At 34.4% G+C, this 122,553-nt stretch overlaps 9 protein-coding genes and 1 long non-coding RNA gene across 17 annotated transcripts; 5 read left to right on the top strand and 5 right to left on the bottom strand.

Annotated features, from left to right (window-relative positions):
• The first annotated feature begins 15,558 nt into the window (after positions 1-15,558).
• On the top strand, positions 15,559-17,929 carry LOC133295456 (probable pectate lyase 5). Its single transcript, XM_061494298.1, has 4 exons — positions 15,559-15,665; positions 16,195-16,932; positions 17,428-17,566; positions 17,708-17,929. Exons 1-4 carry the CDS (start codon positions 15,559-15,561, stop codon positions 17,927-17,929), a joined length of 1,206 nt encoding a protein of 401 aa, XP_061350282.1.
• A 1,830-nt stretch (positions 17,930-19,759) lies between these two features.
• Positions 19,760-23,896, bottom strand: LOC133295450 (T-complex protein 1 subunit epsilon). The gene is made up of 9 exons (XM_061494291.1): positions 23,600-23,896; positions 23,162-23,480; positions 22,720-23,068; positions 21,390-21,522; positions 21,191-21,243; positions 20,844-20,946; positions 20,416-20,582; positions 20,227-20,340; positions 19,760-20,091 (listed from the first exon to the last, which is right to left on the bottom strand). The coding sequence occupies exons 1-9, from the start codon at positions 23,796-23,798 to the stop codon at positions 19,921-19,923; spliced, it is 1,608 nt and encodes a 535-aa protein (XP_061350275.1). The 5' UTR covers positions 23,799-23,896; the 3' UTR covers positions 19,760-19,920.
• A 1,607-nt stretch (positions 23,897-25,503) lies between these two features.
• On the bottom strand, positions 25,504-31,031 carry LOC133295454 (actin-related protein 3-like). Its single transcript, XM_061494295.1, has 9 exons — positions 30,749-31,031; positions 30,190-30,649; positions 29,052-29,198; positions 28,591-28,683; positions 28,254-28,373; positions 27,706-27,816; positions 26,993-27,118; positions 26,740-26,838; positions 25,504-26,091 (listed from the first exon to the last, which is right to left on the bottom strand). Exons 1-9 carry the CDS (start codon positions 30,796-30,798, stop codon positions 26,011-26,013), a joined length of 1,287 nt encoding a protein of 428 aa, XP_061350279.1. The 5' UTR covers positions 30,799-31,031; the 3' UTR covers positions 25,504-26,010.
• A 12,459-nt stretch (positions 31,032-43,490) lies between these two features.
• Positions 43,491-51,985, top strand: LOC133295448 (oxysterol-binding protein-related protein 1D). 2 transcript variants are annotated; one of them, XM_061494290.1, is made up of 8 exons: positions 43,491-44,033; positions 45,567-45,923; positions 46,640-46,727; positions 47,084-47,532; positions 49,427-49,582; positions 49,747-50,055; positions 50,966-51,310; positions 51,690-51,985. In XM_061494290.1, exons 1-8 carry the CDS (start codon positions 43,491-43,493, stop codon positions 51,870-51,872), a joined length of 2,430 nt encoding a protein of 809 aa, XP_061350274.1. In that variant the 3' UTR covers positions 51,873-51,985. The 2 variants fall into 2 exon arrangements, with proteins under 2 accessions (XP_061350274.1, XP_061350273.1); XM_061494289.1 differs by having other exon boundaries at positions 47,063-47,532; positions 51,690-51,984.
• Positions 51,986-53,997: 2,012 nt separating this feature from the next.
• LOC133295455 (uncharacterized) lies at positions 53,998-59,640 on the bottom strand. 2 transcript variants are annotated; one of them, XM_061494297.1, is made up of 16 exons: positions 59,207-59,640; positions 58,948-59,124; positions 58,696-58,820; positions 58,477-58,612; positions 57,317-57,463; positions 57,172-57,225; positions 56,934-57,029; positions 56,790-56,849; positions 56,565-56,639; positions 56,405-56,458; positions 56,044-56,145; positions 55,710-55,938; positions 55,282-55,667; positions 55,083-55,199; positions 54,820-54,927; positions 53,998-54,436 (listed from the first exon to the last, which is right to left on the bottom strand). In XM_061494297.1, the coding sequence occupies exons 1-16, from the start codon at positions 59,609-59,611 to the stop codon at positions 54,287-54,289; spliced, it is 2,421 nt and encodes an 806-aa protein (XP_061350281.1). In that variant the 5' UTR covers positions 59,612-59,640; the 3' UTR covers positions 53,998-54,286. The 2 variants fall into 2 exon arrangements, with proteins under 2 accessions (XP_061350281.1, XP_061350280.1); XM_061494296.1 differs by having other exon boundaries at positions 55,282-55,938.
• Positions 59,641-61,367: 1,727 nt separating this feature from the next.
• On the top strand, positions 61,368-66,616 carry LOC133295447 (D-cysteine desulfhydrase 2, mitochondrial-like). 6 transcript variants are annotated; one of them, XM_061494286.1, is made up of 9 exons: positions 61,368-61,539; positions 61,750-62,055; positions 62,844-62,886; positions 62,994-63,320; positions 63,983-64,112; positions 64,256-64,432; positions 64,627-64,824; positions 65,442-65,960; positions 66,347-66,616. In XM_061494286.1, exons 1-8 carry the CDS (start codon positions 61,465-61,467, stop codon positions 65,533-65,535), a joined length of 1,350 nt encoding a protein of 449 aa, XP_061350270.1. In that variant the 5' UTR covers positions 61,368-61,464; the 3' UTR covers positions 65,536-65,960; positions 66,347-66,616. The 6 variants fall into 6 exon arrangements, with proteins under 6 accessions (XP_061350270.1, XP_061350272.1, XP_061350267.1 ...); XM_061494288.1 differs by having other exon boundaries at positions 62,994-63,341; positions 65,497-65,960; XM_061494283.1 differs by having other exon boundaries at positions 62,994-63,341.
• A 1,199-nt stretch (positions 66,617-67,815) lies between these two features.
• LOC133295446 (uncharacterized) lies at positions 67,816-68,733 on the bottom strand. The gene is made up of 3 exons (XR_009749339.1): positions 68,655-68,733; positions 68,456-68,572; positions 67,816-67,848 (listed from the first exon to the last, which is right to left on the bottom strand). It is a non-coding gene; the product is annotated as an uncharacterized LOC133295446 (long non-coding RNA).
• Positions 68,734-76,831: 8,098 nt separating this feature from the next.
• Positions 76,832-92,872, bottom strand: LOC133295453 (dihydrofolate synthetase-like). The gene is made up of 13 exons (XM_061494294.1): positions 92,668-92,872; positions 89,713-89,849; positions 89,499-89,565; positions 87,670-87,961; positions 87,347-87,444; positions 87,067-87,217; positions 81,918-81,980; positions 81,508-81,669; positions 80,614-80,805; positions 78,963-79,062; positions 78,409-78,540; positions 77,965-78,096; positions 76,832-77,422 (listed from the first exon to the last, which is right to left on the bottom strand). Exons 4-13 carry the CDS (start codon positions 87,949-87,951, stop codon positions 77,070-77,072), a joined length of 1,665 nt encoding a protein of 554 aa, XP_061350278.1. The 5' UTR covers positions 87,952-87,961; positions 89,499-89,565; positions 89,713-89,849; positions 92,668-92,872; the 3' UTR covers positions 76,832-77,069.
• Positions 92,873-94,050: 1,178 nt separating this feature from the next.
• On the top strand, positions 94,051-96,834 carry LOC133295452 (D-cysteine desulfhydrase 2, mitochondrial-like). The gene is made up of 6 exons (XM_061494293.1): positions 94,051-94,320; positions 94,865-94,907; positions 95,015-95,362; positions 95,673-96,137; positions 96,248-96,278; positions 96,473-96,834. Exons 1-6 carry the CDS (start codon positions 94,051-94,053, stop codon positions 96,720-96,722), a joined length of 1,407 nt encoding a protein of 468 aa, XP_061350277.1. The 3' UTR covers positions 96,723-96,834.
• A 17,324-nt stretch (positions 96,835-114,158) lies between these two features.
• Positions 114,159-117,200, top strand: LOC133295451 (protein terminal ear1 homolog). Its single transcript, XM_061494292.1, has 6 exons — positions 114,159-114,813; positions 115,017-115,398; positions 115,528-115,695; positions 115,929-116,048; positions 116,172-116,313; positions 116,853-117,200. Exons 1-6 carry the CDS (start codon positions 114,159-114,161, stop codon positions 117,198-117,200), a joined length of 1,815 nt encoding a protein of 604 aa, XP_061350276.1.
• Positions 117,201-122,553: the final 5,353 nt, after the last annotated feature.

Below are 122,553 nucleotides of genomic sequence, written 5' to 3'. Positions count from 1 at the left end.
ATGGATATATGCTCTATTCTGTTATGATATCTGTTATATGTTGTATTTGTATACTCTGTATCTGACTTTCATGCAGGAGTGAGCCAGGGGTATGGAGAATTCTCTATAAACCTGGAGCTTATTGAGATTTGTAATCTCACCCCTCTTTGGGGACACATTTTCAGGTGCCCAGATTTCCGGTGAGTCCTCACTAGGCAGGGACACGACACGTGGCTGAGGCAGTTGACAGACCGGATTTTGAGTGGCTGTAGGCTGCTACCTTTTTGGAGTGTTTGATGTATTTTAGTATTTTCGCATTTGATGGATCATGATATTGATCCTTTATTTTGTATATGGCCTGTATATGTTTTGTACATGTCTGTCAGTTTGATGCATGTACATTTGAGTATTCAGGAACGTTATATGATGATGTAGTATTCAGATAGGTTTATGTTTTGATGGCATGCTGTTAGATTTAGTGGCACGGAGCCATGTTATGCATGCGCCTGCCCGATTTTCGTTTACGCCGAGAAAGAATTAAGTTAGAAAAAGAAAAAGTTAGCTCATATTTTCGTAAGTTAAGTCTTCCGCTGTTTTCTGTTTTATCATATGTATGTTAATTGAACCGGCTCGAGACGGGGATGTTACATTTATGGTATCAGAGCAGTTTCTCTAGGAGAGCCTGTGAAATATTGCATGAACTGTTCGGGTTGTTATGTTCTTGAGTTTTTCTTGGAATACTATGATATGCATGTCTGATCACCGAGTGTGAGCGTAGCTAACTCATTCCTTTGTGTGAAATATGCAGAATTATGGTTCGCCCAAGAAGGACTTCTGATCCTCCTATTGACCCGACCGATCCAATATTGGCAGATTTGGCAAGACCCCGACTTAACCCGCGGGGAAATACTTCACAGCCAGATCCAATGATAATGGCCTTAACTGAGATGCAACAAAATATGGCTGCAGCTAGGCAGCGAGAGCTAGAAGTGATGATGAAAGCAAATCAAGATCTGTTAGAGGCTAATAGGTTGGCCAATCAAGAAATGATGGCAGCAAGCAGAATGGCGAATATTGAAATGATGAGATTACTCTTGGTTGAGGTGAGGGCGGGTGGGCAAGGTCCACAGCCACAGCCTTTGCAACAGCCACAGCCTGAGCCACAACCACAACAGCCTGTTCCTCCTCCTCATAATCCCATTGTTGTGGAGGGTGAAGGAAATAATGATGTGAATGAAGAATCTAGTCACAGGGGTGGTGTGGCACAGCCAGCCACTAATAGAGAGCAAAGAGAAAGAATGCTAAATGCCTTCCGAAAACATGCACCACCAAATTATAAAGGAGGCATTGATCCTATTGCTGCAATTCAGTGGTTAGAAGAATTAGATCGCATTTTTACTGTCATGGAGTGTGATGATCAGCAGAAATTGTTGTATGCTTCTTATATGTTGCAGAAAGATGCAGCTGATTGGTGGAGAAATACCCGTCTGCCCTTGGAATGTCAGGGTTATGCTATTACCTGGCCTTTATTTGAAAGGCAATTCTTGCTGAAATACTTTCCGGCTGAAGCCCGGATAAGGAAGAAGGGTGAATTTGAAGAACTAAAGCAGGGTCAGATGTCTATTGATGAATACTTGAATAAGTTCAATAAGCTGGCCAAATACTCTCATTTCCAGAGAGCTCCACCTACAGAGGATGACTTGATTTTTAAATTTCATAGAGGATTACATGATAACATCTCTGAAAAACTTGCAGGTGACTCATTTGATACTTTTGCTGCACTTGTTAAAAAGTGTAAAAATATTCAAGAATATTACAGAAGGAAGCATAAGGACCAATCTGCTCCTAATTCTGGTCCTAAAAACACTTCTGGGAATTCTAAAGGAAAAGGGTTGCAGGTTAGACAGTCTGATGGTAAGTTCAAAAAGGCGGGAAATTCTAAGCCTGGAAATATTAAGCCTGCTTCTCTATGTGCTACATGTGGTAAAGTTCATGCTGGGGTTTGCAGAAAAGAGCAAAGATTGTGTTACAAATGTGGCCAACCTGGGCATTTTATTAGGGACTGCCCCTTTAATGGGGGACAGGTTTCTACTATTCAGGCCACTCCGGCTCCTATTGTGGTTGAGGAACCATCTCTACCTCTCCCACCTCCAGTTGCCCGAGTATATGCAGTGACTCAGCAAGAGGCTGAGAGGTCAGCTAGTTTGGTGTGAGGTATGATTTCTATTCATGATGAAATGCTTAGTGTTTTGTTTGATTCTGGTGCCACGCATTCTTTTATTGCTGATTATGTAGCTGAAGCATTTGGTCTGCATGTGATAAAAATGAAAACTCCTATGCGTATTGTTACGGCTGTGGGAAGAGTTTTTAATGAAGACTATGTTTGTGAAAATGTGAAATTCAAGTATGAAGGCAGGGAATATTCTGCCGACTTTATTGTCTTGCACCTTGCTTCTGTGAATTTAATTCTGGGGATGGATTGGTTGTCCAAGTACTGTGTGAAGATTGACTGCTGCAGTAAAACCATTTATGTCTCATCTCATGATGAAGAAAGGGAGTCTCCTTATTTGTCTGTACTTCAGGTGGTAAAGGCCTTGAAGGAAGGAGATTCCGGGTATGTTTTATTGGGAGGTTTGGTTGGCGTCAACAAGGAGCCAGTTTCTGTTATTCCGATTGTCTCTGAATTTGAGGATGTCTTTCCGGATGAAATTCCGCACTTCCCTCCAGAGAGGGAAATTGAATTTGCAATTGACTTATTGCCTAGTGTGGGACCTATCTCTCTTGCCCCATACCGGATGTCACCTCTGGAATTATCCGAATTGAAGAAGCAGATTGAAGACTTATCCAGAAAAATTTTTATTAGGCCGAGTGTGTCTCCTGGGGGAGCCCCGGTGATCTTTGTTAAGAAGAAGGATGGGTCTATGAGATTATGTACAGACTACCGGCAGTTGAATAAGGTTACTGTTAAGAATAAGTATCCTTTGCCGCGTATAGATGATTTGTTGGATCAGTTGCGTGGTGCGACTGTATTTTCTAAGATTGATCTCTGGTCCGGGTATCATCAGATCCGGGTAAAGCCGGATGACGTCCGAAGACAGCTTTCAGGTCCCGTTATGGGCACTATGAGTATCTGGTTATTCCTTTTGGGCTTACAAATGCACCAGCCGTTTTCATGGGTTATATGAATCGGATCTTTAAAGCCTATCTGGATCAGTTTGTGGTGGTCTTTATAGATGACATACTAATATATTCAAAGAGTAAAGAAGAGCATTCTGAGCATCTAAAGGTTGTTTTGCAGATTCTGAGAGAGCATCAGTTGTATGCTAAACCATCAAAATGTGAATTCTGGCTTTCCGAGATACAATTTCTGGGCCATGTCATCTCATCTGAAGGAGTGGCAGTGGACCCGAGCAAGATTGAAGCAGTGGTAGAATGGGAACGTCCTAAAAATGTTACAGAGATCAGGAGTTTTCTTGGTTTGGCTGGATATTATAGGCGTTTTATTGAGGGATTCTCACGGATGGTTTTACCTTTGACACGGTTAACCCGTAAAGGGAACCCATTTGTGTGGACCCAAGAATGTGAAGTGAGCTTTCAAGAGTTAAAAAGGAAGTTGACTACAGCTCCGGTATTAATATTGCTGGATCCTACAAGTAAGTTTGTGGTGTATTGTGATGCTTCTAAGTTTGGGTTAGGTTGTGTGTTAATGCAGTTCCGTCATGTGGTCGCTTATGCTTCTCGGCAGTTGAAACCGCATGAGGAGAATTATCCGACACATGATCTTGAGTTGGCAGCCGTAGTGTTCGCATTGAAAATTTGGCGACACTTTCTATACGGGGCCGATTTTATTGTCTACAGTGACCACAAAAGTCTAAAGTATCTGTTTGATCAGAAGGAGCTAAATATGAGGCAACGCCGATGGGTGGAATTTCTGAAGGATTATGATTTTGAATTGCAATATCACCCTGGTAAAGCCAATGTAGTAGCTGATGCTTTAAGCAGAAAGACGCTTGGTATGGCCAATTTGATGATTTCCGAGTATAATTTGATTGAGAAATTCAGGGATCTCCACATTCCTGTGAATACAGAAGATAGTCCGCATTTATTGACTACTACGGTAGTCCTGAATTCATTAGTTGAGCGGATTAAAGAAGCTCAATTGCTTGATGAAGAGATTCAGTCTATGAAAGAGCAGGACTTTGTGTCCACTGATAGGTTCGGTCTTAAGTTTTACAAGGATCGAATCATTGTTCCAAAAGGTCAGATGGTAGATGAGGTATTAACTGAGGGTCACATGGGTAAGTACACTATCCATCCTGGTGCTACCAAGATGTACCAAGACTTGAAACGGAATTTCTGGTGGTCGGGAATGAAGAAAGACATTGCTCTATTTGTGAGTAAGTGTTTGACATGTCAGAAAGTTAAGATTGAGCATCAGAGACCTTCTGGATTACTGCAGCCCTTGGATATTCCGGAATGGAAATGGGTCAGTATTTCTATGGATTTTGTAGTAGCATTACCGAGAACTCGGGCTGGTTTTGATTCCATCTGGGTAGTTGTTGGCAGATTGACAAAGTCTGCACATTTCATACCAGTTAAAACGAGTTTCTCCACAGAGCAGTTGGCTCGGATATATGTAAGAGAGATTGTGAAACTTCATGGTGTTCCTGAAAGTATCATTAGTGATCGGGACCCTAAATTTACTTCTAAACTCTGGGATGCAGTGCAACAGGCCTTCGGTACACAGTTGAGGCTGAGCACGGCTTATCATCCCCAGACTGATGGTCAGACTGAGAGGACTATTCAGACCCTGGAGGACATGTTGAGGGCTTGTGCCTTAGAGCAGGGAAATGCATGGGATAAATATCTTCCTCTAGTGGAATTTTCCTACAATAATAGTTATCATGCCAGTTTGGGCATGGCTCCGTATGAAGCTTTGTATGGCCGTAGGTGCAGGGCGCCTACTTGTTGGTCAGAAATTGGAGAGAGGCAGTTATTTGGGCCTGATATGGTCCAAGAGACTACCGATCAAATTATGATGATTAAGGATCGATTGAAGAAAGCACAGAGTCGCCAAAAGAGTTATTATGATGCAAAGCATAGACCCCTTGAATTTTCAGAAGGGGATCATGTATTTATCCGTTTGTCTCCGACTACGGGTGTTGGGCGTGCTCTAGGAGTGAGGAAGTTGAGTCCTAGGTTCATTGGGCCCTACCAGATTATGAAAAGGGTCGGACCTGTGGCTTATCAGCTTGCCTTACCTCCACATCTGTCAAATTTGCATAGTGTTTTTCACATCAGTCAACTTCGAAAATACGTGCCGGATGAATCCCACATTGTACAGCCGGACAATATCGAAGTAAGAAAAGACTTGAAGTTTGTTGTGGGACCGTTTAAGGTTCTAGCACGTGATGAAAAAGTGTTGAGAAACAGGACTATTCCCATGATCAAGGTACAATGGGAAGGATTGACTCCTGAGGACGCCACTTGGGAGCGGGAGAATGAAATTCTCCAGCGATATCCTGAGTTTGATGTCAGGTATATGTATATTTGATATTTGATTTTGTGGGCAAAATCCTTAAAAGGTGGGGTGAATATAATGACCCTAACTGGTAAATCTTAGTTAGAGATTTAATTTAAGGATTTAAATGCCATAATTAGATTCAGTGAGCGATTTCGAGTATTTTGACTGTAATCATGACTATGTTATGAACAGTGCGTTCTGCCGGAGAATTTACAGTTTTGTGAATTAACCGGTAGAGCTTAAAATGAGCAAAATAATTTTAGGAACATAATTTGAAAATTCTGATGACAAATATGAGTTCAGAACGAAAAATTGTATAGTCTGGCACTTTCCGTGAAAATCTCGTGAATAGTGTTTCTACCGGGTATTTTGTACTGCTGTTTAAGCAACCGGTAGAGTCCAGAAATAAATAATTGATGAAATAAGAATAAGAAAGTCCAATATATGCCAAGCAAGTCAATATAGGCCCAAGAAAATGATAAGTTTATAAGTTTTAAGTTTCGTAAGTAAAGGAAGTACAATTAGTGATGCACAGTGCATTTCGTCAAAAACGGTGCAAAAACCATACTGTGAATTATGAATATTGTTCCTTAGGAAATAAAAATTAATGTAAATGATTTTAGGAAATAAAAAATATGTTTGTAGCTTTGAGTTAGTTCCGGGTCAATTTAAGTTAAAATACGCGATAAAAAAACATCCGATGAAAATGGCCACATGTGCCTATATAGCCTTGTCACTTAAATGAAACACTATTCATTTCAGATTTTCTTCTTCTCTCTCTTGCATGGCCGAGCTGCACATGGAGGGGAAGGGGCTAGGGTTTCAAATTTTCCTTCTTTGATTTCTTCATCATCCATCCACCAAATCCAATGACCCACCACATGAAATTGATTGGAAACCACTCAATGAATCCATTCCACCTATCCATTTGAGCTATAGTTGAGTGTGTGAAGAGTTATTCCTCCTCTCATTTTAAGCTCTACCGGTTAATTCACAAAACTGTAAATTCTCCGGCAGAACGCACTGTTCATAACATAGTCATGATTACAGTCAAAATACTCGAAATCGCTCACTGAATCTAATTATGGCATTTAAATCCTTAAATTAAATCTCTAACTAAGATTTACCAGTTAGGGTCATTATATTTCTCACATGGTATCAAAGAGCTAAAAGATCCATGGACAAATCACACGCTCAAACTTATGTTCAATCTTTCTCCAACCCAGTCTCATTCAAACTCGATGTAGACAATTTTTTGCCCGGGAAACAACAGGCTCTTGCCACCATCAGAGGCTATAATCTTGATCGCTTCATTGCTGGGGAACTTCCAACGAAACCTGCAGCAAAAGAAAGCTCATCAACAACTTCAGAAAAAGAAAAAGAAAAGGAATCAATGGACAAAGCCACTACTGCTGATCAAGAAACCTCAAGATCCATTGAAATACAACAAGATCAACTGCTCTTATCTTGGCTCCTATCTTCTATGTCCGAAACAGTCTACACAAGAATGGTGGGCTGCCAGACTTCCTTTCAAATCTGGACAAAACTAGAAGAATTCTTTACATCACACACTAGAGCCCGTATCAAACAATTGAAAACTCAATTGAAAACCAGCAGAAAAGAAGGACCAGCATCAACATACCTACTTCAGATCAAAAAGGTTATTGATTCCTTAGCAGCAACTGGATCACCTATAAGCACTGAAGATCACATTGAAGTTATCTTGGATGGCCTTAATGAAGACTATGACAATTTTGTCACCTCCATCACTTCAAGAACCGATGCCTACACAGTAGGAGAAATTGAGGCCCTCCTCATGGCTCAAGAACAACGTATTGAGAGACACAGAGTTCATGAAACCACGACTCTACAAGCCAATATGGCCCAAATGCAATTTCGCAAACCTTACAACCCCTCTAATTTCAACAGAGGCAGCTTCCCTTCAAACAGAGGTGGAAGGTACACTAGAGGATGATTCTCGAGAGGAGCAGGAGGACGCAACACCACCTATCGTCCTTCCTGTCAAGTCTGTGGCAAGCCAGGTCGCCAAGCATTGGAATGCTTTCACCGGTACAATCAGAATTATCAAAATCCCTTCACTCAAACCAACAGCAACAACAACAGTAACTCCAATCTTCAAGCCAACATGACTGTCACCAAATACCTTGGCCCCAGACAACATGATGAAGACAACTCCTCTGATTTCTTCTCCACAACAGATTCCAATTGGTACCCAGATTCTGGCTCAACCAATCACTTTACTCCAGACTCCAACAATTTAATCAACAAGACTCCTTATTCTGGCCAAGATTCGATGCAAGTTGGTAATGGTTCAAACCTGAAAATACAAAACACAGGTTATTCTTTTCTTCATTCAAATGTCAATTCATTAAGATTTACTCTTACTAACCTTCTTCATGTTCCTGGTTTGACAAAGAATCTATTAAGTGTGTCCCAATTTGCCAATGACCATGATGTCTATTTTAAATTTCATGCTAATAATTGCTGCATCAAATCACAGGCTACTCAGGAGATCCTTCATGCTAATAATTATAGGTTTTTTAGCTCGATACCTTGCTGCAAGAAATGCAATTTTTTAGCTCGATACGTTCAGGAAAAGAAATGCCAGAAATGCGTTGGGATTCAGTAGTTATAAAAATGTGAAGTTTTTGAATTAAACTGAATAAAGATTTAAAAAACAAAGATAACGACAAAAGAGTGATTCAGTAGTTATAAATGAGATTTTTATGGAATAAAACAGTCATTTGTTTTAATAACAAAACACTCATACCTGATTCCACTAAATCAAGAGGTTAATAAAAGATTCAAATTTAAAAATATGAAAATAAGGAACAAAGGTCGGGATATGTATAATTATTTTTTTTTTACTAATTAATTTTTTTTGAGTAAATAGAATTGTATTCTTTAAAAAATGTGAAGTTTTTGAATTAAACTGAATAAAGATTTAAAAAACAAAGATAACGACAAAGAGTGATTTAGTAGTTATAAATCAATGAATATCCCGTTTTTTTAACAGTCATTTCATGGAATAAAACAGTCATTTGTTTTAATAACAATGAATATCCCTTTTTTTTTCAAAAAACGTAAAGATTTGAATTAAACTGAATAAAGGTTAAAAAAACGATTAGATTACATGATCAACATCAATTATTATAAAAACAAAGATGACGACAAAAGAGTGATTTAGTAGTTATAAATGAAATTTTCATGGAATAAAACAGAAGTTTTTTCTAATAACAAAACACTCATACCTGATTCCACTGAATCAAGAGGTTAATAAAAGATTCAAATTTAAAAATCTGAAAATAAGGAACAAAGGTCGGGATATGTATAATTATTATTTTTTTTTACTAATTAATTTTTTTTCGAGTAAATAGAATTGTATTCTTTAAATAATGTGAAGTTTTTGAATTAAACTGAATAAAGATTTAAAAAACAAAGATAACGACAAAGAGTGATTTAGTAGTTATAAATCAATGAATATCCCATTTTTTAATAGTCATTTCATGGAGTAAAACAGTCATTTGTTTTAATAACAATGAATATCCCGTTTCTTTTTTCAAAAAACGTAAAGATTTGAATTAAACTGAATAAAGGTTAAAAAAAACGATTAGATTACATGATCAACATCAATTATTTAAAAAACAAAGATGACGACAAAAGAGTGATTTAGTAGTTATAAATGAGATTTTCATGGAATAAAACAGAAGTTTTTTCTAATAACAAAACACTCATACCTGATTCTATTTTCATGGAATAAAACAGAAGTTTTTTCTAATAACAAAACACTCATACCTGATTCCACTGAATCAAGAGGTTAATAAAAGATTCAAATTTAAAAATCTGAAAATAAGGAACAAAGGTCGAGATATGTATAATTATTTTTTTTTTACTAATTAATTTTTTTCGAGTAAATAGAATTGTATTCTTTAAAAAATGTGAAGTTTTTGAATTAAACTGAATAAAGATTTTAAAAACAAATATAACGACAAAGAGTGATTTAGTAGTTATAAATCAATGAATAAGCAATCTTGACCATTGATTTAAAGTAACAAATCCTGTCCATTGAAAATATAATTCTTTTTTGTATTTATTATATTCACCGATTTACCATTAAAGGAAACTTTTTTAAAATTTGTAGTGTGAACACAATGGTGAAATTGAACCACAGTGCGACACGTCAGCAAGGTTTCCACAGAATGGAATTCCTTTATAATATAAGATTTCCACAAAATGGAATTCCTTTATAATATAAGATGGTGATTGCAGATGTTGAGTCAGATTCAACAATTGAATTCTCCCGGCCTTCCTCCCAAGCCATCTCCAAACCTTAAAAATTTATTTTAACCAATAAATATTTAACATTTTTTCAAAATATTTTACACAAATTATAAATTTTTATAATTTAAGTTTTTAATAAAATAATATTTGTACACAAATTACAAATATACTAGTGAACATGTAAACAAAAATATTAGGAAAAAGTTCAAAAACTCATGTGGTATTACTTTGAATCACTTATACCATATGCTTTCTTTTTCACTTAATCTTCTTTGATTTTTTTCATCCACACCCCTACTTAATATTGTTAGGAACTTAACTAAGTATACATATTTTATCTTTCTTAGAAGAAGAAAATAAAGTAATAAAAAAACAAAAATAAGACCAAATATTATGAAAACTTAGAACACTTAATAAAAGACTAAAAAAATAGAAATAAAATAAAATAAAATGTGTCTAAATAAAAAAATGGTAAAGGATTTCTCTAGTCAATGGAGATAAGTTATCTCCGATGAGCCCAAAACGACGTCATTTTGGAACAAAAATCAAAGTATTTTTGTAACTCTAATATATTGCAAGATTATATTAGTCATTATCATTATAATATTTTAATCTTCTAATCTCAAAACAACGTCGTTTTGAGTTAAATGGAGATAACTTTTTTTGGAGAAGAGAGATAATTTTATCTCTAGGCAGTGTTTGGTTCGGGGCATATGAAAATTTGCCCAGCTAAGTATAAGTGGGTTTCTTATTTTTCCCCGTTTGGTTGAGGACAACGTTCCCCTTACCCATCATTCCTCCTTGCCCAGCTATCCACATATCAGTGTAAAATGGAAGAAAATCTCAGATTCACTTGCCCTCTCTACCAATGGTATTGTTGAGAAATCTGTTTTGATGGAAAGGGAGATGAAAAATAAGACAAGTTTATCCCTCGTTAATTATGTATTCCATGGTCTGCTGTTTATCTCGAACTGAGTTTTCATTTTCCAACTTCTCGACTTCTAATGATCCTTGAAGCTGCTTTGCTTCTTGTTTTAAATGGAAGAATGATTCTTCGGTTTGTGCAATATTCTCGGTCAAACTCTTAATTTCCAATTCCAATTTCACTGTTTTCGTGTTTTTCTCTTCAATTTCTAGCTTTGTCAGGTATTCTGCATTCTTCAAGGCCTCATTAAGCGCACTAACCTTAACACATTTTCCCACTTGTTTTGAGAATGAGAAAGAGAAACACAGTGCACCTAATAAATCTTGCTCCATTGCTGTAGCCAGCTCCTCAAAGCGCTTTATAGTTCAATCTTTCTCATCTTTAATCTTCAAAAGAATCTCCCTCTCCTACTCAAGGGCTTTTTCTGCATCTAGTTGTGTAAGAATTGCATCTTCGAATTTGTTTTTCATGGACTCTTGCATCAAGCAGGCCATAGCTATATCTTTTTGAAGATCTTTTATGCAACAATCTTTCTCCTCTGCAATCTGAACAAGATCCTCTTTCTCTTGCTTATATCCCTACCTTTGCATATGGTTCAGCTGAACTTGGGGGGGACAGACGGAGACAACGATGGAATGAGTCAAACACGACAGCGAAAATGGATTATTGTGGTTCAAAGGATGTAATAAAACCAAGGTTTTTTTATGAGGATAGTTTCGTAATTTCATTAAAGTTTCCCATCAATATTTTATCTTCAACCAAACACACATCCAGAAATTTAATTCAATTTTCCTGGTAAAATTTTACCCAACCAAACGACTTTTTTAAAACTTTCCCATCTAACTCACTTTTCCTTCAGATCCCTGGTATTTACATTTTCCTACTATTAAAAAATTTCTCCCCAACCAAACACTACCCTAGTGACTAGAGAAATATTTTTCCCATAAAAATAGAATAAAGACAAAAAAATAGAAGAAAAAATAAGGTCAAAAACGTTAAAAATCACAACAGTGATGGAAAAGACTAAAATTAAAAAAAAAATTAGTCCAAATGAAAAAATAATAGTAAAGATGAAAGAATAGAAGAAAAAATTAAGATAAAAAATAAAACAAAAAGAAATAACAATTATGAGTTTTCCGTACGAGTTTATTTTTTCTGTAGTGAATGCAGATAAGTTATCTCCATTGAGCCCAAAATAATGTCGTTTCGGGAGTAAATGTAGATAATTTATCTATATCTATGTAGCACCGACACTGACACAGGACACGTGACACGACACGACACTCTGACACGTTAATTCTAAAAAATATTGGATTTTGACACGTTAGGACACGTTTTGATATTAAATAATATTTTTTTTTTTTTTGGAAATACATTAAATAATATTTTTAATTTATGTGGTGTATATTATATTTAATATTCAATAATTTAACAAAAAAAATGAAACTGAACTTATAATATTCATCAATTTTGCAAAGAAACATAAGATATCCCAAATATTTATATTAAACTCAATAAAATGATAATCGTAATCCAACGAATCTAATAGTTGAAACTAAAAACTCAATGCAACGTAACCTTTGAATCTTTTCTTGAATTTCTATAACGCGTGTTAGAGTGTCGAAGTGTCAGAAAGTGTCAAAAAGTGTCGGACACGACACATCAGGATTTTTGAAGTGTCAGTACTTCATAGATCTATATTCTCTATAGAAACATTAAAGTCTTTCAATATATTTGGTTTTCTTTTTCTTTTTTCTATTTTTTTTGTCCTTGATCTATTTTATTCTCTCTTTTTGGTGGAATATTTTATTCTTTTTTATTTAGATATGTTTGGTCTTTTTTCAATTTTTTTTTTCACTTTTTGGTCTATTTTATTCTGATTTTCTTCTACTTTTTTAGCCTTGTGAGTTGTGACACCAAATCTACTAAAGATTTTAGTAAAAAAATTAAAAAAAAAGAGAGAATAAAATAGAGATCTAAAATGGAATAAGATACATAAAGGATAAAAAAATAAAAAATAACGCCAAATATATTGAAAATTCGTAATTGTAAATTCTTTTTGTTCTGATTTTTTTATCTTAGTTTTTTTTTTCTATTTTTGTGTTCAGTATATATTTTTTCTTTTAGACTATTTTTGTTTTTTGTTTTTCCTATCACTCTTGTTATTTTTAACATATTTGATCTTATTTTTTCTTTTATTTTTTGTCTTTATTCTATTTTTTTATTTAGACACATTTGATCTTTTTTTTTCTTCTAATCTTTTATTAAGTATTCTAAGTTTTCATAACATTTGGTCTTTTTTTTTTCTTTTTTATCACTTTATTTTCTTCTTCTAAGAACGGTAAAGTAGGTATATCTAGTCAAGTTTCTAATAGTATTAAGGAAGGGGTGGATGGAAAAAATCATTGGGGGTTAAGTGATTAAAAAAAACATAGAGGTTAAGTGATTCAAAGCAATAGTACAAGATGTTTTGAACTTTTTCCATGTTTTAATATAAGTAAAAATTTAGTTACTACCTTTGCAAAATTTGTTGTCAAAGGATGTCATCAAATAAAGATTTTTTCACAATGATCATAACATAATAAAGTAGCTCTAGTGGAAAACCAAAAGTAGTGATGGAAAAATAATCTTAATACAAATACCTGCTCTTAATATGCTATATAGTTAAAGGAGATGATCCGTTTATAAACTTTTTTTACAAATTACACTAAGTATGATCGGTCATACACTCTTGATTAGTGTATGACCGGTCAGACATGGTGTAGTTTGTAAGAGTTTGTAAACAAAAAGTTTGTAAATATAATCTTCCCCATATTTAAAAGTTAAACCATTGATATTCTTCAACTACTATCGTTACAAAATTATTTTTACTTATTATTATTCTTAAAATTACCAAGATACATTGTATACTATTTGTTTCAATGCAAATTTGAATATACAACATGCTTAGACATCAATAAAAAAATTTATTTTTACTTATGAGTAGATGAAATTCTCTGTTAAAACTTATCCTGACTGAAAAATTCATTTTTACTTATGTTTATAATTTATTTAATATGTCTAAATATTTAAATTTATATTTTTTATTTTTAAATAGAAAAAAGTTTGATCCATGAGTCGGCACTAATCCAACCAGCTAAACTATAGGATTTTCAGGGTTAGGGCAAAAAAAAAGTCTTACCACAAAAAATTCCTAACGGATTAGAGCTAAGTATAGGGTTTTACACGATGGTCCGTGAACTTCAGCCCATTTTGACTACTCACTGCGTGGATCAGTCCTCCAAATTGGTTCCTACAATAAGCAATGGGCTCTTCTCCATAATCTTGTTTCCTAGCCTTTCTCTTTGTTTGGCCGAGGGGCCCATGCTCTTAAAACAATAATTTGCTCATAGGAACAATGAGTGTTTTCAGAGTGGATTGGCCTATACAAAAAGGTGGCTTTCATTGCGGGAGAGTTTATATTGCTCAACAGACAATGGTCATTATTCATTACATTTACAGGTTGCAAAACATACAATGGAATTAGGAAATAATGTTCGGTAAAAGTGTTAGTGGACCATAATATATAAATTTTTATTTGATGCATTTTGAAAATATAACAGAACATGGCGTGGAATTAACAAGGAAATATTTTAGTTTTACTGAAAGAATGAAATCAAAGAGAATGGAACAAATCATAACGTTCCATTTTGTTCTGTTCCCGCAATTAACATTAAAGATTTTCTAAATTACGCACTTAATGTTGGCCTTTCATAATTTTCGAAGTCGACGTTGAGTTTAACACACAATGTAGGGACGTTTCACATAGAACGAAGGGCACGACCAATTAATTAAATTGCTTAGCATGGAGAATCTGGCATGAGAGCAACATGTATATTTCCTTGGACCAATATTATTATCCATCAAAATAAAATGATAGGATGCACATACATGCGCGCCTGTAAGAGTGAAAATGTGAAATAGATCAATCATCAATTACAAACAAAACTGTAGCTCATTTAACGATCAATGCTAATTGGTGGATGATAGAGAAACAAAGTTGGAGATTCTGATGCTGTCAGTTCCAAGGGTACATCTTAGGCGCAAATACAGACAGAAAATTCATAGCTCAAATTTCATTGTAATTTATGAATAAAGTAAGCGTTCGCTTTTACTGTAGTTACTGCGTTAAGTTACATGCAGTAAGTCCAATATGACGTCGTTTTGGGGCAGAAATCATGGTATTTTTGTAATTTTATTTAATTTCAGGATTATTATAGTCATTATAATTATAATTTTTTAATATTTCAATCCTAAAACGACATCATTTTAGAAGGAAACGCAGATAACTTATCTGCATTAACTGCAGAGATATTTTTCTGATAAAGTAATTTCATGACTCATGAATAGGAAATTGGTTGCTAATCAGTCTAATTTACTTATTAAAGTAATGGTCTACAAGATTGATCTTGGAAGAAGGATGCCTCATAGGAAAGAACTTTAGGCTCTATTGTTGGATATTTCTCCACGTGTTCATTGATTAACGGACTAATCCAGTCAAGTCGGGCAGGACCACAATGGCGGCAAAACTCTTCCTACTAAATTTTTAACGCAACTACATATAGAGGACTCAAACTTTGAGACCACCTATTAAACTGGTACTCTAGACTCCCTAAATCCACAAATCACGGACATTAAACAAGCTTTTTTGTTTAATCAGGAATTCAGGATCATTCCCCCTCAGTTTACTACCTATATAATCTCAACTTCTATCACTTTTTATAGAACAACAATTTCCAGCTATATACTTTCCCTGCTTAATAATATCCCTTTTATTGACAAAGAAATTATGGCATTTTCATTCATACTTATGTTGCAGTTCTTGCTTCTTGCCCCAACTTTGATCTCTCCTTCTCCAGTTCAAGATCCTGAATCAGTGGTCCAGGAAGTACAGAAGTATGTTATGCAGTACTTGTTTACGACATCTTCCTCCCCCCTCCCTCATGGGGACCTAACCATATGTCAGTTTGAAACACTATAAAATGTTCTACTTTCTACCCAAACTATGTTCTATCTTTTTCTACCAAAACTCTTGTGTTGAAAAACAGAAAGATCTTGTATCTTTAGTTTTAATTCATTTTTCTTCTTTTCCACATAAACAACATCTAGCTAGCATCCCAATTGGTTTGTACTATTTTAGTGCAGTCCATTATCACATAAACACTTGCTAATTTGTATGAACATCAAAGAATAATTGCAACAAAATATTTTGAATGATAAACATCCATTAAGGAATAAAATGGTTTGCAGTTGAAAAATCAACCGCGAAAAAAAAAATGCTATGACGAAACATATATTAGTGATCACAACTTCTTGTCAATAGCAGCACTTAAATAGATGAAACATATATTTTGGGACCACAACCTTTTATTACGATGTAACATGTGTCAGTGACCATAGCACATTTGCATTCTTTGTTTTGTAGGAGCATCAATGAGCAAAGGAGAAATTTGGGTTTCTATTCTTGTGGAACTGGCAACCCCATTGATGATTGTTGGAGATGTGACCCCAACTGGGAAAGGAACCGCAAGAGTCTAGCCGATTGTGCTATTGGGTTTGGCAAAAATGCCATTGGTGGCAGAGATGGCAAAGTATATATGGTCACTGACCCAAATGATCACCCTTTGAACCCAGAGCCAGGTACTCTAAGATTTGGTGTTATCCAAGAAGAGCCTTTGTGGATCATTTTCAAACATGACATGGTTATCAAGCTAGACATGGATCTTCTTATGAATTCTTACAAAACCATTGATGGACGAGGAACAAATGTCCACATTGCTGGAGGGCCTTGCATTAAAGTACAACACAAGACCAACATCATAATTCATGGCTTGCACATCCATGATTGCAAACGAGGTGGCAGTGGCTACGTGAGTGACTCTCCTAGCCATCGTAGATGGAGATCAAGATCGGATGGTGATGGGGTAACAATCTTTGGTGGGAGCCATGTTTGGGTGGACCATTGCTCCTTATCAAATTGTTATGATGGCCTAATTGATGTTGTTCATGGGTCAACGGCTATCACTATTTCCAACAATTACATGACACACCATAACAAAGTTATGCTATTGGGCCACAGTGATTCCTATAAAGGGGACAAGAATATGCAAGTTACCATAGCCTTCAACCATTTTGGAGAAGGACTTGGAGGAAGAATGCCAAGGTACTTTGTTCTCTACCTAAAGATAAGCCTTATTTACCTTGTGCTATTCTTTTCTCAATGGAAAATAAAGTAGCTTGAATAAGGATGTACAAAATAATCAAAAAATTGAACCAAACCGAACTTCACTTAAAATATCTGGTTTTTTAAAAATCGGTTCATGAACCGAACCAATATGTATGGAACCATTTCATGAACCGAACTGGTTTTTAAAACCAGTTCAAGAACCAAACCGAACCGAACCATTTTCGAATCGAACCAAACCGTTTTCGAACCGAACTGAACCGCTTTTTATTACTTTTATTTTTTTATTTTACTTTTCAGAAGGAGGTCGACCCGAACCGATTCCAAATCGAACCGAACCGAATCGGTTTTGAACTAAACTGAACCGTTTTCAAACCGAACAGTTTAAATCAATTCGGTTCGATTTTTCAAAAAAATTCAGTTCAATTCGACCTAAATTTGAATAGTTTCTTAGTTCCTACCCATGTACTGCAGATGCAGGTATGGATACTTCCATGTGGTGAATAATGATTACACCCATTGGCAACATTACGCAATAGGTGGGAGTTCATCCCCAACTATTTTCAGCCAAGGCAACAGATTTCTTGCTCCAGATGATGAATACCACAAAGAGGTCAGAGACACATAAACAATTAATTTATTTATTAGATGCTAACAATAAATGTAGTTGAGTTACATAATAAACATGATGTGTAGAATAGTTGGCCTTCCATAGTATTATTAATAAATTGAAATGGTCATTGGATGATTTCAGGTCACCAAACACTTTCGTTCATCAGATAGTATGTGGAAGAAATGGAATTGGAGGTCTGAAGGAGATTTAATGTTGAATGGTGCCTTCTTCACACCATCTGGAGCTGGAGCATCTTCTATGTATGATAAGGCATCAAGCATGGCAGCACGACCACCTACACTTGTTCCTTCAATAACAGAAGGAGCTGGAGTGCTTAGATGCGTAAAGGGCTACCTCTGCTAGTATTGGTTGCGCTAAGAAAACAATTGATCATAAGTATGGTCCAAGTTTTTGTCATACCAAAATATTCAGTTTTCTAGTGAAAATGTGGAATACTATATATCAGCTGCAACGTCCAATCCCATGAAGGGACAATGAAGGATAGAAGTGTGCTGTAGAGTAAGAAAGTAAAACATAGATTATTAGTGCAAATGTTTTTGTTGTCTCTAATGAGGAATTTGGAGTAATCTCCGTAGTCCATAACTTGAATTCATGTGCGTAATAGGCTACAAACGTTGCATCTAAATATGACTAACTTTCACACTACGCTTTAATACACTTATAATTGCTCCACTTCTTGTCTTTGGACTTTGGGCACTCATGACACAAGCCGAAACCAGGAAACTCTGTATTACATATACACCGGATGCCTTAACTTCTTATAATTTGTAATTAATAAACTCCATCAGTTGCAATTAATTTTTCAATAATTTCCTAAAGAGAATAACTGATTAAGCGACAATATTATACACACCCGTCAGACATGCACCATATTCATAACTTCACGAAACTTTCGCCTGCCAAAACCAGTTAAACAATCATTTTACAAGAGACCAAAACCTCAGCCAACAAACGTTATATTTTTTTTATTATCAATTACTCCCCTGTGATTTTATTTCACCCAAATCCACAATTAACATTGTTAGTAATTGAACTAACTTATCCATTTTACTCCTATAAGAAAATTTAATGCTTGGTTCACCATTGAATTGGTTACTTTCTTGCAGCTGGTACAAACTAAAAATACGTATCTACTTCACTAGCTGTTTTAATTTGATGCTTGAGATTAGTTTATGGACACTATTTCATCAAGTATTTTGTGTTTCATGTAAATATTCCGAATGCGCAGTGATTTCTTTTCCTTTCTCAATAATTTTCTGCTAAATGTGAATAGCAATCCCTCCCGTAAGTAGTGCTCTTTTCTCCAAGTGATGAATGATAGTCACTTATTAGACTTTGCTCCTTCTTGCTGATATCTACAGTTTGCTCCTTAAGAGCTTTCGTGTCATCGATTTCAAGCTTGTGAAGTAGACCAAAATTTGATCCCAGAACATTAGGCATCACATACAGATGGTCACGAATGACAAAATAGCAGTTTCCTTAACAAAGCCATTTTCTGGAATAAAATTTGTTGGGACCACTATTTTGTTCATTAGTTTTCCACAATGTCATCTTTGATTCCTGAAAGTGCTCAAAAGGCTCCCGCGTGGCTTTCTACTACAATCCCAATTATAGTAAGTACTTCATAGGGTCCGTGTCATCTATGTTCAGTTTCAGCTGTTGGCAATAAGCATCTGCCACACTTTCATACAATGAGCTCATGATGCCAAGTTTCACTGGTTGCATATTTAACTACCTACCAACAACGAGTATTAGCAAAAGTCCCTATAGGCATTCTTAAGAAGCTCAAAAGAGCGTCAACAAAATCACGAAGCCAGCTGTAGAAAAGCCAGTTAAAAACATTATGACTTAAGACTATTCAATAATATAAAACATACAGATCCAGATTGGTTCAATCATCCAAGAAAAGAAAAAAGGACATACTTTCAGTTTGGTGAATGTCCTCTAAGGGTCACCAACAACATAATACTTGTTCCCCAATGCCCATGTTAAAATAAGGATAAAATTGACAATTTAATTCAATTACTAACAGTGTTAAATCTGAAATTGGCTGGAATAAAACCACAGGGATAATTGATATAAGAAAAAAAACCATAGGAATATAACTGATAGAAGAGTAAACCACATGGGGATATTTATGAAATTTTCCCCATAACAAATGCATCAAACAAAAGAACAATCACCCAACTCCAATATAAAATCGTGCCAAAATCTTACATATAGTTTCTTCAAGTGAACATACGGACTCTGAACAAAACCAAACTAACCGAACAAAATACTATCAGATATTCAGCATCTTGATAACATTTGAGTTTAAAACTAAAAAACAAAAATCAGTATTCCGATGAGGAAATAACATCATCAATTTTAAGTATCATCTTGACAACTTGAGTAGCGAGTAAGATCTGTTGCTCCTTGCCAATCAAAGTTTCAAAGACATCTTGCTCACGCATGTCATTAGTGCCAACATCATTGCAATCAATGCCAAAGTGAGGATTATTATCCTGAAGACAGAATTTCGGTCAGAGCAATAGTATACAGAAAAGTAAATACACAACAATCACAGATATATATAACATAGTCCGAGCCCAAGAGTGTAGTAACCAAGCTCAAAGCAGTCATCATGTTCACATTATTACCTTTATTTGCTGAGACTTCACAGCAGATACCGTTTCAATTGGTTGGAGGCCACTATTTTCAGCAAGGGCCATAGGGATAGCCTCCAAAGCATCCCCAAATGCTCTTATAGCATACTGCAGGGAAAAGAAATATCAGCAATCAACAAAATTTTGGGAATAACCAAATAATACTAAATTAATATCCAATACCTGTTCTACTCCAGGGTATTTATCAGCAGCTGACTCCACAGCAATCGAGCAGGAAATCTCAGCTGAACCACCACCATATACAATAGAATTGTTGCGGATGAGATTCCTAGCAACACACAAGGCATCATGAAGGCTGCGCTTTGTCTCCTCTATGATCATTTTGTTACCTACCAAACAAGACAGCTTCTATTAATTTTGACATTATCAGTCTTCAAAGCTCCACAAAAAATCCATGAATTGATAGTCACAAGGCCATTAATAGAGGCAATATTTGAAAGAAGTTTATAATTCACACTCCGAAGCAGTGAAGTAGTAAATACATTATTAAACAGTGCAATATTAAAATTATCTTTCTCCAAAAAGGCAACTAATTATAAAAAATCCAATGCAAACCATTTAAATGAAGGTCAAGCAGTACATGTCCTCACCTCCACGAATAAAAATTGTTACAGCCCTTGAGTTTGCACAATGCTCAATGTACAACATTCTGTCTTTTGTTGTACCAAAGGATTTTTCTCGAACCAAACCAGCCTTAAAACAAAATAGATCACAAATTAATGTTACTTGTTGTCAAATGTACAAATAGACGGAGCATGAGAATCTTTAGTGTACAGCATGCCACCCCAACAAAGGATACAGGAAGAATGTTACCACAGCTACATGTTCTAAATTACTAACCCCACAATTGCATGTGAATTAAAAATGACAACAGACCCAAAAAAATTAATTTACAGGTCTTAAAAACCCCAAAAAAAAATCAAGAGTTAGATGATACCTTTCCCAACTTTTCTGGAGTTAACTCCTGGAACCTAGGAACAATTCTTCCACCTGTATTGACAAACAGATCATCATCACTTTATTAATAGGCATAGAAAAATATCTTAGCAACAGACTACGGTCAGAACTCATATAATATACAGTTGTAAAAAGAACCTACAAACTTTCCAAGCATATGAAGTTTAATTCAAACATACCTGTTGCTATAGCTATCAATTCCAACTCCACACCACCAACCCATCTAACAGCTGGCAAGTTCCTGTGCATTAAGAGATGATTTGCTTCATCATCAAAACCCCATTGGCAGATAACAAGGGTAGCACCCACATCCTGCAAATCAATAAAATAGTCCCTTTGCAATAAATCAAAACACATTCAAACCATTATTCCAGCCTAATAAATCTCAGTTTGTCAAAACAGAAAAATAACGCAAAAAAAAGAAAAAAAAAAGAATTGGAAGTTACAAGAAATTCAAAAGCAGAAAAGGCCTCTGATTTGTCAAGGTATTTTGCCCCACAAGCTGAAAACTATTTGGGTCGGGTTGCTACTACATAGACAACTTTAAAAAAAAAAAAAAAAAAATTGTACTTTTTAATCCTTTTCCCGTTTAAGAAAAATGTCCACATATTTATGGAAGTTATCTACTTTGTGCGTAAGGACCCTTTTTTTTTTTTCCTTTTCGGAATGGCCAAAACAACGTGCAATTTTTTGGACAACCGTTAGAAATTTGCTAAAAAAATGACATGTGGTTTTTGAACAGAACAAAACGACATGTCGTTGATAGCTTCTGCAACCTTCAGCCAGGTCAACCCAACAAATCAAAATCCTTTATTTTATATATATATCTATACATTACAGGTTGTGGATAGCAGTAGGAGAAATAGTACATACACTAGAGGTTGTGGATCCTTACATAACACAGTATAAGTCATTCGATTGTATTATTTTATATATCTGATACCAGCATGCATGTTGACACACACACAGAGAGAGAGAGAGAGAATCTACTCATATTGAAGTGTGAACTTCAGTTTGGCCATTATTGTGGTCTTAAGACTGTTTGGGAGCTTTAAATAGGTGGGAAATGTACGAAATTTATTAGGCTGGAATAATGGTTTGTTAACTGAGATTTCTCAGTTGTAAGGGTAGTTCCCTTGTATGAGATACTCTCCTTGTATTCTCTCTCTCCATAAAAATATGTAAAAGTCGCTGTAGTTTAATCGAAAAGCCCAGATCCCTATCAACAAAACATTAATTTCAACTGTCACAGATTGTTTAAAATAAAGATCGTTAAAAGTAGGGTGACTAATAAATCGATTTATGAGATTCATCATGCCCAGATCCATTTCCAGCCTAATAAATCTCACTTCACTATGCAACAGCCTAATAAACACATTCAAACAAGCTCATACACCAGCTAAAAGAAGGGTGACTAAGCATTTAAATTTGAAGGTTGGTAGAAAAAAGCAAATTGACGTGTCATAAATTATTAAAAGAAAATTTATGAGACTCTCAACGAAATCCCACCTTGCATTGCTGAACCATATCATCAAAATACTTCTGTTCTTGCTTCCTTAACGTCTGGAACTTCTCCACCGTATCAATATCAACCTTATGCTTAGTCTTTGGTTTCGGGGGCTCAAAGGGGCAAGTCAAGATAGCAATTTTAGCATCTTCAATTTGCTTTGGCATTTGGGGATGGCTCATATCCTTGTCAACAAGGATTCCATAAATTAACTCAGTATCTTCCAATTTACCACCAACTTTCCCTTCCACTTTAATCAAATCCAAGTTAACATCTTTTCTCTCCAGATCAGCAACAGCAAGAACAGCTTTGACAGCAATCTCAGCCAAGCTACGCTTACACCGATTCACACTGCAACACAAAAAGACGAAAAATTATAAAACTATAAACATCATCAAAACAAGGTACATGATTTGATGAGGAAATAGATTAAACTGCACTTACATTTTAGAGGACAAGGTAGTCATACAAGTTTGAATGAGAGACTCCAAATTGGAAGCTCCAAATTCGAACTTGTTAGCTATACGCTCGAGATGTTCAAAAGCGATTCTGGAAGCCATTTCATAACCCTCAGCGATCCTAATTGGATGAATTCCTTTTTCCAAGAGTCGCTCAGCTTGTTCAAGAAGAGCTCCAGCCAACACAACCACACCAGTGGTGCCATCACCGATTTCATAATCCTGACTCCTTGAAAGCTCAACCATAAGCTTCGCGATTTGGTTATCAACATCCATCTGCTCCAAGATCGTTGCACCATCATTTGCTGTAAAACAACGAAAAACGACACAGTTTAGAAATAAAAAAAACGAAGCCCTAGATGGATCTGTAAAGAGGGGGAAATGTTAGAAATGAGAAATTGAAGAATTGAAAAATGGAACTGACTGATGGTGACGTCGCCGTCGGGGCTTGAAAGCATCTTGTCCATGCCTTTGGGACCGAGAGATGTTCGGAGAATGCGAGCGACGGCTTTTCCGGCGGAGATGTTAGCTTTCTGAGCATCGAGACCTCTGAGCCTGCTCTTCTGCTCTTGTTCCTTTAGGATTATGAACGGTCTTCCGAACTCGTCGAAAGCCAACGCCATTTCTGATTCTCACAGTCACAGTCACAGTCACAAACTACACTCTCACTCTCTCTTTCTTTGCTTTTCCTCTGTTTGGAACAAAAGCCCTAAACCTAACTCGCTTCTTTCCTTATGCTTCCCACCTTTTTCGGATTTTTCAATTACACATAACCGATTGATAATATGCAGTTGGGCTGGGCCGGTCTGGGCTGGGCTGTCACTGAGTCCGATGCTACCTCTATTCACCAGTTTTTTGCTTTTGTGAAATGCTGTGCTTTTTTTTATTGAATAGAAACTACAATTAATTAGAAACCAAAGAAGAAAACAATTGCATCACGAAAACAAGGTGATAATAGGTATTGAATAAGGATATTGATGATAGAATTGGAGCAACAGGGAACAAAGTGGTATTCTTTTTACAAATTTTTTATCCAAATGTCACGGGCGAACAATATTTTTTATCAGACTATCACGCGACGTAATTTGCTATGATAGGTAGCTATCGCATATGATTTCGTGACACGTGGCCATATTGCGTACCAAATTCGCTATCACTAGTAGCGAATTTCGTCTAGTCAGCTTTTTTCTGCGAAAATATGTCATGTGTCACAAAATCATTTCAAGAGATATTATTTTAATGAGATGTGGTCAGTGTTTTAAAATCTCACCCGCCCCCCAGGTTGACCCGGGTCAACTCTGACCCCTCTCCTCTAAGGGTTGGGGTCATAAGTTGGATCTTATATGCATATCGACCCCATCAACCCCCAAAATCCGGTCGGGTTTCAGTGACTCCCGGGTCAGAGGGGTCAAAGGGGGGTCACTGCATGTTTTTTTCTTTTTTTAAAAAAATTCCATGAAACAACATCGATTTATTGAAAAAATAAAATAAAAATGCTTGTAAACCTAAATCTAATCGTTCTCTTCTCTTCCACCGACCTAGACATCTTCAATCTTCACCTCGTTGCTGTGAATCTTCTAGAAAATGTAAGAATTTTACCCATTCAAATGAAATCCTTATGGTCGTTGAAGGAAAACAAAAACTCATTCTTTAGAATATGAGTTTTGTACTATAGTATCTTGATACTTTAATTAGGTTGTGTAATATTGACTTGTGATTGTAATTGATGAATTATGTTAAGTATATTTTGAATGTTTAATGATTGGTGGTTTATTTTTTAATATATATATATATATATATATATATATATATATAATCGGCGTAGTGATTCAGTAATCCCCGGTTGAACCCGTGGCCCCTGACTTCGGCCGAGTCGATGGCCGAACCAGGTTTTTAAACCCTGGATGTGGTTGTTCTCAAATTTCAGTTCTAAAAACAAATAAAAAAGAAAAATTGTTTTCAAAATCAATTTTACAGAACTCATGTCATCAAACAAGTTTTTTTACTTTTTTATTTTTAAAAACAAAAAACTGTTTTCCAAAACACTTTTACACTAATCAAACACCACACCTGTAGATTAGATTCACACGATTTCTTTTCTCACTCATCCCACCAGATTATAACAACGAAACGTCAAATAGGAAACCCTTTTGATGTGTTGAGATTTCGTCCACAGTGAAATAAATATCCGGCCGGTGATCATTTGCCACAAAGCCTTTATTATATTAGATTGTCCTCTAATCTATTAATGATAGTCTCTTCGTCAAGATTTCCGGTAAAAACTCAACTAGCGTAGAAGAGTATCAATCCTCCAAACAGAATCCTTGAGCAGTCACAGATGAATTCAACTTTACACACACACAAAAAAAGCATAAAAAAGTGATTCACATAAACGCAATTCTAACCTCGACTATTATTTATTAGTGTTACAATTCAATCCCAATGAATGGAACTAGCTACCTCGAAAAGTACCATAAAGGAATGATCTGTCCCAAAACAAATGAAAAAATGTCTAAGTTCATCAAACTCTAAGCTGAACACCAAAATTGCAATTAGCTCAGCCAACGATTAGCCGAAGATTGAATTCTATCTAATCATAAGTACTATCTGGAACCTGGCAACCCAAATGACCCTTTGAAACTGACAACCTAGTGGAGAACTAAGAAATAAAAACTAGAAACGCTTTTTCTCACTGAATATACATATTTTACACCAACTCCTGCCACGTTGGATACAAGTAGGAAGACAGACCAGGAGGTGAACCGAGGATCAAAATAACCGCACATTCATTAAACTTTTTGATCAATAAACTCGATCAGCTAATTCATCCATGGTTCAATACATGCCCTTGAAAACGGGATTTGTCCGGCATATGCTTGCTCCATATTCTTCATATTCTGCCTTTGTATGACAGGCCTGCACATAGGGCCAAAAATTTTAAAATAGGCATTAACAAAGAAACGATTACCAGAAAGAATAAAATGTAGCATATAGGCTAGCATTGCATTAAAATAGGATGGATGTTAGAGGGAGAGAAACAATGAGAAAATTACGGGCTCTTGTAAACGACATGATCACAAGAAAATGTGTCGCAATCCACAAGGATGGCAAACAAGAAATTCTCTCATATTATCACACTGATCCAGTATCATATTTCCAAACCCAGCCAACCATACCATATATTTTGTTACCATGTATGCAATAATTAATTTATTTAACCACATAGTAAAGCATACACATCATTACATCAACTCAAATCCTCAAAGCTAGACGAGAGATATGATGTAATTCTTTTGTAAAAAAATCAAATTTGTATTATCAACAAATAAAAGCATAACCCAATCCTCCAAAATTCTCAGATCAAAGTGGTCATGATCAAAAGAAAATTATGTTTCAAATTTGGAAAAAGTCATAAGCTCTCTCATTCAAAAACTATCCAACACTGTGGAGAAACAAACAGAAAAGCAGAGATTATGGGATGGCAATGTTATGTCAATTTAAACTTTTATGTGTAAGAAAGAAAATTTGACTCAATTATCAATTAGTTCTTCAAGCTTTTCATACCGCAAAAAACTCAGGTGTTGAGGCGAGCACTGAGCCTCCAAACCAAACTGCAAATCTCTGGATGGGATGGCTGACTACATTGACCTCCACTGGATGGGCCTGTGGGCCCCAAACAAAAATAAAAAATAAAAACCAAAGCAAAGCAATAACTAGATAGAGATCAATCTGACATACATCTCAATATGGTCACTTTTTGCATGCGTGATAGAGAGTTTCATATATTTGAATAAGGTTTTAAGTCATTAACTCTTACTTTTATCTCCCCATCAAGACGTGCTTCAGATGCAAGAGCACGAGCATCCACAATTTTCTTCAGATCACGTTGCAATCTCCTATGAAAATCCTTGAACATGGTTGATCCTCCTGACAACACTATGTTCTGAAATTAAATAGAAGAAAATTGTCATGTGATACAAAGTTCCATAATAAAGATCATGTAAAGAGCTTGAATTTATACAATCAGAAAAGAAATATCTGCAGTGAGAACACTTGACACTAATGGACTGTTTCAATGGAGGAATTTGTAGGAGAAGCAAGAGGATGGATTATTTTTCTTTTCAGGTAACATTTCCCTTAGTTGAGAATTTTTCAAAATGAGATAAATAAAATTAGAGATTATCATGTAACCTTTTAAACATCCCTTATTCATTTTTATAAATATTTTATAATTTTCTCAATTTAAAAATGAAAAACTACCCCTCCAAACTCCTCCATCAAAAAAAGCTGAAGTGCTGCATCTAGGGCCAACAAAATAGCACATCCCATGTTAAACATTGAGCCTTAGAAGCTCCCTAATTTTGAGGAAAAGAGTGACTATTCACTAAAGGTTTAAAAGCCAAATTCTTAAAGATATCTTGTTGAAACAGAACATCACAAAATTTAGGCCTCCAAATTGAGCAACCTTACAACTTCTTCTATGTAAACAACACAATGAAAATGAAAATTCATGTGTGGGTGGTACTTCACCTTGTATAATGCTCTTCTTGTGTCAATTGGAGCAGACTGAATGCACTTGTCTATTACAACTGGCAACGGGGTGGTAAAGTCAGAGCTATAAATCTCAGGATTAAAGAAAACCTGCCAAAATCATAGGGATAAGGTTCAAAATTTGTGTTTCAGTCTTTCTCATAAACACACATAGACATATGATGCTCTGATTCCAATACATCTAAGTTTTATTTGAAATTTTGAATCAATATCATGTTTTGCAAATCTCAAAAGCAAAATTCATATAAACATACAAGTATAATAAATTCTCAAAGACCCAAACCAGTACTATTATAGACTAGTTCCACAGTTACTCCAAGGACCTAAGTCTTCCTCAATTCTTCAATAATAATTTATCAGCATAGAAATTGATCATGTAGACATACAATTAATTCATTAGTTCAAATAATGAAAAGAGAAGGTACGACAACGAGTAGATATATATATATATATATCTAATCCAGTACCGCCAAAGAGAGATTCAGGAATTCACAATAGAGAAAGTCTAGAGAAACCATTTAACAAACCTCAGGGCCAAGAAATCGTTCATAGCCAATATCACAAGAATATGGTGCCCCTGTCTTTGGTTTAATGCCTCTCCAATTCTTGATATACTTGGCTGGTTCTTTGTCATGCTTATTAAACTCCTGAATACATGAGAGATATTAAGATATTGTTTAAAAAAGGACAAAGTCCAACAAATGACTTTACATTCCTTATTCCACACAAATGAAAGCAAAATAAAGGAGCACGGAAATTTGGGCATTCAACACTCTAATGCTAGGTGTAAAGAAATGAGAGGCAACAAAACAATTGGCAACACAAACTCCTCAAATGAGTAATCAGTATGGAACTCAGGACAACCTTAACAATGTCAGAGCAGGTGTAGCAATACATTTCCTTCACTTTCCGAGCTACTTCAAAAGAGTCTTCTGGTGGTATATTCTCTCCTCTTTCCTACATGAAGCAATGTCAGACAGTCCGTGGATCTGGATTAGCAAAATGCAGATTGACAATTGGATATGGATTTATGTATTATTACAATCTGTAAGTAGAAGCAAGTTTCATGCTCAGTCTTGGAATAAGTAACCTTCAATACCATTTCATCACCAATTAAAGATGTAACAACAACAAAATTGTCATTAATACATCATAGCATGTTCATCCTTGATAAGCCTTTAAATACTATTGATTCCACCGGCTAGTCTCAGAGGTAAATTGGGAGAACCTTCAACTTGAAGGCCTTTACATCTTACAGATATGAATATTTGGCAACAAACACCAGCACAATAAACTTCCAATTTCATAGCACAAGGATTACCTACCCGCATAAGCTGCTGGACAAAAAGTGTAACATCTTTTCCAGCAATAGGAATTGATTTGATGCTACTTCCAATAACGTAGCCGTCTGCAACTGGCACAACATGAGCAGCCCCATCTCCAACATCCACTACAACTCCTGTCATCTCACACTAAGATGAATTATATATCAGTCTAAAAGGAAAAAAGATTCTTAAAATAGAAGATAAGCTACAGCAAAAAAAGCAAATAAAAAATTATTCATAGCACTTAGCAAGTATCAGCATAATTATACAGAGCCACCTTAACAGTTTATATTCAACACAATGCAGAGGGCTAATAAATTATCAGGTGCAATTTGCATTAAGCCTGTTTGGATTGATGGAAAGGGATGGAATGGAAGGGAAGTGTATGGAATGTCATTAGTTGCCATTGTTTGAATTTGAATTATTTAAAATAGGGCGAAACGGAATAAAACCAGACGGAATCTACTCCATCCAATAACTCTGATTTTCTTCCCCCAATTTGGGAATATGGCATGGAACCAACTTATAGTTTACTAATCTCTTTACCATCATTCCGCTCGCTTCCCAAACAATGGAATAGAAACTGTCATCCATTCGATCATAAAATAAAACTTTCATTCATTCCATCCTATCTCATTCCATTAATCCCCTCCCTTCATTATAGACTCCCTCTTTTCTTCCTTTTTTTTTAATTTTTAGGCAAAACTATAATAAATAATTTTATTCTATTTATTTGGGTTCATAAGGGGGCGAACCGGAGCAGTGATAAAACTATTCTTTCATGACTGAAAGGTCATTGGTTCGTATCCAGGAAACAACTCTTTGCAATTATGTAAGGGTAAGACTGCGTACAAGGATTTCCTCCACCCCACCGACTCTAACTAACTTGGCATAAAAATGTTGTTGATATTGATGTTGAACATAAAAGTTTTTAATTCAGCACTAGGGTTTCTGTTTCACATTTGTTTTTTATGCATCAAAAACTCAAAATTCAGGTGCTGATAAAACAGCCTAGGCATTTTAATTGTATAAATAGCCAGCAATAGCACATTTTTTAATTTTTTTTTTTTTTGAAGAAGCTAAAATAAAGTGAAGGCTTGAAGAATAATCATTGAATTGTATGAACATGGTACGCAACCTTAGATGTTGTGTAGCCAGCAGCAAGAGCAAGCACTGAATTCACGGCAATATAAAGGCCAGGAACATTAAAAGTCTCAAACATGATTTCACCAGTGTACTCGCGACTCTCAGGTGCAGTGAGTGGACTCTCGGTCAAGAGGAAATAATGATCCTCTGGATCGCACCTCAGATAGTTGAAGATACATTCCTGCCAGAACCGTTCCATGGCGTCCCAATTATCAACCTGGCCATGAAGAATCGGATGACTGAGATTGTAAGTGCTGCTAGATCGAGACTTCGAAAGCGCTTCATCCCCGATGAAGAAATCAAGATCCGCCATAACACCTGCGTTGTGCTGCGCGATCCAATTCGCCTTGGAACCGCTCCTCGATTGGTTTAAAAACGACTCGTTAAGAGCAACCACCGTGGGAACAATAAAACACGGCTCAACGTTACCGGCGAAACCCATCTTCGTATACCTAAAACGCGACGTCGTTTTTTTTGAATTAGGGCAGTTCGAGAAACGAAGTGAGAAATTGAAAAAAAAAAAAAAAAAAAAGGGAAACGGAAATGAATACCCGGAGCCGTTATCGAAGACTACAGCGGGACGAGAGGTAGCGAGGTCCATAAGGAAAAGCGTGAATGTTGACGGTGACGGTGGATCTGCTCGTGAGATCCAAGGTATGTTGTAAGGGAGAGGATCATGGTCGTGAAGAGAGAGAGTTGGATCTCACGTGACGGTGGAAGGAGTTGGTGATTGATCTTGATCCTTCACCCATTTCAACGATCATATAAACTGAACAGTGCAGGTCCCATTAACTTCATCGTTGTCTCTGTCTCTGCGTTTCCTTACCAATACAATACTTACTCTTTCTTTCTCAAGTGTCTTTTTTCTTTTTTTCTTTTTTAATTCTTGGAAAAATTTACTTTTTTTATTGTAATATGTATTTTATTAAAGGAAAATTATTCTCTAACGTAGTAAGAGATAATTACCTTTAGGTATATCGATAAACATATTTTGTTGTTTTTTTACTTTTATTTTTGACATATGATAGATTCCATCATATGTTGAATTTTTTTTTTTTTTTTTGATAACAATCATATGTTGAATTTATGGTACAAGGAAAAGTGTAGATTAGATACTCCTTTTATTAAAATATCCAAAATAATATTATTTTGAAATTCAAGAGTTAACTTTAAGGAATAGGATATTTTCTTTAGAGTAAACATCTTTTTTGTCCCTGATAATATCTACGAAATTCTTTTTAGTCCTTGGCAATAAAAAAGGACCAAATTGGTCCCTAAAATTATGAAAAAAGGGCCACATTAGTCCTTATGTCAAATCCTCCATCACTAACGTAGCCCTTTTTACATACTGTTAGGGACCAATTTGGTCCTTTTTTATTGTCAGGGACTAAAAAAGATTTCGTAGATATTGTCAAGGACCAAAAAGGATGTTTACTCTTTTCTTGATATCTTTTCGTACATATTCCACTTATTCATTTTAATACAATTGAATCATAATCCGAAAAAAAAAAAGTAAAAATTAATTAAAATTTGATCTAACGTCACTTCCTATCCTATCCCTACTTTAAACATTTATCCCTTTTTTTTTCTTTGAAAAATGTTATACTCATTATTATTTTTTTATCATCAAATTTTAATTGTTAATTTTTGTCAATTTAACGGTTATAATTTATTAAAATTTAATAATTAATTAATTAATATGACTCAATAAATTATAATTATTAAATTGATAAAAATCAACTATTTAAATTTGATAATAAGATATAGTAAAAAAATATAGCAATTTTCCTCTCCTTTTTCTTTTACTATTTGTTTTTTTTTTTTTTTTTTTTTTTTCAAACATTGGTTTTCTATTTCGGGGCAGGGCCGTGTGATTTGGGAGGGCCTTGTAGGAAAAGAAAATAAGATACTATCACTTGAGTTGGAGGGACCCGCCGAACATGAAAGTCGAGTGGTTTCACTCATGCACTACAACTTACAAGGTGTGTTCTAAGATTCTCTAGTTAGTAGTACGCATAACGAGGCATTTCGGTTTCTCAATCGGATCTTTACCAAATAAAGGAGCTTTACCTTAGCTTAGGGTGACAATTTGGGTTGACCCGCTCAGCCCCGCCACAACCCGTCAAAAATGAAGCGAGACGGGTTGATCCGTCAAAAAATATTGGTTGAAAAAATGAACCCATCTCATTTTTTGGTGGGTTGGCGGGTCAACTCACCAACCCGTCGATTAAAAGAATTAATTAAAATTCAAAAAAATATTATATTTTATGAATTTTTCTAATATTATTTTATTTTATTTTATTTCACACTACTCTACATTTTTTTAGTCTCAATCTTAAATGTATACTAATATTTGTCAAACATTCTTTAGGAATTTATATATAGATAACATTTGTCATAAATAAAATTGATAATCTTTATTTTTTCTAGGAAGTACTAAGATAAAAAAAAAATTTGATATCACAAAAATTTAAGTACTAATGAAATACTACCTAATTGTAAAAAAAAAAAATATTATAACCCGGCGAGTCAACCCACCCCGCGGCAGGTTGAATCCGTTTTGACCCACTTCTAGGCGGGGCGGGTTGAGGTGAGTTGATGGATTGAAAACCTTAACTCAACCCGCCCCGTTTTGGCGGGTTGACCCGCCAAGGCTCGACTCATATTGTCACCCCTACCTTAGCTTAGGCATCGTAAAAAAAAAAAAACTTGGAGACACGGATAATTAGCCATTGACATCGAAAAAAGAAGAAGTCATTCTTCGATTTCAATAGAAAAAACTATTTATTTGTTTATTATTCTTGTTTAGAAGTTTATTAGAATAATAAAGTTGGCCAGCATCAAATTACAGTTTACTTAGTTGTAGAAGGCAAAAAATAATTATTTTTGGGAATCACGATTTCTAAGAATATGTTAGGAAAATAAAATTTCATGAATATTGTCAAAAAAATTATTTAATATGCCAAAATATTTCTAAGAATATTAGCTCAAATTTTTTAATTTTATGTTTAGTTGATTGTCAATCATTATTAAAAATATGGAGTGATTTTATAAAACTACCTTTATAATTCATCATCAAACTAGCCATATTCATTCAAAACTTTTGCAGATCCAACACTGAAAACAAAATTAGCATTCAGTCATATATTCTCAATCGTTCCACAGCGTCTCACATTCTTCGACCTCCTCCACTTCCCTCTCAATAGCCACCTCCCAACCCTCTTCCCCGAAAAATCACTCTCTGACAACTCAATCTCAAACAATCTCAAACTTCTGCCTCAACGCCACTCCACTCATCCACCTCAAAAATTTTCCACCAGGTGGGATTCTAACAATACCACCTACATGGCGATATTCTTTCATGGGATTTTGCTCTACAATTAAATCCTGAAAATTTAAATTTCCCATTAAATTTTTCACGATCCTTATATCAAATATAGGTAAATAGGATTCCTAATATCAATTTTCAATGAATATAAAAAATTTATCCCTCTAACAAATGTCACCTTATATTATTTCATATAACCAATTCAATTTAAAATTTAAATTGTTAGATGAAGACATAAATAATTTTTATATCGTATTCATAACACTTGCTTCTATGGTGATGTCGAAAATGTGAGTGTTTTTATACGAGCTCTTTTAGCAATTTTAGGATTTCTAAAACCAACTAAAACTAATATATTTCCTTGAAAGAATGAAGATAACTCTCATTGCAACTATTAATGTTATTATTCCAATCTTTTGCTTTAATTTTGTACGGATAGTGATACGTAATATGTGTCCGACGAAGGTGAAGTATATTGATATAGGGGTGCTGATAGTGACAATGGTAGAGACCAAAGCATTAATGATGCTTCTCATGTATGTGCATCAAGGGGGAGTGTGTGTGAAGCTTAAATGGATCTACCAAATGACAGAGTAACAACATGGGTAGAGGTTGGAGAAGAAGAAAATCCCCCTTTATGTGTGAGGGGGTATTTAGAGAGGAGAGCCCTCTCTCACGGGGGAGACCGTTCGTCTCTCTTATGAATTGTCTCATCAAGCCATGTCTTTTTTTGAAGATTTGAGACAATACATACATGATGCCCACGGTCAACCTACAGGGACAGTTAGGCTCCAGTGGTGAGCTTCTATGGCTTGCCATGGGTACCATCTGGAATGTTCTAGATATGAGTTTTAAGAGATTAAGTCCATCTAGTGAGCCTAAGGTGTGCATCCAGAACAAATTATATTTATCACAAATTTATAAGCTAGATAACCCAACTCTCATTAATTATATTTATCACAAATTTGTAAGCTAGATAACCCAACTCTCATTATTTTTTTATGTTGGTAGGACGATATAAACAACCATCATTATAAAAAATTAAAAGAATAAAAGTAATAGATTTTACATGCAAAAATATATAATCATACAAGTTTGGTATTTTTATCTGGGACCAAATTGAACTGATTCCGAAAAACAATTTAATTCTTTAGCTGGTTTAGAGAAAATGATTCGGCCCTTAAACTCATTTAAAGAAAAGAAAATGATTAATTATAAGAAAATATTACTCTCATTTTACATGATGTAATTATCTCATGTTATCTCACTTCGAAAATCTCATCCTTTTTTTTTATCATTTAATGGTGGTCCCATATAATTTCTCTATATTACATGAGAGAACTACTTTCATGAGAGTAGGATTCCCCTTAATTATAATGCTGATAGGATTGGTTCACCGTTTATTTTGGTTTATATGATTATTTTTACACACCCCCAGAATGAGGATATTAAAGACAAGGCCTCTTGACTCGAAGTACAAGAGTAAAACTTTAAGTCATGATACTAAAGCTTTACTCAAGTAACATAAATGTTCAATACGTCTCTCAGCACTAAGAGCCCGTTTGTTTGAGCTTCTCAAAAAATAACTTTTATCTCTTCTTTATTTTATAAGTGTTTTTTATAAAAATTAAAGTTATTTATATTTTTATAAATATATTTAGTTTTTGAAAAAAAAATATTTGACTTTTGACTTCTACTTTTCTTAGAAGTACGGGTGTTCATCAACCGATCCAAACCGAATCAAACCGCAAAAATTGAACAGAAAAACTGATAACCGAATAAACCCAAAATCGAAAAATCGAAAACCGAAGGAAAACCACAAATTTTAATTGGATTGGGTCGGTTTTCGAATGGGTTGATGAAAATCGATCTAATCCAAACCGATCCAATATATTAATTATTCTCTACCTATTTGTCTTTTCTCCAATCATAGCCCAAAAATTTCTAAACTCAAGACCCATTAACTCATCAACTAAACCCAAAAAAAAACTTAGTCGCGTCTCATCAACTATAGTATTGTTCACTGATATTTTTGTATTTCAATTTTTTTTTACAAAGCCAATATATACAAAAGATGTTATTTGCACAATAATCATGATACTAATTTTAGGATATTTAAAAAATCGAAAACCTATCCAATCCAAACCGAAAAAAATTGGATTGGATCGGATCGGATTTGAAAAAAAATCTAAACCGGATGGATGATTACCTGATCAAACCGAAGGGATTGGATCGGATGGGTTTTTCTTCCAAAACCGATCCAATCCAGACCGCGAACACCCCTACTTAGAAGTTAAAATTTATAGCTTCTGAAAAAAGTAGATTTTTTGTTTTTTTGTGACTTCTACTTTTTTTTAAAAGCAGACATCTAAGCGAACTAAAAACGAGAAATGCTTTTTTTCTTGAAAAAAATTAGCTTTTGAAGAAAAAAAGCTCATCCAAACGGACCCTAAATAAATAATAATCACAATAATAAAATACAACACCAAATTCTTAAAAATGAGACTTTAGGTCATGATATTAAGTGCCTGTTTGGATCCTCTCTTTTTTAAGCTACAAGCTACTTATAAGCATAAGCTAGGCCAAACAGGTTTTGGGAAAAGCTCTTATAACGAAAAGCTCTTTTTTTTATAATGAAGAAAAAAGCTGAAAATTAAAAGCTCCTAGGAGGAGCTTTTTTTTAAGCTCTTATCTGTTTTTCTTGAATTGTGTGCTTTTTTTTAAAATAAAGAGTGATAAAGATAGAAAGAGATAATTTTCTTGAAATATGTGCTTTTAAGTAATTTTTAAGCTAAAACTTTTATGTAATTTCCAAACAGCTTTTAGCTTATTTTTTTAAGCTCTTTTTTTTAGCTTTAGCTTATAAGTAGCTTCTAGCTTAAAAATAAGAGGATCCAAAGATAAAACTTTGACTCAAATATATATATATATATATATATATAATTTTGTATCTTGACCTTAAGTAATAGAAACTTTATATTTTGTGTCATTTCTATAATTTATATTCTACTGTCCTCTTCCGTTTCTATGTAGAAACTCGATTTTGACAACATTGCTTCTGGAAATACACTAGATTACACTATGTACTTTCAAGAATGCATAATGTAATTTACAAAAATTTATAAAAAAAATTGTAAACGAATTTTTCTCGAATTTAGTTCAACAACAGAGCCATTGAAGATGAGAACTTGTACAATAATATGAAAGATAACACTTTGAATCTTATGGCCTGTTTGATTGTGTTCTGGTTTTTCTGTTCAACTGTTTTGTAAAATAGTTATTGAAACAATTTTTTCTATACATTTTTCTTTTTGGAAGTTAAAAACCAAAACAGAAAACAAAAACAACTCAGTTATGTTCTCTAAATTTGATTTTAAAAACAAAAAAAAAGTTATAATTTTTAAAACATTTTTTACAAAACAGGTCTTACCAAATGAGTTTTTTTGTTTTTTTGTTCTGAAAACTAAAAAATTGTTTTCCAAAACAGAACCTTAGTTCATATATACATATTTTTGACTCAAATAGTCACGAAGAATATATGTGATTATTCAAAAATAAATAAATACATAAAACTTTGACTTAAAATATTATTTTAATATTTTTATTCGGCAAACACTTAAGTGTTACTTGAGTAAGGGCCTGTTTGGTGTAATGTATAAGGTCTGATAGTATAAGCTTATACTATACGTTATGACATTTTCAGTTGTTTGGTGTGACTATCGTATAGTATAAGCTTATACAGCAGGATCCCTTTATACATCAAAATGATGTATAACTTAATCAGGTTCAGGAGTAGTGGATTAGGCCTGATAAGGGGTTGATTTATTAATATTGCTTATATATACAATTCCCAATAACTAATTTATCATTTCAATATTTATATATTAAAATAATTTTTTTTAATATATTAATTTTTAAAATATGTGAAGATATTATCTTATACAGTACCATACCAAACCCTGGATAATGTTAAAATTTAATCAGATCTTATACTATTAGGCTTTATACTATACTACGCACCAAACATGCCCTAATGTAAAAATTCAATCTATCGTTTACCACTCGACACATAATAATAATAATAATAATAAAGAAAATATAATTTGACAGCCAAGTTATTAAATACGAGCCCTTAAGTCATGATATTAAAGATGAGATTTTGACTAAAGCGTTACTTGAATTTTTTATTTAACTAAAATGTTAATTGAATAATGTAAAAATTAAATCTGTAAATAATAATAATTATTATTATTATTATTGTTATTATTATTATTATTATTATTATATAATTCAACACTCTAGTTTTTAAAGGCAATAGCTCAGATCATAGTATTAAAAACTAGACTTTAATTCAAAATATTAAAAATATTTTTTCTTGGAAACACTAAACCAGAGCATAACTTTTATTCTGCAAACGGAAATTTGATATTCTATTAACACTAACGTACAAAGTCAATGAATCCCTCGTTATTAAACAAATAATAATAATAATAGATAGAGACTTTTATTCAACATCGGACTTATTAAATATGTGATGTTGAATCATCAAGAGCTTGACAAATATTAAAAATAAAACTTTTATTCGGTAAACACTAAAGCATTATCTGAGTAACATAAATATTCAATCAATTTTAAAAAAAATTAAATGTCTCTCCCCACTAAACAAATAATAATGATAATGATAATGAAATCTAAGTCAACCCCATGTAGAGTGATACGAAAAGCGCATAAAAAGTGTGGCCGGTTAAATAAAAAATAATGATATAATAAAAGAAAAACTCTTTGTTCTTCATTTTTATTAATAAAATAACAAAATCAACTCCTATAAGAAGGGTTATAAACACTCTTTTATAAATTAATTACAAATTGATTCAAAATTTAAAATCAAATATCCTAAAAGTAAAGAAAATTTCTAAAATAAATATAACAATAATTAACTTATAAAAATAAATAAATAATTACAATCAAATCGTTCAAAACACATTCTAAATCTTAGATATCAAATTATGCGAAATGTGTTGTTTTTATTTTCTTGTCAAACAAATCATAGTCATATTTGCAGCTTCATTTAAACTTTGATTTTATCGTAATTTATTATTTTTTAAATTATTATTTTTTTTAACAATTGAATTATATTTACTGTGCCACGGTATTGGTTAATTTCAGATTTTTTGAATCAACGATTGGACGATATGCAAAATTGTTACGCTACAAGAATACATCTGATGCGATTTGTTTCAGTGTCTAAATATGACCATCATTCAGTTCACAAATTCTTAACCCGAACCAAAATAAAAAAATACTATGAAATTAAACCAGATTGACCTTAATTATAACGAGTTGATGAAACAACTTGCAAATGAAAGATGTGATAATTGTCGGCAAACAAATTAAAATAATGCATTTTAATTAAATAATTATGTATTTATTATAATTTTGGAAATAATTACGGATCTACTGCACAATGTGACGCCTAAAAGGGACGTCACACATGAGCCCTATATATACCCCATTTTTACCATTTCTTTTCTCACTATTTCACCTCTCTCTAACCCCGGATTGTGCTCCCGACCGAACGCGAAATTTTTCGTAGCGAAGCTCTGCCAACTTAGGTAAATTCGTTACACCTGCTATGTATAGTTTAAATTACAGTGCTACCTTGCGAACATGTTAGGATTTATCGTGTATTAGAGACTTAGAACATCCGTCACTTAGAAATTTTGTACCATGCTATGAATGTTGTAATGATTTAGTAATTTTTTTGTTACGTATTTATTATTATTAAATTTAATTATGCATTGGGGTTTAGCCTATTAAGTAGTGATTTAGAAAATAATGATAGTGACTTCGTAAATTTTATATGATGTTATTAATGCGGGAGTGTATTGATAATTTTGCAATCAGTTAGGTGTTTTGATTAGTACATATTTATGAAGTTATTAGTGACTTAGGGTTAAGTATTATGCCAGTATGATTTAATTTGTGTCCGGTATTTTATTATTATTTAATTACAAATGAATGACTGTGCTACGTATTGATATTATTTAATTAATTTCGATTGTAGTAAAAACATAAGGTTTATGCTTAATATTTTTTATAATAAATTAGGGCATTGCTTAATTAATTTGTACATAAAATGCGTTGTTACATGTGATTAATTGCATTGTTGTTTTATATTATATAGTTTAGGGTCATGCCTGATTCATCATCATCTTCGGGTTCTGCATCGGATCAAGAGCCTACTGATCCTAGCATGTACATCATACCTTATAGATGGGACGTCCTTCGTAAGAGGACACAATGTGCCCATATTTCACAGCGAGTGTGGAATACGGAGCATGTGAGGAGACTGAAGACCAGGCGTGGGAAACCTCAGGGGGGCCACCTACCGGCGCTATTTCAGAGGTGGTCACTGACCACCTCACACAGGCTGGATTTATACATGTTGCCCGGATGTGACATATCCAGGTATGCACTTTATGGCGTTTTGTATTTATGTAATTATTCAATATCATTCGTTAACACTAGGGGTGTCAATATGGGTTTTGACACGCGGGTCAACCCGCGACACGACACGAAAATTCGTGTTCGGGTTGACCCGTAAAAAAATTCGTGTCGTGTTCGTGTTGGAAAAAATGACACGCAAAAAATTCGTGTCGTGTTCGTGTTTATGAATTCGTGTTCGTGTCGACCCGTATTATTTTTAATTATTATTTTTTTTATTTATTTTTTATTATTTTTTAATTTTTTATTTATTTTCGATCTATTTTTTTAAATTTTTCTGTCAATTACCGTTTTGTCCCCTATTTTGCGTGTTATTCGTGTCGTGTCGTGTCAACCCGCAAAAAATTTGTGTCGTGTCAGTGTTGAAGATTTTGACACGAATGAAAATTCGTGTCGTGTTCGTGTTGATGTATTCGTGTCGTGTCGAATTCGTGTCGTGTCAACCCATATTGACACCCCTAGTTAACACGTGATAATTGTATAATTTATTTCATATTGATGCCTCATTAATTAGTGCTCTGGTCGAGAGGTGGAGACCAGAGACACATACATTTCACAAGACCCAATGTGAGATGACTATCACCTTGCAGGATGTGGCCGCATATTGGGATTGCCTATTGACGGCATTGTCGTTACCGGATCTACATCAGAGGATTGGCCGCTGTTTGTGCTGCTGTTTTTGGCGCGGTTCCACTGGCCAGTGAGTTCCATCATTCAGGTGACCTCCGCATCTCATTCACGAAAGCTCGCAAAATTCCTTTCAAAATCAACCATGGCCCGATTATAGCCTGCACAAATTGCACATCATCGAATTAATCATAAAACGAGTCACATAATGGAAAGAAATAAATAAGGATCTGTGAATGAGTTTACCTAAATTCTTTAACATCCGCTTCAGACCCTCATTTCGAAACTTTTGATTGAAGTTGCTTGCAATATGACAAATACAAAAGACGTGATATGCATTTGGTGGCAACCAATTCGGGTTATTCTCCACATCAGATATTATGCTACGACGACGATCGGAGATTAGACATATGTTTGACATGTCAGTAACACGAGCACGAATATTAACAAGAAAATAGTCCCATGCTTCCAAGGTTTCACCTTCAACGATGACAAAAACAATCGGTAAACATTCATCATTTCCATCTTGGGTTGTGGCCACCAACAATTTGCCTTTGTACTTCCCATATAAATGCGTTCCATCAATCTGTATCACTGGTTTGGCAAATTTGAATGCCTCACAACACTGTCTAAACGTCCAAAAAATGCGATGAAACACCTTTTTTCTAGTAACTAACCCATGCTCCGCATAAAAATTATTTGTTTGGATATGATAAAATGAATCTGGAGAAAAGCGAAGCATGTATTTGCACCACCTTGGCAAAAAAGCATACGATTCCTCTCAATCACCGTACATAATTGCTATCGCTTTCTGCTTCCCATACCATGCCTTTCTGTATGAAACTTTAAAGCCATATTTAGAGGTTATCCTTTCTTGAACCAAAGAAATTGAGACAGATGGTTCTTCCCTTATCATCCCTGCATTAAATAGGTCAAATACTCGATAACATTGAACGAATTTAATTACACAGCAGTACGTAAACGTTGACATGTCATACAAAATAAATACGTACCTAGAACGAGCTCCGCAATAATGTCCGCATCGAGCTGTCTATGTCCCTGGGAAATGTGCTCATTCAAACAATTGTAATCTCCACCCTATCTCGTAATCTTCAAATTTTCACCAAACACTGGTTTGATCGCCTTAACGCGCCACGATCAACCTTTATCATACGCACAACATTTCATGGATAACTTTGCATGCATGCTCTCAATTACAATTGCTTCTTGATGCTCCCTAATCAGGTTGTGCTTAAGTGCCATTTAGACATTTTTGTTGTTGCAAATTCTTGGTTCACAAATAACTTGTCACCCAGTTGCCACAGACCTTGTATTGAACCCAATCCTGAAACCGTACCATCAGTGCATGATTCTTGTTCGCTCCGATAACTCCAATTAATGTACGAATAATGCGGAATTCCTTGTCAAAAAGGAATAACAGCTTCGTCACTTGTATCTGATAATTAAAACTTTTTAATATAAACTTCCTAAATTAGGTAATTGTCATTGTGCTATTCAATGTTCCAAAAAGCAATTAAACTATATATATATATATATATATATGTATATATATATGGGAAATAATAGTCTCATGTTGTAGGAGACTATTATCTTATATCATAGACATTTCAATAAGTGTGCTGTTATTTTTTTTTTTTCTCTTTTTTAGTGGTAGATCCCATCATTTTGTGTCTTAGCATAAGATATGCTCTCTACAACATGAGAATAGACAAACTATAAATAGACAAACCCGAATATATATATATTCGGGTCCAAGAGTCATTCAATCCAATGAGAGTGATGGGATCTAACTTGTCAACGCTAAACGATGCTGAACCTGCTGCATGTTCCATGATGGATATTAATATTACCCGTTTGACAAACGCAAACAGGGCATTAGGTCTTCTCAGCATATGGCATCGTGTGATATTTTACGACCACCGAAAGCTCCCCCCTCAATTCGACCACAACGGATATCGATATCCAACTCCATCGTTCAACAATCGCTTTCATTCCCGTAAAGTTACAAAGACACCCTTCCTTCCCATCGCTATCAACAGGAGAAACCCAAGTGCAAAAAAGTCATTATACAACCCCGTCTCTAACTCTCTCATCATTGGCATGGGCCTGGCCCAAAGAAAAAAAGCGGTGTTTTCCCCTCACCCAACGGACACAGCCTTCCCCACCCCCCCGCTCAAATCTCAATCACTAACTGTGCACAAGTGCGCACGTTAGCTGTCCCCCCCCACCCTCGCCACTTCGCCAGTGTTGAATCAAAAAATAACTCAAAAAAAAGAAAGAAAGAAATTCAATAAAAGGAATGGAAACCAAACGAAGACCATGCATTTATTAAACGGCATAATGGGTTAGTTCTGGTTTAGCCTATGGGGAATGGGAATGGAAAGGGAGAGGAAGAGTGAGAAGCTACACCCATACACACACATACACATAAACAGAGACTGTTACGTTCAGTGAGTAGTGCCATAAATGGTTGTGTGTTTGCGCAGTGTGAGGTAGCGGTTCAGCTCTTTATAGCCTGCCACAACAACAATAACTGTACCTCACTTTTTTTTTTCCTTTTATTTATATTACGCTTCTCACTTCTGATCTAAACCTAAAACCCTTTATGTTCATCGCATTCACGCGAAACGTTTCGAATCGCTTCGAATCTACGATCAGCTTCTTCGTTTGAATCTCAATCCTAATCAAACCGTCGCGAATCGAAGCTCTTCATTATTTGGTGGTTCTCAACTTCTCATTCTCGATCTTGTCTTCTTGTGTGTGTGTGTGTGTGTGAGAGAGAGAGAGAGAGTGTGTGTTGGTTTGAGTGAACTATGAATCCTCTGTGCTGCATTGCTCCGGTTTCGATCGATCGGGACCGGTCGAACACTGTGGTGGCGCAATCGCATGGTCAGTGCCAGTCAGGGGTTGATTCGTCCGTCAGGGCGGTGAACTACGCTACAAATTCGAGCTTCTCGACGCAGGACTCGTCGCACGGTGGGGATTCCGGCAAGTCCTCCGCCGCTGCTGGAAATCGCGACGGCGATGAGGTCGTCCGCGAGCCTCGGGATTCCAAGGTGTTCGCCGGCTGCAATGGCGGTGGTGTCGCCGGAAGTGTGGCTGGGATCCTTTACAAGTGGGTGAATTACGGCAAGGGTTGGAGGTCCAGGTGGTTCGTGCTTGAAGATGGTGTGCTTTCGTATTACAAGATTCATGGACCGGACAAGATCTCGATGAGTCCTGCTAGGGATAGGAGCGTGAGGGTGATCGGCGATGAGTCGACGAAGTATATTAAGAAGGCGAATTGGAACCTGAATCGAGTGCCTGTAGGAGGAGGCACCAAGCAATGCAAGCCCTTCGGTGAGATACATTTGAAGGTTTGTTCTTATGTTATCAGATGCCGATAAAGTTTAATGTTTTACGCACTTTCTCGCTATAATCTATAATCTATGTGCTATAAGCGTAAGGTCCTTGATGCAGTGCTTTTTCTGGTCCCAATCACACGCACTAGAACATTGGAAATGCTTTTTTTACTCTATAAATTTTCTGTTGCTTTGTGTTTCATGCAATCGTTTTTGTTTTTATTTTCTCTTGTATTAAATATTATTTGATGAGATTTTTTTTTTGGTTCAAACTTGATCAAATTTTAAATCACCCGCTTTAGCTATGAATATATGTATGAAGTGAAGTTTTATGAATTTCTCCATGCTGCTTGGTCCAATTTGCCAGAAAATTTGAAGGAAGGGGGCAATAGGGGAAGGGTTGAAAGGTCAAAGCGACATTAATTGCTGACATGCCGAATAACGCTTGGGAATTCAATGAAACATATGTAACTGACGCACACACCTTACTTTTACATTTGCATACAAACATGCATGGACTTTGAAAAATATGTTTAAAACAAGGTCGATGAATTGCAATACTTATCGTGAATGGTTCGATGGTTTTTTATTATGAATCGTATCGAAACGTAAGATTTTGAAATATAATGCAAAAATATTTAAAAATATTATAAAAATTATTTGTACTTAGTTTGAACGTTTCTATTTTCTTAGTTGTTCTTTGTTTTCGTGAAAGTTTGAAACTGGAAGTATTTATTTTAGTGTTTTCTTTTTTAGAATATATCAACCGTTTCATTGATTACTTTGACTAGTCAGATTCGAACACTGTCAGACCTATTATACGAGTGATTCTCACCATTTTCTCTATTCTTAGGGTTTGATCTCGAGACCTCTGGTTAAGGGGAACAAGCTCCTTATCACCTGAATAAATGGATTTGACCTGCCCAAAGGGTAGTGGGTTCGAATCTTGCGAGTCGCAATTCTTGGGGAGGGTGGAATTGTTTTAGTGTTTTCTTTTCTTAATGTATTAATTTGAATTTGAACGTTTTTGTTACCCTGATCTTAAGTGACTTTCCATATTCGTATTAATTTGAATTTTGAATCGCTTTTGAATCATATTGGATTGAATTCTCTATAGTCGTTTCTATTTCCAAATCTGAGATCACAAATCTTGATTGAATTCTGAATTGCAAATTTCGATATCATGATACGATAATGAATCTCACGATTCGGCGATTCATGTTCCAATACATGGCCAATTCCGATACGTAGCCTCTGAGTCATTCTGATACATGGATATGTCTCTAATACATATCGTTCAATCCTCGTATCGAATCATACGGTTTGAAATATATATTCTTTATCGTTGGTTTATCAATTTTTTTACCACGACTGGGCAGTGATGTATTTGAAATATTGATGAAACCATCCTTACTTATTTGCCCATGTCATTGACATTTGTGTTAAATTTGATTATTGGTTAAGTTATATCTGTCACTTATGTATTTGAAATATTGGGCTCTTCAATGTTTTTCTTTAGTGCTAAATCTAAATATGTCTTGTTCACAGGTTTCTACAGTTCGTTCCAGCAAGTCTGATGATAAGCGACTTTCCATATTTACTGGGACAAAAACTCTTCACTTGCGTTGTGTATCTAGAGAAGACAGAGCCTTGTGGGTTGAGGCCCTGCAGTCTGCGAAGGATCTTTTTCCTAGAGCTCTAACAAGTGGCGATCTTGCAACTTCAGAAGATATTGCTGTTTCAACTGAGAAGCTGCGTTTACGATTGTCACAGGAAGGCATAAGTGAAGCAATAATCAATGACTGTGAGTCTATTATGCTCTCTGAAGTCTCTTATCTTCAAGGCAAGTTGAAGTTTCTTCAGCAGAAACATTTTATGTTGCTGGACACCTTAAAACGATTGGAGGTATCAGTCTTTCCTTTTGAAACACATCTTGGAATATTTTCTCCTAATTAATAAGCTGCAGTTTCATCTTGGATGGTTATAACATGATAATGGTTATCTGACCGGGCTACGAAGCAGTTTTTTGTATTTGGTTTTTAACTTTTCCCTAGCTCCTCTTGTATGGCTTGTGTTTTTAATATAATTGTGGGGAGTAATAACCTAATGGTCGAAGCATTGAATGTTTACACTTACGTGGCTTTCATTTCTATATTAGCCTTCTTAGTGTTTTAGGCAATTCAAAATGTGCAGAAGGATTTTATGGACATTTTATACCACACAACACATACTGAGGATTAGGATATATTGGTTGATCATCCCTCAGTAGCGTAAAGTAATGTCTCTGTCAATGACATGCCATGGACATGCTCAGCCTTCACCTGGATTACTTAGATTTTGCATGCCCTTTGGTCAATTACTGTATTCCTCTTAATATAAGAAAAAGAGCACTGTATTACTCTTTATAGTAATGCAAACTAGAAGACTTATTTCTCTAGTGATATGTTACTTTGATGTGCGGCCCTTTTATTGAATACTTACATTTGGTCTTCTGGAATTTTGCGTGGAATTTATTCAATTTACATTCCATTTTGCTCCTGTGTGTGCGGTCAATGCCATGTTAAATGATAGAATTCTAGTAGTCAATGGTTTGATTTTTCTCTTAAAAATAATTAATGCAGTCGGAGAAAATAGAGTTGGAAGCTACTGTAGTGGATGAAACAAAGGAACGTGAGTCCTATTGTGGACAAGGGAATAGAAGGTTTAGTGGTGAGTAAATTGTTACTCTTCCTCTGTCATGTCTTTTGCCTTAAGTTACCACTAAAATATCTGTACTTGCAAAGAAGGCAACATGAATGCCAATTTGGATAGTTGTGTTTAATCTGGCCATATATTTTAAATTCAAGTCTAAATTTTCAACATTAATGCTATTCTGAGATTGAAAACTACCAATCATGTGAATCATCGTTGGATTCCGGGTAGATTATCTTGTATGAAGCATTAGGAAGTTAATGAAGTATCTGTATCTTGCTTTACCAACTAGTTGTTTTGAAGTTTTCATGTCGGCAGCTGTCTACTTACTCATTGATTCCCCCATGTATCAGATTTCTATTCTGTCATGTCAGAGGGCAGTGCAACTGATTCAGTAGCCGACAATGAAAGTCAAGATGGAGCAGATTTTGAAACAGATGATGATGATGGAACATACTTTGACACAAATGAGGTTTTGTATTCAGATGCCTTAAGAAGTGCTTCCTACCGAAGTAGGGAAGGCATGGGAAATGCTAGTATATACGATAGAGATAATAGTCTTTATGATGGTTTGCATGGATTTGAGAAGGAGATCAAAGATGTAAGTTATCCATATGTCAAAAGAAGAGATAACTTACCAGAGCCAAAAGAGAAAGAGAAGCCCGCCGGCCTGTGGTCAATTATTAAAGACAATATTGGGAAGGATCTTTCTGGAGTTTGTCTCCCTGTTTATTTTAATGAACCACTCTCTTCATTGCAAAAGTGTTTTGAAGACCTAGAGTATTCATACCTGGTTGATAGAGCATCGGAGTGGGGAAAACAGGTCAGGGCATTATCCGTGCTTTTCTTTTTTTGGTCACAAAGCAGTTTTAAAAGCATGATCTCCTAGATTTATTTTATCAAGTCAGATAACATGCTTGGTTAAATTTAAGGAAATTGCCGCTTGTAAAGATTTCAACATTTCATATAGCTTGATAATTTGTATTTTGTACCCAATCAACTTGTTCTAAACTTTAGTGGTTGTAATTCATTGGTCTAATATTTTGGCCCATCAAATTTGTGCTTGTAGTAATTACCAAATTATTCTCCAATAAAGTTTCCATATTTTTGTCTGCACTTCTGTTTCTAAAATTTAGTCTCCCTCTCTTGTTTTCTTGAATTGCTTTCTAATGCCATTTTAATGAGTTGCCAGTTATATAGATGTTACACAAGAAGAAACAAATTAATTTCTCTGACATAGACTATTAGACAATTGCTGTCAGGCCACTCCACTGTTAGACTTGGACCATGGACTAAAAAATACTTTTTGTTTTGTATTTCTTGTTATGGTTTTGCCTGCTCATAAAGGCTTGGTTATAGCTTTGAGTTTTTATGAGATACAAAATGATAGATATGGCAGTGCATATAGATTCAAAATTGTTCTCAGCTACTATCGGACAGCAAAACATTAGGATTACTGGGTTTGGTTTAGGATTTTTTTGGGTAAATTAAGGGTATAAATTTGTAATTCATGGGATATTGTAAAGGCAGGAGTGTTTTTGAAGGTTAGCTACCTAGCTTGTTGGTTGTGACAAGTACCTTCGAAGTTATGAATTTGGGCTTGATGGGATTTCTGATCAAATTAAGCTCATTATATTTCAAATATTACAACTAGCCTGTAGCTATAATAAGTGAACCAGTATGCTTGGACATTTTGATCTTTAAGCTTTGGTTTTCTTGATGTCAGTGTGTCCTGCTTTACACTCATTAAAGTTACTTACTATTTGATGTTATTCTTCTTTAAATAGCTCAAATATGTCGAATAAGGGCTTGTAAGAAGCATAATATAGCTTTGTTGCATTGTGTTATTATAGGGCCAGAGAGTAGTTAGTTAGATTAATCAGGTGGTTAAAGTTGTAGAGGTAGGGATTTAGCTTAAATAGGAGGACAGGGTAGAAGAGTGGTTTGGATTTATTATCATTTGGGAACTCAAGATTTGTTCTATTGTAGAAAGGGGAAATCCTTGAAAGGAGAATTCTCTCCTTTGGTCTTTGTTTGTAATTCAATAAACACTATGGGAGTAGTTTTTCTCTATTCATTTCTCCGTATTCTCATCTCTCTTAAAACTCAAAATCCGTATTTGGGCTCCTAACAATTTGGTCTGTCTTGCTGGAGAAATAGAGAATTTGGTGTTCTTGAAGAAGTTGACCAGCGATCATGGATTACAGCCCTCGGTGGGATTTCATCGTTTTTGAGCTTAAGCAGATGCTGCATCGGTAGGAAAAATAGGCAGTGATAGGAAAAAGAGGTGGACATGTAATTAGCCATATCCAGATATCATGTAGGCTTGTAATTGCTACAGGACCTAAAAGTACTTCAATGAATATAAAATTTTAATACGATTAATTACACATTGCTTGAACTAAGATATCAGAACTAACTGGACATTGACACTGATGTCAGAGACTTGAGTAGATAGGATTCTTGCTAAAGGATAGGCTCTGACACTGATTTTTACGGGACTGTGGTTCCATACAAAGAATGCTTTGCTATGGCCTGTTACAATTTAGTTTGATGTGGAATGTGTTATCATCCGAGTTTTACTAGCATAGAAGAAAGTTGACAAAGGAAAAAGATATTCAGTATCAGACTTTAAATGCTTACTTTATATGCTTTTAATTTATTGGATTAGCATTGTTTGAAAATTATGACCTGAATCAGGGTTTTGCATGGTGCAGGGGAATGATTTGATGAGAATTATGAATGTTGTAGCTTTTGCTGTGTCTGGCTATTCATCAACTGAAGGTCGGCAGTGTAAACCTTTCAATCCTTTGCTCGGGGAGACTTATGAAGCTGACTATCCAGATAAAGGACTTAGGTTTTTTTCTGAAAAGGTAATTGATTTGGTAATGTGTCAAAATTTACAGGCAAATACAACAATAGGGAAACTCATAAATTTGTTGTTTCATTATTGCCTTTCTCATTGAATCTGTAAATGGCAGTGCTTTGTGTCTATCTTATGCTTGCTAGTTTTCATCTAACAAGAAGCTTGCTGCAGGTTAGTCATCATCCAATGATTGTTGCTTGTCACTGTGAGGGAAGAGGGTGGAAGTTCTGGGCAGACTCCAATTTGAAAGGAAAATTCTGGGGGCGTTCCATTCAGTTAGATCCTGTGGGTGTACTCACCCTACAGTTTGAGGATGGTGAAACATTTCAGTGGAGCAAGGTCACCACTTCCATATACAATATCATACTAGGTAAAATTTATTGTGACCACTATGGTACCATGCACATCAAGGGCAGTGGCAACTACTCTTGCAAACTGAAGTTCAAAGAGCAATCTATCATAGACCGAAATCCACATCAGGTAGGATTATGAATGCAACTATGACATAGAGACTGCAGGAACTGTTTGTTATTTTCGTTTGATAGAAAAATAAACTATTTTCTTGAAATATGTTGTGTTTTCCTCTATTTGATCTTGACAAAACAACTTTGTTCTTTATTATTTTTTCTTTTTTCTCACCAATCCCAATTTTATCTTTCCACTAAATTCACTATTGAAATTCTATCTTTAATGAAGTGGCAAAGAAATCAGTACCATGTAAGTTGTCACCCAAAGGATGCCTTTGATGCACATATTAAAGGACAGTACAAACAACAGTACAGCACGAGTGGTTGAGTTACATGACAATTTTTTTGTTAACTGTTTAATGACCAATGCATTGGACAAATTTTTGTGATATCTACCGTCTGATGCGCACAAGTAATGGATAAAATAACACAAAATTTATTATGGTATCCTTTGTTTTTTCACACTATTTTGGGCGCACGAGTTAGGAAAATGAAGGGTTTATTAGTTTTTTTTTTTGGATACATGGTTTATTAGTTTTTTTTCTCTTTGTTATGTAGACAAAATTTGTAACTTCTAGTTTAGTGGGCAATAGAAATTGAGAGTTTTGTACTATCCCTTGAACTGTCTTTTGTCTATTGTCTAGTACTTATACTTTTTTCAAAATCAAATGAACCCTAAGAGAATACAAGTCTAGCAGAATTTTCTTACCTGCTGCACTTTCCAATTCAGTTAGCAAAATTTCCTTGTTCAGAATTTATATTCCTTTGTTTTATCATAGCACAAATGTATTCGGTTAAATTACTTTCTGGCTTTTCTCTTATGCTAGAAACTTAACAAATTAAATGAGTAGCTTGGATTGATCAATCTGCTTTTCTTGTTCTGAGTTTATAAGATTGAATGATCTTTTAATCATATATGTCAGGTCCATGGGTTTGTTCAAGACAATAGAACTGGAGAGAAGGTAGCAATGTTAGTTGGGAAGTGGGATGAAGCAATGTACTATGTCCTTGGGGATCCAACAACAAAGCCAAAAGGTTATGATCCAATGACAGAAGCTGCATTATTGTGGGAAAGGGACAACTATGTTACGAAGACAAGATACAACCTCTCTCCTTTTGCAATTTCCTTGAATGAAATAATGCCTGGTTTATTGGGGAAGTTGCCTCCAACTGACTCAAGGTTGAGACCAGATCAAAGATATTTAGAAAATGGAGAATATGAGTTGTCAAATGCAGAGAAACTTAGACTTGAACAGTTGCAGAGACAGGTAATTCACGTACAGCTCATGCCTCTCGATCCTTGAATCTAGAGTGTCTTGGAATATGCTAGATCAGTTTTAATTCTGTTTCTATTCCAGGTGTTAGTTGCCCCCTTTTTTTTTCTTCACAATAGTTTGCATACTGTCAATATTTACAAAGCCTTGTAATAATTCCCCCCCCCATGATATAGTCGCCATTTGTTTGTAAACAACCCCCCTCCCTGAACTTGTCATCTGATTCCCTTGCATTTCCTACCCTTTTGCTTGGTTTACTATCATCAGCAATCTGTTCATAGAAGAATATGGGGGCTTAAGATTTATGCTATTTTATACAATAAGTTTGTCATTCTTGAAAATGCTGGTAACTTATGCTTGATCCATAATGCAGGCAAGAAAGATGCAGGAAAGAGGATGGCAACCCAGATGGTTCAAGAAGGATGAGGATGGTTCCTACCGATATATGGGTGGCTATTGGGAAGCAAGAGAAAAGAATAATTGGGATGGAATCCCTGATATATTTGGACATAGTTGTGATTTACCTTCATGTTCAGAAGAGATTACACCCTACTGAATATCTTCACAGCCGTCAAATTTCTCTTGTTTTGCTAAATGTGAATTTGGATGTAGGTTAAGTTATAAATAGATCCCTTCAGAGTAAGTGTTCGCGTCCTTAAAGTTTCTTCTGGCTGCGCATTTTTCTGGCTGTGCATTTTGGGGTATTTGTCATCATTGTCCGCAAGTAATTTATGTTGTTGCATATATGTTCCTTGTACTGTCTATTAATTATATAAGTTCTCACAAAAAATGCATAAGATAAGCAATTTCTCTATTTTGTGCAAAATTATAATAATGTGTTTCTTTTACAAACTATGCAAGAGTCTTATAAAATGTTAAGAAAATAAAGTTGTCCAAACCCTTCATTACTTAATTTAGTAATATGTTGTATCAATTAGAAACGTTATACATTAGTGAATATTGTAATATTACTAGGGTGTGCTTCTCTCTTGCATGTCATTATAATATTCACTCATACATAACATCACTAATTGGTGCAATTTATTACGAGATTATTAAGTGCTGTCATATTTTTCGGACAACTCTTGATTTTTTTTATAAATAAACTTCTTGCATAATTTCAAGAAATTCATTAATATTGTTATTACTATTATTATTATATATTGCACGAAATAAGATAATGTTAATAAATATTATCTAGATGCGTAAATAAATTGACTTTAAAACCATAATGAATAATTACAATTGCTATAAAAAAGTTCTTAACGAAAAAAACTTTAATATAAATAACATAATAAAGATAAATGTACACACGCACGCACAGTGGCGGATACAATAATTTATTCAAGGAGGCAAAAATAAAAAATACTATATTATAAATAAAAATGTTTACAATACAATATATATCGAGTATGATTTCTAATAATATTTTGAATGAAGTTAGCTAAAATGTATTGTAAAATGTATCGTAAAAAAAATGTATTATATTTTTGTTAATTGATATTCATCTTCATATCGTATGAAGCCAAATGATTTTATTTTTTAATGATATAATTATAAAATGGTTTTAATTTTAATTTTCTGTCTTATTTTACACAGTTAAATTTTTTTAGTTTGAACCGTTCAACCCAGATCACCGTACACCACTTTCTGTCCTCAATAATTCACCCAGGCATCCAAATATAATTTTAATTTTTTTTTTGGATAATAGTGGAGGGCCAAAACAGCCCAAATAAAAATTACAAATTAAGGTTCTGTAGACCTGAATCAACAAAATCTAACAGAAGACTAGGAAAAAAACTCCTACGAGGCTCCAAAAACAGTCAAAAGGCTCTGAGGGGAGGCAGCAAGCCCCATCTTAGCTAAACTATAAGCATATACATTGTTTTCAAGGGGAAGATATTCCATATGCACACAATGCAGCTTTTGAATAGTATTTCTGATTTGGCAAACCAAGGAGGAAAAAACATCAGTTACTGTCCTTTCAGATATGCACAATAAAGCTTCTTGTGAATCACAAAAGAGAACTAGGTGAGAACACTTGAATTTCCAAGCCACATAACTCGGCTTCTATACGCACGCACGCAAATATATATATATATATATATATATATATATATAGTACATTATAATAAACATATAATAATTAAAATATTCAATGAATAACCATTATGAATACCTATAATATTGTTAAATTTTTTATTCATTATTATTTTATTTGACTGTTGAATTTAATACCCAAAACTATCAAAAACTAGATTATGAATACCTATAATATTCCATTTATAAGCAACGAGTATCCGTCGTAATCAGTCGGTGATTACGACTCTAGACAAGTCTCTGTCGTAATCAGTCAGTAATTACGACTCTAGCCAAGAATGGTCGAGAAAGAATTGCAATCACCCGCGTTGATTCACAATTTTTCCAGCCTCTAATACTAGTTCAAAATATTCCTTTTCTGTAAACAGGCATCAGAGAATATGGCTATTCTTTCATTCTCAAATGAGTATCTATTTTGGCAATCCGTGTTATAAATGTTATTGACGTTGATGATCAAAAAGAAAAGAAATAGATAAGCTGCAACTCTTACCAAAAGAATATACATATACTATAAAAGAACAGCTAAATTCATTTCAAAACTCAGCACTCCAAAGGAACGCTTGCTCTTTGGTTCACCCGATTCTATTGCATTTGTGCTTGTCCATTAACATTGAATCATATCATACAGCTAAATCTAATCATTCTATTGAGTTGTCATTGAACGGAGAATTGTGAGGAGAAATAATACGTAATACAGCTTATGATAATGAATTAGGAAAAAAAAAAACTGCTCAAAATAATCAAAATTCAATATAACGATTTTAACTTATAACCGGATGAAGAGGTGGGATTGGGAAAAGGGGCTAAGAAGGTTCTTTCCAAAGAATAAAAAATCTATGTTTATAATGCGAAACCATATTTTGTAGCTAATCATTTCCAGGCTTTCCTCCCACGGAACTGTTTGCCAGACTGCTGATTCTTTTTCTTTTTCTCTATCCGAGATCTTGCTACCTTACCTCTCTTAGCAGCCAGAGGCATTTTCTTCTTGTGCTCCTTTTGTCTGTTGCTTAGGCCACCCGTCTGTTCACAAGAAAAAAATACCCGTTTGTTCATAAGGATCTTTCAACGATAAAGCAGTTCTTTCCACTTACATAACTCCAACTCACACAACCTAGATACTTTATTGATAATTTTTATTTTGGGAATATTGAGTAGTTCTAGTAAGGCCTTGTTTGTCGATTTAACTTCTGTTTCATGTAATATATATGCAAAAGAAATGTGAAGCCTGACTACTACATTTGGAGAATCGGCTGTGGCCTTCACCATTTGGAGAAATTCAAGATGTTCATGTTTGGTATGAAGATTAAAAATAATTAAAACATGCATAAGAAAGACACCAAAGAATGCAGAGACCTTGGATTAAAAAAAAAAAAAAAAACTGCAAGAAATAGCAACAAACATACCTTTTTCTGTTTTACAGCAGTTCGGGCGTAGTATTTTCCTCTTTCTTCCCTCCCTGCTCTAACCAATGCCAACCTTTCATCCTTGCTCAGCTTTTTCCTTACATGAGCCTAGATGGTATGAACACATAAATTTGATAACCAAAAGTTTACAAGATTTTTCAAAGCAAATTTAGAAATGCATCTCAGCTTAATCAAAGGCTTGTGTTTTCTATTTTTGGCATGGATTGCGGACAAAACAATTTAAACAAGCTAAAACGACTTACTTCAAGCATGGTACCATCCACTCGCTTTAAACTTAGCTGATCAGCGCTTGGAACCTTAACTGTTGCTGATTTTGCTAGCCCATGCTGAACCAATGCAGTTTTTACTTCTTTTTTTGCCTATAAATCACCCAAAAACATTCAACAGACTAAAAGCTACAAATGTTAGAAGTTGAGCTAACTGAATAAGAAATGAACGAACCTTTAGTTCCTTGATCCTCTGAAAGTCCTCATTTGAAAGAATTCCATCTTTAGATTCTGGGAGGGCATCCCCCATTGTTGTCCCTGCCAATTTCTTCAAAGCCCGGAGACTTGTATCAGCAGCTACAAGTTGACCATTAAAATCAGTAAACTTCCTTTTTTTTGCTGAGTCTTTCAATATTCCTTTTGTCTCCGCACTTCCATCATCACTAAAGGTATGCAGATCGTCATCTTCTTCATGTTCTGAAACCTCGCCATCCTCGTCATCAGACTGTTCATTGTCTTCAAGGACGTCCCCCGTATCTTCAAAATCATTGTCGGCATCACTAACATATGTTTCGTAATCAGAACTTTGGTCATCTTCATCTTCTGATCCGACATCAGTATCTTTGGCTTCATCATCATCACCACTTTCAGTATTATCACTGCAAAGCTGGTTCTCATCATCATTGATACTCATCTGATCATTTTCCTGTTCACCATCAGAGCCACTGCATACAGAATCATCACTCTCTTGCTCATCATCATTGTCAATAATCTGCAACAACTCAGCACCAGGAACATCAATGGCAACATTGACTTCTCCATAGGCCTTTGGTCTAGCCTCAGAGTCAATGGGCCGCCCACGATCCTTCTTAACTAGCAGCGAAGGGCAAACCTGAAAATGAACAACATTAATTAGATGTTGTGGACAATGGATATGAGTGTTACTGTGCTTTAAACAAATGCATACAACCCCTCATAAAGGAGCCAGGGTAACCACCTCTCGGAATAATGCAATCAAAGATCGAGCTGCTATTGAAATTGACTTCTCATGTGATTTCTTATATAGGGCAAGGTCTTGTAGTAAGTCTTCATTCATTAACTACATGCCAAAATCAAAAGATCAAATTAGCACAAAAGATACGGTTTATGAAGTTAACAAAGGCAAAGGATATTGGTAATAAAAGTTAAGGAGCAAAGGAGGTTGTCCCATTCCAAGTTCAATGCCACAAGCGTCCTAAACAAGGTACTTACGGATGACCTACCAATGAAGGAGAACAGGTACATAGGATATATTTTGTCAAGACATAAATCAGTAAAATGCAGATATGTCCAAAGGAAAAGGAGATTGCAGTAATTACCAATGGCATGCGCATGCATATCTCCCTGACTGTATTTAGTCCAACAGTGATAGCCTAAAACGATCAACCAAACTCATTAACATATTAAAGTTGAGTACCCCTATCATGGAAATAAAAATATATAGCAATATATCAGACGTTAAGAAAAATAAAAAAATACCTCTGGACGTGAACGGTCATGTACAAATTGATTTACTATTTGTTTGAACAAGGGCTCAACTACATCAGGAGGAACCTGCACCCAAATAACAGCTTGAGTGAGATAGGATAAAGAGAAAAATATAAGAGAACAGCATACTAAAATCTACTAAAGAATCAAATTTTGAAAGAAAAAGCTATTAAATATAAAAACAAATCCGATAAAAAAAATACAAGCATACTGTACCATATCATGGCAAGCCTGAACCACTGCTGCAAGCAAATTTGTAACGTCACGTTGATGCGGCTGATTGCATAATGCATAGATCATAATTGTCACACTTCAGTTATATACAGAATGACAAAATTCACCAAATTTATCAAATGATACCTGAATATATTTCTGAAGAAAAGGATAAAAGTTTAACAAAATTAACCGGTGAAGTCCAACTGTTCGGGCAATCAATTTCAACATCATCATCTTAACCTAAAATTTATAGAGGGTAATTGTAGAAACCAGTAAATATGAAATCTTGAATAACCATGAGAAAATATGAAAAGGAACTGCATGTCTTCATTTACAACATTAAAAGAATGTTGATTATTTTGATTGTAATCAGAGTATGCACCTCAAATCGTTCATTACAATTCTGAACACGCGAGAGCAGCTTCTCAGCAAAACCCTGCATATCATATGAAATCAAGACATTGATTCAATAAAATAAAATCCAAATCCAAAATGTATCTACGATGATTATAAATTTTTTTACAAACCTGAGCATCTTTCAAATGATTAAGTGGTGAATAATAATTCCTATTGCTGTTTTCAGACGAGCGTTGCTTCTTTTTTATGCTGCGTACGGCACGTTGAAGTTTTGCTTGCTTTTTCTTTTTGCTAGCTGATGTTCCTTGGTGGTTTGCCTGAAATTTTGTAAGAATGACAAACAATTATAGACAACTAAGTAAAAACTTCAACAAAAACTATCACAAACATGTTTCAATGTTCCATAACATTCTTCTTACAAGAATGGGTGCAAGTACAGAGGTACTTCAGGCTATGTTTGGTGGATAGAGTGGTGAGTGATTGTGGGGAGGAGTAAAAAAATCTCGATCCATTAATGGAGTAAAATGGCTAAAAGGAGGGAAACCCAAGACACACTCTGTGACTCAAACATTCCAATTTGGGTGTTTGGGACGGAACACTTTTTTAAATGTTAATTTACAAATTTAACCCTAACTCCTTTTTTCCTTTCTCATTTTCTCTTTAATTTTTCTAAACCTAAGCTTTATGTCTGTCTTATCTCCATATTTTCCCTCTCCTGCACAAGAACAGAGATCTGTTGCAACCAAGCAATTCTTCCGTAATCGATGTTTTCTTGTTTGACATTATATTCATTGATTCTACACCAAGTACTGCATTGACCAACTTGTTAAATTGACCAACTTGTTAAAGCGTGCTAAATATATTTTCCTAATTCGTTTGTTTATTTGTGCTTGCATGAAGTTCAATATGGAAGTTGAAAACTGAATTCTTTTCTTGTCAAACATGTTTTTTTAATAATAAATTAGCTTTTATACGTAATAGTTATGAACTCATATAATAGTTAGTCTACAAGGTCAGTATTGCCAATTAAATTTGTAATCCAGTTCAATCTATTAATTACCATTATCACTTCCAAACAATAGAGTGGTACTTTTTTCCCTTTCCACTCCATCCCATTCCACACCACTCTACCCCACCCTCTTCAAAACTCCCAAGCATGTCCTCAGAAAATCAATGTCACCATTCTTCATACCAGCTTATATATATATATATAAAATATATTATATATATATATTGTGTGTGTGCGTGTGGGTGTGCGTCCGCACGCGTGTGCAGCCACTGATTAAAATAATAAAGCACCGTTAACTCAAAGGTTATCATTCAACCTCACCTTATAAACAGCCTCCCTTCTAAGGATAACTTGAGGTGATTCGGCCAATTCATCATTGCTGCTTGAATCATCACTATCTTCAGCATTTTCAATCTTCTCATAACCAAGCAGAAACTGTAAAGCCGCTTTCATGATCCTGAGAGACACAAATACGAAATCATAATCTTTAGGCCAAAGATACAAAAATTTCAACAATAACCCAACAAAAAATAAAGATACCTCGATGATTGATGGAAGGAAGCAGTGCAAATTGCATTTCCAGTTCTCTCATCAAACCACACTTTCCCCTGGTGAAGTTTACGTAGAGTCTCAAACGCCCTGTGTGCCCGCACTTCATCCTCCTCCTATTCAAATACACAAATCCATTCACCAGTTAGAAGAACAGTGCATTTGGATTAACTTATTTTATGTTTTCAATAGTATATGAAAACACGTATAATAGAACCAAAGGATGGGGAAACATTCACAAACCTGTAGCATCGTAAAAAGGACATTCTGAAGTGATCGGTTCTTCGCTTCGTCCTTATGTTTTTCGTTCATGTCCTTTATGCTTGTAACAACGTGATTGAACGCCAACTTCCTCAGCTTTTTGTCACCAAGGGTTTGAAGCTCCATGAACAATGACAGTGTTTCCCGAATTTCAACAATCTGCACAAGCACAATTTTACATCAAGTCACGACACTACACTAAACTATTTTTCACAAAGGAAATTGAATCGAACGCAAAAACCTTTCGATTAATAAGCATGATATGAGATTTAGTGAGGTCGCAGCGAAGCTTCGAAGGTAGAGTGCGCGCGGTGCTCCGAAGAAAATCGGCGAGTTTTTGAGGGAAATCGGCGAGGTGGTTAGGGTAGAAGGGAGTGACGTGGGCGAGGACTTTGGCCTTCTCGCTGAGTTCTTTGGCGATGGTAGAGTCTCGGTCGATGCCGATGCTGGAGGTGAAGTTCATTGCGGCATTTTGCTGAAAGAGTTCCAGCAACGAGTTGAATTGACCTTTGAGAAGCAGTAGCTCCGATTCGTAGCCTTCAGGGTCGCACTTCATCTTTGATTGAAGCGCTAGGAGGTCCAGCATCTCGGAGCTCCGACCCGATGCTAGAAGCGGATCCGCCGCCATTACGCCGAGACAACTCATAGGGATTGGATTGGAATGGATCGTCGTCGGTTGAGTGTGTTGGGGAAGAAAGGTTGAAAACCCTAACAAAAACCCTATGTTGTATACTTTTTTTGATATATGAATTTTATAAATAAAAAATATTTATTCATTTAATAAAAAACTACAATTAATGCAATATATCCTAAAATAAAAAATATTTAATACCATCTAGGACCACCACTTATTCAGTGGTTTCTTTTATCATAAATGAAAAGTTTTTTTTTTATTTCTCTTTTTTTTTTTTCTTTTCTTTTAATTCTTTTTTTTTGGGAGGACTATCATGATCCATGCTCAAAAAAAACTTCTCCCTAAAATAGGTAATTTCCTTTTATTTTTTTTGGGCCAGAAAAAAATGTACTAAGAATTTATACTTTGCTTTATGTCAATAACTAAAAAATTATAAAATAGCCTTATTAGGGTTTATACTTTCTTTGTTCCCTTCCTGGGTTTATTTTTTTTTTCATTTTATTGAAAATAAATTTGCTTTCCTGTAACGACATATTCAGAGGTGGAGCTTACTATTTTTTTTTTTAAAAAAAAAAATTACACATTTCTCCATGTATGGCAGAAAATTGTTATCCGTAATAAAATAAAAATTATATTACCCTTAATTTTATGGTAAAAAGATGTGTTATTGTCGTTTTAAATGACATACCTTATATTTTTTTACTCTTTCAAAAAGATGGGATCCACATATTTAAAACTTTTTTTACCCATTTACTCTCTTATGATTTATTTCTTTCTTTAATTTAAAACAACACAATTTTATATCTTTCAAAATAATATACATTTTTCGCAATTTTATTAGACATTTGACCTTTTGCATTGTACCCTTTTCATAATATTATGTATTAAAGAAGTATTAAAGATTTAAAGTATTGAGAGAGATTTTTGTTTCTTTTATTAGACTGCATTCCGATAAGAATTTGTAAAGAAAATATGAAAAATGTTATTTTACATGAATGTTGTTAGGTAAAGGTGGGGTCAGAATATTTTGTGAGGGGACAAAATTATATATAACTTAAAATTTAAATAAAAAAGTATATAATTAAAGAAGAAGATTATACTTACAATATATTTTTATTTATAACTCTTTATAATTATATATCAATCGTTGATTTTTTTCAATCAATGATTATCATTTATTATAAATTAATAATTAATTAATGAGTTTGGTTTGTGATAATAATAATCGTTGATTAGCGAAAATCAACGATTAAGATATGATTGTAAGATGTTATAAATGAAAATAAGTTGTAAGTATAATATTTTTACAATAAAATAAGAAATATATATAAAGGATTTAATATTTCTGTTTTTTTTTTGCAAGAATTTTTGCTGTCACATTCACGTAAAAATGAGTGGATCTCACTACTTATTTTTACGTGAGTGTGACAAAACAAATTTTTAAAATCAGAAATATTTTTTTATATATAAATGCTCTATTTGAATTATAACATAACGTAAATAAAATATTGAAATCAATTGGATTGACTATGAATTAAAATTAATTTTATTTATTATTTATTGATATTTAGAAAGATATTAAATATGTTTCAGATTGAATAGAAAATAAAATAAATTTATCATATTTAAATTTATTTTATATTCAGTTTCAAATTGCAATTATATTCTACTTATCTTATTTATTTAGTTATTATATATTAATATTTTTGATATACATCAAATCTATTCAAGATTGATTAAAAAATAAAACTTATTTTATCGTGGGAAATTGAAACCCAAGTGAAAAAGATAAGGTGTGAAGGAATGAATGAGTGACTCCACCTTTGTTTGAGGTTTCAACTGTGAACTGTGTGAAGTACTATGATATGAGACTTCAACATCTTCCTAGTAAGCATGTTTCAGCCGCCATCACAAACCCTTTTCATTCAAACACCCTTCAGGTGCCCTTTTCCTTTTATTCATTTTTTTTTTTGTTAATTTTCTATCATAATAACATGGATAAAATTGTTACCCTCTGTCTTATCTCAATTTCATGCATCTATCTTTCACTTAATTTGAATTTGCTTTGTAATTTGTTTCCTAAGTCTTTGATATCTTACAAGAATGATGGCAGGGGCTAGAATTATGTTTAATGTGTTCCCCATTGGTAGGTCATTTCAAAACCAAAACTCACAAGTGATGAGTTTATGGAAAAGCTACTAAACAGAAGATGGACATTGCTAAGCCCTGAAACAAAAATTCACCAAGTTATTCATACACATGGATCGCATGGTTCTAATTTCCTATTGAACACGCATCCAGCTTATGGTGATGGCTTCTTGTTGGAGATGAATAAACAAAGGAATAGCTTCTATATCGTGCGGGATGATTTGTTGCACCCACTAGTTAATGGCAATAAAGCAAGAAAACTGGATGCACTACTTCCTCTCATTGAAGATTATTCAGTGACTGATGTGGTAAAGTTATCCATCAACCGATTGCTATAATATTTAACATAATTAGTTTTTCCTTGAACCATTCTTTGGGTAGCTCGTTTTATTGGCTTCTGCAAACTAGATTCTCTCAACTGATAACATTGTCTGGCCCCAAAATTTATCTTGAGTATTAAGTTCATTATCAGTCAAAGGGGTCATTAATAAAATCATGGTTCTTTTAGGATATAGTATTAGTCTCAGACCTGAGTTTTAAACTTTTTCTTTCTTGTAGTCATTTTTATTAGAGGAATGTTATATTTACAACCTATTTTCATTTACAACCTCTTACAACCATATTTTAACCATTGATTTCCGCTAATCAACGGTTATTATATTCGCAAATCAAATTCGTTAATTAATTATTAATTTGCAATAAATGATAACCTTTGATTGACAGAAATCAACGGTTAAGATATGGTTGTAAAATGTTGTAAATGAAAATAGGTTGTAAGTATAACTTTCCTCTTTTTTATTATTTATAAGTAGTTAAGGCTATACTGCTGTTATTAGATGTTCATGTTAGTGTGTAGTATATACTTATGTATGTTACAGCTTAAAGTGTAAAGCAATGGAAAAGGTAGTATATGTGGATGGTGGGTGCATATCTGCATCTATATTAGATTGTTGTTTCCTGCAGCCATATAGGGTATTCACTCATAGTGTCCTTGAGTTGTTCCTAATTATTGTACTCCTAGTGTTTTTATTACCACACAATGTTTATAATTTTAGGATTTCCAAGATCAAATAACATTCAATGGGACATTTTGTAGGTTACATGCGGAGGTTGTCAGAGTGCTCACACAGCTGCTATTGGTAGGTAACTTTCTTGGTTATGGTTAAAATTGTGCTGAGTTTTCAGAAGTGAAGTATGCTTTTGGTAGGGCTATTTCTTTCCAAATCATGATTTGCATATTTTGCAGCTGTTTTGTGTGCTGAAAAAGGAATTCTGTCACATTTGCTTCTAAGAGGAGAGCAGCCTGAAATCTTGACTGGCTATAACTTGATGTCTACAATATATGGAAATGTCACATATGTTCCAAGAACCATTTATGCCAACAGGGAAGACATGCTAAAGTGCTATGCTAACTCGGTGGCTGATAACAATGGTTCTGTCCTATGGTTCAATGATATCATTCAAGCTTCTTCAACTACTGAATTGTCTACTTCTCCAAATTTTGTGCAAATGGATGAAAGTGGAAGTGAGGGAAACCATCTAAGAAAAATTTTAATTGTCAATGAAGGTGCAGGTGATTCTGTTGCTCTACTAGGTAATGAGAAGGTAGAGTTTTTTTTTTTTTTGAAAGAAAAACAACAATGATATCTTCAGGAACATCTTCTTTTAACTTGGTAAAAATTTAGTAGAATTGGGCTTGAGCAATCAGGAGTCTTGCTTAGGAATATTTTCCTAGATAAAAATCATTTGTGTTTTATTAGAAAAAAAAATTGTGTTTTCAGGTGTACATATATTTCTTGATTTTCATGAACATGTAGTAAAACCTTAATACACGGTAAGATTTGGATTCTAGTATTATCACAAAGAATCAAGCATCTTATTTACACATCATATGCATAAATAATTATTGAATGGGTTTAAAAGGACAGCAAATTCATATGCATCTGTGCATGTATGTGAAACATGGCTTCTCTTCTGCCTGACATGTATATTCATATAATTTACTGATTTAGCTGTTCATCACACTGTCTTGTCTGTCTGGCTGTATATTTTGAAAACGTACATCTTGACATCATTTCATGTTCAAAATTCTAGTTTTTTTTTTTTTATTCTAAAAAATCATATATTGATATATATTCATTTCATTTATTTCCTTAAGTTGGTGCTTAAATTTAGTTAACTTTAATGGTTAGCTGTTGCAAAAACTTTATGAAAATATTGTTTCTTTTTGTATAGGTGTTATTCGGTTAGTGGAATACTTATCACAGAATCATTTACTTGGAAAACAAAGGGCCATAAAATTTGTTGTAGATGCTGGTACTGGCACAACAGCTGTTGGTTTAGGACTTGCAGCCCTTTGCTTAGGGTGCGGTTCAGTTGGTAGCTTGCCATTTTTGTTTTTGAATAATTTTACTACAAATATTCATGTTTTTTTGAGTTTTGAAGCATATAAGAAAGGCAACATTAAATCATGGTAATCTCAGTTGTTGGCTTGTTGCTTCCATGCAGACTCCCATGGGAGGTTTATGCAGTCATGCTGGCTGACAAAATTGACGGGTACAGAAAGCAGGAGGAACGTTTGATTTCTGAATTCAAGAAGCATTTTAATGTTGAGTTTATTGATCACAATATAAAAAGAGAAAATGCTGGGATTGTGCATTGGGTGGAACGTGGCCATCCTAGAAAGTAAGATGTTATAGTTTTTCTTTTTTTACCTGGGTATAAAGATGTTGATAGCCACTTAACAGGAGTCAAGCCTATCTATCTTTATATCAAAGAGAAAAAGCAGTTGTTGTAAGGAACTATATGAATCACTATTTATAGTATGTATCTCTGACTCTTGTTCTGGTCCCTCTCAATCACATATTTGCAAATTCTAGATTTGGTAATGTTTTGGAAGGGGAAGTGGAAGCATGTCAGAAAATTGCCCAACAAACTGGAATTCTGGTGGATCCCGTGTACACATTGGCTGCTTGGGAAACAGCAATGCTTCTCTCTGGCAAAGAAGCTGAAGGAGGATCAGAAGTGGTGATGCTTCACAGTGGAGGCACGTTGGGCATGTTTGGGTTAGCACAGAGGTACAAAAACTATTTTGGCAACCTCAAAAAGGACTAAAAGAGATGTTTTAGTTTAGATGACAGGTTGATAGGCTTTATGTTTGTCCCATGCATAATTTCCAGATGCCTGTCTTGTTACTATAGAAATGCAGCGAGAGAGTTTCTATTTCTATTGTCCAGAGCTTCAGCCTGACTTGACTTATATTGGTCCATTTGGAAGAAAGTGAACTTCTCTTGACTTAGGATTGATGATGAATTTCGTAGTAGTTGACAACTGATAGGGTGAAAAGTTGTTCTAAAGTGTTTTTTTTCATTTATATTTGGCAGGAAATAAACTATGTATCATTCAGTAATGGGGTTTACTACTGTGACAGTTTATTGGTAACTAGTAACTTCATAACTGGGAACATTATGATGAATATTTGCACTTGTTCCAAACTGTAGACTGTGTACTTGATTTTTCTGTAACTTTGTGGTTCCAGCATCCATCTCTTATAGTCATATGATTCAATGGGAGCTTTAGATGACAACCTGATATTCTATAATCTCCTCAGATTAAAAAAAATAAATCTGTATATTTGGAAAACATGAAGTTTTAACTTAAAGCTAACCTATCACTTATTTATTTATGTTACTAGCCCTGCTTCATTATCTGGTCACATTGATTTTGGACATGAAGATAAGTTGGTGCAGGACAACAACATATGCCGTTTTGGTCTAAAGAACCAATAACATGAACTGCTTGAAGAATATAATCTAATGGAAGTTAATTTACTGAAGCTGGACCTAATCTAGCTAGCAAAGACGTCATTTGCTACTTGCCTTTGTGAATGGAAAGTCTGGGAAAATAAGAAACGTTTTATTTTGGGAAGTGGGATGAAGCAATGTACTATGTCCTTGGGGATCCAACAACAAAGCCAAAAGGTTATGATCCAATGACAGAAGCTGCATTATTGTGGGAAAGGGACAACTATGTTACGAAGACAAGATACAAGCTCTCTCCTTTTGCAATTTCCTTGAATGAAATAATGCCTGGTTTGTTGGGGAAGTTACCTCCAACTGACTCAAGGTTGAGACCAGATCAAAGATATTTAGAAAATGGAGAATATGAGTTGTCAAATGCAGAGAAACTTAGACTTGAACAGTTGCAGAGACAGGTAATTCACGCACAGCTCATTCATGCCTCTCGATCCTTGAATCTAGAGTGTCTTGGAATATGCTAGATCAGTTTTAATTCTGTTTCTTTTCCAGGTGTTGGTAGCCCCCTTTTGTTTTTCTTCAAAATAGTTTGCATACTGTCAATATGTACAAGGCCTTGTAATAACATTTTTTTCCCGGCATGATATAGTTGCCATTTGATTGTAAAAACCCCCCATATACTTGTCATTTGATGCCCTTGCATTTCCTACCTTTGTGCTTGGTTTACCATCATCAGCAAACTGTTCAGAGTAGAATATAGGGGCTAAAGATTTATGCTATTTTATATAATTTAAGTTTGTCATTCTTGAAAATGCTGGTAACTTATGCTTGATTCATAATGCAGGCAAGAAAGAGATTACACCCTACTGAATATCCTCACAGCCGTCAAATATCTCATGTTTTGCTAAATGTGAATTTGGATGTAGGTTAAGTTATAAATAGATCCCTTCAGAGTAAGTGTTCGCGTCCTTAAAGTTTCTTCTGCCTGCGCATTTTGGGGTATTTGTCATTAATGTCCGCAAGTAATTTATGCTGTTGCATATTTGTTCCTTGTACTGTCTATTAATTATATAAGTTCTCACAAAAAATGCATAAGATAAGCAATTTCTCTATTTTGTACAAAATTATAATAATGTGTTTCTTGAAATATAATAATCAAGAATAATATGCAAGAAATCTTTTACAAACTATGCAAGAGTCTTATGAAATGTTAAAAAAAATAAAGTTGTCCAAAAAATGACACCCTCCATTACGTAATCTATTAATATGTTGTATCAATTAGAAACGTTATACATTAGTGAATATTGTAATATTACTAAAGGGTGTACTTCTCTCTTGCATTTCATTATAATATTCACTTTTGCATAACATCACTAATTGGTGCAATTTATTACGAGATTACTAAGTGCTGTCACATTTTTCGAACAACTCTTGATTTTTTTGAATGAAGTTAACTAAAATGTATCATGAATTTTTGCCTTAAAATGTATTGTATTTTTGTTAATTCACATTCGTCCTCATATCGTATGAAGCCAAATGATTTTATTTTTTAATGATACATAATGGTTTTATTTTTAATTTTCTGTCTTATTTTACACAGTTAATTTTTTTTTTTAATTGACCCAGGCATCCAAATATAATTTTTTTTGTTTTTGGATAATAGTGGAGGGCCAAAACAGCCCAAAATAAAAATCACAAATTAAGATTCTGTAGACCTGAATCAACAAAATATAACAGAAGACTAAAACTAATTTCAGTCCAAATAGGAAAAGAGCTCCTACGAGGCTCCAAAAAAAGTCAAAAGGCTCTGAGGGGAGGCAGCAAGCCCCATCTTAGCTAAACTATAAGCATATACATTGTTTTCACTGGGAAGATATTCCATATGCACACAAAGCAGCTTTTGAATAGTATATCTGATGTGGCAAACCAAGGAGGAAAAACATCAGTTATTGTCCTTTCAGATATGCACAATAAAGCTTCTTGTGAATCACAAAAGAGAACTAGGTGAGGAGTAAACCTTGTAAATAGCCACATAACTCAGCTTCTATACACACGCATATATATATATATATATATATATAACGATTTTAACTTATAACCGGATGAAGAGGTGGGATTGGGAAAAGGGGCTAAGAAGGTTCTTTCCAAAGAATAAAAAATCTATGTTTATAATGCGAAACCATATTTTGTAGCTAATCATTTCCAGGCTTTCCTCCCACGGAACTGTTTGCCAGACTGCTGATTCTTTTTCTTTTTCTCAATCCGAGATCTTGCTACCTTACCTCTCTTAGCAGCCAGAGGCATTTTCTTCTTGTGCTCCTTTTGTCTGTTGCTTAGGCCACCCGTCTGTTCACAAGAAAAAAAATACCCGTTTGTTCATAAGGATCTTTCAACGGTAAAGCAGTTCTTTCCACTTACATAACTTCAATTCAACTCACACAACCTAGATACTTTATTTATAATTTTTATTTTGGGAATATTGAGTAGTTCTAGTAAGGCCTTGTTTGTCGATTTAACTTCTGTTTCATGTAATATATATGCATAAGAAATGTGAAGCCTGATTACTACATTTGGAGAATCGACTGTGGCCTTCACCATTTGGAGAAATTCAAGATGTCCATGTTTGGTATGAAGATTAAAAATAACTAAAACATGCATAAGAAAGACACCAAAGAATGCAGAGACCTTGGATTAAAGCAACATTCCATTGCAATTCAAAGTAATACATATTTATTTATTTTTAAAAAGAAGAAAAATGCAAGAAATAGCAACAAACATACCTTTTTCCTTACATGAGCCTAGATGGTATGAACACATAAATTTGATTACCAAAAGTTTACAAGATTTTTCAAAGCAAATTTAGAAATGCATCTCAGCTTAATCAAAGGCTTGTGTTTTCTATTTTTGGCATGGATTGCGGACAAAACAATTTAAACAAGCTAAAACGACTTACTTCAAGCATGGTACCATCCACTCGCTTTAAACTTAGCTGATCAGCGCTTGGAACCTTAATTGTTGCTGATTTTGCTAGCCCATGCTGAACCAATGCAGTTTTTACTTCTTTTTGTGCCTATAAATCACCCAAAAACATTCAACAGACTAAAAGCTACAAATGTTAGAAGTTGAGCTAACTGAATAAGAAATGAACGAACCTTTAGTTCCTTGATCCTCTGAAAGTCCTCATTTGAAAGAATTCCATCTTTAGATTCTGGGAGGGCATCCCCCATTGTTTTTGTCCCTCATTTGAAACCACAGATAATAGAACCAAAGGATGAGGAAACATTCACAAACCTGTAGCATCGTAAAAAGGACATTCTGAAGTGCTCGGTTCTTCGCTTCGTCCTTATGGTTTTCGTTCATGCGACCTATGCTTGTAACAACGTGATTAAACGCCAACTTCTTCAGCTTTTTGTCGCCAAGGGTTTGAAGCTCCATGAACAACGACAGCGTTTCACGAATTTCAACAATATGCACAATTTTACACTATGATGCACGGACACTGACACGGACACGGGACACGGGACACGACATGCCGACACATTAATTTTAAAAAATGTCATATTTCGACACGTTGGACAACGTTTTGATATTAAATAAATTTTTTAATATATATAATATAATTTATATTTAATACATATAAGAGTCCATAATAAGTTATATAACCAATTAAATATTTAAATTTCATAACATAAATATAAATAATTTTTCGTACTATGTTAATTTTTCATGTCAAATTTCATAACAGAAAAAAATTAATATATAAATTATTTCTTTTATACTTAGTTAACAAAATAAAATTAAGATTTAAAAAAAAAAAAAAAAGTGTCAGAGAGTTGACTGCGTGTCCGAGCGTGTCGGACACGTGTCCGACGTGTAACAAAGCTCGCTGCTATTTATCTTCCTCCAAGAAGGTTCTCCGATTTCTACCGGGATCATAGCTTCGCAGCCATATGTTAGTCGAAAAGGGGTTTCCCCTGTTGCAGTTTGGGTAGTCGTTCTGTATCCCCAAAAGACATAGTAGAGCTGCGGAACCTAGCTTTCTGCCGCATCAAACATTCATTTTTTGAAGCCCTCCACGATTACCTTGTTTGCTGCTTCAGCTTGTCCGTTTGACTGTGGGTGTTCCACAGATGTAAAGCGATGTTTGACTTGCAAGTCTTTCATCAATTGTTGGAACCTTTTATCAGCAAAATGTGTTCCATTATCAGTAACCACCTTACCCGGTATCCCGAATTTGGATACTATGTTCCGTTCAAAGAACCTTTGTACTCTAGCCGAGGTGATTGTTGTGACTGGTTCTGCTTCTGCTTCTATCCACTTTGTGAAGTAATCCACAGCTACAATCAACCACTTTAATTTCCCTTCTGCAGCTTTGAAAGGTCCTAGCAAATCCATTCCCCATTTAAAAAAGGGCCATGGTGCCGAGATATATTTCAGCTCTTCAGGTGGTGATAAAATTAGCTTGGCATGCTTCTGGCAGCTGTCGGATCTCTTGACATGTTCTTTAGAGTCTGCCTGCATAGTCGGCCAGTGAAGGGCCTTTCTAGCCAAAGTTTTGTCTCCTATGTGATGGCCATTGATTCCTTCATGTATCTCGGCCAGAACATATCCTGCCTCTTCCGAGTTCAAGCATTTCAGCATGGGTACGTGCAAACCCTTTCTAAACAGCTGATCCTTCACAATGTTATATTGTGTCGCATCTCGGATCAACTTCCTGGATTCCAATCGATCTTCTGGCAATATTCCTTTGTCAAGGTATGCCACTATGGGTTGTTTCCAGTCATTTGCCGAGGTAATAACCATTACGCAACTCGGCGTCGTTACGCTTTGTTGTACCACAGTTCTGTGGTTGCCAGGGTTTTTGGTACTGTAATACCCCATATTTTTATTAACTTTAACCTTATGCTTTTAGTTTAATTGAGAAGCTCAAACTCTTAAGTTTCGAGGACGAAACTTCTTTTAAGGAGGGCAGAATGTAATACCCCATATTTTTATTAATAAAATAATAATAATAATAAACTATAAATTAGTAGTAATATATATATATATATATATATATATATATATATATATATATATATATAAATAAATGTTATGGTGATAGATAACAAAGTATAATAATAATTTTATTTACAGGTACTTTCCAGTTTAGACAATATATCAGCTCGGCAATTTTTCCCTCGAGGAATATGGGTAACCTTTACTTCATCGAAGTCGGCCATTATTTCTTGGACCGTACTCAGGTACTTCATCAGTAGAGGACCTTTGGCCTGGTACTTTCCTTCTATCTGCGAAGTTACCAACTGTGAGTCACTGAAGATTTTCACCCTCTTAGCTCCGTGTTCTTTAGCCTGTATCAACCGGCTATCAGAGCTTCGTATTTTGCTTGATTATTCGAAGTCGGGAATCCCGAATTCAAGGAGTGCTCTATTGTCACTCCTTCCGGGCTTTCAAGTATGATTCATGCTCCACTTTTTTTATCATTGGAGGATCCATCAACGTAAACCTTCCATGCATCCCCAGATTCACTATGCTCCGGGTTCATTGGTGTTAGTTCCATTACGAAATCGGCCAGCGCTTGTGACTTGATGGCCGTCCGACTTTCGTATGTTATGTCATACTCACTGAGCTCAATTGCTCAGTTAGTCATTCGTCCTGCTAGGTCCGGCTTGTGCAGTACCTGCCGTATAGGCTGATTGGTCCGGACTATTATTTGATGTCCTTGAAAATAAGGTCGCAACCTTCTAGCCGTGATCAGTAAAGCAAAAGCCACTTTTTCTAGCCTTTGATATCTGACCTTTGCACCTTGCAAAGCTCTACCGATAAAGTAAATCGGCTCTTGGCTTTTATCAGTTTCCTTGATCAGAACTGCACTTATTGCTTCTTTCCCCACAGCCAGATACAAGATTAAAATGTCTCATGGTTCTGGCTTAGAGAGCACTGGTGGAGTTGCGAGACATCTTTTTATTTTTTCGAACGCGACTTGACACTCCGGGTTCCAGCCTTCTATTGCTTCCTTCTTTAGCAGTTTAAAGAATGGGAGGGCATTTTCAGCAGACTTTGGCAAGAACCGAGTTAATGCAGCTAATCGTCCGGTTAACTGTTGAACCTCCTTCTTATTCTATGGCACCTTCATGTTAAGTACCGCCTTGCACTTGTCAGGGTTTGCTTCAATTCCTCTATGGGTTAACATGAAACCCAAAAACTTTCCAGCTGGGACTCCGAAGGCACACTTTACAGGGTTTAGACGGATTCGATATTTTCTGAGTTTTTGAAAAGTTTGTTCGAGATCCTGGACATGGTTTGTCATATCAAATGACTTGACGATCATATCGTCAATGTATACTTCCATATTTTTCCCAGCTGATCCTCAAACACCCTATTCATCATCCTTTGATATGTTGCCCTTGAGTTTTTAAGCTCAAACAACATCACATTGTAGCAGTAGTTGGCCTTTTCAGCAATAAAGGCAGTTTTTTCTTGATCTCCTGGGTACATTGGAATCTGGTTGTAACCAGAATATGCATCCATGAAAGACATCAATTGAAATCTAGCCGAGTTATCTACCAGCTGGTCTATATTGGGCATTGGGTAAGAGTCTTTTGGGGAGACCTTGTTCAGGTCCGTATAATTAGTACAGACTCTCTACTTCCCGTTTGGTTTTTTCACCATCACCATGTTTGCCAACTATGTTGTATACTGTATTTTCCGTATGAATCCCGCATCCAGTAATTCCTTCATATGTTCTTCCAGGATTTGTTTCCTTTCTGGTCCCAACTTCCTTTTCTTTTGAGAAACCGGTGTGGATCCGGGGTAAACTTCCAACTTGTGGCAGCAAAAGGCCGAGTCTATCCCTGGGATCTCTGATGATCTCCAGGTAAATACATCTATGTTGCTTTTGAGGAACCCGACTAACTCTTGCCTAATCCGAGGATCTATAGTCTTACCAATTCGGGTAAACTGACCAGGTTCTTTTCCCCATGCAAGATCTTCTAATTCTCCATCGGGCTCAGGTCTCGGATTACTTCCTCTCTCATGTCTAGTTCAACCACGTTGACCGACTTCCTTGAGTGTTGAGGAATTGTGTTCTTGCCGAGTTTATCCCCTGGGTGAATCCGGGGTGGAGTCGAATATCCGCCTTCATTTTCTTTAACGGAAGTAGCAGCCCTTGGACTCCTTTTGATCTCCACAAATAATAATTATTTCATTCTTACTGCTCACCATTTTTATCTTCTGGTGCTTTGTAGAAACCAGCATGTCCCACTGGTGTATGGTTGGTCTTCCCAGAATTATATTATATTCTGACGGGAAATCAGCTACTATGAATCTAACCCTTTCTGATTTGAACGCTTCTTTTGTCCCCAAGGTCAACCTGAGGTCGATGTAGCCTTTATGAGGTGTATGCTCTCCATTAAAAGCTATCAGTTTCGTTTTGCAGGGCTTGAGACCCTCCTCATCCAGGTTCATTTTTTTTAAAGCATCCTAAAGTATGATGTCGACACTACTCCCTGCATCGACAAAAATCTTCTTAACCCGATAATTTACCAAGGTTCCAGCAATGACTAATCCGTCTACGTGCCCTGGCAACACACCATGCATGTCCTCATTTGTAAAATACAAGAGAGGAGGATCTCTGGTTTGCTAGGGTCTTCCTTGAATTTAGGACGATCTCGAATGAAGAGAACCTCTTTCAAATACTTTCTTCTAGCACTGATAGTGTCTCTTCCTCCCCCAGGGTTCCACTAATTACGTTGCAGTCAAATTCGGCTTCTGGGAACTCATCCTGGGTGGAATCATCTTTCTGATTCTTGTTCTCCTTGTTCTTCTTTTCAGGAACTGGGCTTTTACTTCTTTTTTTGTTTCCCGATTTTCTTCTGTTATTTTTAGAGCCCTGGGTTTTGATCATGTACTGACGTAACCTTTCATCTCTAACGAATTTCTCCACAGCATCTCGGAGATCCCATCATTGATCGATAGTGTGTCCCGGTCCGTCATAAAAGCACAATACTTGAACTTGTCCAAACCTCCTCTATCAAATATGGGTCGAGGTCTTTCTACTTTCTTTATCTCCATCATCGCCACTTCCCTCCAAATTTAATAGCGTGGCGCATTCAGCGGTGTGTACTTCTCAAATCTCCCAACTCGATCTCGGCCATCCGGGATTATGATCCTGGATTCCTTTTTCTTATTATCAACTCGTTCCTTTCCTTTTAGGGCCGGGCTTCTCCTTCTTTTGCCCTCGTCAGATTGCGCATTGACAATCTCCATTTGCTCGAGTTTGAGGTATTTTTTCAAACGAGTTTTGAATTCTTCCAGCGTCTTCACCGGGTCTTTATAGACCGACTTGGCTAGCCTGGATGTACCATCCAAACCAGCCACAATGAGGTGTACGTGGACATTTTCTTGTAAACCCGGCACCTGCAACGCAGCGTCCTTGAAACGATTTAGGTATCTCTGGAGGGTTTCTCCAGGTTGTTGATTTATCTTTCCGAGTGAGAACTCGGGCTTCGAGTGTTTCTTACTTGTTGTAAAATTTAAGAGGAACTTTTCCCCAAATTCCTCAAAAGACCCAATGGAGTTGGCAGGTAAGGTAGAGAACCATGCCTGCGCAGCCCCAGTCAGGGTTACGACAAATATCCGAGATATAAGAGGCTCGTCTATCCCTCGGATGTACATGTCCGTATCAAAAGCATCAATATGGACCTGTGGGTCTTGACTTCCATCATATTTCAGCAGACGTGCTAAATCAAAGTCTTCTAGGAAGGGTGCATTCAAAATCTCCCCAGTGAAGGGGTTGTTGTTATATTGCCCCCTACTGTATTTTCTTCTGTACTGACTGGGTTCCACTCGCCCTCTGATGATCTGTGCATTCTGGTTGGGTTGGATTCTATCCCGGTCTATTTGCCCATTAGCTTCTGCTGAACCGTTTTGAGTAAGGTCAGCACAACAGCGTTTTGACCATCCACTGTCTGATTTTCCAAACTCGGATTCACCGTGTTCACCAGATTGGGCCTTTCACGGTTTTTCTCCTCAGTAATCCGATTCTGATGCACTACCAGGTTGCGATTACCTTCCCGGCCATTGGCATTCTGGCCTTCATTTCTCCTAGCCCCTGATCTGGTTACCCCCGTCAAGCGTTGTTCCAGGTCTCTCATTCCCCTGGTGTTCTCCTCCCGTATCGCCTGAAAATCTTTTTGCCCTTAGAGGTTATTGAGATTTCCAACTCAGTCATTCGCTGCATAATTGCAGCGAACGCATTCTGGGCAAGCCGAAAATCTGGATCCGCCGATTGAGCCACATGTGCGGTCAAATCCCTCGGATGATGGGGAGAGTTATTCTTTACTGGAATCATAATTGGTGCCACGCCCCTATCATGACGCGCTGGAGTTGAAGCGGTGTCTGAGACGTCCTCATTGACATGGACATGATCATAGTCCACGTCGTTTCCTGGCTGGTGTTGAGGCTGATTTACCTCTTCCAGAACCGGATCCAGCGATCGATTCTGATTTTGGGGTGGCTGCTGACTACTGCTCCTCGTTTGGATTGCCATCCCTCGTCAGGTTAGTGGGAATTTCAAATTCAAAGAAGGAGAATTCCCCACAAACAGTGCCAATGTTCTGTCCTTGGGACAGAGATGTCCAGCCCAATAGGCTGTTATGTTTATCTTGGATCTAGTGCTCTCTCCAAAGTATCTATGAAGGAGATACCCTTGAGTCAAGCAGATCATTGTGCACAGAATACTATAACGGCATTAGCCAATGGGGTGTGTGTGTGTGCACAGTGACAGCATAACAGTAAGAGAGAGAGTGCACCTTACCTTTAGGGTTTACCTTGTATTTATAGAGGTTACATGTCGGTAGCATGGATGGGCCTTTGGTGCCCCTAATAGGGGCCCATATCTGCTTGCTATGCTGTCGTATTAGGATTAGTATCCTTGATGGATATCTATCCATGATTATTACTGATTCAAATCTTGGATTGCCCCTTGTTGGGCCTATCACTTAATGGGCCCCTTATATGGGTCCATAACAATTTCATTCAATAGAAGAGAAGTATTCTCATATTATAGACACAATTATGTGTGAAACCTGTAAAGAACCACTTCAACCCAAAACCCAAAATCTTAAGGTGTTAGGTAAGGATCTTTTTAATAATTTATATTATTCTCTAACATACCCCTTCACGCAAGAGCCCTTTGGGCTAGAAGCGTGGATATTGCACTGGGCCAATTTTTGGTTTAACTTTTGTGTTTTTATTTTAATTTCACTTTAAAGTGGTGGGCGGTGAGGATCGAACTTGTGACCTTGTAGTCACTCAAACTCTGATACCATGTAAAGAACCACTTCAACCCAAAACCTTAAGGTGTTGGGTAAGGGTCTTTTTAATGATTTATATTATTCTCTAACAGAACCAATTCATTTATATAAAAAAATCAAAATTGATATATGAGTAAAAGAGAAAAATACTCTTTAACAATATAATAGAGTATATTTTCCCTTTTAAAAAATAAGCCTGAACGGTCTGGTTTAAACAAAAAGTTGATAAATCTATCCTTTGTTCAAGGGAAAATATACTCTTATATTGTTGAAGGGTGTTTTTTCTTCTACACATCATCGATTTTCGTGTTGTTTTTTTTTTTTTTTTTTTTTTATATAATTGAATGGATCGCACACATAATTATTTCTATAATATGAAAATATTTATCTCCTATTGCATAAGATTAATAAAATCCTTTTGTTCAACTTGTTCAACCTATAAAACTAGAGGAGCAATGGACAGGTGAAAAACCACCTCTCAGTCTAAGCAAGGTAAGAAATGGCTTGTTCCTTTCGGAGCCATTTTTTTTGTTTTTTTAGTACATACCTTTCATAGCTTACACACAATATATATATATATATATATATATATATATATATATATATATATATATATATATATATTAGCTTTATGCCTATAGTATACTTGAATATTTTTATTTATTGTCTAATGTAAAACTTCAGAACACTAATATAATTCTTTTTCTACTTTAATGCATGTAACATTTGTTAGATAGTTTTTATTTAGCCTTAATATTGTTTTTCTTTTATCTTTCGGGACATATAATATGATCCTTTTATGCTAATTTAAAATTTCTCCTAACTTGATATCTAATAAATTTATGTTAAGTTTTTACTTAGATTATCATAATATTATTAATATATTTCTATTTATCACCGGTTCAAACCACCAGAACAATGAACTGTGATGCAGTGCCTTCATCCGCTCAATGACCTGATTTTAAAAACATTAATTTAAGCTGATTAAGCTCCAAGAGAAGCCTCGGATAAGACCATAAAATATTCATTCTAGACTTAATACATTGCTGTTGAATGTTGATCATTTATGTAACACCATCCAAAATTCCAGTCCTAGAGAACTGTTGCACAGTAATTATAACTTATTAAATGAAGCCTAGAAACAGTGCTGTGGAATGTTGATATAAAGCCATTCAGGATTCTACTGGGCCTTCACTTTTGGTTTGTAATTGCTGAGAAATTCGGTTTGAGTAGCTTCATAATAAAAAGCCATTAACCATCGAGAGAAGCTAAGACTGAGGATATAATATGCAGAGATCCAGTGATGACAATAATACCCTTTTCATTCCCGCTTCTTATGAGAATATTATTAGCAGTTCTCAAACAACCCTTCAAAGACGACTCAGTAGCCAGTATGGTCTTACCATCACCCAAATTGCTTGCAGAGCTTACTGGCTGATCCTTTAATAATTCACTGTATTCTGCCATTCCATCGTGAATAATCCCAACACCAAGCTCTTCAGAAGCTTTAATCCAAGAATCTCTCAACAAAGAAGCTGGAGTTGTTCGAGTTACACCTCCAGCAATAGCAGCTTCAGTCAAAAGAACAGTCTCCACGTGCAGCCCTGAACAAATGCAGTAGCACATTTAGACCCGTCATTACACACTACTTTAATAGGCTTAACTAAATATTGCATTTTAGAATATGTGCATTCGTCATTTAACATGACCACAAAAAGTTTCTTACACACACAATATTTTGTGGGGCTCGCAGTTTTTGAAAAAAAAAAAAAAAAAACCTCCGGCACGCAAAACGAATCTCTATAACATAACACAATCACTTTTCCTACAACATAACTCTTATAAAACCCTTAGAATATTATGTAAGAACCAAGATAAACAACATCGATAACCAGCAATCAATCGGAAATGACATGCCAAAAAACCTCTAGGTTATTGGGTAAATCATTTTACCAATAATGGCATTATAAGCATGCACAAGAATTTAGAGGTCTGAAGGAACCAAACCAATTTGATGTCTTATGCATTTGTCCAATTAATAACCTGAGAGTCACATGGCAACAACACTAACCATTGTGCCAAGGCTCCCCTTCTATTTTAACATGATATTTTGATAAAATTATTACATCAAAATAACATACTTTACCTGACAGAATCTCTCTAGCAAAACCCACATGGTCTTTGTCACTTGCCATTGCAACAACAAATGCCAATCGAGCCTTGGGAAACGCCATCATTATTGTATTCATCAGTGCTTTGGCAGATTCTTTGGTGTGGGCTACAGCATACATCGCACAACTAATCAAAACTTTTGTTCTGATGTATTTGTGGCACCAAGCCAGAAAATTCTTAGCTATTCCCTCAATACCATTAAAAATTATAGAGTCGAGCAGGACTACATGAAATATTAAGTAAGTATGTGTCCAGTCTGGAAAAGAAAATTATATAAATTTTCAAGACTTTTTTCCTCCAAAAATTTCATGTGGTTTTTCTAGAAATTTTCCAGAACCAATTAAGCCCAACTTTTTTGAAAAAATTCAAGTCACCAGTTTATCACATGGTAACAAAAAGAAAAGTCAGAATAGTCAACCTCCATCCAGTAATATTGTTGCTCCAGTAAGTCCTAATACCTCAGCTTCTTCAGATGTTAGGAATTGACTCCTTCCAAGGAGATATGTATGCTCTAAACCAGACCTAATAGATTCATCAGAAATTCTCCATCCTAATTATCCAATAAACAACGAGAAAATGAAGGGGAAGTCACATCACCAAAAAGAAAAAAGAAAAAAAAGTTAATATAAATCAATGCAAAGACTTTGATTTGATTTGTCATGGTCGTAATGAGAAAAGAGAATGGACCAAAGGGAAAAACTATAAAACAACTACATTAGAGCAGTAAAAAAAAAATTGATGTTATGTCTAAAAAAAACGCAAGATGCATTATACCACATACCCCACTCAAGTATTTAGTCTAAGGTTTGGCAGAGATGAAGGCCTTTTAACTTTCACAGAAACCTTCACTAGAAGTAATCCACAAATCTGAACCTCAAGTAACTTCTGAACTAGAATAGGAATTCAATTCATCTAAGTAAAGAAAAGGCACACATTTAGAGTAAGGCCAAGCAGAAGGTAGAAAAGTAGTACCTAAATTACGAAGACACAGTGCCAAACAAGTAGCAGTTGCTGCGTTTTGAAGTTGGTGACCACCAGGCATTTGCAGCTTCACATCAAGTAACTTACAGGACTACATGAATAGCTATATTCATAAGTTGCTCATAAAACTTTTCCATGATCAACAATGAAAACGTAGACAGAAAACTTGTTAAAATAGCATACCAAGGTGGTAGAGAAATGGGGTGCACAAATTCTTTAAACATTCAGAAGTTATAATACAACATAAGACATGAGATACCATGACACACAAAGCAAATAGGGGCAAAACAATAAGGACCTCACACAAAGCAAAAAGATGAGAATGTACAATACTACAATTAGAATTCAAAATCAAGAGTTTTTTTACTAGGCTATACTTTTAGACTGCCTACTTTTGTAATACATAATCATATTCTGGTCAACTGTTATTCACAATAAAAGCTGTTATGCTAAACCAATATCAACACATGTTATCTTTAGAAACATTGTAATCAAATGGGAGCAAAAGAATCAGGTCCTCGCACAGAGAAAATTGATGAGAATGTACGATACTACAATTAGAGTTCAAAAGTGTGTTATTTACTAGGTTATACTACTATACTCCCTACTTTAATAACACGTAATCATATTCTTGTCAACTATTCAACATCAACATCAACAACACCTTTATCCCAAATTAATTGGGGTCGGTGGTAGATGAACCCACATGAAAGATACAAAACGGTTGAAAAAAAAGTAAAAAAATAAAATAAAAATAAAATAAAAATAAAAATAAAAAATAAAAAATAAAAAATAAAAAAAAATAAAAAAATAAAAAATAAAAAATAAAAAATAAAAAATAAATTAATAAATAAATAAAAATACACAAATAAAATAATAAAATAAAATAAAATAAAATAAAATAAAAATATATGTATATATAAATAAATAAAAGTAAAAAAGAAAGGGACAAGAAGAAGTGGGGGAAATGAAGGGGAAAATGACTAAAAAGGGACCATCTGGAACATAGGAATAACAGCGGGTCTAACCCTCCACCATACTTATAGCTTTTCTCCATTCCTTTCTAAGACATACTGTCCGCCAATCTATATCTCACTCCATTAAATCTTGTTTTACTACTTTCCCCCAAGTAAGCTTCGGCCTACATCTGCCTCTTGTCAACTATTATTCACAATAAAACTTATGCTAAACCATTATCAACACATGTTATCTTAAGCAACATTGCAAACAAATGGGAGTAAAATAATTACGATCTCGCACAGGAAAAAGATGGGAACGTACAATACCACAATTAGATGCGGCTCACAATTCAAAACTTAGCTTTATAATTGTGAAATTGAATCTTACGATTCAATACAATTCACGATTTAAAAATTAGCTTGGCGATTCATGATTTGAATTGCGATTTGATAACCTTATTATTCACAATAAAATTTGTTATGCTAAATCATTACCAACACATACGGTGCTTGATTGTGTCAGGTTTAAACAACGTTAACTCCAAAATTGCAAACCAAGTCTATAAGATGCATCCTAAGCAATCAGTGCCCACAGGTCATCAAAAGCAGCCAGCTCCAACGTATGTCCCCATACACTGCATTATCTAAACAAACACTGAAAGCTAAAGAATACAAGTTCATACCAGTTTCGAATCTTTCACAACTTGTATCACAATATCACAAATTTGACAAGGCCTGCCATTGTGTATGCTGAAACTTTTTACAGTACATTTATTCCCTGTATCACATGCTGACACTACAGGTGAATCCATGGTTACTGCTTTATCTCGAATGATGTGCTCAATATGAGGGAGAAATGGCCCACCCAACACCAACTGAAATGAATTTTTTTAGTCAGCAAAAATTAAAGGAAAAAATAGAGTCAATATTAGAGTAATAACATTTTAAAGAACAAAGTTCTGTACCAAAAGTCCCAAACCCAACCAAAAATAAATAATTCATTTATATTTTGTTTTCTAATTGATGAATGAAACTTCATAATATGTTTATACATTAACAAGGATAAATCAGTAGAAGAAATGACCACCTTCATCCCGAAAAGAACGAAGTTTTACAGATGTCATAGCACGACATGCACGATTTCACACTTAGCTAACGTTTTAGAATATCTTTGTCTAAGAAAAGGTTACTTGACTCTAGATTAACAGCAAACAAAAAGAATATTTCACATCAACCATAATTTGGCAGGCCTGTTTTAAATCAGAAAATGCTAGAATTATACATGCAAAACATATGATAGTTCTTGAAAATAGAGGTCACATCCTCTCTTGCTAATTTGAATACAATATGATTTTTTTGATTAAACATTGAGTAATGGCATTAAGACTAGATAATACTGGTGCAGCTAATACTGTATCTTGTCATGTATATAAGAATTGGATCAAAGTTTGTTAATTTACTCAAAAAAAATTGTAGTTATAAAATGTACCAATGTCCGTGAGAAATGGACTATACCTTGTCAATTTCAGTAAAGCACATTAATATGTAAATGAGATCAACAGAGAGAAACACCTAACTGGGCGGCCTTGTTTTATGATTCCTGCCTTTGCCATTGCAATAGTTTCCAAAGAACCCCCAAGAGCTGCCAAATGTTCTTCACCTACAGTGGTTATGACTGATGCAGCAAGTCCAGAGCTGGAGATAATATTTGTTGCATCCCGTGTGCCCCCTAACCCAGCCTATAGAATTTAATAAAAATAAAGATAATATAGTTTAGGCCATCTTGCAATTTTTGGATTTAAATGTGAATAAGAAAAGGCCAAACATAAACAACAACCACCAAGCCCCAACCACTAGGCGAGGCTGGTTAAAGTTAATATCAACTTAAGGTTCTTTTGGGGGAGGTAACAACAGTGCAATCAGAAGAATCACCCTATATCAAATTTGTATAAAGCAGTTGTTGGATGAAGTGAAATAGATGACTAACCTCAATAACAGCAATGTCAATGTTCTCATCAGCAAATAGGATGAATGCCATCGTAGTGAAAACCTGGAACGTTTCCATAAGTAATTGAAGTTACCAAATACAAAAGTTTGTGAATTGCACAATTTCTGATACATGAAATAGCCATATAACCACAAAGTAAACAAATACAAAATATCCACCCGGATTTTAATAGAATGCTATGAAAGTGTAAGCAGAAATATCTAAATAATGAAACATTAACTTCATTAATTTTTATTGTAATAAGGCTGACCAATAACAAGAAAGAAATGGAACAGTCTCCAAAAGACGGGAGCTAGGCAATCAATAAAACTGAATACGCAAAGTCCCAAACTCTCAATTGATTATGTTAGAATATGCGAAAATATCTCATAATATCTTGATAGAGGGCGAGCCTTGGAGCAATGATAAGGTTACACCTTGTGATTGGAAGATCACGGTTTCAAGTCTGGGAAATAATTTCTTTGCAAAAATGCAAGGGTAAGATTGCGTACAATCGACCTTCACCCCTACTTTCACAAGTCAAGGAGACTTGTGCACTGGGGTTTGTCCTTTTTAATGTCTTGATTTGTATCTTAGAGTAATTTAGAGTATCTTAGATTATCTCTTAGGATTGGTTTCCATATAGTTATATTTAGAATATGTAGAATATTCTAGATAGTATTTATTGATGTAGTTGGTAGTTGTATATTTAGTTGGTAGTTGTGTATTTATTGATGTAGTTGGTGGTTGTATATTTATTAAAGTAGTTGAGGTAGTTGGATGTAGTAGTTGAGGTAGTTGAATGTACTCAATATAAAAAGGACCCATTGGGTCTCTCAATGAATTAAGAAAGTATTATTCAGATAAAACACTTCTTCTACTTCTTCTTTTCTTCATGGTATCAAGAGCTGGTTATATTCCAGTCTCTTCCCCGTTCTGATTTATTTTTAAGTCATTTTCCTATTCCTTTTTTTCGTTTTAGCCACTGCCCAAGCCAGAATCCTTATCTAGACACCTCCAACCACGAAACCAAGGCCACCATTAGGTTCAGAACAAGATTCTGAGCCAGCCCACAGAAGACCTGTAGCAGTACTGTTCATTACTGTAGCAGTACTGTTCATTACTGTAGCAATTACTGTTTCACTGTAGCCAAGATTGCTCTCATTCATTGATTTTTGCGAGCAACCCTCTTCCTGTTTTGAGGGTCAAAATCGTATTTGGAGGAACTTTTTTCTGGGTACCTGTTGTTAGAAAACCATGGACGTTGAAAATTTTGAAAATTCGTCTTTTCAGAAATTGATGTCTCAACCTGCTGAGGCAACTAGTCATGTTGCTCAAAAAGGTATGGCATTCCATGTTGAACGTAGTAATCGTTGGATCCTTGATTCAGGGGCCTCTGATCACATGACAGGTAATGCAACCTTATTTTTCTCCTATACCCCTTACTATCACCCGTCACGAATAAGAACAGCTGATGGGAATTTCTCCACTATTGCGGGAAAGGGATCCATTAAACTTTCTGAGCATATTATTTTGAACTCAGTACTTCATGTTCCCTCTCTTACTTGTAATCTCATCTCTATTAGCAAACTTACTGCTGAGTTGCATTGTGTTGCTAAGTTCTCTGCAAATGCTTGTATCTTTCAAGAACAGGACTCGGGGATGATGATTGGCAGTGCTAGAGAGGAAGAAGGGCTATACTATTTAACAGATGTTCATTGTGAAAAGAAGATTTTTTCGAACCACTCTCTATGTTTATCAGATGACTGTAATGATGTTTTGTTATGGCATCGTAGGTTGGGACACCCAAATTTTGTTTATCTCCAGAAGTTATTGCCGAACTTATTTATCAATAAAAAGCCAAGTTCCCTTCTTTGTGATATTTGTCAGCTTGCAAAGCACTCTCGTGTCACTTATTCTCCTAAGAAATATCATGAATCTTCTCCCTTTACATTGATTCATAGTGATATTTGGGGACCTGCTCGTGAAAAAAATGTCTCGGGTGCTCGTTGGTTTATTACTTTCATTGATGATCATTCTAGGGTATGTTGGGTATATCTCTTAAAAGATAAGTCTGAGGCAGCATCCACTTTTAAAAACTTTCATGCTATGATTCAAACTCAATTTCAGACTTCTATCAAAATTCTGCGAACAGACAATGGTACTGAATATTTTAATTCAGTTCTTGGAGATTACCTAAACCAGCATGGAATTATTCATCAAAGTTCTTGTCCTAACACCCCTCATCAAAATGGGGTGGCTGAAAGGAAAAATAGACATCTAATTGAAGTTGCTCGAGCTCTTTTATTCACGATGCATGTCCCTAAATATCTGTGGGGGGAAGCCGTCTTGACAGCCTGTTATCTCATTAATCGGATGCCTTCTCGGGTACTAAATTTTCATTCTCCTTTATCCTGTCTTACTAAATCTTTTCCCTCTTTCAGTGCTCTTTCTTCTCTTCCTCCCAAAATATTTGGTTGTGTGGTTTTTGTGCATATTCCTCCACATCAAAGGTCCAAACTTAACCCTAAATCCATCAGATGTGTCTTCATAGGATTTTCCCCTAATCAAAAAGGTTATAAGTGTTACTCACCTTCTCTCCGTAAGGTTTTTGTTTCCATGGATGTTACCTTTTATGAGACACAATCCTTTTTTTCCCCAACTTCTCTTCAGGGGGAGTCTATTGGTATTGGTATGGATGAAGATAAGCCTGGGAAACCAAATGATGTTGCTGTCTTACCTTGGCCTTTGGAAACAGGTGGAGTTATTGGGAAGGAAACAGGGGGAGCAACTATACCTGAATCTAATGATCCTCCTGGTAAATGGAGAAAATTTTACAGCAGGCGCAAAACACATGAAGATACTCTAGACTGCCAGGATCCTGACTCGAGTCCTTGTTCCAGCAACCCACTTGAATGTACTAGTACAACCAACGTTGATATGCCTATTGCTCTTCGAAAAGGTACTAGATCTTGCACTGCTCATCCTATTTCCCATTATATCTCATATGAAAAGTTGTCTCCAGGTTTTCGTGCTTTCAACACTATGTTAGATAGTACCAGGATACCCAAAAATATCCAAGAAGCACTTGATGACCCAAAATGGAGGAATGCAGTATTAGAAGAAATGGATGCACTTACAAAAAATGGAACATGGGAGTTTGTGACATTACCTAAAGGAAAGAAAACTATTGGTTGCAAGTGGGTGTTCACAATAAAATTCAATGCAGACAATAGCATCAATAGGTATAAGGCCAGATTAGTTGCTAAGGGATTTACTCAGACTCATGGGATAGATTATCAGGAGACATTTGCTCCTGTTGCCAAACTTAACACTATCCGCGTTCTGCTATCTCTTGCCGCCAACCTTGATTGGTCATTGCAACAGTTAGATGTTAAGAATGCCTTCTTGAATGGTGATCTCCATGAGGAAGTTTACATGGATCCACCTCCTGGTTTTGAAAAAGGGGATGGTTCTGTGTGCAAGTTGCAGAAGTCTCTCTATGGACTTAAACAATCTCCCAGAGAATGGTTTGAGAAATTTACTCAAGTTGTTAAGGGAAGAGGGTTCACCCAAGCTCAGACTGATCACACTTTATTTTTTAAACACTCCGACAAAGGAAGAATTGCTATTCTGATCGTTTATGTTGATGACATAATTGTCACTGGTAATGATAGCGAGGAGATAACCTCTTTAAAAAAATGTTTAGCTGACCAGTTTGAACTAAAAGATCTTGGATTTCTCAAATATTTCCTTGGCATGGAAATTGCTCGGAGTAAGGAAGGAATTTCTTTAACTCAGAAAAAATACATTCTAGACCTGTTGCAAGAAACAGGTATGCTTGGGTGCAAGCCGGCAGAGACTCCAATTGAAGCTAATATCAAGATGGGAGTTGAGGACGGGGAAGATGTTGATAGGGAGCAGTACCAGAGACTAGTGGAAAAATTAATCTATAAAACAACTACACTCGTCCTGATATTGCTTTTGCTGTGAGCATGGTTAGCCAATTCATGCATTCTCCTAAGGAAAAACACCTTAGTGCTGTTTATAGAATTCTCAAATACCTCAAAAATACCCCTGGTCGAGGAATTTTCTTTAAAAAGGGGCACAAAAGGATGATTGAAATCTATACAGATGCAGACTGGGCTAGCTGTGCAATGGACCGAAGATCTACTTCAGGATATTGTACTTATGTCTGGGGAAACCTTGTGACCTGGAGAAGTAAGAAACAAACTGTTGTTGCAAGAAGCAGTGCAGAAGCGGAATTTCGGGCTCTAGCCCATGGTATTTGTGAAGGAATTTGGTTACGAAGGCTTCTGGAGGAGCTGAAGATCTCTTATTCCCTACCTATCAGATTATATTGTGATAATAAGGCTGCTGTCAGCATTACTCAAAATCCTGTTCATCATGACAGAACAAAACATGTGGAAGTCGATCGTCACTTTATCAAAGAGAAATTAGAAGACGGTAGTGTATGCTTGACATATATACCTACCAAGGAACAGACGGCGGATATCCTCACCAAAGGATTACTTAAGCCGACCTTTGAGAATTTGATCAGCAAGTTGGGAATGATCAATATATATCTCCCAACTTGAGGGGGAGTGTAGAATATGTAAAATATTCTAGATAGTATTTATTGATGTAGTTGGTAGTTGTATATCTAGTTGGTAGTTGTGTATTTATTGATGTAGTTGGTGGTTGTATATTTATTAAAGTAGTTGAGGTAGTTGGATGTAGTAGTTGAGGTAGTTGGATGTACTCAATATAAAAAGGACCCATTGGGTCTCTCAATGAATTAAGAAAGTATTATTCAGATAAAACACTTCTTCCACTTCTTCTTTTCTTCATTATATGTATTTCATGATTTGTTTCTTTGTTTAATTAGGATCAAGAGTCTTCTATTAGTATAAACTTACTAATCAGAGCTTAATCTTTTAACTTCTGTATTGCATCATAACACATCATTACACACCATATACAAATATTATATTCAACTATTCATAGTTTGTTATCTCTTTTTTTTCTTTTTCTACGTAAATCTCTATAATTTCAACTGATCCATGGACTCTAATCAAAACAACTCCTTATGATAGCACAACAATTTCTTGACAAAATTCAGACGTTGATGAGATTCAATATTCAATACCTCAAAATGGCTTATGCAACCATTTTCCTCTTTCACTGCTTGGTCAAGATCCTGCTTGATCCTATGAAAAAGATTGTTCAACAATTTCGCCGAGACAGGATCCCCAGATCTTCCTAGTAAAATGCGTTCCCTGATAGTCCGGATATGTGGACTGCTTGAGAAAAATAAAGCCTGTCATCAATGACGTACAAATTGTAAAGAAGCTATTGTAGCAAACGAAATAGCAAGTAGCAACAGTTACACAAAAGCAAAACCTATTTCAATGATAAAGAAACTTTACCTAGTATAACAACCAACAGAATAACCTTCTGCCCTCAGAATATTAGATATAAAAGCAGCTGTTGATCCCTTTCCCTTTGTCCCAGCAATATGAACAGCCTATAATTGGAGTAACCTAGAATTTAAACAACTATTATTGCTTACTTCAACTGCATAAGAGTGAGTGAAAGTACTACAAAAATGCAAAATGCCCTTATGACCCAGAACATGCTCGTTTTAACTTCGAGAGTTAGCTGGTGTCCAATTAAAAAATATAGGTGAAAAAAAAAAGATAAACTTTAAAATAAAAACCATATGAAAAATTTGTTGAGAGATAAATCAAACCTTGAATTTGGAGTGAGGATTACCAAAACGCTCCATCAGGCGTTTCATTCTACCAAGATCGAACCCCTCTTGAGAATCGGTGCCTGCCCCTCTGGGCACTCCTGATTTCTCATAATTTTTCAGGGAATCAATGTAATTCATTAAGTCTTTCATTTCTGGGTCCTCATGGTGCGAACAGAGGGTTCGAGTAAAACCCATTTGCCTTGTGATTCCTCTATGTATCGAGGAAATTAATGTTCTGCTATGGAGAAGCATGAGGTTTCCACTGGGAAGCACCAGCATAGTTCACTTGCTGTCAAAATTCTTAATTTCAGTCACTTGCTCTGATTAATAAAAATTCTTGTCTATCTAGTAAATGTACGACTAAGGAATAATAAGGATCTTCTAAACCACTGTTATTTGGACTGTTTGGTTTTTATCCAAGGTACTGATGCAGATTTTCTTTTTAAGATTGATTATTGTCTTCCTTAATTACAGATTTTGTATTAAGTTCAAAAATAAAATGTCAAAAATTAATTCATTTCGATTTAAAAAAATAAATTGAACTATGACAACTTATATGACATAAAATTTTCATCTAATATTTTAAAGGAAATCCATTCTTTGACAAGTTTGCTGACGTGTCATTTTCTCCTTCACTTTCAGCTTTGTGTTCACAGCTTACAAGCAACGTTCATTATAAAAAAGACAAATAAAAAAGAAAAGAAAATCTGGGTGTAAAAAAAATATAAAAAATGAAAATTACGAGTGTGTGGGAAAGTATTTCCTATGTCGGTGTATTTTCACCACGTGTCACTCCCAACAGATTCGCATATTCAAGAAAAGTGTGTGCCTTATCCTATATTGTGCAGTGTGCATAAACATGCCCTAAGAAAATTATAGAATAGGTCAGATTGTCACTCCCATCTAAGACAAAAAACGTTGACGATATACTGTTAAGCTTAAGCTCTTGGGGGTTCTTTGGAAACTATTGCAATGGCAAAGGCAGGAATCATAATCTAACTAATGGGATTTCACTCACATTTGAATAATAAAAAAATTAAGATGAAAAAAAAGCCTCCAAACCACTCAAATCTAAATTATAAATCTGTTGAGCTTCAACTGATAAATAGATGGATTTAAGATTTTAACTTTTGATTGTGAAAAAAATTAAAAATAAACATGGACCTTATTAGTTTTGGCTATTTATTTGAATGACTAGAGTAAGCACTAAGCACTACATAATTAAAAATGCCTTCCATCTAAACAATGAGCCATTAAAAATTTATTTGAATGGCTATTTATTACTCGTGAGTTATGATCCTGGAATCAGCCATCTAAACAATCATCTAAACTTAATATTGTTCTGATATTGCTTTCAATTATTTTAAAAAGAACAAACAACTTATACATAGATGATGAAAAGAACAAAAAGGATGTAGTGTGAACTTCGTTGCATATGAGGTGGATCTTCACATCATAGTTTGTGGAAGCAGTCTTTATTGGATGATTACGCACATAAATATACAAGTGTTCAGCACAATGAGTAATCCCATTGACATAGTCTTTTCTAGTTCTGAAATCCTATGATCATTTAAGAACATGCAACTCAGCCAATTAAACAACGAGGATTTTATCATGTTCTATTGATTCCTTTTTTATTTTATTTTTATTGTGTTGGGTTTTTATTTAGGAAAAATTAAATCAAGAGAACTTTTATCACCCACATCCTTGTTCGGCAATCGGTAATGTTATGAATCAACTAGAAAGAAAAGGTTATAAAAGGGTAAAAACAAGAGGATAAGCCACATTCAATAGAAAGCACACAAATAGAGTAGGTGGTGCAGCACCTGGTGTGTCGGGATATCTTGAAGCTTCAAGCACGAGCTCTGTTGAACTAGTCAGATTCTCTCAGCCCTGCAATGCAACCCAAATTGTCATTTACCACTAAGTCACATGCTATGGTGTGTCGGACTAACACACGTAATATCATGTTTGTAGGACTCTCAGCCATTAATACAAACAGGTTGTATGCATCAAATTTTTCAAACAATAAAATCATACCTGTGTCTGTGTGTATAGCCAACAAGTATAGGTGAGGGATGGACGGCTGGAAACTGGCACTAACAGATGGCTAGGTGAGGGACGAACGACTGGAAACTACCCACCGAGTTGTATCCTTTTAGCATTGGTTGAGAATGCTATGAAATTGATACATTTCAAAATCTCTCAACAGAAAAAAATAAAAAGTATGCTAATCATAAATAATATTGTCCATATATCATAAGAAAGAACAAAAGGAAGAGCATGAGATAAAATATTGCAGAAACTAGTTGCAAGAGAGACAAAGAACACACCTGGAAACTGCAAAGCTACGATGATGGTGACCGAAGCTATGTCCAGGAGATAACTTACAGTGGAGAACAATAAATTTGAGGGGTTGGTTAACACCTCGAAACTGGCACTGACGGACGGCTAGGTGAGCGACGGAGAACGATGGAAGTGAGTCCGAGCGGTTTGATTTAGGGCTCAAAACATTCGATTTTAATTTTTTTTTTTTTTTAAATTATTTTAATTTTATAAAAATGTCAAAAAATTTACATTTGTACCCTTTGACCGTGTCGGACACGGTCAAAGTCGCGTGTCGGGATAGTCAACGTGTCGAAAAAAGTCAATTACATGTCGGGTGCGTGTCGGAACGTGTCTGTGTCCGACACTCATTTTTCCTCTGATTTCACGTATCGGTGCTTTGGAGATTTTACATAAGTCACGACACTACACTAAACTACACTATTTTTTCACAAAGGAAATTGAATCGAATGCAAAAACCTTTCGATTAATAAAAAGGGTAAGAGCTTCAGCGAGGGCGCAGCGAAGCTTCGAAGGTAGAGTGCGCGCGGAGCTGCGAAGCAAATCGGCAAGTTTTTGAGGGAAATCGACGAGGTGGTTAGAGTAGAAGGGAGTGACTTGGGCGAGGAGATTGGCCTTCTCGCCGAGTTCTTTGGCGATGGTAGGGTCTCGGCCAATGCCGATGCTGGAGGTGAAGTTCATTGCGGCATTTTGCTGAAAGAGTTCAAGCGACGAGTTGAATTGACCTTTGAGAAGCAGTAGCTCCGATTCGTAGCCTTCAGGGTCGCACTTCATCTTTGATTGAAGCGATAGGATGTCCAGCATCTCGCCCGATGCTAGAAGCAGATCCGCCGCCATTACGCCGAGACAACTCATAGGGATTGGATTGGAATGGATCGTCGTCGGTTGAGTGTGTTGGGGAAGAAGGGTTGAAAACCCTAACAAAAACCCTGGTTTCTTCTTTAAATTTTAGTACGTTGTATACTTTTTTTTATATATGAATTTTATAAATAAAAAAATGTTTATTCATTTAATAAAAAACTACAATTAATGTAATCTATAAGAAAAAATTTAATACGCCTACTTATTCAATGGTCTCTTTTTTCATAAATGAAAAGTTTTCTTTTATTTCCCCCTTTTTTTTTTTGATTTTTTTCTTTTCAATCTCTTTTTTTTTCTATTTTGGGAGGGACTATCATGGTCCAGGTCCAAAAAAAACTTCTCCCTAAAAGAGGTAATTTCCATTTATTTTTTTGGGCCCAGAAAAAAATGTACTAAGAATTTATACTTGGCTTTATGTCAATAACTAAAAAATTATAATGTAGCCTTAGGGTTTATACTTTCTTAGTTCCCTTACTATTATGGGGTTAACTAGGGGTGTTCACGGTCTGGATTGGATCGGTTTTGAAGCAAAAAATCATCTGATCCAATCCCTTCGGTTTGATCATTTAATCATCCGATCGGTTTGAATTTTTTTTCAAATCCGATCCAATCCAATTCAATTTTTTTCGGTTTGGATTGGATCGGTTTTCGGTTTTTTGAAAAGCCAAAAAAAACAGAACTTATAAGAATTATTTTTAGATAAAATGAGTAGTACTATCATGGATCCTTTGTATTGGTAGTAGCAGAAATTTTTGGCAATACCGTAGTAATAAGTCTTCATATACTTGATAGTAATGATTATTCAAATACTATTTCTTAAATTAGGAAAGTAAACCAGTATATGTGTTGCGTTCTATTAATTATACCGACTGTTATTTTAAGTAAATCATGTACATAGATGTTTTTTGTAGTTTAGTGAAAGTTTTCTCAAATGCATATAGGCACATATATACACATTACTGTTGCGATATGAAAGTCATGAACACAGAATATGGGAACACTGATTGGAACTAAATACTAAATACATATGAGGAGAAAACCTAAAAGACTAGAGATCAGTTGTACTTAGAAAAAAAATGAGTTCTGCTGGGTGGTCCTCTGCATCTCAACCTACTCGAACAACTCGAAGGCACTCATACATAAATACAAGCAAACAATAAGACAGAAAGTACAATATAATCCTTGTCAGCTTCGACTTTCACTCACTACCAAAATTTTGAAGGCTAAATTTGTTATTGGGTTCAGCTTTTGAGGTCCCCTTTTGCAAGATCTGCACACGGTTTTTAAAAAAATGATATACAGTCAATTTCTAGGCCTTTCACAACAACCAATCTGAAAACAAATCTCACAGATGAACCAATATTATTTTCTGATAACTCCTTAATGTCAAATATGATACACACCCTTGAGGAGTAACTAAAAGCAAACAATCTCAACATCGTTAAATCTAGGAAACTGACTGACCATGACTTAGTACACGGATCAACTGTCCACATCCAGCATCACATAGCAAACACATCAGAACAGCGTTAGAGCAATTCCAAAATCGAAATTCAATACTCCCACATTAAAAGATTCGAAATTTACAAACTTATAAGGCGGTTAGATTCTAATTCAAAGCAAGTCACATCCCCGTACACATGGGAAGCTAATGGATCTATATGAAGCAGACAGAAACCAACATCAAAAAACAAAAAGACGGGGAATTTAGGGAAACGTCTAGAACACCACGTCAGAATATATGATAATTATGCTCTGTTCTAAGATTTCTGAGGAAAAAGGTCTTACCTTGGAGAAGAGTGAGAGACTGAGAGAGGTGAGCCGTGAGTGAGGTGAGCCGTGAGCGACTGTGAGACTGTGAGATTGTGATCCTGTGAGCGAAGTGAGCCTGTGAGCGACTGTGAGTGAGGTGAGCCGTGAGCCGTGAGCGACTGCGAGAAGAGTGGGAGACTAAGGGAGCAAGACGAAGACGGCAAGACCCACGGATGCGTTTTTCTGCGTAAATTCGGATTAGGTTTAGAATTTTGAGTAAATGTGGTAATTAGCAAATTTTAAGATGGCTATTTTAGTTCCTAGCAAATAGAAAGGTAAGTCGTGATTCTTAAAAAATTCAAAATGGATTCATTTTAGTTTTTTTAAGAACTAATATGAGTTTTTTTTGAATTTGTGAAGGACTACAGTTTTAAGTAAATGGGTCCATTTTAAATTTTTTAGAGACCACAATGAGCCTTTTTAGGTGATAGGAACTAAAGCGGGCATCGTGAAATTTGCTGAGGAACAAAAAGAGTATTTACTCTAGAATTTTTTTTGCGTTTCAATTCAAAACTGATGGGCTAATGGGTGGGTTTATAATTTTGGGCTATTATTTTGGATAGGCTCAATTTGGTAGAAAATAAGTTTGGATCGATTTTTAACATTCAAATCGAAAACCGATCCAATTCAGTTAATATTTGCGATTTTTTTTTTGTTATCGATTTTTCGGTTCGGTTACTGCGGTTTGCATCAGTTTGGATCGGTTGATAAACACCCCTAGGGTTAACTTTATTTTATTTTATTGGAGATAAATTTGCTTTTCTCTAAACGGACGTTTGATACGCAATATTATTTAGGATTTTTGAAAAACTGAATTTTTTTAAATTTTTAATTTTCGGATATTATTGTAAACTGAATGTAAAAATCATATGTCTGAAAATCGAGATTCTCGGATAAAAAAAAATTTCTCCTCTACGGAACACCCCCATAAGACATACTCAGAGGTGGAGCTTACTATTTTTTTAAAAAAAAAAAAAATACACATTTCTCGATGTATGGCAGAAAATTGTTATCCGCATTAACAAAAAAGTTATATTACTCTTATTTTTATTAGACATTTACCTTTGAACCTTTTGCATTGTACCCTTTTCATAACATTATGTATTAAAGAAGTATTGAAAGAGATTTTTGTTTCTTTTATTAGACTGCAGATAAGAATTTGTAAAGAAAATATGAACAATGTTAATTTTATAGATTTTTGTTTCATGCATCTATCTTTCACTTAATTTGAATTTGCTTTTTAATTTGTTTCCTAAGTCTTTGATATCTTACAAGAATGATGGCAGAGGCTAGAATTATGTTTAATCTGTTCCCCATTGGTAGGTCATTTCAAAATCAAAACTCACAAGTAAGGAGTTTATGGAAAAGCTACTCAACAGAAGATGGACATTGCTGAGCCCTGAAACAAAAATTCACCAAGTTATTCATACACATGGATCGCATGGTTCTAATTTCCTATTGAACACGCATCCAGCTTATGGTGATGGCTTCTTGTTGGAGATGAATAAACAAAGGAATAGCTTCTATATCTTGCGGGATGATTTGTTGCACCCACTAGTTAATGGCAATAAAGCAAGAAAACTGGATGCACTACTTCCTCTCATTGAAGATTATTCAGTGACCGATGTGGTAAAATTTTCCATTAGTTTTTTTCTTGAATCATTCTTTGACAACCATTCTTTGGTAGCTCATTTTATTGGCTTCTGTAAACTAGATTCTCTCAACTGATAACATTTGTCTGGCCCCAAAATTTATCTTGAGCATTAAGTTCATTATCAGTCAAAGGGGTCATTAATAAAATCAGGGTTCTTTTAGGATATAGTATTTGTCTTAGACCCTGAGTTTTAAACTTTTTCTTTCTTATAGTCATTTTTATTATTTATAAATAGTTAAGGCTATACTGTTATTAGATGTTCATGTTAGTGTATAGTATATACTTATGTATGTTACAGCTTAAAGTGTAAAGCAATGGAAAAGGTAGTATATGTGGATGGTGGTTGCTTATCTGCATCTATATTAGATTGTTGTTTCCTGCAGCCATATAGGGTATTCACTAATAGTCTCCTTGAGTTTTTCCTAATTATTGTACTCCTACTGTTTTTTTTTTTACCACACACTGTTTATAATTTTAGGATTTCCAAGATCAAATAACATTCAATGGGACATTTTCTAGGTTACATGCGGAGGTTGTCAGAGTGCTCACACAGCTGCTATTGGTAGGTAACTTTCTTGGTTATGGTTAAAATTGTGCTGAGTTTTCAGAAGTGAATTATACTTTTGGTAGGGCTATTTCTTTCCAAATCATGATTTGCATATTTTGCAGCTGTTGTGTGTGCTGAAAAAGGAATTGTGTCACATTTGCTTCTAAGAGGAGAGCAGCCTGAAATCTTGACTGGCTATAACTTGATGTCTACAATATATGGAAATGTCACATATGTTCCAAGAACTATTTATGCCAACAGGGAAGACATGCTAAAGTGCTATGCTAACTCGGTGGCTGATAACAATGGTTCTGTCCTATGGTTCAATGATATCATTCAAGCTTCTTCAACTACTGAATTGTCTACTTCTCCAAATTTTGTGCAAATGGATGAAAGTGGAAGTGAGGGAAACCATCTAAGAAAAATTTTAATTGTCAATGAAGGTGCAGGTGATTCTGTTGCTCTACTAGGTAATGAGAAGGTAGAGTTTTGTTTTTTTTTTTGAAAGAAAAACAACAATGATATCTTCAGGAACATCTTCTTTTAACTTGGTAAAAATTTAGATAGAATTGGGCTTGAGCAATCAGGAGTCTTGCTTAGGTATATTTTCCTAGATAAAAATCATTTGTGTTTTATTAGAAAAAAAAAATTGTTTTTTCAGGTGTACATATATTTCTTGATTTTCATGAACATGTAGTAAAACCTTAATACACGGTAAGATTTGGATTCTAGTATTATCACAAAGAATCAAGCATCTTATTTACACATCATTTGCAACAGCCTTCACTGCCACTGTTGGCTCTTCTACTACTCTTGTTTCTGTGGATCAGAATCCGCCTGTTTCTGTGCCAACTTTAACCCCTGAAATGGTTCAACAAATGATTGTTTCTGCATTTTCTGCTTTGGGTCTTTCAGGTAAAGTTTCTTTATCCAGCTCTCCTTGGTACTTTGACTCTGGCGCATCCAATCATATGACCAACAATGTTGCTTCTCTTACCAATGTTACAAATTACTCTGGTAATTTACAAATACACACTGCGGATGGAAACAATTTACCTATCACAGCAATTGGTGATATTTCTTCATCTCTTACCAATGTTTATGTTTCCCCTGATCTCACCAGTAACCTTATTTCAGTTGGTCATTTAGTTGACAGTGATTGCAAAGTTGAATTCTCAAAGTCTGGTTGTCATGTGCAGGATCAACACTTAGGGAAGGTGATCGCGAAGGGGCCTAAAGTTGGACGTCTTTTTCCTCTTTATTCATTGTTGTCACCATGTTCTTTTCAGCCTTTTATTTCTTGTAATTCTGCAACTGTTAATTTTCAATTATCCCAATTTCTCTAAGTTTAACAGTGCATTGGGTGGAACGTGGCCATCCTAGAAAGTAAGATGTTATAGTTTTTCTTTTTTTACCTTGGTATAAAGATGTTAATAGCCACTTAACAGGAGTCAAGCCTATCTATCTTTATATCAAAGAGAAAAAGCAGTTGTTGTAAGGAACTATATGAATCACTATTTATAGTATGTATCTCTGACTCATGTTCTGGTCCCTCTCAATCACATATTTGCAAATTCTAGATTTGGTAATGTTTTGGAAGGGGAAGTGGAAGCATGTCAGAAAATTGCCCAACAAACTGGAATTCTGGTGTATCCCGTGTACACATTGGCTGCTTGGGAAACAACAATGCTTCTCTCTGGCAAAGAAGCTGAAGGAGGATCAGAAGTGGTGATGCTTCACACCGGAGGCACGCTGGGCATGTTTGGGTTAGCACAGAGGTACAAAAACTATTTTGGCAACCTCAAAAAAGGACTAAAAGAGATGTTTTAGTTTAGATGACAGGTTGAGAGGCTTTATGTTTGTCCCATGCATAATTTCCAGATGCCTGTCTTGTTACTATAGAAATGCAGCGAGAGAGTTTCTATTCCTATTGTCCAGAGCTTCAGCCTGACTTGACTTATATTGGTCCATTTGGAAGAAAGTGAACTTCTCTTGACTTAGGATTGATGAGTGATGATGAATTTCGTAGTAGTTGACAACTGATAGGGTGAAAAGTTGTTCTAAAGTGTTTTTTTCATTTATATTTGGCAGGAAATAAACTATGTATCATTCAATAATGGGGTTTATTGGTAACTAGTAACTTCATAACTGGGAACATTATGATGAATATTTGCACTTGTTCCAAACTGTAGACTGTGTACTTGATTTTTCTGTAGCTTTGTGGTTCCAGCATCCATCTGTTATAGTCATATGATTCAATGGGAGCTTTAGATGACAACCTGATATCCTATAATCTCCTCAGATTAAAAAAATAAATCTGTGTATTTGGAAAACAAGAAGTTTTAACTTAAAGCTAACCTATCACTTATTTATTTATGTTACTAGCCCTGCTTCATTATCTGGTCACATTGATTTTGGACATGAAGATAAGTTGGTGTAGGACAACAACATATGCCGTTTTGGTCTAAAGAACCAATAACATGAACTGCTTGAAGAATATAATCTAATGGAAGTTAATTTATTGAAGCTGGACCTAATCTAACTAGCAAAGACGTCATTTGCTACTTGCCTTTGTGAATGGAAAGTCTGGGAAAATAAGAAACGTGTTATTTTGGGTCTAGAATGGTAATCCTCATAGGTTGGTGATAATTGATAAGGGATCATTTTATAATGCAGTAGATCTTTTAGAGTTATAGATACCAAAATAATGTTAGATGTATAATACACCAAAATTTAAGCTAGCTTCCCATATTATCAAATTTTCTTAATAACAAAAAGGGACCGAAGGCCCAATGAAGCAAGAAAAATAACCTGAAGCCCAAACCAAATGGGTAGAATAACCTTAAAACTAGAGTATCTAGATTAGGAAAAAATCTACACTACGATTTTTATGAACCCATCTATAGGAGTGTTCCACATCAGTTAACATGTCTTTTGAAGAAGAAAAGATATTATAATTATATATTTTCTATAAATACATCATTTATAATTTGATTTTGAACTACCGTCATACCCAACACTCAGTAGAACGGTAGTATAGAAAATACTCTCCTAGAGAGTTGCAAGTACATATTTTTACGGTTAAAGAGATGGATAGAAGGTCAAAGTGAGTACATATTTTCTATACTCTCCTAGAGAGTATAGAAAATACTCTCCTAAATCAAATTATGCCTATTTCAAGCTCTGCCAAGCTTGATATATAAAGTTTAAATATTATATTAAAAAAACTTTAATTTTATATATTTTTTCATTTAAAAAAGTGTTATGGGGTGTGTTCTTGTATATAAATTATGAGAAAAGTGTTTGTTATTTTAAATGACATAATTTATATCCATTTACTCTCACAAAGAAGTGAGATCCATAATTTTATTTTTTTTGTTCACTTTCTCTTCAACTTTATCTATCTCTTTTCTTACTTAAAATGACACAACTTTACTTTCTTTAAAATGACACAACTTTACATCCTTTAAAATGACACGAATTTTTCCCATAAATTAAAAATTATATGAAGTCAGCTCGCGGTCAAATGAACTACATATAAAAGTTCGAGATCAGATTATTTAATTATACTTGCTCATAAAAAAAATCCATTTAATATTATTTCTATAGTTAAAGCGGTTGCTTTCTTATACTTTTTTTTTTTGTTTTTCAATTCTATCATATGAATAGTTTAACGATAAAAACAGCAGACAGACAGAAAGAATGCAAGAGCTATTTAATTATAGTTTCCCACTTGAAAGATTGCTGAGGAATTAAAAATGAAAAATCTATACTTTTGTCAACACGTACGTGAAGATTGCGAAACGATTCGCCACAGTGACCCGACAGACATGGTCATGTTTTGGTTTCGGTCCGTGGTCCCGCGCCACGCGAGCACTCCCCAAGGATCATTGAGACTCGAGACTTTTTAAATCAATTAGTTTATAGTTTATTATTTGTATCATATCTTTGGATTATTAGATGGTGACTTATAATTTGACTTTACAGAAAAAGTAATCTTTTTCACTTCGGTTCAAAATATAATTTGATACTTAAAATTACTCTCAAACACAATTTTATTATGATTTTATCAAATATTTTACTTGTGTATGAAATTTAATTTGTGTAAGTTATAATCCAAACATGAAATAGTTAATTAAAATTGAAATCGGTGGAATAAACCACTGTCTCATTCTCACCCTTTTTAATTTTTAGTTGAAAAAAGTTATAGCCATACCTAGAGCAGTCAGTGCATGCAGGGGCAAACATTGCTGATAACAGGGTCGAGGGAGCAAACAAAGATGGTTGCTTGCACTGCTCTCAATCCCACTTCCTTTGGTCTCTAATTAATTAATTCCTAATTTCTTGTCTTCGTGTGCCTTGTGCTTTAGTGCCTGTTCTGGCACTCTCTCTTTTGTCCATTCAATTAAATATTATAATTCCTAAGCAAAAAAAAGTTCTGCTAACAATGGGTTGGGGTGGTAAAACGGGTCGATACAATACGACATGATATGTATTTGACACGAATACGAAATTGCTCAACCTATACATGATAAGTATTTGTTGATGGATCAAAAACTCGAACCTGGACACGACTCGCTGTGGATCGTGGATCAACAAGATACGATACAAAAAAAATTGATAATTTTTAAAAAAAAAAAAAAAAAATACCAAAAAAATATGAAATTGATACGTATATTTACGGATTGACACGACATAACACAAATAGAATTTATAATATGAATTATCAAAAATATCTTCAATACGGGTTGACACTCGAGTCACATAGATTAACCCGTGATACGATACAACACTAAATCGTGTAAAAAAACTCAAACTCGTACACAACCTATTTCAACTCGCGGGTCAAACACAACATGCATTTAGGTGTGTCGGGTTGCGGATCATTACTTGTTTTGCCACCCCTAATGAAGAGACATGGCTCAAGAAATTTGTAATTTTTTCTTAAGCTATTTTTTTTTTTATATAAGTGTAATATCTTCCGCTAATATTTGATTTGGGAAAGAGGAAATAATAGATGGACTTAATGTTTCTTTAATTTTTCTTTTGGAAATAGGAAATAATTTTATTTCCTCTGTGCACGTGAAAGTGAATGAAGTTCTTTTTTTTTCTCATAAGACCCTACATATTATCATGTGTGCGCAGGAAAAACATTAATCCCATGATACTTAGGGGGTGTTTGGTTTAGGGATTTTGATGAGTTTGATACGCAAGTGATATGTGGGTTTCTAAGATCACCATGTTTGGGAGGGAGGGATTTCTGAATTTGGCTATGTAAATGTGATTGCTGGGAAGTTGTGTTTTGATGTCTATCTCATACAATAGCTAGCTATCCTTTTCCCACGTGATATATGGTATTGTTCATTAGCTATCAAAATCACTTTATGTGTAATCAGCAAAATTATTACTTTATCGTCTATTTCATACAAGAAGGGTCCCACGCGTGATTCACAATTTTGTAGGAAATAGGGTTATTTACGTAATTGTGACTTTTTTTCCTATCTATATTTTATCTACACCCAAACATAGACTTTCTAAAAGTTAACAAATTTTCCCGTCTAAATTATTTCCAACCAAACAACTTTTTTTACATTTTCCTACCTAACATAATCCTTCAACCATTTGCCTATCTATAATATTTCCCTATTATTCATAAAATTTCTCCTCAACCAAACGCCCTTTATGGATAAATCTACTATTGTATCATGTATGCAAGTGCTTTCCATCATACTGTCTTTTTTACATTGTCACCAAAGGGACCCGAATTAAATCTTGCTTGCATATGGTGTATTCCTTGTCATTTCTCCTTATATATGACATTACTTCTATATAAAAAAACTAGTCATTGTAACACAATTTGGTCAAGTATATATTGTTGTTCATATATTGGGTTAGGTGCGTACAAAATCTTTACGCTTAGGTGCCTTATGCGTTAACAATGCATGCTTGGAAGTGGCAAGGTATGTCATAGTACGTAATATGGAAAGGAAACCGTGCTTTAAGCATAATAGGTTAATAACTAAATTGGAATACAGGATATAGTTAACGTGACAAGTTAATTAACAACTAAAGACTGATAGCCACATTTTGGCTAACTGTAGTTGACACACATGACAAAAAGAAAAAAGAAAAAAAAGATGGAGAGACAAGCAACAAACAAGAAAGAGGTTGATTGATCGATGATGAAATGAATCGCCAAACAAATCAGAATGTGCTTGAAATCGTAGTCCCTTCTTAAAAAGGGTGGTAAAGAACAAAGGAAACATCGCTTTCACTTACTTTTCGTGGCCACATGAAACGGGTTTTATTCAGTGGCAAGCAGAAAATAAGGAGAAGTAGTGGTGACCCGTGCTTATGGTATATTTGTAAAGCAAATGGGGAACAAATTACCCAAAATCAAAAAAGCAAATAAGTATCAATATTACGTACCTTGCTCGTTTTTTAAATGTTCCTGTCCCAGAAACGAGATTAGTATGTGATCACGAGTTGAGTCGGCGTTCAAATACCAATGGATGTAAATCATGTATTACTATATCAATTCGAGTTGGGTAGCAAAACTATCCTATTAAGTTTAAGGGTTTTCGTTTTATCCTTTAACATAACACAACAAATTTTCCTATCCTCACAATATTATGTGGGGCCCACACTTTTTAAAACAAAAAAATAAATAAAAAATTAAGGCACGCAAAACGAATCTCTATAACATTACACAATCTTTTTTCCTACAACATAACTCTTATAAAACCCTAAGTTTAAACAAGTTATTCAATTAATCCACGTGTTTGGTGATAATTGATTAAAGGATTTTATTAATATCATGTTAAAGAAGATAAGTTATTACATGTCATAGAGATAAATTTGTAGGCTCCACCATCTGGAAAAAAAAAATGTAGCACAGTTATCGAAAGGTGTGTAGAGAAAGTTACCACATATAGCATAAGAGTAATTTTTCCCCTTATTAAACTTAACTAAAAGGAATAATACGATCAATATTAATTTAATTCTCATCGTATCATTGAGTTTTTCTTTAAAAAAATGTAATGATAATTAAAAAAACTAAGATATAATTATAAAAATAAAATATAGCAAAGGTTTAAAATCCTCAAATGTCAACAAAGATGATATGTATATATCGGGGGCAGTGGCAGACCTAAAAAAATTTGTTTATTTTCTGCACATTTAGTGTTGGGGATTTGTTGCTCCCGAAAAAAAAAATTTGCAAAGAAAGTTTAAATCAACCTTTAAATATAAGGTTATGAACCAACTCATAATCTAGTTGCTTCCATAATAAGCTGCAGATATTAGTTTGACCAATCATTTAGCCCTCCCCTTCCCCCAAAAAAATCTTACTAATTCTCGAAAACAAATATGATAATATACTCGTGTACATCCATACATCATCGTTTTATTTATAATGGTGAATAAAAAAGTCAACATTACTTGTACAGAAGGCAAGCAAAATCATAGTGAAAGCCCTCATATCTAGAGATTAACTCATTTGAGAATGTCAAACCTGACATCAATCCTCTTTTTTTAAGCTAGAATAAGGCACATAAGCTGAAAGCAAACCCCAAAAAACATGGCCGGTCGATGATGCGAGGAGAAGTACGAGAACTGGAGAAGGAATTTTTTTTCATCTTTATTTCACCTTTACCTAATGAGTAAAGCCTATTTTGGATCCCTAACAAAAAATACCGTCTCCACTTTAGTCCATAATAAAAAAAATTAGTATCGTGGTCCTTATAAAATTCAAAGTGGATCTATTTTAGTCCTTTTGAGGGACTAATGTGGGTCTTTTTTTGAATTTGTGAGGGACCACTTCAACTAAATGGGTCCACTTTAAATTTTTTAAGGATCTTGAAACTATTTTTTTTTTGTAAGGAATGAATATGGAGACCGTATTTTTTTGTTAACGACCCAAAAGAAGTTTTACTCTTACCTAATTGTCCCTTTTGTAAAAAATAAATAAATAAATACTTGAAAGTTCATGTCTACACGTGCAGACAGAGGAACCAAAGTAAGTCCGCCACGGATGAGGGGTGCTTGCGCTACTCAATTTCATCAAATAGACTTAAACAAAAGATAGTATAATTTAAGTTCATCCCCTTCATTCTTATTATTTTTCATATATGAAGAAAACTTGAAGAATTCTTCAATTCTGACTATGTACCAACCCACTATCATGACGCCTTATCTTAATGTGAATTTTGCTTTCATAGCCTCAGTTCACAAAATTTTCTTACTCCTCCATTGATATCACCATCAACATTCAAAAGTCGCATATCATAGATAAAAAATGAACCTTCAACAATGTTTTATTTTATTTTTTCTAATTCTTTATAAGCAAATAGAGTTAGCAAAATGAGTTCAACTTATCGGGTTAGCTCATTTAATCCGCCACATATCTCAATCCGTCTTGGGACAAGTTGCTATATAGTCAAAAAAAAATGTAATAATAATCAATGACTTTATTACACATCTTTGGTCTTCATTTGATACATTCTTGTATCTAAAATTTTTCATATCTTTAATATATAGGCAGTTTGGAGACGGGGAACACCAACCAAAATGCCATTTTTCATCAAATTTTTTACTTAAATGCCACGCGAACAGTGTTATTTTCTAATATGCCACGTGGGCAAGTTCGCTGGGCACCGTAGCGATCTCTATTTGCTGATGTGTCACGTTTCTATTGGATAACAAGTACCAAGTAAAAAAAAAAAGTACCAAGTTCGCTACATTGGGTAGCGAACTTGGTTGGAATATGTATTGCAACCAAGTTTGCTACCCCGTGTAACGAACTCGGTGTCCACTAAAAACGTGACACGTCAGCAACAGAATTCGCTACAGTGCCCAACAAACTTGTCCACGTGGCATATTGAGAAATAACACTTGTTCGCGTGATATTTAGATAAAAAATTTGATGAAAAATAACATTTTGATCACTGTTCCTGGAGGCGGTGCATGTGTGTTACCCGCTTTGCCACCTATTTGAAGGGTTCGTATGCTTAAATAGTCTAATAAGTTTAAGGCAAATATTTTGATTTTAAACTATAATAAGTTAGTCCAATCCTATAATTTAGCTTAAGCCAGACTCAAAATATTTTATATAAATATGATCTATTCATATCAAAATCTAACCCTACTTATCTAAAAATAAAAAATAATTTTTTTTATTTTTATTGGAAGCATAAAAAAAATATAAAAAAATCTAACCCTTGCCAATGCATTTACACCCCTACTTCAACTCGATAATCGTGGTAGTACCTCCTAACAGTGCCATAATAAAATATTGATTATTACCCTCACCAAAGATGGGCCTTTCCATTGTTTATTTATTAAGCTTAAGCTTAAGCTTTTGAAAAATGCTAAGCAGACATCATTTACCTCTTACATCTGTATATTGGTCAGAACAGAGCAGATATGTATAAATTTTTGTAAAATCATCAACAGAATCAACCGGTGAACATAATACTAATATAAAATGACATGTGTGTAGTGTATCCACGTGTAAGTAATTAGGATTACTATAATGAGGTTAGAATTCCCTCTCAACTCTTGACATTTATGCATACTTCCCCTTGAAATCTCGGCTATGAAGGAAAGATTATTTTTTTTTTATTGTTCACACGTGCACAACTAAAAAACAAAACAAAATGATGGTAGATATCTATTTCATATATTAATTATTTGTATTGTAAATTGTAGTAAATATATTCAAGATTAATGTTTCTTATATTATGTATTACAAAAAAAAATGTTTCTTATATTATAAGAGATAATTTTATTTTCTATATATATATATATATATATAAGTCATATATTATTATTTTTTTCTCTTTTCTTCATATAATCTGACATTGATTTCATATATTAAATCTTAACATCGTGTGGATTTTTAATATTAAAACTTAAATAATGTGAAAAAATAATTGCGAGAAAATTGATAAAAGGGAAAAGTGTTAGAAATTTTTATAATTATTGTGGGCTTCAATCAATTGTAATTTTTCTTGTTTTAATAAAAACGGGTTAAGTCATGATCCATATAGGGGTGCAATATAAAGCTCAATTAATTAGTGATCCTTTTGATTTGAGTTTGGATATCTGTAAACTGATTAGTGTAAGTAACAGTGTAGTGTAGGCCTAATTCATAGGCCTATGATGGGAAGGGGACTAAGGTTAATAAGTTGACTAGGTCCCCTCTGCATTCACAATGTGTTGGAAAATCGTTACTTCACAATTCGCCCCCTCGACGGTTGTGATTAGGGAGTGTTGTGAATTGCAGAAGAAGATCCTGGTCTTTTCAATGGAAAGAGCATTAGAAGAAACAAAAAGCCTTTAAGAAATCAAGAATCATGTCTTCAACAAATAAGCCTAAATCGTTTGGTGTTCTAATTTCATATAGTGATATTTTGGAATTTCTTACATTTGTTATCAAAGCCTAGATTATATGAATTAGGACCCAACCATTTAATATATTGGCATGATTGCAATTTTGGGATTGAATCCATTACCTCCTTTTATTTTTTGAATATATGGCTTTCTAATTGAATTTTTTTTCCCTTAAAGAAATCAAAACCTAATTTTGTTACTTTGTAAAAATAAATAGCACCATCAAGTTCCCCTTGTTTCTGCGAGATCAAACTCAAGGGCGTGGGCTTCCATTCCCCTGGTTGTCACATCTAAGGCCTTAGGTAGCTTCGGCTACGCCAATTGCATGGAACAGTTAACTTGTTCACTGTGCCAACACTATAGAAAGCAACGATGTAACACTTGCCCAACAATTGGCTTCGAACCAACTATTGTCATCAGAAAGAAAAATAAAAATTGTTATACAGTGGTGATGAAAGTGATTTAATTATGTAGTTGATTTGAAGTCAATTGTATTCGTCCAATATTTTTGTTTTTTAATATTGAATCTTGGAACAAGATATATATATAAAAAAAAAAATTGACATGGTTAATTCAGAAGAAGCTCTTTGTTTTGAAATTTAAATCCATAATAGATAGCATTTTTTTATGGATTTAGAACATCTTTGTTGGATTTGATTGAAAGCTTTAGAGATATATTTTTATGTTTGCGATTGTGGATTAATGAAAATGTTTGGATAGAAGTAAATATATTACCATTGTTGTTTTTGTATTTAGTTTGAAACTATTTGGAATGAATAGTTTAAAATAAAAGTTATTTGTTAGTCACATGAGTTACATCACATTTAACATGAATAAAAAAACATGAATCCATTATAGCTTTGATGAATACTATTTTGTTTAGAGCCGAGGGTTATTTATGAATACAATTTATTTTCCTGGTGGTTGATTTGCTTTGTGGAAAAAAATGTCTATTTGGAATGTTTGAGTGAAGCTCATCCATAGGCTATGGCGCATAAGGCACTTATGAGGCCAATAGTGACTTAATTTTCATAAAATATTACTTGTGCGGTGTTATAATTAAATATGATTTTATGATATATTTAAAATAAATAAATAAACTGTTGTGATAAATATCCTTTTTTGGAAAAGTGATAAACCTTATATGTTTGCTCTAATATTTTTTTTATTAAGATGCATGCTTCCGCTTGAATTGGTTAAATACAAAATTTGTTTGGGAATGATTTTGGTTATTTTATGCAATTTCCTGCTCAAATGGGATAATTGTGTGTTATAATGGTAAATTTGTTTGGGATGATGTTAATGGAGGTACATTGGTCTAGGTGATCTGTCTGCCCAAAGGGGACATATCTCTGAAGCCAGTGTATGCTCATTTAACAAATTTTCTTTGAGGTTGTAGATGAAGTTATTGGAGGCTCATTGGGCTAGAGATCTATCTGTCCAAAGGGGATAGATTTTTGAACTCAATGTTGTGCTCATTGATTAACTCATCTGAGATTCTGACCTTGGTTTATACCTTGGTTTGTGGATTCTGCCCAAAGGAGAATGTACTATTATGTTAGCCTTGTTATGACAACCTGTTGTGCTAAATGATTAACTCATCCTAGCAACTTCTTCTTGAGATTGTAGATGAAGTTATTGGAGGCTCATTGGTTTAGGAATCTATCTGCCCAAAGGGGATAGATTTTCGAATCCAGTGTTGTGCTTATTGATTAACTCATCTGAGGTTCTGGCCTTGGTTCAGCCATGGTTAGTGCGTTCTGTCCAAAGGAAAATGTACTATTATGTTGACTTCATTATAATATCTTGATTTAATTAGAGGTGTATATCGCCTTGTAATTTCACGAATTTCAACAATCTGCACAATTTTAAATCAAGTCACGACACTACGCTAAACTACACTATTTTTCACAAAGGAAATTGAATCGAATGCAAAAAGCTAACAAAAACCCTGATGGGGTGTTTGGTTCAAGTTTTTGGAGAGGATTACCGGTAATCCTTCTTTGGTAAATGTAATTACCACGTTTGGTAGAAGGAATAAATTACGATTCCCGGATATCCAAGGATTACCAGTAATTTGATTTATAAAGAAAAGTCACTATTCAGATTACCAAAAATAATATGGTAATTCGGAATACCAATCAGAATACCAAGTAAAGGAAAAGCACAACAATAAATTTTGAGACAAAAATATCCCAATACACATAAAAATCTAGATCCAATCTATCAATTACAAAAGTAAAAATAGTTTGGGGTTATTTTTGTAAAATAACCTCATATTCCAAGTCATATTTCGTTCTAAACCAAATATGGAATCAGTAATTTTTACTCAGTATTCCCGGTAATATTTTGGCGAACCAAACACATCTTTCGTAAGATTCCAAGTAAACTCAATTTCTACTGAATTCCCATTAATCATGATTCCCGGTCACCAAAAAATTTCTCCTGTACCAAACACACCCTGAAGATAATATTGTCCTTTTAAAGGATTTTGTGTCATTTTTAGATATTTATTTTTTTCCAATCAATGATTATAATTTATTGGCCAAATTTATTGGATCAAAATTTTCCAATTATTCAACGCAAAACCATCTATCAATAAGGACTGATCATTAATATATATATATATATATATATTAGAATATTGTAACAATCAATGAGTGTAGCTATTAATGTTACTACCAATTAATTTCATCATTGACCTAACAATTATATTTATTGAGGCAGGATCATTTGACACCGGTGTCAAATTTGAAATTTGACACCTCATATGAGAGCCATTAGATCAAAAAAGATCAATGGTGTTACATGCTTACAAATCAGAGCCGTTGATATTTTTTAATCTAACTGCTCTCAGATGAGGTGTCAAATGATCCTACCTCATATTTATTTCTATCATTATATAATTATAATTCTCCATATTTATTGTAAAAAAATTAAACATAAAGAATCATAATCATATAAAGGAATAGCTTCTATATCCTGCGAGTAGGGGTGTCAAAACGGATCGACACGACACGAATTTGACACGACACAAATACATCAACACTAACACAACACGAATTTTTATTCGTGTCAAAATCTTCAACACTGACACGACACGAATTTTTTACGGGTTGACACGACACGACACGAATAACACGCAAAATAAGAGTCAAAAAGGTAATTGACAAAAAAAATTAAAAAAATGGATCGATATTAAAAAAAATTAAAAAAATAATAATAAAATAATTTAAAAAAAAATACGGGTCGACACGAACACGAATACATCAACACGAACACGACATGAATTTTTTTGTGGGTCAACCCGAACACGAATTTTCGTGTCGTGTCGCGGGTCAACTTGCGTGTCAAAACCTATATTGACACCCCCTACCTCTGAGTGCAACAAATCATCCCACAGGAATCCTAATTAATACATTCGTTGATCCAACGATTATTTTTTTGGATTGTTCACACGAGCACAACTAAAAAACAAAACAAAATGATGGTAGATATCTATTTCATATATTAATTATTTTATGGGATAAATAATAATAATGTTACACGAAAAAATTTCCTATCATGTAAAGCTACGGACAAAAGAAAATTATTGAATACAGTGTTTGTCCAATTTTTTTTATTATTATCTAAGTTGTCGTTTTCTTGGCAGGAAAAAAAAATGATTGCTGCAACAGGATGAAACCAAAGCCCTTATTTTATTATTGTAAATTGTAGTAAATATAGTAAAGATTAATATTTATATTATAAGAGATAATTTTATTTTATATATATATATATAAATATATAAGACATATATTATTATTATTTTCTTTTTCCTTCCCATAATCTCACATTGATTTCATATTTTTTTTATATATAAGAGATTAAATTATTTTCAGAAATAACAATCTCATGTATTAAATCTTAACATCGTGTGGATTTTTAATATTAAAACTTAAATAAAGTGCAAAAATAATTGCGGGAAGATTGATAAAAGGGAAAAGGACAGTGAAAGACGTGGAAGAAAGAGCCAGGGTACTGCAAAGAATGGAATACTCATAAAATAAAAATAATAAAAAATACTTTGGGTTTATATTGTTCACGGTAAAGGCAGGGAGAGTTTCGGAACTTCGTAAGTCTCGCGTTTGACAGGAGATTCGAGTCCCAATTCAATGACACAATCTTTAAACTTATCGTAAGGCCACCATCTATTTTCCATAAACTCGTGTATTATTATTATTTTTACACCAACTTTAATTATCTTTTTAAGTCAATTTGATTTTTCAGATATCCCATAAATTTTAACTCTCTAAACCGGTCATAAAATTAACCACATGCAATAGGGACTCAAATTCGTGCTTTTCTTTACAATTAATAATTCATTAATTATTTACAGAAACCATCCAGAGTTGTCGCGTGTCATAAAACATGATAATGTGATCTTATTTTGAGTGCCTTTATGGATTTTAAGGCGGAATTCTAATTTGTATTGATGCGATCATTGTTATTAAAAATTGGAGTTTGCATTTATCATTTAACATGACACAAAAAATTTCATACACACACAATATTTTGTGGAGTTCGCACCTTTTGAAACAAAAACTAAAAAAATTAAGGCACGCAAAACGAATCTCTGTAACATTACACAATCACTTTTCCTACAACATAACTTTTATAAAACCCTTAAAAATTAGTGTAAATGCTTTTACATTTTTTACTAAAATCATACATATTAAAACGCAAATAAAATTCTCCCACCGAATTGGAGTATGGAATCATCTCCAAAAATCTCGGTCAGAGCTGGCATATGCCAAATGTGAATATCACCTGAAGCAAGTAGAACACTTGGTAGAGAAACCCAATCTTGAGTGAAATAAATACCGTGACTTCGAGGCTGTACAATTATGGGGAGATGTTCAGTACCGATTCTTATAGTACAGTTCAGAGTGTGGATAAGCTAATTTCGGTGAATGTCTATTTGCCAGACTGTTCACCTAAAAGTTGATAAAAATTACGTGTAAAAACATAAAAATGATAGAAACGCAAGTTTTTACGTAAAAAAAACTAAACCGGATCAATATTTAACCCATGACCTAATTTTATTTTTATTTTTTTAAAAGAAAAACCTATTTCAATTTTCTCAAAATTAAATGCACAGTGTCTTCTTTAAGCGCTATCTGAGAAAAAAAAAAAACCTTGCGGGAGGCCGCTGTATTTCCATTTAGGAGTTATTAAATTTTATTCTTTTGATGTTTTGGATTTTAGTTATAAGTTGTTAAATTCTTTTTGTGTTTTTTGACTTATATTTTATATAGTTACGATATTTATATCTTTTAAATATAAAATTGTTCATTGAATTTTGAGTAGTGACTTATGTGATATATATTTTTTACATATATATATATATATATATAATTTTGTATATTAACCCTACATAATAAAAATTTTACATTTCGTGTCACTTATACTATTTATCTTTCTATCATTTTTTTCCATTTCAACGTAAAAATTCGATTTTGATAACGGCTGTCATACAATTTTTTTTTTATACCTTAATGTTATGTGCAAAACAGGATGAGTGAAACTGTGAGTGTAACAAACAAGGGCATTACAGAAATCTAAAAGCGGATGTGATTTGGAGTGAAAATGGGCAAGTCAGCTTACCTTAAATTAGCTTGACTTATTTTTTAAATATAAACATTGAGCTTGCACTATTTATGTGACGTGTGCTTTTTAAGGCTTAATTTTATTTTTCTTTTAAAATTATAACTTGACCTAAAAGTTAATGTAAAGATCTATTTTATAATGGTCTTTAAATAAGCCAATAAATCAACCTCTAAATAGGTTTAAAGCTCTAAATCCTTGTACAAGCCAATAAAATTAAATTCTTAAACGGATTAAAAAGTATATGATTTTAAAACATTATACACACATTTAAATAGGTCAAGTCGTGAGGTCTTTTAAAATAGCCTATTCAAAAATTCTTGACCTCATTTATATAATAAATATGTTCTAAAAACTTGGTCTCAAGTTCGAATATGGGGTGCATAATCATATTAAAAATTTAATGGGAAAAATTTTATTGACCTTGTGGTCATGCTCAATTCAATCAATTAATCAATAAATCGGTACAGAATTCTTTTATTATTGAAAATTAATTTATAAAAGGATAGAATCGTTTTATACTTATATAAGTTACTCTTTCAAGTCTTAATTATTAATTTCATTTACATTTAATGACGACTAATAAATAAAAATCATGAATAGAAAAACAATTAAAATTTTATGCTAGACTTATTATTTTTATACAAAGATGAAATGAATCATTTTCTATTTATAAACAATATTCAAAGACGAGGATATTTTTTTAATGATTCTGCACTCATTCAATTTACTTAATTGACAATTTGACATCGAACTTTTCCTTACACAACGATAGGAAGATGTTTCACAAAAAAAAAAAAAGAAGAAGAAGAAGAAGGACAGGGAGATGGGTGTAATTCTATTTTAAGTTGAAAACACTTTGTCCAAATACGTACTATATCAGGTGAAAACACGGGAAATGAACAAGTGCAGTGCACGAACAAGAAAGTATCATAGCCATTATTTTGGTCCAGTTTTAGCAAACCTTGTTCATGTACTATGTTGCAATTTCTATCTACAAGGACACCAAACGACATATAAATTAATTAATGTGCGCTTAAAATGTGATATGTGAGGGTATTACGGTGAAATCATATTTGAAGACTCAAATTGGAGGTGACTTCGGTCAAACGGCCGTGAACATTGTGTTGATTCGACTGCTAGACTTGCTAAAACAATAATGGCACGTTTGGTTTTATGGACAGATCCATATTTTAATCGCATATATATGACGGGGTATTTGGTATAGGAATTTTTTTTTTTTGTCCAGAAATCTCGATTTTTAAAAATATAATTTTTATATTCAGTTTACAATAATATTCGAAAATTAAAAATTTAGAAAAATTCAATTTCTCGAGAATCCTGAAGAATAACGTGTACCAAACGCCTCCTTAAGAGATTATTATACATCCTATTCATATCACTGCAACAGAAGATAACAAGGATAAAATCATAAAAATTTTATCCCTATAACTTAGAGGTTGAATTATAGATCAATTAAAAGATCTTGACTTGACAGCTCAAGTTCAAGAGGTAATTTTTATAAATAAAAAGTTAAAGACTCTATGTACACATTTTTTGACTTATTTATTATTTCTGTCAATACTGTATACACATTTATGTCTTGACTATAAGTTTATTACTTGTGCACAGTAATTGAAATATTAACTATAAGCCAATCAAAATATCTATTTCTAAGATATCTCTTAATGCATAACATGTAATATACACCCTTGATTTCCTAGGACCGAACATTTGGATTTACGAAAGTCAAATTAACAAACCTTTATAATTATAAAACTCTCACAGCAATATAATTAAAATTTAAAAACATGAAATTTATTTACAAATGTTATCATTAGTAAACCTTTATAAACACAAACTTATAAATAATAAAATCAAAAAATAATTGTTAAAAATATTTCCAAGTTATTCTGTAATTTTAGTTATAAAAATTGAAAAACAATTATTGTTTTTTTCAATATTTTGTTTTGATTGAGTAAGATTAAAATGATATTTGAAGAATACAAATTAATTATGTAAAAATTTAACAATATAAAAAAGTAATGTTATATATTTTTTAAACATGTTTTTAGTTACTTAAAATAATTTATCAGTGTTATAAAAAAAATAATAATAATTTATCAGTGCAGTTCAAATTTGACAACAAAATGATTTGCATATCTACTCGGGATATAAATATTTTTCCTCTTCTGTAATCGTATTTTTTAATAATTAATAGTAATGATAAAATTAAATATATTTTTCTTGAATTTTAAAAAGGTCTTAAATATTTTTTATTCAAGATTTTTTTTGAATTGATTAAGATGATATTTGAAGAAAATAAAATAATTATGTAAAAAATTATAAATATAGAAAAGTAGGGTTATATTTTTTGAAGTTCCTTCAAATAATTTAACAGGGCAGGTAGGCGGTCCAAATTTGACAGCATAATGATTTGGGATTTAAATATTTTCCCTCTTTTGTAATCATACTTTTTTAATTAACATGATTATTTTTCTTTTTGAATCATGATTTTTATAATTAAGATTATGACCGTTGATTGGTCAAATTACGATTGAAAGTTTTTTCAAATGATATATTAAAAATAAGAATTTCTCGTATTATAGAAAATAAATTTACCTCATATATATATATATATATAATATATAATAATGTACGGTCTTATATAAGATCATAGGAAAAGAAAAAAAAAAGAAATATATTAATCCCACTAAAATAAATTCATCTCTTATAGTATAAAAAAGTCTTGCAAAATTAAATATGAGAAGGTGATAGAGCAAATTTTAAGATTAAAAAAATCACAAATGATTTATCTATAAAGGAAGGAAATAATCTGAGTCATGAGATGATGTTTGACACATAAGAGAGGATTTATGTTGAGGGCAGTATAGTAATTTGGAGAGGCATTAGTTGGCAAAGTACAATTTTGGCAAGTTCGGGTTCAATTGGAAAGCAGAGAGAATGAGGAAAACAGCAAGCAAGGTTGGGTCTCCTCTCTGTGACTCTTCTGTGTGCTTTTCCACTCATTAACTGACCCTTTGAGACTCCTTGAGAGAGTTGAGACACCAACACAGCCACACACACAGACACACACAAAGATAAAAACACCACCCTGTTCTGTTCCTCTGCGCACACACACACACAAACACACACACAAAAATACGGTTACAATATAGATTGTTATTGTAAAACAGCGAGATTGTGGGAAAAGGCAAAACATCCTATATGGGTGAAACCGGTATCGTTGTCCGGTTCCCGGGAAACTTAGACCCAAGAGCTGAGGAGTTCAGACCCACAAACATCATTCAACATCAACCGGCAACCGTTTTCCCACAACCTTATCCATGTCCGTACGCACCGTTGCCCGTGGCCGTTGGAGTTCCGTTCACTCACTTCACTGCTTACGTCACCCCGCCGGCGCAGGTGTCCACGTCACCAACCCGGTCGCTGCTGCTGAGTCCCGTTCCCATCATCATTAGCGAGTCAGCGTTGAGGATGGAACTCGAGGTGTTCGGTGACGTCAGAGGAATCCAGATGGACGGTCTCCGTGATGGAACCGTTACCGTTCATTTCTACGACCTCAGGCATGCAGAGACGGCGTTAACGGCGATTCGCAGACAGCACATGCAGCACCAGACCAGGCTCCGCAACCACTACGCTTCTTTCTTCAAGACCCTCAACCCTGAATTCTACGCCGCCGCACCACCACCGCTTCCTCCGCCGGCGCGTGGGCTTATATCCGGTCGTGTCGTGTGGGCCCAGTACGTCCAACCCGCTTGCAATGCCGTCCCCGACGGTCAGAACCAAGGGACACTCGTGATTTTCAATTTGGACATGGAGGTGTCCACTGAGAATCTCCGACAAGTTTTTAAGGCTTTTGGTATTTTTTTCAATTTATCAATTGTTTGCCTTTGTCTTTCGTTTTCATGAAATGAGATCTGAAAAAGTTTATTAATTTATGTTTTTTTATTTGTGGGTTTGGTTTGGGTTATGTTGATGAGATGAGATGTCTCTATCTTAGTCTTTAATTTGTGTCTCAACTTTCACCCTTTGTTTTGATGGGTTTAATTTAATTTTTTATAGGTGCCATAAAGGAATTGAGAGATACACCATGGAAAAAGAATCAAAGATTCGTGGAGTTTTTTGACATAAGAGACGCAGCAAAGGCATTGAAAGAGATGAATGGCAAGGAAATTAATGGAAAACAAGTTGTTATTGAGTTTAGTAGACCAGGTGGTCACACCAGAAAGTTTTTCCATTCTTCACCACACTCTACAATCTCCAAAAAGCCTCTTAATTTCAATATCCCATCTCCACCATCACCATCACCACGTGCTGCTTCTTCCCCTCGACGTCGTTTTGCTGGTTCTCGCTTGCATTCCTCTCATCAACCACAATTATCTTACAAGAAATCTGCTGTTGACCAGAACAAGATTTCAGATTCTGGTTCTATTGATGCATCAATGTGTTCAATGAATTTGAGTGGGGAAGTTGGAAGTGTGATTGAAGAGCAGCATTCACATGGACATGGTCCATCTTTAAGGAGGAATTTCATTAGGAATCACGGTAGTGAAAACACCACTGTAGGAAGCAGCACGAAGCAACAACAACAACAACTACCTAGAAGTAATAGGAATTGGAAGGGAAAGCAAGCAAAGAAGCTTGAAACTCGGTTCTTAATCAAAGAAGATGCCATTGTTGAGTCCACTTCCAGAGATTCTAGAACTACTGTAATGATCAAGAACATACCCAACAAATACAGGTCCGTATTTCATTTTTTATATATATATAATATATATTTAATAAACTTCTATTGCGTAATTTTGTTTCCAGTTACTTTGAGCTTCTCACTTCGAATGACATAAATAAATAAGTAAAAGAGGTGATGGAGATTATAGTATATTTAAGTATTGGATACTGTTATATTTTTTTTTAATTTAATTTGAAATTTTAATAACTTAATATTCTGTATGTATCTTTTTTGATTTGTTGCAGTCAGAAGCTACTGTTAAACATGCTGGACAACCACTGCATACACTGCAACGAGCAGATTGGCGATGATGATGACCAGCCTTTATCCTCCTACGACTTCGTGTACCTTCCCATTGATTTCAAGTATTTTCTGTTTCCATTCATTCTTCTTACTATTACTTCTGTTAAATGTGAATGCACTCTACAATTAATATCTTGAACTAATTACACTAGTGCTAATGTATGAAATACGTGTTGAAAAAACAGCAACAAGTGCAATGTGGGATATGGGTTTGTGAACATGACATCTCCGGAGGCAACACTGAGGCTCTATAAGGCCTTCCATCTTCAACATTGGGAGGTATTTAATTCAAGAAAAATTTGCGAAGTCACCTACGCGAGAGTTCAGGTATATTTTATTATTTGCAATGTTCTAGGGAAAAAGTGTGTTTCGTTTTAAAAGATGTAAAGTTGTCTCATTTTAAGTGAAAGGAAGAGATAGATAAAAAAAAAAGAGAGTGGACAAAAAAATATAAATGTGTGGGTCCCACCTCTTTATGAGAGTAAAAGAATATAAATTGTATCATTTAAAAGGATAAACACTTTTATCATGTTTTATTAATGAGTTCAAGGAGTCTTATTTAGAAGAACACAAGTTTTATTCTTTTAGTGACTTACACAAAGTTTAACCAGTCATATATATTGTGTAAATCTGAAAAAGTTATTTTTTTTTTTTTCACTTTACATGTTTACTTTACATGTTTACATCAAGTATGACCTGTCTAACTTTGTAAATCCTCAAAAAGGACATAAGTTCTTTGTCTACTTTTTTTTCCTTTATTATTTCACTCGCATGATGAAATAATATAACATTATATTATAATGTAACATATGTTATTGAATGAATGTTATTTATTTATTTATGTAAATATAAATATTTGATAAAAGGGTTTGGAAGCTTTGAAAGAGCACTTTAAGAACTCAAAGTTCCCATGCGAGATGGAGCATTACCTGCCAGTGGTGTTTTCACCGCCTCGAGACGGTGGTAGGGAACTGACGGAGCCACTTCCAATTGTGGGGAACAAGCAGCAAACAATTGGTGTGACAAATATTTCAAATGGTGTTGGTTGTGATGAGATGGAGGGTGGTGATAGGGATGATAGGGTAGGTGGTGGTGTTTCTGCTTGTGATGACGTGGCTAGCAGCAAAAGTGGCGGCGTGAGTAGTGATGATGACACAAGGGAAGTGGGTGGTGGAGGCATGCTCTCTTCTGAAGTGTGTAGCGTAGTTGACTAGTTGTGCTGTGAATGTGTGCATTTAACCAAAAAGCAATTAGGTGGTCGTTGAGCAACGAGCCACATCTGTGTTCTCTGCAATGCATAGCCTATTCTCTTTTGCTTGCTCACACAACTTCGCCTGCATGTTACTGCTACCTCTTACAACAACCATTTCATCTCAACTCTGAACCTGTTGCTGCTCACTGCTCAACACCCCTCCTATATGTTCATTTTTTTTTTCTTTTAATATTTTCATTTCTTGCTTTTGCTTAGTGAAATCGAATTAGAGGTTTTTTTTTTTTTTGGTTGTAACTCTAAATCTCTTGTAGCCTTGTAGGTTCTGGCACTTCCGATGCAGTGTTTAATTTATTTCGCCTTCAAGCTTAGTATTCAAGTATTTTGTTGTATCATTTATGAGTTTTATTTTTCTTTATGTTACGTAAGATAAATATTTTTTCTTGCTCTCACAACAAATGGAGGAATTCACTTTATTTTTTAAAAAAAGAAAGAGAAAAAAATAAAGTACGGGAATTGTTGAAGTGAGAGTAAGATAAAATTTATTTTATGTGACATAATAGGGGAAATAAAACCCATCATTTATTGCATACAAAACTGAAAACTTAGAAGGGTAGAGAAGAACAAAGAAAAAATAGTTTCATTTTTCTTTTTCTTTTTTCCGGCTGTTAACGTTTATTTATGCAGCTATAAAGTGCTGAGCTGAGCAGATACTAAATGCAACCTAATCTTTTAATTATTTGAATTAATATAAATTTATAAATAGATATATTTAATTAAACTTAGACTTTCTTTTAATTATTTGAATTAATAATTTGTTTCGCCTAATTTTTACTTATAACAATAAGAGAAACTAGAAAAACAAAATCCAACCATTTACTTGGTGCCCTCGCTTAGGTGTGGTGTAGGTTATAATGGTAATTGTAATTGGTGCTATTGTTGTCGGCTTGTCGTATCTTATAGTGACCTTTTTGGCCGTTTCCACAGTACAAAGTTTTTCGCGGCTGGGGCTTGGGACTTGGGAGTTGCTTAGTTGCATTCTTTTTTCTCTTGCTTTTAAACTTTTATGGTAAGTAATCTCATTCGAACTAGAAATATTCATACTATGATATGATTAATTCTATCAAATAATTTTGTTTATATTTACACGAACACGATCTTAAAATTTTATTTAAATAAAATTAAATAGGACAGGTTATATTTACAAACTCTTTCGTTTACAAACTCTTTCGTTTATAAACTCTTACAAATTACACTATATTTTCTCGGGAGAATATCGGTTACATTATGTTCTCTCGGGAGACATAATGTAATTTGTAAAAAAAATTTAAAATTTTTTATAAATATATCCTTCGACAAATTAAATATGTATAATTTGAATCGTCCTATTTTCCTTCATTCGTTTTTCTCTTTGGCTTGTGACTTTATTGTTTGTGGACCATAATATTCTAAGCTGTGCTTGCATTAGTCACCCATTTAATGCTCGGCTCTTCGTTCTGTAGCTTTCAAGTTTGAGACCAACACCACCACCATCACCCGGTTCACATCTCTGTCAGATATCCACCTGTTCCTTTTTCATGATGCTACGGGGTTTTGACACGTGGACCACCTGATGACCCCCACGTCATTCAAACCTCGTATTGTTAATGTCATAATGCTGGCCATGCCCATATCTATGTTTGACCAATTTCCAATCGACAAAACTTCCCGGACCCCAATTCTCTTTTCCAGAGTAAAATTTTCACTGCTCCTACTACTACCACACACCTGTTATTATTTGTAGGGAAATATTATTTTCACATGTAATACATGTGATAAATTTTTTTTTTACACATTCTCTATAATTGTGTAATTTTTTTCTTTTTATTTTTCAGATAGTGGGAACCACAAGTTTGTCTCTGTGACATGAGATAATTTATTTTCTTTAACATTAAATTAATAAAACTCTTATTTGTATGCGGTAAACGAAGAAACATAAATCATATTTTTTTAGTAATATAATATTGAGTTTTATTAATCTTATTTAAAGGAAACAAGTTATCTCATGTTATAAAAATAAATTTATGGACTTCGTAACCTGCAAAAAAAAAAAAATAATGCAGTAATTGAAGGGTGTGCAAGAAAATTTTTTTTATCTCAAGTAAGATGTAAGATGAGAACAATTTTGACCTACAATGTTTTATAAATATGATTTAAATAATAGGAAATTTCAATCTAACATAAACAATCATTGGTTTAGTGATTTTGTAAATTCGGTCATACATCCAATAATCTCGCACACGGCACATTGGTATATCGACATATATTATCATGAGGCACAACTACTAGTGTGTCGTGATTTTTCAAATTATTTGTCAAAATGTCATGGGGTGGCTATTTATTGCCAATATGTCGCATTTACAATCCCTTTAATTCCACCTGTGGACCAATTCTATCATGTGATAAAATTGTGGCGGTTTTATTTATGGGAAATACATATGTTATGTAACATAATACAAAACTAATTTCCTACCCAAATAAACTTTGGTGGGACCCATCATGAAAAAAAATGAAAAACAAAAGAAATGTTGACACAATATTCAATGTGTGAGTAGGAATGCTTTTATATATCATGTTACATGATAGAAATATTACCCTTTATTTATTCTTCCACTCTTATTTTCTCAACCAATATAAACTTCAGTAAATTGATATTAATATTTTGTTATTATATTTAAAATTATTTAATACCCATTTATCCAAATAATTATTTCTATATAGGAATGTTCTTTCAGCAAATTAGGAAAACAATAATCACTAAATTATTATTATTGAAAATAAATTTAATATTTTTGACTTCAGAGGAATTTCAAAATATCGCGAGGAAAATAAGCATTATTTATTGTAATTTAATATTTTATTTAATTAATTAATTTTTAATTTTTAATTTAATATAATTTATGTGGAGTGAGAGGATATGAGCGAAGGAAGAAGTAAAATTTAAAACACACGGTTGATTATGATTCCGTTGCTGTTGAGGTCAATAACACTTTCAACACGCGGTATTTTGAAATGTAATTTCTAAAAATATCACGATGCCCGGAGACAATTATTTGTACTTAATAAACTTATTCATAATTATTAGTATTTTAGCTAATTCTATTTTCATCTTGCTAAAATGAGATATTGCCCGTAACTAGAAGTATAAATCACAATCACAAAACTTAAAAAAAAAAACAAATACATATATGTTATTTGGGTTAAGTGTTTATCATTTTAAATAGGGTTTGTTTTTTCTAATGTTACATCAGATAATTTTATCTAATGTTTATCGAAACGACGTCGTTTTGGGGCGAAAATCATGGTGTTTTTGTAATTTTAATTTATTTCAGGCTTATAATAGTCTTTATCATTCTAATTTTTTTTTTCAACTCTAAAACGACGTCGTTTTAATGAACATTAGATACTTTTTTCCTTTTTAAATAACATAACTTTGTGTCATTTTTAATGAAATTATATTGTTTTGATGTGTTTTTGATATTTTTTTTACATTTTTTCTTTTTTATAAAATTTTGAAAAAAAAAGAATGTCGAGGAGCGAGATTGCAAAAACACACAAAAACAATGTAATTTCATTGAAACTGACACAAAATATCAGTGTTTTAAAACCTCACCCCACCCCCCGGGTTGACCTGGGTCAACCCTGACCCCTCCTCTACGAGGGTTGGGGTCACAAGTTGGACCCCATATGCACATCGACCCCTCCGACCCCCAAAACCCGGTCGAGTTTTAGTGACTCCCGGGTCAGAGGGGTCAAAGGGGGTCACTGCATGTTTTTATTTAAAAAAAAAAAAAATTCCCTGAAACAATGTCGTTTTATTAAAAAAATAAAAATAAAAATGCTTACAAACCTAAATCTAATCGTTCTCTTCTCTCCCAGTGACCTAGACGTCTTCAATCTTCACCTCGCTACCGTGAATCTTCTAGAAAAGGTAAGAATTTGTTTCCATTCAAATGAAATCCTTACAGCTGTTGATGGAAAACAAAAACTCATTCTTACTTCCTTTAAATTTTTCTTTGTCAGAAACCTTATTAAAATAGACAGAACCGGGTCACCGTAGTTATCCCATTAGAATATGAGTTTTGTACTTTGGTATCTTGATACTTTAATTAAGTTGTGTAATATTGACTTGTGGTTGTAATTGGTGAATTATGTTAAGTATATTTTGAATCTTTGATGATTTGTGATTTATTTTTTAATATTTTCATATAGGATATATATATATATATATATGATATATATATATATATGATATATATATATATATATATATATATATATATATATTTAATATATAAAACTGGGTCAGCATAATGACCCCGTGACCCCCCGGTTGAACCCGTGACTCCATGACCCCTGACCTCGGTCGAGTCGATGGCCGGGCCGAGTTTTTAAACACTGCAAAATATATCATTTAAAATAATAATATTTTCCCCATGTTTTCTTATAATCCTACCAAAATCATCAGGTTAATTAAGAAAATAATATTGACTTTAATGTTTCTATTTTTTTTATAGAAAAAAACTTCTCTGACACACTCATATAAAAGTAAGTGGATTCCATTGATATTTTCTCTCTCTCTCCTCTTTACAATGAAACCCATTTATTTTTATGTGAGTGTCGCAGAGAAAATTTTTCTACAGTAAAAGTAAAAATATTTTTTCCAATAATATTTCTTTTCCCTACACAGTTGTCATTGTTTTGATTTAATTTTGTAAATTGTAGTCATGCTCGACATAACAGGCGCATAGGTTTCTCAACAATCAACAATGTTTAGTACGAACATGAAGTATTAAAATTTATTTTGATAGCTTTTATGTAAATACACGCCATTTAACGAATTTAGTATTGATTTACGTTTTCGAATATATACTGATTAAGTTAATACCTTCAAGCTTTTTTTTAATCAAACAAAGGGAAAGCAGCGATGAGGAGATAAAGGATGAATGCATGAGACATAATATTAAATAACTTGATTAGCCATCACTGGATGCTCAAGGGATTCTTAACAAATGTTGGCGGTACAAGTCGCTCATTTGTTATGGAATATAATGATGAATGTATGGAATCCCATGCAACCATTAGGAGGTGGATTTTTCAATGTGTAAATTTTATATGACTTTGATACATGTAAATTTTGTGTTTACCCCTTTTTAAGTATTTAATGGGTAGAGTCCTATGAATATTTATAAATTGAAAAATAAACATAAAATTTTCATATAACAACATCACATAAAATTTATACTTCACAATGTCTATTCCCATGGAATAAAGCGAATTAAGCTTGGCAATGAAAAAAACCAAAATGCAAATTTGAA

This window comes from Gastrolobium bilobum, unplaced genomic scaffold (assembly GCF_033153095.1).
Source record: "Gastrolobium bilobum isolate Gb01-03AN ecotype WA unplaced genomic scaffold, APGP_CSIRO_Gbil_v1 utg1220, whole genome shotgun sequence".
Lineage (NCBI taxonomy): Eukaryota > Viridiplantae > Streptophyta > Magnoliopsida > Fabales > Fabaceae > Gastrolobium > Gastrolobium bilobum.
Note: the sequence above shows the minus strand (reverse complement) of the source record. Positions and strands in the feature narration are given on the sequence as shown.

Excerpts from the sequence above, each read along its gene's own strand:
- LOC133295448 (XM_061494289.1), top strand. The coding sequence starts at position 43,491 with ATGAATCCTCTGTGCTGCATTGCTCCGGTTTCGATCGATCGGGACCGG. Across the intron at positions 45,924-46,639 it reads ACACCTTAAAACGATTGGAG|TCGGAGAAAATAGAGTTGGA; the intron begins GTATCAGTCTTT and ends TAATTAATGCAG. Across the intron at positions 47,533-49,426 it reads CATCGGAGTGGGGAAAACAG|GGGAATGATTTGATGAGAAT; the intron begins GTCAGGGCATTA and ends TGCATGGTGCAG.
- LOC133295454 (XM_061494295.1), bottom strand. The coding sequence starts at position 30,798 with ATGGACCTCGCTACCTCTCGTCCCGCTGTAGTCTTCGATAACGGCTCC. Across the intron at positions 27,119-27,705 it reads CAAGAAGAGCATTATACAAG|AACATAGTGTTGTCAGGAGG; the intron begins GTGAAGTACCAC and ends ATTTAATTTCAG. Across the intron at positions 26,839-26,992 it reads GTCTTGATGGGGAGATAAAA|GCCCATCCAGTGGAGGTCAA; the intron begins GTAAGAGTTAAT and ends TGGGGCCCACAG.
- LOC133295451 (XM_061494292.1), top strand. The coding sequence starts at position 114,159 with ATGGGTGAAACCGGTATCGTTGTCCGGTTCCCGGGAAACTTAGACCCA. Across the intron at positions 114,814-115,016 it reads ACAAGTTTTTAAGGCTTTTG|GTGCCATAAAGGAATTGAGA; the intron begins GTATTTTTTTCA and ends AATTTTTTATAG. Across the intron at positions 115,696-115,928 it reads AACATACCCAACAAATACAG|TCAGAAGCTACTGTTAAACA; the intron begins GTCCGTATTTCA and ends GATTTGTTGCAG.
- LOC133295452 (XM_061494293.1), top strand. The coding sequence starts at position 94,051 with ATGGAAAAGCTACTCAACAGAAGATGGACATTGCTGAGCCCTGAAACA. Across the intron at positions 94,908-95,014 it reads TGCTCACACAGCTGCTATTG|CTGTTGTGTGTGCTGAAAAA; the intron begins GTAGGTAACTTT and ends CATATTTTGCAG. Across the intron at positions 95,363-95,672 it reads TGATTCTGTTGCTCTACTAG|CCTTCACTGCCACTGTTGGC; the intron begins GTAATGAGAAGG and ends CATTTGCAACAG.
- LOC133295447 (XM_061494283.1), top strand. The coding sequence starts at position 61,465 with ATGAGACTTCAACATCTTCCTAGTAAGCATGTTTCAGCCGCCATCACA. Across the intron at positions 62,056-62,843 it reads ATTATTCAGTGACTGATGTG|GTTACATGCGGAGGTTGTCA; the intron begins GTAAAGTTATCC and ends GACATTTTGTAG. Across the intron at positions 64,825-65,441 it reads ATGTTTGGGTTAGCACAGAG|CCCTGCTTCATTATCTGGTC; the intron begins GTACAAAAACTA and ends TTATGTTACTAG.
- LOC133295455 (XM_061494296.1), bottom strand. The coding sequence starts at position 59,611 with ATGAGTTGTCTCGGCGTAATGGCGGCGGATCCGCTTCTAGCATCGGGT. Across the intron at positions 58,613-58,695 it reads TCCTTCCATCAATCATCGAG|GATCATGAAAGCGGCTTTAC; the intron begins GTATCTTTATTT and ends TGTGTCTCTCAG. Across the intron at positions 54,928-55,082 it reads TGGATGGTACCATGCTTGAA|GCTCATGTAAGGAAAAAGCT; the intron begins GTAAGTCGTTTT and ends CATACCATCTAG.
- LOC133295453 (XM_061494294.1), bottom strand. The coding sequence starts at position 87,951 with ATGCTGGTGCTTCCCAGTGGAAACCTCATGCTTCTCCATAGCAGAACA. Across the intron at positions 81,981-87,066 it reads GTTGCATAAGCCATTTTGAG|GTTTTCACTACGATGGCATT; the intron begins GTATTGAATATT and ends GAAACGTTCCAG. Across the intron at positions 79,063-80,613 it reads TTGTGAAAGATTCGAAACTG|TCCTGTAAGTTACTTGATGT; the intron begins GTATGAACTTGT and ends CTATTCATGTAG.
- LOC133295456 (XM_061494298.1), top strand. The coding sequence starts at position 15,559 with ATGGCATTTTCATTCATACTTATGTTGCAGTTCTTGCTTCTTGCCCCA. Across the intron at positions 16,933-17,427 it reads CTTGGAGGAAGAATGCCAAG|ATGCAGGTATGGATACTTCC; the intron begins GTACTTTGTTCT and ends CATGTACTGCAG. Across the intron at positions 17,567-17,707 it reads ATGATGAATACCACAAAGAG|GTCACCAAACACTTTCGTTC; the intron begins GTCAGAGACACA and ends GGATGATTTCAG.
- LOC133295450 (XM_061494291.1), bottom strand. The coding sequence starts at position 23,798 with ATGGCGTTGGCTTTCGACGAGTTCGGAAGACCGTTCATAATCCTAAAG. Across the intron at positions 23,481-23,599 it reads CGACGGCGACGTCACCATCA|CAAATGATGGTGCAACGATC; the intron begins GTCAGTTCCATT and ends GTTGTTTTACAG. Across the intron at positions 20,092-20,226 it reads TGAAGTCTCAGCAAATAAAG|GATAATAATCCTCACTTTGG; the intron begins GTAATAATGTGA and ends TTCTGTCTTCAG.